The 142,679-nt window shown below is 44.6% G+C and overlaps 2 protein-coding genes across 2 annotated transcripts; one reads left to right on the forward strand and one right to left on the reverse strand.

Moving 5' to 3' along the window:
* Positions 1 to 11,947: 11,947 nt before the first annotated feature.
* Positions 11,948 to 97,590, forward strand: SMAD3 (SMAD family member 3). Its single transcript, XM_009903876.2, has 9 exons — positions 11,948 to 12,539; positions 76,751 to 76,944; positions 78,144 to 78,278; positions 78,956 to 79,030; positions 81,037 to 81,087; positions 89,331 to 89,543; positions 90,209 to 90,346; positions 93,120 to 93,264; positions 97,336 to 97,590. The coding sequence occupies exons 1-9, from the start codon at positions 12,334 to 12,336 to the stop codon at positions 97,457 to 97,459; spliced, it is 1,281 nt and encodes a 426-aa protein (XP_009902178.1). The 5' UTR covers positions 11,948 to 12,333; the 3' UTR covers positions 97,460 to 97,590.
* Positions 97,591 to 105,066: 7,476 nt separating this feature from the next.
* On the reverse strand, positions 105,067 to 128,019 carry AAGAB (alpha and gamma adaptin binding protein). Its single transcript, XM_054169159.1, has 10 exons — positions 127,901 to 128,019; positions 120,165 to 120,355; positions 119,128 to 119,224; positions 118,000 to 118,089; positions 115,567 to 115,650; positions 109,706 to 109,788; positions 108,689 to 108,782; positions 107,721 to 107,825; positions 107,207 to 107,256; positions 105,067 to 106,692 (listed from the first exon to the last, which is right to left on the reverse strand). Exons 1-10 carry the CDS (start codon positions 127,971 to 127,973, stop codon positions 106,615 to 106,617), a joined length of 945 nt encoding a protein of 314 aa, XP_054025134.1. The 5' UTR covers positions 127,974 to 128,019; the 3' UTR covers positions 105,067 to 106,614.
* Positions 128,020 to 142,679: the final 14,660 nt, after the last annotated feature.

Genomic DNA, 142,679 nt, shown 5'->3' on the forward strand with positions numbered 1-142,679 from the left:
CAGTATTTCATAAAATAAAGGACTTGGAATATCAGAACAAATTGCTATGTAGCACAGTCACTTAGTTTCCCAAATGCCAGCCTAACACAAAGGCCAAATTCTCAGCTTACCTAAATTCATTCATAGCCTGCTTTGTGTTCATCCTGCCTTGCAGAGCTCTCAACCCCAGTAGCAACGGCCCTTTTCAGGATTCTCCTCCCAAAGAAGCATAATGCAACAATGAAGAAATGACATTGATACTGGAGCATCTTCTTACCTTTACAGCCTCCTCACTCCTCCTCCCCAGACTTTATTTTTACAGCCAGTGGGAACTACTGTCAAATGGGTAATGAGTAAAAGCTTCCACATGATGCCAGGCTCCCAACCCAAGAGATCGCAGTATCACCAAGGTTGGAAGAGACCTCAAAGATCATCAAGTCCAACCTCCCTCCACAGACCTCATGACTAGACCATGGCATCAAGTGCCACATCCAATCCCCTCTTGAACACCTAGTTTAGTTTGTAACTCGATGTTTGAGGAAAACTCTCAGAATTGTCAGAATAAATAAAAAATGAGTGGACTAACTTCAAATGTACCTCAATCTCCACCTCAGCAAGGTTGGTTTCTGAATCAAACCAGAAAATACAAGGAAAACTAGAAATCAGAGCTGAAAAAGACCATCTCCATACTCTTCCATAGTGAATTCAGTTTTTAGCCTGGCTTCCTTTCTTTTTATAGTAGTACATCTCTCTGGAAATGGTCAGTTCTGTGAACCTTCGTACCTCAGGTTTGTCATCTGGTCAGAAGAAGTGGTGGTAGAGGAGAGGAGTTAACCATTCTTCATTTGAGTCATCTGGGCTAACAAGAAGGTCAGCTAGGAGGTCATCCCCTATAGAGCAGAGCAGATATGGGCCCATTTACTAAACACATGCTTTGTCTAGCAGAACATTCAGTATCCTGTAAGTACAGAGCATAGTGAAAATTCTGCCTACAGTGATTGTTACTAATACTTTCTGTACTCTCTTGTTTTACAAATATTCTTGTTTTCAGCAATTTGCCTACATGATTAAAGGTCAAGTGCTCTGGGCCTAGGCCATAATTTCTGCAGTATTACAAATGATATTGAAATGTAGATGCATTTTTAAATGTGAATATATAGAAAGCAAGGAATCAATGGATATTTAATAACTGGGTTACAGCATTCTCTCTTCTTTAACCCAGGGATCTTCAAATTCTTTACAAATCCCAAGTTCTTACTTGTAATGGGGTTTGGATCAGCCTCTTCTCCCCCCAAAATAGAGAAGCCAGTTCTCTTTTACCCTACTCCTCTTTGTGCTGTAGGCGTAAATTCCATTTTACTTTCTCTGAGGAGCTGCAAACAACTCTGGTGCCTTTGGGGTAGGCGGGGAAAAGAAGTATGGCTGATTCTAAATAGAAGTTACTTGTCAGATCAACCTTGATAGCAGAGATAATGAGGGTGATCACATGGGAATATAGATTCAGGGTTTAGTTTAATCATCGTTCCGTATCAGCTGCACTGATCCAGTTCTTCGTGACTAAGTCAAATAAATCTTAGGTAACTGAAATTATCTCTAGCTGCCTTACTTTTCACTCCCCCCTCCAATACCCACAGTGTTTGTTTCAGTGACTTCAAATCTATAAAAGACATCTGTAAGTGCTGATAAGCAAACAGAGGATGGACTTCTGGTGGAAAGGTATCTATAGTTAAGCAATGATAGAGATTTCTAAAGGCAAAAAGTAGTGACAAGGTCATAAAAAAACAACCCACCACACATGTGCCTTTGAAAAATCTCTATCAAGGCTGCACACAGCTGCTTAAATTGTCTGCCATTAACTTCACAGGGACTTTCTGAGTGCTGAAGCATATGAGTTTCAATTTTACTCCGAGCTCCAATGAGAGGAAAGATCATCAATATTGAAAAAAATTCCCTTTGATACATCACAAAAAGCCTTATAAGCACTGATGTGGCATTATGATTTAAAAAACAAACAAAACAAACCCAAAACCTCCCCAACCCAACAAGCAGCCTTATGTAGGCAGCTTTGATTTGAAATCTTGATACTGATCCAAATTGTGCTGGTTAGCTCATCCCAAAACAAAAAAACAACCAACCAAACAAAATCAGTGTGGGATCCCAGTGTGTTACAACAAAGCAGCATTTGAGGTTTCCTTAATTTGTTCAGTATCTCAGGTCAATTTGTAATTAATTGCCTGTTGTACACAGCTCTGGTTTCTTTTGCACTGCTCCTGCCTCTCTCAAGTTTATTGCAAGCCTCACACAGGTGATGTTTGTTAAAGCCTTCAGCTCCCAGAAACACATAATTGCATCAGAATCTCAAACTTCATTTCATCTCATCTCTTATGTGGGCCAAGACAAGGTAAGAAACATGAACCCTTTGAGATGCAAACATGGAAATAGTGGTGTTATTTTAATTTAATTGCTACAACTTCAAGCCCATTTGATGGCATGCTAGGGTCTTGACTCAGGAGTTTTGAATGCTTGAGTGAGTAATTCTGCCGTTAGCCTCCATATCAAGTACTAGGCTGTGTGCTTAAACTCTTAAACTGAACTTGATTTGGGTTTGGTTTTAATTGAGGGCAGTCTGCCCAGATTGCTTTCCCCTCTCCTGACAGACTTGGCAATGCTTTAGCAGGGCTCTGAGAGTGTTTCAGCCTCGCTAGCAAAGAGCCCTCACACAAAGCAATTTATTTTTCCCCCCTAGAATAAATAAACAGAGAGTAAACATCCCTCCTCTTGCACACAGGGAGCATTTCTTTGTGATTCTCCTCCCCTTCTGTGCCATTCCTGGAGCCTAAGAAAGACTTGAGCTTCATGAAGACTTTATGAAAAATTAAAACTGCCTTCTTTTTTTTTTTTTTAACTCCAATGGTAAATACCCAGAAGAAGACTTAAAGACAAAAAAAAAAGGAAAGGCAACTTTTTTTGGATGGTACATACAGAGCTCATGGATTCTCTCCAGTTCCGCTCTGTTTGAGGCTCCCCATGTGAATGTGACTGTGCTCTCTTAAAATGTAGTGAAATCCCCAGCAGAAACAAAGAGCAGGCAGATAGTAGAGGTTTGATTTTGCCATTTTTACACTCTTTTTTTTTTTTTTTAACCCTGAAGAATGTACTTTCTTGGGTTACACATTAAACTGTCAGGAGGCAAAATCAACACTTGGGATTCTACATGGAGCTTGAAAAGTTGCTCCACAAAGCATGACCACACAGAATTTCTCCCATAAATCTTCAAGTTGTTTTTCTTATCTAAGCAAGCTATGTATAAATATTAACATATTATTCATGGGTAAATAATTCCCTGCCACTCCTTCCTGCTTCTGCTTTAAAGAGGATTCTCGAGTCAGATGAGAGTGACAGTCCCTTTAGGGGGGGCCTCTGATGTGTTTCAGGTTAAAAGAATTAAAACAAACAAAAAAGAGACTAATGGGACTTCTTAATAAAGTAAACCTCAAAAATTAAGAAGTAAGAAGCCTTTAACTGTTGGTTTTAACATAGAGGAACCACTGGCTACACTCTATAGTAACTGAAATTAGTGAGCTCACACTTGACTTCGGTGAGGCAGGGCTGAGCTCCAAAGCATTTGTTGCCTGGTGTGTGTGCACAAGGATATATGCTAAGAGCAGCCTTAAACCCTGCCCAGGTTCAACACAAATGGTAGCAAGAAAATGGTGTCTGAAAAACAGAGCTTTAATCTGAAACAGGCTCTCCCTGTAGTGCTGGGGAGGTCACTTTCAGAATGCCGGACATGTTGGTTTCTGCTGCCAAAGCTGCAGCACAACAGTTGCCCAAAGGGCAGTAAAATTGGTGAAGGGTTTGGAGAACAAGTCTTATGAAGAGCAGCTGAGGGAACTAGGATTGTTTAGTCTGCAGAAAAGGAGAGTGAAGGGAGACCTCACTACTCTCTACAACTCCCTGAAAAGGGGCTGTAGTGAAGTGGGGGTCAATCACTTCTCCCTAGTAACTATCAACAGGACAAGGAAATGGCCTTAAGTTGTTCCAGGGGAGGTTAAGATTAGATACTAGGAAAAATTTCTTGACTGAAAGAATGGTCAGGCATTGGACCAGGCTGCCCAGGGCAGCGGCGGAGTTGCCATCCCTGGAGGTGTTAAAAAATGTGTAGACAGGGCACTCGGGGACATAGTTTAGTGGGTATGGAGGGATTGGGTTGATGGCTGGACTTTGATCTTGGAGGCCTTTTCCAACCTTAAAGATTCTGTGATTTCTCCCTGCAGTCCAGGTGAAGTTTTTTTCATTATTATGTTCCCTGAGACTCTCTCTTGTGCACAACAAGAAATGTATTCCTCCAGAAGTGCATTCTTCCTGTAGAGAATTTGACATGCCAGCGGTTGTGGACAAGAGGCCATTGCAAGTGGAACATGTGAAAACAGGGGCCTATTCATAAAAAAATCAGATATTTATATTTACTTGTTAAAAGTCTTTGCTCAGGATCTTTTTTTAAAGTTCAGCTGGATATAAAATGCCCACTTCAAAAGCCAAAATGAAGACTTTAACAGATGTGCCCTGGCAGAGAAAAGGGTGTAGACACAGCAAGGAATTCAGAAGGGACAGACAGACATATATGGACATAGGAAAAGAATCTCACATAAAATGCTTGTGGCTGGGAGCTGGAGTTTTTGTGTTACCTGTAATGAGCCTCTGTGTTTGGGGCTTTGGGGCCTGGCCTATTCCTTTTTTTCTTTTCTTTCTTTTTCTTTTATTTTTTTTCCCTCTGGCTGCAGATTTTATTTTTTTTTTTACTGGTGCTTTTTGTAACTCAGGAGACTTATCTGTGTAATTTCACATGGACCTCAGTCTAGAAAGCAGGGGAGGGAAATGACTTACAAGGAGAAACTTTATCCTGTAGCTGGATTTTATGTGAAATTTGGATCTACGTTTTGGACCTGGAATTTGCATCTCATTTGAACCAGAGAGCATACTTTAAAAAAATACCCAATTGCATCTTGCAAAACCTGGAACAGGCAATTGTGTGTGTATGTGTGCATGTGCAGGCAGTGGCATTGAGCGGCAGCCTGACAGCAGCTACTTGTATGCAAAGTCTCAGCAGCGCTGAGCGTTTGCAGGTGCTGCCTCAATGCAGAGCTAGGTGTCGAAAACACTCCACGGTGGCAGGATATCTGCACAGCCTGATGGGTGTCCATAATAGCAGACAGTTTTATCTCCAGGCTAATTGGAAGTATATTAATTTCAGGCTGCTAGCACATTTGTAAAGATTAGATCAGGCCTTATCCAAGCGATTGTGGTTCAGTTGAGGGCTTGGCCTCAGGAGGCTTCTGTGTCCTTGTGTGTGACTCTCTTGTCCTCCAAGAACTGTGCAGGGCAAGATTATGGAATTATAGAATTGTTTGAGTTGGAAAAAACTTTTAAGATCAAGTTCAACTGTCAACCTAAGACCGCTGTGGCCATTATGCCATGTCCACATGTTTCTTGAACACCTCCAGGGATGGTGACTCCACCATCATCATGGTTATCTCCAGCAAGATGCTTTATTATCTTTCATAAAAGAAAACCAAACCCAGAGGACTATGCTCCATACTAGGGATTGCCCTCACAGAATCACCTAGATTGGAAAAGACTTCTAAGATCATTGAGTCAAATCATTAACCTAACACTGGACAAGTCCTTGACTAAACCATATCCCTAAGCACCACATCTACATGATTCTTAAATACCTCCAGGGATGGGAACTCCACCACTGCCCTGGGTAATTATATCTCCCATCACTTCCCTGAACCTGTGTGAAGAGTTATCACAGAAAATATTTTAAGATTTCAAAGCCAAGCCTTCAATGACCAAGGAAAACCAGAATTAGGATTGCCATTCTCAAAACTCTGCTAGCTGTGTGTCTTTGAAGAGGTCCTTCAGGCCCCAGCCCACCAGGACGTCCCGCTTTACTGAAGCAGAGCTCTCAGCAGCTTCCCGTGCAGCTGCAGACCTCACCCCAGGGGAGCAGCCAGACCTCCTGAGAGCAAGGTGCACACAATAAATCAATAAAAATTACAGTGTTGTGTGTCCCAGATGGTGCCTGGAGGTCTACTGAGGGGCACTTGTAAATATAAGCTATAAACAGAGAGTGAAGTGTAGGAATGGCCTATCCATGGCTCTCTGGGGAGATCAGCTCCAGTTCAGGAGCATCTGGATAAATAATTTGCCAAAACTGGGAGAGTATATTAGAAGAAGGAACACTCTTGACATGCTGCTGCCTTGTACTTTTTCCTTAGGGGAGAGATGCTACAATGATCAGAGAGAGGATTCTGGCTTAACTAGATCTCTTGTCCAAGGTGTTGTGTGATTTTTGCACTGGTGAGGCTTTTGGAGCATGCAGGTGAATTAAGTCTGTATGAAGTCTGATGAATTTTCAACAAAGCAATTTTTTATTGTGTGTGTGTTTTCTCACATGTAGGGAAGAATTAATGCTGTACCCTGAAAGGATTTGCCTGAGCTGTGGGCTTCACAGCATTGAAGTTAACTCTGAAGGCATTAACTTAGAATGACCTTGCTTTTCTCATGACTCACATCAGAAGTTAATTTTCCTGTAGGTTTGTTCTGAGTGATTAAGATAGGTTTGCTTGCATATAAATGCTGTTCTACATATTATATATATATTACCTCAAGCAAGGAAAGCTCCCACACTTTCCCTTGTTTATGCATATTATACGTGACACAGATTCATAGTTAAATGTCATAGCCCTTATTTACAAGTTAACATATGAATATAACCCAATTTAAAGCTATCTCCTCATTTTCACTCCTGCCTATCTCACTTTTCAGTGGGGCTGCTACTTATGCAACATGCAGCAAATCAAGTTGAGGAGGTCATGGCCCTCTTATCTGCTCCAGTACTATCTACTGTGAACTTCACAGGTTGCCCACCTGCTTCTCTGTTGTTTTGGTCAGTGCTGTTGTAAAATTCCACACAGAGGTAATCATAGAATTGTTTCGGTTGGAAAAGACCTTTAAGATCATCAAGTCCAACAGTTCTCTGACTCTATCAAACCTGGGTCTAAGCCATGTCCCTCAGCACCACACCTCTGTATCTTTTAAACACCTCCAAGAATGGGGATTTAGCCACCTCCCTGGGCAGCCTGTTCAGGGTTTTAGAACCCTTTCAGTGAAGAATTTCCATCTACTATCCAACCTAAACCTCTCCTGGTGCAACTGGAGGCCATTTCCTCTTGTCCTATCACTTCTTACTAGAGAGAAGAGACTGATCCCCACCTGGTTCCAACCTCCTTTTGGGAAGCTGAAGAGAGCCAAGAAAGTCTCAGCCTCCTTTTCCCCCACACTAAACAATTCCAGTTCCCTCAGCTGTTCCTCCCCATACCTGTTCTCCAGACTCTTCACCAACTTTGTTGCCCTTCTCTGGACCTGCTCCACCATCTCAATGTCCCTCTTGTAGTGAGGGCCCCAAAACTGGACATGATACTCAAGGTGTGGTCTCACCATTGCTGAATACAGGGGGACAATCACTTCCCTGGTCCTGCTGGCCACACTGCTCCTGGTAGAGGTCAGGATGCTGTTGGCCACCTTGGTCACCTGCAGTGCCTGCATAGGAAATTATATTTAAAATTTCAGTCACCAAGTGAAAGAAAGATGGCGGCAGGACCTTAGAACCTGGTTCTCAACTGCTCTTTGACTTACAAACTAGCCACAGCTGCATGTTAAGGCAGCTCAGGAGCTGTTTCAGCAGGCAACAGGCTCCCCAAAGAACCATCTGTCAGCTGAGCAGAGCCAGAGAACAAGGTGCTCTGGCCAAGCTTCCCCAAGCCTGCCTGTTTCAACATGCCCCTGCACTGGGGGTGTCAGGGAAAGCAGCAGGAACCAATGGAACCAGCTTTGTACCTACCCCAAAATCCATCACACCTTTCTCACTACTTCAAGGCTATAAGGGGAACACAGAGCAAAGCATAAAAGCTATTCTTCAGCCTCAAAAGCTGTTAAAAATATTTCTAATAAAGGTAGATGTGTGTGTGTGAGCCCCAGTGAACACCTTATTGTTCCTTTTGCTAATTTTATATTGTTCCCAAATCAGAGCCCTGTTTTTGTTCTATGTGAAGCTAAAGTTTAAATTCTGTTCCTGTTCATTGGCTGACCCTGTTAATAAACAGGGTGTGTTGAGATTAATTTTTAGTCATTAAGGTGCTAGTGTGTTAGTAAAAGGTTAAGAAATGCAAGACAGCCATAAAGAGCATGTTTGTTTTTCTCTTCAGGTACAGGGTTTCCTCACATTATTGCAGATACTTATCTTTCTTTTCCAGTAAAAGCAAACTGCAATAAGTGAAGTCCCTGAACTTGAGCTATGCCACAAACAAGAAAAGATAATGACTTTTCAAAGGCAGAGACAAAAATGCATGAGAAATAAATGCACAAAGTTATCCTGCCTAGAGATGGCTTCCAAGACATCAGACATTTTGTAAACCAGCAAACGGATCCAGACCACGCAAAACTGGGACGGTCCCGTCCTTTCCTGTCCGTTAACTTTTCCACTATGAGAGCGTCCAAAACTCTCTGAAATAAAGGATGACTGTCTAGGGGTTCAGAAAGTCATATTTTCATAGAACAGTTCATTCTGGCAGGTAACCTCAGCAGGCACACAAGCTGCTCCATAAAAACTAATGTCCCTAACCTTAAAATTTCATTCTGTGTCCCCAAGCCAAATATTTACTTGTTTTCAGTGGTGTTCACAGTGCTGCTGTGGCCCAGTTTAGATCAGTGATTTACTGCCTACGCCTCATGAGATCGTAAGCAAGCGAAGCCCCAGTTTGGTTTAGTATTTAGCAAATTCTAGTCACTCTTTTGCCACTAAATCACTGTAAAAGTGTGAGCAAACCACTCAGCTCTTCCTCTCCTTCCCCTTATTCAAATTTACCCACTTGATCACTCACAATATGACTGTAACGGAGTGAAGATTAGCCCATGAATATGCACAGAAAATTCTGGAAGCCCTGCTGAACTGAGGTCACAGTGTGGATTCTGAGTGCAGAGATGAGATTTGAGCATTGTTGTAAATTTTCTGCATGAAAAAAAGATATCACAGTATCACAGTATAACTAAGGTTGGAAGAGACCCCAAGGATCATCGAGTCCAACCTGTCTCCACAGACCTCATAACTAGACCATGGCACCAAGTGCCACGTCCAGTCTCCTCTTGAACACATATGGAAAGGTCCCCACAATTTTCTGGAAAGAAACTGATACATTCCCCAGCAGAAATCTGCACTGGGATCACCTTGACATGCTACTGACCTGCCAGGTCTGAGAAAGGTCCTGCAGGATCACCCTTCTGGGCTTCTTATAATTGCAAAGTGTGTTGGGTCAGGAATTGGGAAAATAGAATAAGATTACTTTGAACTTTGCCTCATTTAAAATAGTAATACATATTTATTTCTACATTTAAAATGTTTTTAACTTCACCATAATAGAATAGAATCATAGACTCTCAGAATGAATTGGGTTGGAAGGGAGCTTTAAAGTTCAGCTAGTCCAAACCACACTGCAGTCATCATGGATGTCTGCAACTAGAGGAGGTTGCTTAGAGCCCAACAAAAACTGACCTGCAATGGTTCCAGAGATAGGGCATCTACCACTCCTCAGGGCAACCTGGGCCAGGGTCTCTCCATCTTCAGTGCCAAAAATGTCTTCCTTCTCTCTAGTCTGAATCTTCCTCTTACTTTAAAACCATCAGTTCTTGTCCTGTCGCAACAGGCCCTGCTCAAAAGATTGTGCCCATCCTTCCTGGCCCCTTTACATACTGAAAGGCCACCAGAAGGTCTCCCTGAAGCCTTCTATTCTCTGGGCTTAAGAACACCAACTCTCTCAGTCTGGCTTCACAGCAGAGGGCTTCCAGCCCTCCCTCCCATCATTGCTGTTGCCTTCTTCGGCCCTGCTCCAACAGGTCTATGTCTGTGCTGTGCTGAGAACTTCAGAGCTGGCCCCTGCACTGCAGGTGGGGTCACAGTAGAGGGAAGAATCCCCTCCCTTGACCTGCTGGGCTACAACCATCTGTTTTTCCTTTGGTTCACATATTCAGGTTATTCTCAATAGTTGTGAGAAAACATTTTGTAAACTGAAAGTTCAGATTCTTCTCTAATCACCAGGTATCAGGAAGGAAGCCTTTTCAGAGAAAGTTTTTAGTGTAATTAGTGTCAAACTTTTTTTGCATTATTTTAGAAATAATGAGGAACTATTTCCTCAGATGATGTTGGGATCATCTACAGGGGTTCCACATCTCTGTACTTTAGGCATCTCAACTGAGGCAGCCAAAAACTGGGTCAGGGCAACATTCCAAAGTTTTAGTGGTGAGCCTTCAAAATTCAAGACACTTAGGGAATGCATGTTGAGGAATAATATGAAAATGATGGAGAAGAAAGAAAAAAAATGAAGAGAAGGGAATATTTCATTGCTGCCCAATATTGATACATCAAAATTTGGTGCTGTCAATTTGAGCTAAAACATGCTGTTTGTTTTAAACCCCTGTGAAAGACAAGCCAGTTGCTTCTGAGCTTCAGTCAGACCCTATCTGAACCAAGGTTCCTAACTTGCCACAAGGCAATGTGTAAGGCTGGCTGCTTCAAATCCACAGGCATGGGAAGCTTTCGGATGCTGGCTTTCAAGGAGTCTCCCCACTGGGTTGCACTGGAACCTGCAATATGAGCATGTGGGTTGGCAAGAACCTGTGTGTCTGGGAACTGCTGAACAGCCCTGGAGGCTCACCATCATTCCTTCTGATAGGATGGAGAAAAACATGAAGAAAAATTGCAGCTTAAAAACACTGAATTTGGGAGCTGGGTTCCCCAAAACTTTTATCCTGGGCAGCTGTTGCAAGGAATTGTGAAGCAGCTGGAGGTCAAAAGCGTGAAGTAGCCTTAGTGGAGGCACCTGGTAGCTCTGCAGGTGGCCCTCCACCTCTTTGCTGCTGGCCAAGCTGCTGTCAAGGCTGCTCAGCACTGTTTTGGGGTGGTTTATCAGAGAAATGGAGCCATGGTTTGTACTTAAGTTCTTTTTAGGGCCTGGGCATCCTTTCAGCATGGAGGGGGCGATGCTAGAGACTGGTGAGTGTGACAGCCTAGTCTGCCCAGTGATGGAAAGTGAGAAACTGGAAATTTACCTGGATGCCACCCTGACTCAGCCAGACCCAAAGTATCTCTACAAAACACCTAGATCTGAACAAACTGCTGTCCTCTGACAAAAATGTTCCGTCTGAGAATTTCTGACCAGGTCTGGTAGTAAACATCTCCAAGGTGTCATTTGTGCCTGATACAGGGTAAAAATTATTTGGGTACGTGGTACTTGGGGTGGAAAGATGAGGGAATGGAATAGTAAATTAGAGGGGCTGAAACAAAAGCTGCCGATTGTCTGAGCCAGACTGACCAAGTTGTGTTCGGCTATCTCTGTGTAGACACACACCTCTCCACAGAGGAGCCAGCCATGGTGGGGAGCACATCCATCCCACCCTGCCCCAGGACACTGATTTTTGCTGCCTTCCTCTCGATGGGCTTTCTCCAGGCAGGGTTCCTGGGCTTTTATGGCCAGGCTGACCCACCTGTGTGCCCATGGCCCTGAGCAGGACAGAGCCATCTCCCCAGCGGCTCTCCACGCTGTGGGTAGGCCAAGGGGCCGCAGCAGAGCCCCCGCGGGGTGGGGATGCTTCTTCCCTCCGCGGCGGCCCTGAAGGGACCTTTCTGCCCTGCACTCTCAGGGGGCTCACGGAAGGAAAGCCATGAGCTCCGTACGCCGCTGAGGGAAGGAGGGAGAGAGCGAGCGCTGTCCCGCCCGGGGGCCTCTGCCGGGAGTGTGGGGGTTGTCGACGGAGGGTAGAGGCGGGGGGGGGGGGGGGGGAAGCGGAGTTCCCAGCGGGCTGGCCGCCTCCCCGCCCTCCCTCGGCGGCGTGAGTGAGCGTGTTTGGGAGGGAAGGAGGGGGTGGAAGCCGGGCCGGGGCGGCCAGCAGGCAATTTGCATGAGAGACAGACTGGGAATGAGCTGGAGTGGGCGCCTCTCCGCGCACACAGAGCGGGGCAGGAGGGGGAGGAGGGAGCTACCGCCGCCGCCGGGGAGAGGCGGCGAACTCCGGGCAAAGTTTGGTGCCGCGGGCCCGAGGCGCTGAGGCACCGGCGGGGCGGGTGAACGGAGCGGAGCTGAGCCAGGCCAAACCAGGCCAGCGGGGCCGGGCTTTGTGCTGCCCGCGGCGCGGCGGGGCCTGCGCGGAGCGGAGCGAAGCAGCGCGGAGCGGAGCGGGGGGCGGCGAGCGCGGAGCCAGCGGTGGGGCGCTGCCGGCCCTGCCGGGCGAGCCAGCATGTCCTCCATCCTGCCTTTCACTCCTCCCATCGTCAAGCGGCTCCTGGGCTGGAAGAAAGGGGAGCAGAACGGGCAGGAGGAGAAATGGTGCGAGAAAGCGGTGAAGAGCCTGGTGAAGAAGCTGAAGAAGACGGGGCAGCTGGACGAGCTGGAGAAAGCGATCACCACGCAGAACATCAACACCAAGTGCATCACCATCCCCAGGTAGAGAGGGGCTTCACGGTGGTGGTGAGGATGGTGGGGCGCACGCAAAACTAGGGGCACCCCTCGCCGGCCACAGCAACCCCTAGCCCCGTTCCCCCCTGCGGGGAGATGTCGCGGCGGGCGGGTGCGGCAGTGGGGCCCCTACCCGGGGTGGGTACGAAGGTGCTCGGAGGCCCTTCGGTAGCAGCTTTCTCCCCAGGGATTCGGCGTGCTCTTGGCGCAGGCTGGTAGAGAGGGTTTGTTTTGCTTTCCAGCCCCGCCGCGCTTCGTTGCGGGGTTGGTTCTCTCCTGCATGCTCTGCTCTGGCTCTATATATAGTTTGAGGGGGGGAAAAAAAAAGATATAACTGGCTGCAGAACTGGATCCCTGTCTAGTAATAAGAGGGGAATGGAAGGGAGAAAACATGTCTCCAGCCGAGATTAAAAAAAAAAAGAAAAAAGAAAAAGTTGGAAGCACTGTGGATTAGAGTTATTGTGGATACTCATTGTCAAAAGTTTCAGCCTGTTCTCTGGTGCTGTTATATTCAGGTTTCCTCGCGATTAATGTATCAGGGAAACGGTTTTTGCTCGGGGTTGCTTGGTTTCTTCCATATTAGCTCGGCGGATATTACTCCGAAGAGGTGATTTTGGAGCCTTGCTGTGCATATGTTTTCAAATCACTTGTTAAAATCGGGAATGCAAATGAAACAGCTGAAGGGAATTGTTTGGAGTTAAAAAATAATAATAAAAAAGCCCCAACAAACAAAAAAGGCAGCCGTGGGAGGAGGATCAGAACTGATTCCCCCCCACCCCCCACCCCCCTCTCATTTTTGGACGAATTTTCTTTTGCAGCCAATCCATGTCTGATCCATGAAACCATTATAAATCATAAACGAAAGTGGATCTAAGTATCCCGTCTAAAAAAAAAATGTTCCAAGTAACTTTCAAATACCTCCCCAAAAGTGTTTTATTGCTGAAGATCTGTTGGTTTCTCTGAGCTCAGCCAGATGACTTCAGAGTCTGTTACTGATTGTCGTGTGAGGGTACTTTTTTTTTTTAAAAAACTTTTTTTTTTTTTCTCCTTCTTAAACCAAGGCCAAAGTTCATCCCAAATATTTGAATGCTGCATAATTGTATGCTTCTGCGTGAGAAGATATCTGTGTGTTTGTGTGTATTCATGCTTCTCTCTCTCGCACAAACAAATGTATGCTTTCTTGGTTGTCAGAATGATTTAATATGCAGTAGCTAACACAAAGCAGCATCTGTTGCATGAAAAAAAGTGAGGCAAGTAGCTTGGAAATGTGGATGTTTAGAACTTCTCAAATTTTCTACACCAACATCTATAGTAGTTGTGGGGTTTTGTTTTTGTTTTGGTTTGTGGGTTGGTTTTGTTTGTTGGTTTTTTTTTAAGGAAAAGTCGTCCCCTTTTTTATCTTTTTTTTTTTTCTTTTCCTTTTTCTTTTTGTGGTGAATGACTGTGGCTAAGATTTTGGCCAGCAATGCAAATAGACCTCTCAGCCTTTGTTATTGAGTTACTCTGGCTTTGCCTAGCTGAAGCAGAAATCAAAACCTGTAGAGCTACTGCCCCATACAAACGCCTTAAAACCTGTATTTTTAATTTCTTGGTAAGCCGTGTGCTTTCCACAGAGATAATGCTCTCTTTAAACCACTTCCCTGAAATACTTAACCATTTCAAAAGGAGAAAACGACTTGAGCAGCCTTGCTGATAGGACCTGGATGATGTGTCTAGCAGCTGTTGACCTGTTAGGGAGAGTGAAGCCTCTTGATACATCTTTTACCTAGTAACGGGGTGGTTTAGATAAGGAGGTTTTGGTATTTTGTGATTCAAAGGAAGCAAAAAAAAAGTGGGTGGAGTACAATGTTTTAATTTATTAAAATAATTGAAAAGTTTGAAAATAAGTAACAACAGAAGAAGGTATCACCAGTCAGATACCACCAGTCATCAACGTTGCCACCTCTAGAAATTGTCTTGGCTGTTCCCACAGTGCAGAAGTGAATCTTTCTCCTAGAGGGCATCTGTACAGAAATGAAAACGTTTAAAACATTATGGAATTTAAAACATTGAAAATTGCTCTCTTATGACACATAGAGTCTGGGTCCTGCAGATCTTAAACTTTGTTTTGGAGGAAGTGGTATTTTGGTGGTAGCTCCTTGTGCCTGGGCACTAGTTTTTAGACATGACACTTCATATGTACTTTTATTATTGTTTAGTGTGCATACTATGAAACTCCAGATGAGCATGGTTAGGTTAATCTGGGCTGGACTTCCTGCAGCAGTTTATATGTGGGTTTGGTAAATGGCTTGGAAATGGGAAACATCTTATCTAGCAGTCAGTGAAACTGTAACCAGGCCTTGTGATTTTAAGAGCTATGTCTTTCTGGACTGCACTGTTTGTCCTAATGTGTCTGTGAATCTGATTATCATGTCATGTGAAATTAGTGTTTGCAAGATAATTTAAGTCTGAATTTAATTTGATTGTGGGTTTGGTTTTGTTTGGGGTTTTGTTGTTGTTTGTTTGTTATAATTTTCTTTTAATAATTCTACATATGTCCTTTTACTATTTAGTCAAATAAGTGTGTTGAGAAGGAAAAAGTGGGGGAAAAACCATCATTAAGGATTAGCTCATGTTGTGCATTGTCTGTAATGCATCAGTAGACTGAATTACAGTGGAGCTATGCCAGTGATGACTCTAGCCCAGCAGGAGCAGGGTAAGTCCAAAATTAGCTGTTGTATCCATGAGACCAAGCAAGTTTCAGATGTAAGAGTGCTTGAGCTTTGCAGAAACATTACTGGTGGGAATAAGGGCTACCCTGCAAATTCCTGTAGTGATCAGGTGGGATTGCTTTAAAAAAGAACAAGAAAATAATTCATGTTTGCTGTAGGGCTAAGGAATGCCAAATGTATTCCTGCTGTCACTTGTATCTGCTTGGAACTGAAAGCACATCCTACATTTTTATCTCCTGGTAGATTATTAAGCAATGATAGTTTATTTACTTATGTATTTGTTCAGCATGCATTACTTTTCCAAGGACTCCATATGTAAGATGACATGACAGACACCTCAGGCCTAGGTTTTCTGTAGGAAATCCCTGTGGCAGACAATAGAAGGTTGGAGAGACCTTCAAGGATTTCAGTGTAATGCTCTGCTGGCAGGATTTTTCCTTTCCCCTTCCTGCACCCCCCCCCCCCCCCTTTTTTTTTTTCCCCTCCTGCTGGAGAAGGAAGTAATTTCCACCTGAGAAACCTACCAGTCTCAGACCATCTGATTGTTTCTTGTGTCCAGTTACTGATGCTGGACCTTTAAAAGTCATCAAGTCCAACCCACTGCAGAGACATCTACAACTAGAGCAGGTTCCTCAGAGCCCCAAGCAACCTGACCTGGAATGTTTCCTGGATGGGGCATCTCCCACCTTTCTGGGCATCCTGAGGTAGGTAGCACAGCCAGGGGGTTGAGTTCATGGCTCTCTGCTTTGCTCTGTGAGCAGCCTTAGGTCTACTCCAGCTGCTATCAGATTTTTTTTTTTTAGGTTTTCATGGCTTTATTTGCTTCTAAGACCAAACTATGATAAGTGTGAAATCTGATGGCAGGAAAGGCTGCACACCTGCAGTACTCCATGGACTTCATCCTTGGAAGGAGAGCAGTGAGCTTCTAATTCTAATCCTGATCTGAAGAGAGGCTGTACTGTGCCCCTGACAAACTGTCAGCATTTTGCCCTAGAAATAAAGCATGTTAGGCTGAACTGTGATGAATTTTTAACTCTTAACCTATATAAGACTTGAGTTGCAGAAGCCAGAAGCATGTGATGAGCACTTAGTAAATTCTGAGGGCTATGCAATTTTGCTAATGTGGAATGAGATAGTAAATGCTTTGTTTCAAGAGCTTTAGTGATGCTACATGTATTAAGACATGAATCTCATGACATTTTGTAATATATTTTCATATGTATATTTTTCTTCTGAATCTATTATTGTAGTGATTACTTCTTTTTTGGTACCATCAGTAGTTTTAAGGGAGCCAGGGTTCCTGCATGTAAGGAACTCCTTTTAAGTGGTGGGTTTTTTTTTAATTTAGAAAATAGTTTGGAAGAGAGGTGGGTGTTGTTTCTTGAGGAACTCATCTGATAAGGCTAGAATGTACCAACTGACATGGAAACATATTACATTTGCTTTTTACAAACAGCTGAACAAGGTTTTCCTCAAACAATTTGCATTTCGGTGGGGAAGACCGGGAATAATAAGTGATCTGAGGAACTTCTTGGATGTGACCACACCTTCTCTTGTGTTGGTAGTTGACCACATAATGTTCACTGGAATTGACTGTGTTCCTAGGATTGCCTTGACACCAGGAAAATAGGAAAACTGTAAATAAAGTGGCAGGGGCTGTCTGCAAGACCCTGAAGTAAGTTCTTCTGAAGCTGGTGCTAGTCCGATCTCAGTAATGAGCAAAGGGCCAGAGTTTTGGGTGTCCATGGGCAAATCTGTATGGTTTTTAATACCAGCTTTAAACTACCTGGTTTTAATTTGGCCTGTTTCCATATGTGAGCAGCTTTAATATTACATAGACCAATTGAAGAGTATTTACACTTAGACTGGGACAGTGGTGGAGCACTGGAGGTGGTCACAGTCCAGTCTGTGTGCAAACCCAGTCTAGCTGCCATTATACTTTGTTAGCTTCTTGTTGCTGGTAATTTTACTGCTGCAAAACTCTCTCCACTAACCTATGTACTGACCTAGCTTTATGGGCAGGTTTTTACAGCCCTGTCCTAACCTTTGTGCTGCCACAACTAGTTTAGCAGCAGCAGTGATAGCTGCAGGGTAGACGCTGCTTTACAAGTCTGTTTGTAACTAGCTTTTGTGGCCTTAGTGTGACTTTGCAGATCAGGTCTAAAGGTGAAAACATGTTAAGTGTACACAGGCCCTTATTCAGGGGTGCTTTCTGCCTGCAGTCACACTTGCCCAGTAGTACCTTTCTCATCTTAGAATGATTTTGTTTTGAAAAGACCTTTAAGATCATTGAGTCCAACTGTTATCTTACTCTACCAAGTCTGGGGCTAAACCAAGTCCCTCATCTTTGTCTTTTAAATACCTCCAGGAAAGGAGATTCAACCACCTCCATGGGGAGTCTCTTTCAGTGTTTGAGAACTGTTTCAGTGAAGGTTTCATCTAATATGCAACCTCAGCCTCCCTGGTGCAATTAGAGGCATTTCCTCTCTATCACTTGTTAATAGAGAGGAGACTGACCCCCACCATGCTCCAACCTCTCTCCTCTCAGGAACTTGCAGGAAGCCAGAGGGTCTCCTCTCAGCCTCTTTTTCTCCAGGCTGGACAACCCCAGTTCCTTCAGCTGTTCCTTACAAGACTTGTGCTCTAGACCCTTCATCAGCTTTGTTGCCCTTCATGGACCAGCTTCAGCCCCTCAACGTCCTTCTTGGAGTGAGGGGCCCAAAACTGATCCCAGTGTAGTCCCACTGGTGAGGCATGGCTTCACCAGTGCTGACTACAGGGGAACAATAACTCCCCTGATCCTGCTGGTCACACTACCTTCGTCCTTATCATATTTTTAAAAGTTAAACTCCCCTCTCTGAGCACAAAGTTTTCTGCTCCCCACTTCCCCTCCAAATTCTTCCCCTTACCTTGCATTACAGTGATTGGTCCCTTGTAGTAGCCTGGATAATAGCACTCTAGCCTACTTCTAGTCCACATTGTGCTGTTCTTAGAGCACTACGTTAAGCTAAAGCAGTAATGTTGCTACAACCAGTTAGGGAGTGATTACACATTCAGCTGTGTTAGCAGAGATAAAGAAACTGGAGAAAGGAGGGAGGTCAGGGGAGAAACCATCATGCAGCACTGTAACCCCTTCCCTCAAAGTAATTACTGGAATAGTGCATCAGACTCAGCCCACAGTCAGATGTCTTCTCAAACTGTGATCTCTTTCAGGAGCAAATATAATTCAGACATTTTTGTCAATAGATATTCATCTTTTTTTCTTTTTTCCTAGAGATATGCAGGCCAGCTGACCTTTTGGATTAAAAACTGGTGGTAAAAGTCCTTTTGACTTGAAAGACCACACAACAATGTTTATACAGAACATTGATGGGCTAAAGGGAAACAAAAATGTATTTTACTTTTTGCTGAGATGTTTTCAAATATTCATCTCTCTGCCTTTTTTTTTTCCCCTTCTCTCCTTTTAAGAGACTAAAATATTTAAAATAGCTGCTGTAAGGGGGGTCATAAGATTCTCATTACATTGTGTAGTAAGTAAGTGTTGAATCTTTGTGAAACAAAAGTGCTTAAAATGGTTGCATAACTTCTATAGTACTAGCAAAAGACCCTGAACATTGCAGTCATTTAAATATAATGAGAAATAAATGCAAAAAATTGATGAAATCAAGAAATCCACACTGTATGGGATTATCACATCAGGGATCCAATTAAAGTGAGTTCTTCTAATAAATATTGGTTTAATAATATAAACTTGTGATTGCTATATTATTGCAACCAAAATAAAATTAACAAGATTTAATGGACTGAGCAGCCATTAATTTTCACTTGTTAATTTATTAGGAGCTTCTAATGTTGTTAGATGCACCATAATGCCATTATCCTGCCTGAACTACTTTAGGAAATAAATAGGACCAAATAGTGCTTGAATTAAATTGAAATCAGGTTTTATTCCCAAATTATCTTCTTCTCTCTCTCTTTTTCTTTCCAATTTTTATTTTAGTATTATCTTCTTCTGGCTTTCCTCTGTTAAGTGCAATTAAATTTTCAGGGATGGGATGCAGCACTCTTCCAGTAAAGCTTATGAATAGTCCTAATTAACTTCTGTCCTTGTCTGCCTTGATGTGCTGTGTAAAAAGCTTTTTCCAGTCCAAAGCTGATTGTGTTGATTGGCAGTGAAGAGAGCAGACAGGAGCAAGGGGAATAAAGACAGGGCAGAGGTTCTTGTCCAGACACTCCAGTTCTGGTAGGCTGACTTCACCAAGCTTAGCAAATGTTTGCTAATTACATTTAGTTACATGTGACTTGAGTCCAAACATAAAGGCAAGGAAGTTGTTAATAATTGGGCTCTTGTGCACGTCCATGGTAGCCCAACTTTTCCGTGTAACTGAAGAGACAATAATGTGTCAATTGTTGCAGTTCATACTTCTTTTAAAGATGTTTTGAAGCCTCTTAGACCTGATCCTCGTTTGCTCACCCATCTCTTTACCATCACTGTCAGAACGGTGGGACTTGCCCTTAGGCAAACAGCAACGCTTATTGCTACTGGTACTGTGGCTCTGTATAAACAGAATAATAAAGCTAGAGCTCTTTCTTTCTGTTTAAAGGCTTTGTCCTTCAGAAGCAGAGGTCACAAATGTGAGCAGGAATAAACTACTTGTGCATGGTAATAGGAGCCCTGCTAAAAAAACAAAACAACCCAACCCCAACAAAACAAACTAAACCAACCGACCAACCAAAATCCAAACCCCACATCAAGACAGAAAAAGGGTAACCCTTCTCTTCAGAAGAGCCTAAGCAGGTAAGAAATAACACCCTGCTTTTTAAAGAATGGCCTAGGAATTGTGTGAGCTCCAGAAGAGGGAATGTTTGTTGTCAGCTAGGAAGGCTTTTCAACCTGAGCTGCTGTAGCTATGCTGCTTTGGGTATCCAAATTTGCTCCCTTAGTGACTGGGTAAGTTTCTCTATACTACATGGCTGTGTGTGGTGTGAACAGACTTTAGGCTGTTCAGAATTAGTAGGTCAGGAAATCTGTACTGAAGGAAGTATTGAACCACCATTCCTTTCTCTGCAGTGGAGAATCTCCACATGATTGCTAATACTGGCTTTGCTCACATCAAACTCTTCAGAAGCAGCAGCTCAGTGGGTAGGAGCAGCATTAGGGAGAGAACACAAGGAAATAGAGGGAGAAAATGGTAGTTGTTCCTTGATTGTTCAACCTCCTTTGTGTTTCAAGTCATGCTTTTCCATGAGGAGCCCATTTAATTGCATTTTTAAAGTATTTGGAGCTGCTATTGATGTGAAAGACATGATATGGTAAATCTCGTGAAAGAACTTGATTCTGATCCAGTAAACTTACCTGTTAGAACCTGTGTGACTCTAGAAAGGGTGATCTTGATTACTTGTCACTATAAATCCCTTTACAGCTCGTTTGCTGTTCAGAGCTTGAGTTTATGAGGGCAAAGAAGCTGCATGTTTGAGGTGGCATGTCTGGGCTCTCTGTGTGTTCCCTTCTCCTGCACACCCACCACCGACGGGCCCTGTGCCTGACCCCATGAACAGGAGTATCTGCTTTTTGATCTCCAGAGGAATGTACATCAGTTTATGAAAAGTGAGCTGTGGTGAATCCTGGAGAGAAAACTGCAGGGACCAAAGTGTCAGGAGAGTTACCTGTCTGGGGCCCTTGCTTCCTCCAGTCTTTGGGGTCCTCAGGAAAGAGAGTCTCAGGATGAAGTTTTTAGGTGGACCATCCTTGGCTCACTTTGTAATTTGTAGTTATCTAATCTGGAAATTTGACCATGCTTTTGCTTACAAAATATGCCATAGAAAAGGTGCAAGATGATCTTTGAATTGGTGATGTTCATTGACCATAACACAGTCCTTTCAAATAAAAAACCCCAATGAAGTCAGAACAGAAATTTCCTCCTTTGTGGTGAAGCTGCAGCCAGCAGTGGTTGAATGATGGGTGCTGATAGTGGCTCTTCTTCTTCACAACAAAAGAGGAAAAACTTTGTCCTTCCTGTTCTAGTTTCTTGAACAGGAAAAGAGAAATTCACTTACTCTTCACAGATGTAGAACAGTTAAAGTTCACAGAAATATTTGGCTTAGTAGAAGACAGCTGTGGAACATGAGAATGCCTCTTTGTTTTTGTGTTGAATGTGCAACTGTTGTTGCTTTACTTAACAGCTAAAGAAAACTTCCCTCTCCCCCCCCTCCCCCCACCAAAACCAAAAAAATTCCTTTCCCTCCCTAACTGGATTGTAAGTGTTGCTGTGTGGGAAGACAAAGACCCAACTACCAGCACCTTCCATTTTGTTGTAGTCGGAGAGACCAGATGCGGTTTTCTTTTCATAGAGATACAAAACTGTGGTTTCCATACATGTGGGACTGTACAGAAAGGTCCTTTTCTTCTTATTGTATGTTGAGCAAATTGGTGTTCCCCTTGAGTTGGGTGCATAGCCAATTTGTAGCACACGTGGAACAGTATCTGCAAAAGAGGATCAGTGTTCAAAAAGCACTCTTTGCCTCAGAGAAAGGCTAATAAGCAGCTGGAGTCTGAGTCTTTTCCCACTCCTTTTGCATTTGTGTAATTACGTGAATTTCAGTAAATTTACTTCTGATTTACATGGAAGTGAAAGGAGAATCAGGCCAGCACAAGAAAGCAGTGAACTGCAAATGGAGGGTAGAGCTGTTTGTGGGTTGAAGATTGCTCTTTTTTTTTTTGCTTTTGAACTCTGGGCTTTTGGGGCTTCTGTGGATTCTTCTTTGCGGGACTTGAAGCCTGCCCAGCAGAGCCTGTGAGACCCACTCCAGTCCCATGAAGACTAGGCATCACCCTGGGCTGGAAATCTGGCAGGAAGCCAGGCAGGATTTAGCTGGAAGTTTGTTGAAAATGATACTTGTCTGCAATGTATTTAATTTTCAGCAGAGTTCTTGCTCAAGTTTCATTGAGGGTTTTCTGATGGGCTTGGCAGAGGCCCTCCTTGGTAGCTGAGATACCACTGGCACTGGGTTTGGCATTGACAGTGGCTCCTGATCCTGTGCAGAAGGCAGCATTTGGCTGTTCTCACTGTGGATTTTTCTTTTTTTTTCTTTTTTTTTTTGCATACCACTGGTGAAGCCCTTAGAATGTGCTTCTCCCTGAGCCCCCCTTCCCACCTCCCCTGCAATACAGCTACACAAATACAGGAAGGAGTAAGGTTTCCTCTTGCCTGGCCGAGATAAAGCCCACCCACAATTATGGGCCTTGAATTTAGAACAGCACAAGGTCAGCTAATAGCATCTCTCCTTGCTTTTTCTACCCATGGCCAGCAGCTTGTTGCAAGAAAGGTCTGGAACTAGAATAGTTACTAATGTTGGCCTGGAACCTTCAAGCAAAACTCCAGGAATTCTGGAGAGACCAGATTACCTTGTAAGAGTTTCTCAGGCTTGGAATGGTGAACCTTGGATAGGATTTGGCTAATCTTTCTCTATATCTGCTTCTTGGGCCTGAATTCACCTGAATTACTGACCATAAGCTTCACATAAGTCAAAATGAGTTTATTTGCCTCTTTAATGTTACTGTTTAATATTTTGTCAGTCTTCTTAGGGTCAGTGAAGTTTTTGCAGAAGATGACTCTTAGAATGGTGGAAAGAGACAACCAGCTGATTCAAGACCACTGCCTTAGAAACAAACTTTACAAACTAACTAAATATAAATAAATAAGTAAGTAGAATCACAGAATCATTTAGGTTGGAAAAGACCTTTAAGAACAAGCCCACCCCTTAACCTAGCACTGTCAGGTCACCCCTAAACCATGTCTCTCAACACCGCAGCTACATGGCTTTTCAGTCCCTTCAGGGATGGTGACTCCAGCATTTCCCTGGGCAGCCTGTTCTGGTACCTCACAACCCTTTGTGGAAATAAAAGTAGATAATCACTGTCTGATTATCAAAGCTAATAGTACTTTATAGCTGATTTCTGTCGCCAGTGAAGTCTGCTGGCAGTCTGCAAACTGTTGGGAGCTCTGCTCTGAATTAGATGCCATAAATAACTTGTGTGTAGGTAGACAGCTGATCATTGAAGCTTCTCCCCAAATCTGGTTTTGCTTGTTTGATAGAACTATAGGCTGAAAGTTCATATATGCAATTGCAGTTGCATATTTGTTTTTCCCAGTCATAACTGAATTAAGATAGGTTTTCAGTTGTGGATTGCTGCATAATGAATGTGCACTGTGGGTGGGGGAGACTGAAAACATCAGGGTTTTTCCATACCACTGTGTAACGTGGAGCAAAACCACTTTGGACCTTACCCTTAGTTACCTCTCAGATACAGCCCTTGCTTTACAAGGATGGTAGAGAATTTAATAAAAGTTGTGAAAAGCTCCTAAAATCTCCTGAAGTTCATAGAATTGTAAAATTGCATTAGAAGGGACCTTGAAGATCATCTAGTTCCAGCCCTCCTGCCATGGGCAGGGACACCTCCCACTAGCCCACGTTGCTCAAGGCTCATCCAACCTGGCCTTGAACACCTCCAGTGAGGGGGCATCCACAACCTCCCTGGTAGACTCTGTTGCAAAACCTTGCCTGTCTAAAAAGCTTTCTGTGGCTGGTCAGCATCTCCTTTGTACCGAGGAAGCAATTTTGCTTTCTGTTGCAAACTTTCTTCACAAATATGTGGGTGCTGTGTCAGTGAGAAGATCAGAATTCCGTGGATGTTTAGTGGTAAAGCTGAGCTGGATTTGCATAATATTTATCTGTTCATCTCTCCTCTGGTGCCTCCTGTACAGATGGAGTATTTTGACTGGTTGTTGCACATCATTCCATAGTGCTCTGCTACTGAGCTTCAGTCTGAAGTCTGTGAGCACAAGTCCAGAGGAAACATCATACATGTAGCCTCATGTTTTCATTTAAAGAATATTATGTAACCCTCTGTGAATTTAATGCCATCCAAATACAAAATATGAAATGAAATAAATGTGATATAATTGTGCTGTTGCTAGTGGATTTCTACAACCACAACCTACAGCAACATGAGTTGGGATAATGGAACATTTCTCTACCCATAGCTTTGCCTTTTACTGATCATTTGGCAGCCACCAATAGTGCTGGGCAGATGCCTCTCTTTGCTTTAAAACTCCTCTGCATCCAAAGACTTCTGGTGAATTGTTCTGAAATTGATGACTGAAAACTAATAGCTGGCCATCTGGCTGGAAACAACATTATTAATTAAGCTTTCTCTTCTAAATCATTTATGAGTTTGAAAGAAACGCTCTTTTCAAAGGTATTGAAGCAAGTGGAATTTGAATTCTTGCTGTGGAAAATGGTGCAATAATCTGTCTCTTCCTTGAAATTAAGGACTGAAAAGGAAAGCTTGATACCACAGTTCCTTAGATTTCCTAAGAGCAAAACAACTTCTGGATTAGTCCTTGTGTGATTTAAATGTTGCTGTCTGTGAAGGACAGCAATTAGGCTTGGATGCTGTCAGCTACTCTCATTGTAAAATAAAAACAATCTTTACTATGCAGTAGTCATTGAGTCCTTTTAAAGACCTTTCATTATTTTCATTATTTTGTGGTTTAGCACCAGACTTGGTCAATTATCTTTAAGGTCTTTGCCAATCAAAAGGATTCCGCAGCCTGTTGAAGGGCCCATGCCCTATTGAAAAGAGAGCATTTGTGACTTCTCTTTTTCTACTATAGATACTGAAGTCCTTTATATCAGATTTTTCTACCCCCTTCTGTTGATGGTGAGAGTGAAGTCCTGACAACTCACTTTAAATGGTTGCAATTCATTTGGGGCAGAGCAGCTTTTAGGGTGTAGACATCCTAAGGTCTCCTACAGTGTTCCACATACAAGAGAGAAGCGACATTACTGTTGAGAGGACATCTTCCTGTGCTCTGGATGGAAAACAGGAGTCAGACAGAAAGCTTTATACCAGTAATTCATAACATATTCATGATGTAGCACTGATTCTATTCATAAAACCAATTCTGGGTTAACTATGGGAAGAAGGCTGTAGCATTTTAGAATGACAGGCTCATGGAATGGTTTGAATTGGAAGGGTCCTTCAAAGATCATAGAATCACAGAATATGTGGGGTTGAAAGAAACCTTAAAGATCATCTAATTCCAACCTTCCTAGTACTAGACCAGGTTGCTCAAGGTCCCATCCAACTTGGCTCTGTGGAGGCTCCAAGCCTGGAAGTGTTCAACTTCTCTGGCCAGCCTGTTCCCATGCCTCATCACTCTCATGGGGAAAAATTTCTTCCTAATGCCTAATCTTAAATCAGGTTTCTTCCAGATGATGAGGCATTCATAACTTCTCTGGACAACCTCCACACAAAGAAAGTATCAAAGTGCTGATGAAACACCTCCATGGAAACTCAAGGGGCAGTGTTTCAAGATCCATATTTTCCAGACTTAGGATCCTGAGTACAACTCCTTATTGTCTTGATTTTTCCAGTGCCTTGGGGGTATCTAGAAAGTCATATTTCTGTGTCTGAGGGCCAGAAGAAACAGCTTTAATTCAAACCTGTCTGTAAGTATTGCAGTTCCCTATGATTGCACTTGGAGAATATATGTCTTAGGATATGGGAAGAGCTATGCAGCCAGTTGGATGCATGGAATGGTATACAGTCATGATGGAGAACCCTTAAGTGATGTTCTGGGTTAGAAGAATAGCTTCATGTGAACATCCCTTCCATCTCCTTCCCTTCAGCTCTCCATTTTTTGCTTATGGTGCCCACGTTGTCAAATGTTGCTGTGCCAGACACGAGTGAACCCATATCAGGAAGTCAAGGTCTTGGAAATAATGGCTTGAAATTGAGTTTTGTAAGTCACTGCTTTGCATGCCAGGCTCTACTGGGTTGAAAGCCCTGTTGAGATAGCTGCTTCTAAACAGGAATAAAAATAGACATTTGAGTGTTCTGATTTTAGAGAGAAAAAAAAGCAGCATTTATTGGATTATGATTGGCTGGTGAGTCTGAAGCAGGAGACAGTTTTATGTTACAGAGCTTCTCACTCTGCTTATTCTCTCAGTTCTTGTTCTCCCCCATTTCTTTTTTTTTTTTTTTTTTTTTTTTTTTTTTTTTTTTTTTTTCTTGTTTTTTCTCTTTCCTTGCTTTCTATTTTTAGGGTGGTATTTCAAAGTCTCTACTGGCAGGCCAGCTATTCCAGAAGAAAAGGAGAGAGGAAAGGTGGGAGGTAGAGCTAATAAGCACTAATGGTCTATTGTTAATTTGGCTTTTGAGTGCTTATGTTGAAAGTTTTATGTGTGTCCAATTTCTCTGATAGTCAATGAAAGATCTGCTTGCACTTGAAGCCATTGATGACATGCTTTATGACAGCCTTTGTGCACTTCAGTAGAAGAGGGGAAAAGTAGGAGGTTTAGGACTGGAGAGAGGCCATTAGAAGTCTCAGGACAGTTCTTTGTGCATGTTTTATATGTGTGTGTGTGTGTGTATATATATTTAGTGTGTGTATGTATATTTATTTTTTAAGAAGTATATGTATATGAATAAAAAGTTGTGTCCAGTACAGCTAGCTTCAAGTAGAAACGAGTATTTTAATTAACCATTCTATGGTTTAATGAACCATTCTACAGAGGGGGAAAAAAAAATTAAGAAAATTTTGTGACTTCATTAAAAAAGATGTTAATGGTCTATTAACACTTGAACAGGAGATGAATTGCCCTTGTTTAGTATGTACATGTGGCTCCATAATGGGTTTCCAGTCAGCTCTGATGCTGATCAGAGCCTTGATTTGCTTAAAGGGCATAAAACAGGGAGGGGGAATTCCACAGGGATGGAGTAGCTAGTGCATATGGATGTGGAATCTTTCTGTCCCTCCTGGTGAAAGGGCAGTAGTGCTGCATGGTCCTGATGAAGCTTCCATGAGATGCAGCTGGTCATCGGCTCTGCCAGTTTGTGACTTGTGCTTTCCTGTTGTGTGCTTTTCATTGCTTAGAGATTGGGGGGTGTTGATTGTTTGGGTTTTTTTGTTTCAATATTTACTTCTTCCTTTCTTATGCTGTTTCTGGGAACCTCAAACCAGGAAAAGGTGGTGAGGATGACAAAGAAATGAACAACAATGATCTTTGTAATGAAAGCAAAAGGCATTACTTAGTGTGGCAATGTGTACACCAATCCAGGCATCAGTTTTCTTGGTTTTGAAGCCTGAGTGGGGTTTGATTTTTTGTTCTTAGTTCACTAAGTCATTTTTTCTTTTTCTTCTCACTTAGGTGACCTCAGGGCTGTCATTTTTGCATGTGCAGAGCAGCTCTGAATTTACATCACTGTGAGAGAGTAACTGGGGAAGCGTAAAAGCCTTTGTCACATTCTTGCTTTAGAATCCTATCTTCATTTTTTAAATCATCCTGTTTCACCCTTAATTTTGGTTTGCAGTCCCTGTGCTACTTGGAGCTATGAAGAATATTTTTCTAGGTTCATTTGAGGGTTGTGTTGTCAAAAGCTGGCTGAAAGTTGGTCCAGTGTGACTGCATATGTAATGCATTGCTATAAATTAAATCACTGAAGAATTATTTTTAGAAGACAAGGATTATTTCAAAACACAGGCCATAACTTTTCTACCAGTGATCCAGTAAATTATTCCTGTTGGTTAAAAACTGCACCTCATGTTGAGTTGGCTCCAATGCTGGTTTGCAGGAATTTTGTTAATTTATTTTAATTTACAGCTGGGGAGGTTGTTACCCAAAGGGATTTGGCCCCCTTAGCGTAAACAGGAGACACACATGGAATCATAGAATCATAAAATGGTAGGGATTGGAAGGGACCTCTGGAGATGGAGTCCAACCCCCCTGACAAAGCAGAGTCACCTAGGGCAGGTCACACAGAAATGCATCCAGACAGGTCTTGTAGAATCTCCTTCTCTAGAGACTTCCAACCTCTCAGAGAATCATCTCCTCATAGATTTGTTGTGGTTGGAAAAGACCTTTAAGATCATCAAGTCATACTCAGTTTAAAATGTCAAGTCTGGTGCTAAACCATGTCCCTCAGCACTACATCTCTCTGTTTTTTAAACTCCTCCAGGGGTGAGGATTCAGCTGTTTCCCTGAGGTGCCTCTTCCAGCATGAAAGAAACTTTCACTGAAAGGGTTTTCAGATATCCAGTCTAAACCTCCTCTGGTGCAACAGCAGGCCAATTCCTCTTGTCCTATCACTTGTTCTTTAAGAGAAGAGACCAGGCCCTGTTTGGCTCTGACCTCCTTTCAGGGAATTGTAGAGTGTGACATGGTTTCCCCTCACAGCCTCCTTTTCTCCAGGCAATCCCAGTTCCCTCAGCCTCTCCTTATGTCTCTCGCTTCACAAAAGCTGATGTGCTTAGTTTGTTTTGTGGATATCATGGGGATCAAAAGCTGATGCTTCACCCAGAGTTGGCAGTCCTTTGGGAATGCAGTATGAAGGCATGCTCACAGGATACCCTTCCTCTGGTTTTGTTTTGTGGTGTTATCTCCTAGCACAAAAGGCTGGAGGAGGAGTAAGCAAGTGAAGCGTTTAAAATCTGCTTGTGTTTATATCTACTGTGGTAGCTTACAGGGGATGAAGAATTGGTGACTGACAAAACTATGTTCATCAGTAGCAGGATGGATGAAAGCTGCTCATGTAGCCTTTTATTTTAGGAAATTCTAAATGCATTTTCCACAGGCTGAAGAAGTTGAAAGCCACTGGCAATGCTTGTGCTAGGCTGGCAGATTGATCCAAGCCAGCTTGTTGTAGCAAGCAGCATTATGTTGGTGGAAGTTGAGATAGCAATAACCCCCACTTCTATTTGTCACTAATTTACTGCCTTGTACTTTAACCCCAAATATTTTCATAAGATGCCAATAAATGGCAGAGTGGATTTGGACAGAGCAGACGTCTCAGGCTATGCTTCTGTGTCTTGTTAATGTCATTTGGAAGCCAAGTTAATGTTAAGAGAAATGACAACTCCAAATTGTCTCATTTCCCTTTACTTTTATGCTGTCATATCTCTACATATTATGATAATGATACATCAGTAGCACAATTTTATTTATGGTTTCCACTTCTACAAGCATACTTCTTGTTACCTACAAACCACTGCAGGAATATTACTCACTGGGTAAACCACTTGACTTTGAAGAATGTGACTATGATGAAGTGTTTTGTTTTCTCACATCCCACACCAGTGACTGGTGGTTTCTTGTCACTGTTGCTACCAGGGACTGTTCAATACAAGTTTGTGGCTTTACTAGCAAATAGGTATGTGGTGATTCCTCGGTGATCAGGCATCTAACCACATGCAAGGCCATTACAGGGGGCCCATTTGTTAACTGTGCTTACAAAGTGCCTCAGAAGTGACTAGCACTGAAGATGCAGACTCCTTATGTCTTTTGATGTCCCCTTCAAAGAAAAGACTAAATCATGTCTCATTGTGTAAAGTAAATAGCCTGTTAGTGGTCACAGGCCACTAATGAAGAACTTGAGCTCTTGAGATATCTTTAGTCTGGTGCAGGGTTGAAAGCGTTTCACAGCTGGAGCAAGGTGTTACAACAAAGCGGTGTGGGTGCGGAACTGTCTGGGCGTGTGGAACGTGAGCAGTGTGTGACCCTTGTGCAACAAATAAATGAGCAGCCGTTGAAATACTCCATCTCCTTAACCGAGCCTGGCCCTCTGCAATTCGAACATTTGGCACAGAGATAGTCTGTTTGTACAAGAGGCAACATTACCTAGCAGTTGCCTAATCTACCCATGTGCAATAATTTGCTACCCAGATATTTTGGGTCCTGCAGATGTGAAGTGTTAGGATTTTATGGGACTCCTTACTTCATTGAAAATCAACTATATCATCATGGTGGATTTTGTCAGAGATGAGAGTCAGAGGATTTGTCAGAGATTGGTTCTGGTTTCAGAATGTGGATGTGTAAATGTCAGCGACAGGAGTTGTGCTTGAATAAAAATACTTTTTGTGAAATCTTTTCCCTTCAAGTTACATGAAAAGCATCATCTATAATTTTAAGATACTGTTCCCATCAAGTGGTGGTGTCCATGTGCTTCTCTCATCAATGTGGCATTACTTTCCTTGTCTTTTTGCCTTAGTTGAAGCCCTTCATGAGATTATTTCAGCTCAAACCTCTCATTCTCTGACATTTGGTCTCTTCCTCTGCGGTGCACTAGTGATACTTAAAGTGATAGATCAGCACCTAATAAAAGTGGGATTATCTCTAAGCTGAAAGCAAGTAGAAAAAGCCTGCTGTGGAAATGACAGGGTTGGCTTGTCCTGACTTATGCTTGTAGTGTGTTTCAGGTCAATAAACAGCAAGGTGAGGGTCTTCAGAGGAATTTGTCAGTATTTTTCACTACTTGCAAGCTATTTAGACTTTGGCTGTTCACAGTGTTCTGATGATCTCTCTCCAGTCATGCAAATATCACAAGCTGTTCAACTTGTTCATTTATTCTGTTGGAAAGACAGAGGAGAAAAACAGCCTTGACTTGCACCCTGGAGGGACACTATGCAAAACCAGTCTAAGGTTTCTGGGGTGGGAGCTGTGGAGTTCTCTATTCTTCTGTTGCTTATACTTTGCTTTCTGCCATCTCTCAGCAAATAATGAATAACAGTAATAGTATGCTGCGAGACATGAAATCTGGAAGTGTTTATTACAGTGTGTGTGTGAACCACAGTCCTCACCAGAACTTATTTTCTCACGGACTGGTCTAGTAACTGCCCTAGGGGAAGAAGCTTACAGCTATCTTCATAATAAGGTCTCAAAGACTCTGGTATTCCTGCTTCCCAGGTTTCCTGTGCTTAGCAATTACTGTCCACTCTTCAATCAAGATCTGTCTCTGTCTTCTGTTCCTAACAAAGGAGTCTGCCTGCTGTATCAAACACGTTGCTGTTTGTGTGTGGAGTGCTTTGCTTTTACAGTCAAGGGCTAGGAAGCGCCACAAAAGCAGATCAAAGCTAAGTAAAGCACTTGCTGCAGTAGGCCTAAAACAAACAGAAAAATTGGTGAGGTTTTTCCTTCCTTCCCTTCATGGTTTATTTTTGTCTTTATTTTTTATTTGGGGGAGGGGTGTGATTGGGGAAGATCTATCTGCAGGCATGAAGACTGAAATTTTCTTGGGGTTTGTGTACACTGTTTGTTAGTGGGGGGTGGTTTGGGGTTTCTTAAAATCACTTTCCCCTCCTTTATGAACTGCTTTCTTCAAATTAAGATTTGCATGATCTCAGTCCTGCAGTGAAGCTTCCCATGATCAGTTAGAAGAGTCAGAAGTGCCCATGCAGGGCTGTAGGAAGCCCTTTTGCCCTCTGAGCACTTAGGATGAGTAATGGCAGTCCCACCAAATTCACACACACTTGAAGTCAGACGTGTCCTGAGGAGCCTTGCCAGCTCGAGCCTCCTCTCAGTCGGTGGAACTAATCACAGATCTAAGTCTAGCCATACAGTTCCCTCCCTGAAATCTGCAGCTGCTCATGCTCGGCTGTGGGACTGCCTGAGGTGTTTTCAGAAGCATGTGTTTCTGAGGGAGCTGCTTTGCCTGCAGTAATATTTCTTTTAATTTAATTTTTGTACTTTTCATAGCAGATCTGTTTAACAGTGGGGTTGCTGCTACTTTGGTCTCTGAGAGCATTTTTTGAAAGGATTGCTTGTGAAGGGATTTTTTTTTCCCCCCTTTCTTTTTCAGCTCTCAGTGACTGCAGTCAGCTCACTAAATATGTATTTAATATTCTTTGGGGGTTTAAAGAAAATGGAACATCAGATAATTAGTTTAGCTCCTTGTTTCTAGAAATCACATCTCTACTGGCAAGCAAATGTAGAACAAAAGGAAGCATTCTGGGACTGAATAAGGCTGCAGCTTCGTGTTACACCAGTGATGTAGTCTAGTAGTAGATTGCCACTAAAAGACATAATCCCATTTCCCTCTGTCTCTGGGTGAGAGCTGCCTGCTTGTGCAGAGTTTACTGTAGCTCTCAGAGTGTCTTTTTGTCTTTCTGGCAACAAGGTCGCCCAGCCTGATACCTTATAAATCCTTCACATTTAAATCAGGCTTGTGGGTAGAGCTTTGACCTCTGTATTGAAATTAGTAACCTGTACAAGTGTGGATTCTGGAAATGCATCCTGTCTTCAGTTAAAGATGCCAAGAGAGAGATTCCATTATGTTCTCCAGGATTTTTTTTTCAATAGCTAATTGTCTCCTCTCATTTAAAAGAAAAGAAATTTTACCATATTTCAGCTGCAGTTTGCCTGGTGTCAGCTTCCAGCACTGTTTCATTATACCTCTCTTGGCTAGACTGAAGAGTCCTTCAGTGTTCCCTTTTTCCCCTTCAGTGCACATACTCTTCCACTGCTGTGATTCACTCCTAACTCAGTCATTGTCTTCATGAAAACAATGGATTGAAAGTCTCATTATCTTTTGTTTTAAGCCATTTTACTTTACACTCTAAATTGGTTTTGTGGGGTATATTTTTACCAACCCTTACACAGCCTTACAGAAAGCTAAACATGCTGTGTTGTTAAACTACCTTTTATCAGCCAATTTTCCTTCTCTAATAACAGAATTCAACTAAATTTGAGAAGAGCTTAAAACTAGATTACCCAGAGTTGTGGTGGTCTTCAATTCTGCTGTAGTCATCTGATATATTTTTTTGTCCACTGGATATAGATTTTACTCTCTGCCTCCAGAAGTTTTCCACCTCTCAGATGATCACAAAATCATAGACTGGTTTGGGTGGGAAATGACCTTTCGAGCTCATCTAGTCTAACCCCCCAACAGGTAGCAGGGACATCTGCAACCAGAGCAGGTTGCTCAGAGTCCCAAACAGCCTGACCTGGAATGTTTCCAGGGATGGGGCATCTCCCACCTCTCTGGGTGACTCATTCTACTGTCTCACTACCCTCACAGTGAAGAATTTCTTCCTAATACCTAGTAGAAATCTCCCCTCTTTCAGTTTAAAACCATTATCCCATGTCCTATGATGCTAAATTTTATCCCGTGATGGGACTGTGTGCCCCTGTAGCTTCTGTAGTCCTTCAAAGGAGCTTTCTGAAGACTAGTTGTCCCCAGAAGCACATCTTGTGGATCTGCTGCATTCAACAGGGTAAAGGCACTTAAGCATACCATGTTGCTACTTAGTCTGAATTGAAGTCTGTGGTTTGCCTCATGATTTGAGAGGGATAAGAAGAGAGCATGTTGAAACATGGCTGTCCCCATGGCCTGACACTCCTGACTCTTCATCAACAAAACTTCAGAAATTCCTCTGCAGAGGCAGTGGGAGATGAGACAGCTTGTCATGGAGCTGACATTTGACTCAAGAGACTTGATTCTTTCTACCTGGAGAAGTCCTGAGGTTATTTGTAGTACTTCTGATTCTACTTAGGAATGGCTTAGAATAATAGGGACTATTGTAGGAAGGTACCTGAGAAGACTTCATTTGAAAAACCATCACGCACGTTGGGGTAGAACAACATGAGGTGGTGGCCAAGCTCGTGTGTGCTCTGGGCTACAGTGAAGCAAGTCAGAGGAAAAATGGAAATTTAAAAGTTCTAGGAAAAAGGGAAATTTGAGGTCCTCTATATTCTTTCCCCTTGGTCTTTGTTTTTGTTTCAGATGCCAGGAGCATTTTACAGGCTGAGGAGGGGTGTGGGAAAGACGTATGTTAACAATACTTCAAGTATTTATTTTCTGGGTAAACTCAGGACAAAACACTATCTTGTTGTTTCAAGCCACACTTAGCATTTCTGCCCTGAGGAGAAGATGATGATTACACAGCATATCAAGGCTTGCTTGGACAAGTTGTAATGAGTGTTAAATAACTGCTTGGTAGCAGCGCGCGTGCTTTTAACTTAATAAATATACATTGTGGTAATGTTAGAGAAGACCTCAAGATTATAATTATTTGAAATATGCTTTACAAGCTCTTAGCAAAGCAAACTAGTTTGTAGTCTCAGTCAGGAGCACATGCTCTAAGGAGTTGCAAGGAATTTTCTTTCACCCCATGTGGTTTAACCAGCGGAGGACATCTGCCACTCTTTTGGCAGCCAGCTACTTTGCAAAGGCTGTGGACTGCTCGTTGCTTTAAGACTAAAAGATGTGTTTAAAGTACTTGCCCAAACTGGGACTTGTGAGGGTAGATTGATCTTCAGGTGGCTCAGAAATCCAAAGTCACTGAAGACCAGTCAAGCGTTAAGTCCCCAGGACAGTGCTGTGCAAAGACTGCACCCAGTTCAGCATAAGAAGGACATGGAACTGCTGGAACAGGTCCAGAGGAGGACCATAATGATAATCAGAGGACTGGAACATCTCTTCTATGCAGACAGAATGAGAGAGTTGAGGTTGTTCAGCCTGGAGAAGAGAAGGCTCCGGGGAGACCTTATATTGGCCTTCTAGTACCTGAAGGGGGCCTACAAGAAAGCTGTAGAGGGACTCACTACAAGGGCTTGTAGTGAGAGGGTGAAAGGGAGTGGCTGGAAGCTTGAGGAGGGGAGATTTAGACTGGATATTACGAAGAAATTCTTTACAGTGAGGGTAGTGAGGTATTGAGACCGTTTGCCTGGGGAGGTTGTGGATGCCCCCTCCCTGGTGGTGTTCAAGGCTAGATTGGATGAGGCCTTGAGCAACCTGGGTGGAAGGTGTTCCTGCCCATGGCAGGGGCCTTGGAACTAGATGATCCTTAAGGTCCCTTCCAACTCAAACCGTTCCATGAAACTGATGTCCTGAGGTGCAACTGCAAAGCTGCAATTCCAGGGCATAATCAGGAAGGTGCATTTTGACTGGTTGATAGGCTGAGGTGAGGGGCTGTTCGGCTGTGAGCAGGAGAAGGAATAATTTGTCATCCACTTGAGCAGTTGTGAGGTACAAAAGAAGCTTCATGGGCCTGTTATTTTTGTAGCTTATTTAAGAGCTAAAAGGTTCTCCAGTGTTGCCGGTTTAGTTAGAGAAAAAAGGCTCTTACCACTGAGCTCTGCCATGAAGGATGGATGCCACTGCATGGAACTTTTTCTCTACCTCCCTCTTGGTTTTATTCCAGTGGAGAATGAACTTTGACACTTTCAGGAATTTAAAGTAGGCAGGATTATAAACTGTTGTGGTGGAGATTGTCAAAAGGTGATTAGTATCAGAAGCTTTCTTTTATTTAATTGTGTGGACTGTCTCCAACATTTTTCATTGTCGTGATGCAAACTCTCTAGGCAAGCTTAAAGCTGATGTATTTCTCCTCAGGATTTCTGGGACACTAACAAGTGTATCTGTAGTATTCACACCCCCAGTAAGTTTCCAGTTTTGGTTAGGTGTTAGACCTATTGTGTTGGGCTGCCCAGATGGTCTCACAATGTGAACTAACTCTATGAAACCTGTGGTAGCCGAGATGCTCCTTGAAAGGGTCAGGCTTGCACATGCTTGCAGTTTGTACATGTGCAGTGAGCATATCTGGACTTTCTGGACCTACCACAACCTGTAGCTTTGACCAGGCTTCACTAAGTCTGGAAACGTGGAAAATCTTCAGGCTCTGCCTGAACATCTTTTGGAGGGAGGGCTGAAAAAAGAGCTGATGGGCCTGGGGAAACCTTGGGAAAGCATTGGATGTTTACACTTCATTTCTTCAGCTAGAGCCAATCCCTGGACAAGAGTTGCACCCCAGGAACCAAGCACTCAAATGCAGGTTGAGAAGAAAAGAGGTTGCTTGCATGCCTTCTGGCTTCTCTCTGCTCAAAATAGCACATGCAAATGGCAATTGATGTCCAGCTTCTGCTAACTAGGTCCTAAGTGGGCTGTTCTTTCTTTCGGTGGTGGTGGGGCTGTAAGGTCTATTCCTAGGTAAACTGGATGTGCATTTCATCATCTTTCATTTCTCTGGGGAAATTTTAGGGTTGTCTTGGTTCGAGAGGGAGCTGACGGGAAACCTTGATACTTTCTACATCTACCTGAAAGGAAGTTGGAATGAGATGGGGGTTGGTCTCTTCTCCCTAGTATCAGCTGATAGAATGAGAGGAAATGGCCTCAAAGTGTGCCAGGGGAGTTTTAGGTTGGACATGAGGGAAAATTTATTTCCTGAAAGAGTGGTGAGACATTGGAACAGGCTGCCCAGGGAAGTGGTGGAGTCATTGTCCTTGGAGGCATTCAAGAAACTTGGGGACATGGTTTAGTGGCCATGGTGATGTTAGGTTGACAGTTGGACTCAATAATCTTAGAGTTCTTTTCCAACTAAAACAATTCTCTGATTCTACGGTATCCATCAGACAAGTGAGAGTACATCCAGGGTGGAATATGGCAAGGAAGAGCTCAGGCATTTTCTGAAGCTCTGGATTTCCTGGGTGCACATGTGGAGTAGCTTGTGGTGGCTCCAGAGCTTTGTGGGATCGTCTTCCTCGCTCTGTAATTCTCTGCACAGCACATGAACCCATTTCCTGTCAGCAGCAGGGAGAAGTTGTGGTTTGAAGGCAGGCTGCCGTTGCATTCCAGGGCAATACTCACCCAGCTCTCAGCTGCCCTCTTTCCCAGACACTTTTCAGATCTAAGCAGGGGATAGGATGCAGAGGGGTTGAATGGCCTTTGTGGTAGCACCAGGCCATTTCCAGCCACCATCTTTCCTAGAGAAAGTTTGCCCTTGGCTGCAGAAGAGGGAAGGAGGGTGGTGAGGATGGGGCCAGCTGGCTCTTGGCTGAGCAGCCCCAGGGTGGACAGCACAATGTGCCTGTTAAGATTCCTCCTCCAGAAAATGTCCAGACTCATGTGCTGCAGCAGAATTGATGGGATACTCAGATGTACTGGGTTTTGGGGGTTTTGAAAGAAGGATCGGCTTGCAAAGCATTAGATGTTGATGCCAGATGGATTTGGATGTGGTTTGCTTTGTTCTTAAACAATAGGCAGTTTTAAAGCAAGAGGAATATTACTTGTGCCCATATGTCCTATTGTTTCCATCAGGGGTATAATCCTGGCTACAGAGTGCGGCATTATCATGCTGATTCTGTTTGCAGCAACTCATACAGCTGAACATTTGTCATCCAGTTTGTGGAGTCTTTGATCCCATTGCTCCTGTTCTGATCAAATTTGGACTTTGCATCCTTTGCTATGGTAACTGTGTGGTTCTGAAGGAGTAAATTCCATCACCTACTAGGTGCTTGGATTGTTTAATTAGTTCTGCATGATTCTGTCACAGTTGTTCGTGGCCCTGTATTTTACCAGCAGTGATTTCAAAGGAAAATAAGAAAAAGAAAATGATTTTTAGTGGCATTTAAAAAGAATATTCTGAATACTGTGTTAAGAGAAGAAATCCTCCTTGCTTTTAACAAGAGCTCGTTTTTTTTCTTCCGTGAGGATAGAGAAAATGTATTGAAAATGAGAGGGAAGTGTTCAGGAGATCAAGCAGATGAGGATCATAGAGCCTTTTTTCATTTGGAATTCTCAAGTCTTTAAAAAAAAAAATTACCCAAGATATCAATGAGTATTTTTCTCTCTCAAATGCAGGGCTGATCAACAAATTCAAAATACACAAAACACTGTATCACTTTTCTGGCTGTGTGAACAGAACTTGCAAAACTGAGAGTGCTGAGGCCATAATTGGATTAAATGTGTTTCTTTCCCCGTTGGGGAATATGAATAAAAATTCTGCCTTTCAGTAGTTCTGTTTTGACCATGCTAGCTCCAGATCCCAGGCTGATGGCTGGTGTTACAATGGGCTGAATAGCAGATGGCAACCATGGAAGTGTAAATTAGCTAGCAGCTGACACTACTTGGAGAGCTATTGATTGTGTTGATACCATTATATGGTGATAAGTGCTAGATACTCACTCAATCAATACCGGGAGAATAGAACTTACTTGAAACCGTTTCATTAAGTTAACCCATCAATAGTTCTTCCTTCTATTCAAATACACAACTAAACTTTTCTTTGTGTTTTCCCCAAATAACTTGATGCTTTCATAGAATCATAGTGTGGTGGGGGTTGGAAGGGACCGCAGGAGGTTGTCGAGTCCACCCCCCTTGCCAAAGCAGAATCACCTAGGGGAGGTCACACAGGAATGCATCCAGGCAGGTTTTGAAAGTCTCCAGAGGAGGAGATTCCACAATTTCTCTGGGCAGCCTGGTCCACTGTTTTGCCACCCTCACAGTGAAGTTTTTCCTCATGTTGAGGTGGAACTTCCCAAGTTCTGTGTTGTATCCATTGGCCCATGTCCCATCATAGCACATCCATGAAAAGAGACTGGCCACTTCTTGACACCCATCCTTAACATGTTTATCACCTCTCAGTCTTCTCCAGACAAAACAGCCTCAGGTCTCTCAGCCTTTTCTCATCAGAGAGATGTTCCAGTCCCTTCATCATCCTCACAGCCTCCATTGGACTCTCTTTGGTAGTTCACTGTCCCTTTTGAACTGCATAGTCCAGAACTGTACACAATACTCCAGATGTGGTCTCACTAGAGCAAAGCAGAGGGGGAGGAGAACCTCTCTTGATCTGCAGGCCACACTCTTCTTAATGCACCCCAGGATTCCATTTGCCTTCTTGGCTGTGAGGGCTTTGAAACCTGGATGCTAAGTCTTCATAGGCAAAAATTCCTAGGCTTTACAGTAGCAAAGATTTTTATTGTTAAATACTTTGTCCTTGGTTTCTGGACCGTTCCCATTCAGGCACACAAAGGTGAGGGAAAGAAGGTGTGGTAGTTCTAGGCTATGCCTTCAAAAATTTTTCACCCCACCACAGAATGAGAATGGGCCAAACATTCCCATGGGAAGGGCCTGGGGGAAATATTTGTTTCTCTTGAGAGCAATTTCTCCTTGCTGACTTGGGGAGGTGGTGACAAGTTTTGCAGAGAGTGACATCTGGTTTCCTTGGCCAGCAGAACACTGAATGTGATTCAGGGGTTTTCAGGAGAACAATGGATTTAGCAATACAGGATTATCATGGTGGCTCACTAGCGTGGGTACCTGCCTTGGATCATAGCTGCTGTGTGAGACATCACAGGAGTTTCCACTCCTTCCTGTAAAGATCTTGGCAAAGCTAGCAGCAGAAGAAATTAAAGTCTTTGTGCCTTGATGTAGCCCAGGATGATTGACTACTTTCTACAGCAGAAAAAAATGACTCATTTTTACTCTTTTATTCAAAATGACAATCCCATCTTTAAATCTGTCTTTAGTACTTGATTTGTTGGCTTTCTTTTCCCTCAAAGTTACAACAAGGTGAGGCATAACATGAATGAAGTGACTAAAGCAGCAGACCCAAAGTGTTGGACTCTTCCCCCAGCCTAATAAATAAATCAGTGTGCAGCTTGTACAGCAGTGTTTGGATGGTGGTGGTTTACTCCATGACTCTTCCCTAGCATGGAATTGTTACATTGAGACTGGACAAAAGGAAAATACAGGACTCAAGTTCAACAGTTATCTGGCTTCTGCTTAAAGATCTTCAAATCCAGACGTTGGATAGGAGACAAGTCTGGGAATTTCTCTTGGGTGGTGCTACCTTTTCAACCCTGTGAAGTGCAGAGGGTGAGAGTTGTGCAGAGTATCAACATTTACAAGACACTGAGACACTGAAGGGAGGCTTTGATTCCCATCCCAGTGTTGTGGGCTCAACTGTCACCTGGCTGGCTTGCAGCCCAGTGGAGCAAATGGAAGTCAAGAACTGGCTTCATGTTACGTAAAGAAGTGATTTTAAACATAAGCAATTTGTCTGCATGTTGTGGAGAATGTATTTGTGGCTGGACTTCATTGTTTGAAAATACTTCTGGTTTGACTCTGAGGGAAGTGATTCCTGGGGTGGGAGAGCCTTTGCTTTCTGTGGTTCCACTGTCCAAAATTGCTTCTGCAGCTGCTGGAGGCTGTGTGAGCCTTCCACGCTCTCCAGACAGAGATGCTACTCCTTTCTCAGGCTCTTGCTCCACTTTTAGCCCAGAGCAGCTGTGTGTACTACCCCCATTCCCTAGAGCCACATTATAGCCAGCAGTGCAAGGAGGCCTTGCTGGGGAAGATGGGCAAAGCAGTGAGAAATGGGATTGGTACTGCAAGAAAACCTGGAGAGCAGGTTCAGTTCCCTGCTGCACAAGCAAGGGACCCGAGCCTGACATAGCAGGCTGAGGTTTCTCCTGACAGGGCAGCATATCCTCTAGAATAATGTGCCTTTTTCCCTTCTGAGTGAAAAAAAAGGGTGTTCTGGGTCAGTCTCTTGCTCTTCGACCAGACTGGTTTCATGTTTGGCTTTCATGCCTGAATTGGTGAGGATGCCGTGTGCAGGTTGGGCATCATTTTGGAGCAGAGTTCGCTCTGGAGAATGGGTCTGGTGGGGAGCAGCTGAGGGAACTGTGGTTGTTCACAGCCTGGAGAAAAGGAGGCTGAGGAGAGACCTCACTCTCCACAACTCCCTGAAAGGAGGTTGAAGCCAGGTAGGGGGTGGTCTGTTCTCCAAAGAACAAGTGGTAGGACAGTAAGAAGTGGCCCAAATTTGCACCACAGGAGGTTTAGGTTGGATGTTAGAAGAAAAGTCTTCCCTAAAAGGGTTTCTCAAACCCTGGAACAGGCTCCTCAGGGAGGTGCTTGAATCCCCATCTCTGGAGGTGTTTCAAAGAGGCAGTGATGTGATGCTGAGGGACATGGCTTAGCACCAGCCTTGATAAGAGTTAGAGAATGTTTGGCTTGATGAACTTAAAGAGCTTTTTTTTAACTGAAACAATTCTATGATTCTTAAGAATTTCAGCTCAGCTTTCTTCTTACTTTCAGCGTTTCAAGACGGAGCTAGGACACAGCTGAGAGATTTCTTTCCATTCTCTTTCTTCTTTTTCTTGGTTGTTTGGTTGGGGGTTTTTCTGTTGGACACTTTCTTTTTCCTTTTTAAAGTGCAAGAAGTCGTCAGGAGCAGCTTGTTTTGTAGAAAGGACTTTACATACGTGAGGTGTGACCCAAGCTGCCATCCCAGCGTTTATTCTGCAGCAGGGGGAAGGTCTGTGTGAAGGCTGTGAGGAGCAGTAAGAAAGCTCAGCTCAGCGTGGACTCAAAGAGAGTCCTGTTATTCAGCGCTCAGGAATGCAGAGGCATGCTCCAGCCGGGGTGTGGGCGGCTGTTTGGTTTGCGGTTCTTGCTGGGGGGTGGGTGATTTTGAACAGCACTTGCTGAATTCGCATTGGGTTGAATAATGGCCACTTTATATCCAAATGATAAATGTTAGTCACAGCGGAGCAAAAGAAGTTTCTTGTGTTGGTCATGGATTTGGCATATCAAAAGAGGGAGAGGGAAGAGGGAGAAGAAAAAACAACAAAGAGAGTGAGGCGAGGGTTTCGCTGCTTCAGAAACTGCAAAGTTAAACAGAGCTGCATTTATGTTATGTGACATCTTTAAGCCTTTGGCTCTCTCAACTTACAGCCAGATAGCTAATCTGGAAATATTTATTGTAACTGGCATATCTTCTGGAAGCCTGTCATCGCCGAAAAACTGTCATCAAACTGTCCTTGCTGACTTGGTGCGGTTAAGTGACTCTTTTTTGGTGCTCCAGAGTTAAATGAATCATTTCTGTTTTCCTATGGCAAGTAGTGGCTGCTGCAGAAAAGATTAGGGAATAATAGAACTGCTTTGATTGGAAAAGACCTCTGAGATCATCAAGCCCAGCTCTTAACCTAATGACACCATGGCCATTCTTGATGCAGGCCAGGATGCCATTGGCCTTCTTGGCCACATGAGCCAGCAGTGTGCCCAGGTGGCCAAGAAGGCCAGTGGCATCCTGGCCTGCATCAAGAATAGTGTGGCCAGCAGGAGCAGGGAGGTCATTGTGCCCCTGTACTCTGCACTGGATAGGCCACACCTTAATACTGTGTCCAGTTCTGGGCCCCTCAGTTTAAGAAGGACATCGAGACACTTGAATGTGTCCAGAGAAGGGCAATGAGGCTGGGGAGAGGCCTTGAGCACAGCCCTACAAGGAGAGGCTGAGGGAGCTGGGATTGTTTAGCCTAGAGAAGAGGAGGCTAAGGGGAGACCTCATTGCTGTCTACAACTACCTGAAGGGTGGTTGTAGCCAGGTGGGGGTTGGTCTCTTCTTCCAGGCAACCAGCACTAGAACAAGAGGACACAGTCTCAAGCTGTGCCAGGGGAAGTTTAGGCTCGCGGTGAGGAGAAAGTTCTTCACTGAGAGTTGTTCGCCATTGGAATGTGCTGCCCAGGGAGGTGGTGGAGTCACCATTCCTGGAGGTGTTCAAAAGGGGATTGGACGTGGCACTTGGTGCCATGGTTTAGTCATGAGGTCTGTGGTGACAGCTTGGACTTGATGATCTTTGAGGTCTCTTCCAGCCTTGGTGATTCTGTGATTAAACCATGTCCCAAAGTGCCATGTCCACAGCCTTCTTGAACACCTCCATCTCCCTGGGCAGCCTGGATTTCTGTGGTGGGTTGTGTTGTGGATAGTTTGGGGTTTGGGGGGCTTTTTTGTTTCTTTGTTTGTTGTGGGGTGTTTTGTTGTTGTTGGGTTCTTTCCATTCTAGAATCAAAGATTCTGCAAAATTGGATGCCTGAAGCAGCATTCTTAGATTTTTTTTTTAAGTACTTCTGCTTGAGCACCTTGATACTTATTTACCACCAGGCCCTCTTGGAGTCACACTTTGCTAACCTGCCATTCTCCAGGTTACCTTAATGTATTAATATGAAATGAGGATGGAGTTCTGCATAAAAAAAGGAAAAAGATTGGTTAAACACAGAATTCCATGAGAATGGCATTTTATTTTTGAGCTGCCTTTTTTTCCCCCCAGCACTTTATTACTTACTTGCTGTTACTACTTATTTTGAAATAGCAAAGCTCAGTGCTCCACATTTGGCTGAAGTTATTTTCAGTGCTTGGTCCTCTGTGATACTTCCTGGGAAGTGGTCTTCTGTATCCCAGATTTCTGCTCTTCTTTGTATTGACCCTGTTTTCAGCCATGTGCCCAGAATTTCCAGATGCAGTACCCACCTTACTATCCTGTCAGATCTCCAAAAGAAGTACCACAGAGCAGACCTTAGAATGTACAACCCAATGATGGACCTTGCCTTTAAGAAAAAACCAGGCTGAAGTTGAAGTACATCGTTATAGCAGCTCCCAGAAGGCTCTGAAGTGGTTTTGGTGGGTACAGATGATGTTGGTTTAAAGAACAATGCTGGTTTCAGCCCGGAGAAGAGCAGCCTGAGAGGGGATCTGCTCAATGTGCAGCAAGAGCAAAAGGGTGGGGAGCAAGAGAATGGAGCCAGTCTCTAGTCAGTAGTGGCCAGCCACAGGGACAAAGGGCAACAGGAGCAAAGGAGAATCCAGGGAGTTCCATCTGAAGATGAGAAACTTCTTTGGTGTGAGGGTGCTGGAGCCCTGGAGCAGACTGGCCAAAGAGGTTGTATAGTCTCCTTCTCTGGAGAGATTCCAAACCCACCTGGCCATTGTGATCCTGGGCAAGCTGCTGTTGGTGCTCCTGCTTTAGCAGAGGTGTTGGACTGGATGATCTCCAGATGTCCCTTCCAACCCCTACCATGCTGGGATTCTCTGAAAGCTTTGCTAGCCCGGTTTGTCCATGCTCTGCTTCTGGAGTTTAACACAGAGTCATGTTTAAAACTCTTACTCTCTTTGCTTATTTTAAATTACCTTCTGTCAAGCACTGAGACTTGGACCCAGAAGTATCCAGTGCAAAACACTCTTGATGAAACTGAATGCTGGCTTCGTGCTCTGCTAAACTGCAAAGCCCTTCCTGGGAAGAATGGATTACAGAAATCCTGGTTCCACTGAAGGAAAAGATTTTTCTATTGACTTCTGTGCAGCAAAGCCTCTGTGCAGCAGCTGAAGAGCATAGCTGAGGCAAGTTTTTAATTAATGGAGGGGGGAGGAATCCACAAATATGTCCATTGCCTTCTGAAGGATGAAAAGGGGACTGCCTATCACTTTTAATGTCAATAATGTTAATAATGCAAAGCTACAAAAAGGAAATTAAACTTCTAAACCCATGTTAAAATAACACTGAGGATTTGACTCTGGCCCATGGAGGCAAGAGAGTTCAAAGGGAAGACTGAACTTTCTCTGACCCTGATGTGCCTCGGAATTGCAACACAATTTCTCTGTAATATTAGCCAATTTTTAGAGAGCTTTTAACTGGAGCAGGAAGAGGAAGGTCAGTGGCACCCTCTTTAAACTTGAAGTTGTTGCTTGTGTAGTTCCTACAACAATAAAGACTTTAAAATTGCAACTTAATCCATCCAAACTATCTGTTAATTACAGATGTGGGGGTTTATATGATAACCTGTCAGAAAAGTAGAAATCTCCTTAAGCACTCCAGTTTTTTGGTTTGGTTTTCTTCCCAGAGGAGGTGTGTGAGCAGAATGTCAGCCCCTTGAAAGGCCTGCTGGTGGGCGCCAAGTTCACCATGAGCCAATGATGGCCAAGACCAATGGTCTTCTGGGGTGCATTGAGAAGAGTGTGGCCAGCAGATCAAGGGAGATTCTATTCTTCCTCTGCTCTGCCCTAGCAAGGCCTCATCTGGAGTATTGGGTCCCGTTCTGGGCTCCCCAGTTCAAGAGAGAGAGGGAACTACTGGAGAGAGTCCAGTGAAGGCTACAAAGGTAATGAGGAGCCTGGAGCATTTCTGTGAGGAGGAGATGCTGAGAGTCCTGGGGCTGTTGAGCCTGGAGAAGAGCAGCCTGAGAGGGGATCTGCTCAGTGCTTAGCAAGAGCTAGAGGGTGGGGGGCAAGAAAATGAAGCCAGACTCTTGTCAGTGGTGCCCAGTGACAGGACAAGGGGCAATGAGCACAAATGGGAACCTAGGAGGTTTCAGATGAAAATAAGGAAAAACTGCTGTAAGGATGGCAGAGCTCTGGGGTAGGCTCCCAGAGAAGTTGTGAAGTCTCCTGCTCTGGAGACATTCCAAACCCACCTGGACATTGTGATGTTGTGCAAGCTGCTGTGGGTGACCCTGCTTTAGCAGGGAGGTTGGACTTGCTGATCTCCAGAGGTCCCTTCCAACCCCCACCACGCTGGGGTTCTGTGAATGCTCCATTGTTCTTCTGAGCTTCTAGACTTCTGAGTTGCAAATCACTTCCCTTAATATACATTTCTTATTAAAAACCATGGAACTTTTCTGTTCTATCTCCCTGGATGGCCATTTATTCCCCCACCCCTTGCTGTACTACAGTTTGGTATGCATCTGTGTGAGGGGAGCTTTTTCACTAGGTTTCTTCCTAGTTTGGAGTTTTGTTGCACATGTTGGTATTTTTTGTCCCTGCTCTTGAAATTCTGTCATGAAATGTAATACTTAACAAGGTGGGAAATTCTTGAGTTAATTGGTGCTGCCTTTCTCACAGGTGTTACAGCTGCTTCACTTTTGGCATCAGGAGTTTTTAATCAGAGGTTTGAGTGTTTGCTTGTGTCTGGCAACCTGCAGAAAGGATGTTTGCCAGCTACCTTCTTCACCACGTGCTGGTATAAACTTTTATTGCAATGGAGAGGTTGACTTTATGCCATGACTTTAGTTTTGTACCAGTCCACTGAGATAAGGCTGTTTGGATTAAGGGTAGGAGCTTGCTCTCCATTCTTTGTATATTCAGCCTTGAGCTGTGAGCTGAGGTAGTGTTCCCAGCATAGCTCATTATCTGTGCCAAAAACTCCAGCCTGGGGAGTTGAGGTATCCTTTGTCCTGCCCATCAGGCTGTAAGTCTTGTGTTACCTTCCCTCCATCCCTGCTGTAATGGTTTCCACTCCATCCACATCTGGAGCTCTCTACAGTTCTCTGTCACTGCTTTTCCATCTCCCCTGGATGCTCAAGTCCATCATTTTTTCTCTCCTGTCAAGTTTTGTCCCTCATCAGTGAGTCCATCTCCAGTCTCCATTTCTTACTGGGTGTCATTTCCCCCTTGCCCATGACAGGGATAGTCAGTTTCCACCTGCCTCATTATCTTGCAGTTTTCCACTTCACTTTGAAGGTCCTGTGCATTGGACCTGCAGACAGCTGCCACTTGTAGATGTCTCACTGTGCTGTGGCGGCATGCTGTTAGCTTGTGCTCTAATCTGCAGACTGACCTCCTTTAAGCCACTGGCAAAGTGCCTTCTGCTCTTGATACCTCCTGTTGCTTCTAGTGGGTATTTTGGTTTTCACCAGAGCTGACAGGGTGGGGAGGTGTGGTGTGTTTCTCACTAATGCTTTTCAAGGTTACTGTATTGCAGACGTGCTTTTTGGAGGCCAGCAAGTTGTGCATGCAGCCCTTTGTGCCTTGCTAACCAAAAAAAAAACCCAAACCCAGAGTAGCCCCAAAGACATAGAGGTGTCCCCAAAGACATAGAGGTGTTTGTGGCCTTGGTTGGAATTTCATAGATGCATAGAATGGTTTGGGTTGGAAGAGACCTTAAAGATCAACTCGTTCCAACCCCCTTGCTCAAGGCCTCATCCGTCCTGGCCTTGAACACTTCCAGGGAGGGGGCATCCACAGCCTCCCTGGGCAACCTGTACAGTGTCTCTCTACCCTCACTGTAAAGAATTTCTTCTTAGTCTCCAGTCTAGATCTCCCCTCTTGTGGCTCAAAGCTGTTGCCTCTCATCCTGTCACTAGAAGCCCTTGTAAAAGGTGCCTCCCCAGCTTTCTTGTAGGCCCCATCAGGTCCTGAAAGGCCAAATAGATGCCACAGTGTGCAAAAGTAGTGTGAAGCTGCTCTTATGGCCCACTGACATCATGGTTGGATAGGAGAGAGTAACTGGAGAGTAACTGGCTCTGAAGAGGGAAGTCCCCAGAAGATCCCCGCTTTCACTGAGGAAGCTGTGGTGAGAGAAAGCAGGCACCGAGCCTTGCTGGCTGCCAGCTGGGTGCCTGCTGTGGTGTCTTCAAAGATTTTGTGTGAGGGACTCTGCTCTGCCAGGGTGAAAAGGTTGTTTTGTAGAGGTTTTTCCCTAGTCTGTCTGGTTTAATGTTGGCTGTGCAGATCTGTGGACTCCTGGGTTTTGGTAACACCATGTGGAATGGGTTCCCAAACCCCTGTGGTTTTACTGTGTGTGTTTTATTGATTCCTCAGAGGGTGAGTTTTGCTGTTTGTCAGTGTGAGGGGGAGGGTTTTTTGTGGAAGTGTGAAGCTTGCAACGTGGGTACTCGAGTTTGGTTTTGTATTTACGTTTTTGGAGGAGGTCCAGTGAAGCTCTTTTTCTCTGAGTAACTCTGGAGGCCTCCTGCACAGAGTGAGCAAATGGAATTCCCACAAGAGACACTCTAACAGAATTTTTTTTCTTTCTTTGTAACAGCCAATTAATAAAAGACTGCTGCTCTCTATACTCACTCCATACTCATTCCAAATGTATTTGATTGTACCAAACCACATAGTGTAGATGAGACAAAGAAATTCTGATTTGCAAGGGGAGGTGTGTGTGGGTACTGCATTTTGACACTGACCTGTGAGAGCTTGGGAGAGGCTGACTTGTAAAGGGCAATCCACAGAACTCCCAGCTGGAGCAACATGGAAATGATCTGTAAACCCTGCACTGTGAGAAAGATTTATTTATTTATCATTTTAATTTTTTTACAGTTACACTACTCACATATTTACACAGACATGACTGGCCTGATCCAGAGCCCATCTGCATGCTGCAAAATCTTCCTGAGCTTCGAATTAAGCCCTAACGCTCTGAAAGGAATAAGGGGTGCTGCTTATTTGTATGTCTTTCCTGGAGTCTGCCTGATGCAGGAGGAGTGACTGTTCCGTAGAGAAGGCAGCAAGGAGGGGATATGTGATAGAGAGGGAGACAACACTATCACTTCCCATCCCTGCACACACACACACATAGAAGTTTACAGGCAGGAGGACTAACAAGCAGGGGAACTGGCAGAAATGTCTTCACTAGAATAGCATAGGTACAGTAAATGTTATTCACAAAATGGTTGGGTTGGAAGGGATCTTAAATATCATCTAGTTTGACCCTTCCCTGCCACAGGCAGGGACACCTTCCACTAGACCAGGTTGCTCAAGGTCCCATCCAACCTGGCTTTGAGCACTTCTAAGCATGGAACCTCTACAACTTCTCTGGGCAACCTGTTCCAGTCCCTTACCACCCTCCTGAGGAAGAATTTCCTCCTAATTTCTAATCTCAATCCAGTTTCTTCCACTTTGAAGTCATCACCACTTGTCCTATCATTATTACAGAGAATTTCCTGTTTTGCCACTGTAAGATATACAGTAAAGTTTGTTTTATTGAGGTTACTTTCTGCAAAGAATGTTTACACACATGTGATATGGAAACAGCTTTAAACATTGGAGAGTACAGCAGAGAACTTGGTGGATTTTTACTTCTGTCCTCATCATAACTTCAGATCAGTTAATCTCCTTTTACCTCAGTTTCCTTTCTTCAAAATAAAGCAAATAATTCTTTGGGACATGGGGACAAGCATGCAAAAGTGTATCAGGCACTTGGATGCTCTGGTAATGGGGCCCATATAGTTGTGTAATTATGTATGAAATGCACATTTCTTTTTCAGGTTGTCATAAACACTTTGTTGTGTCATGATGCAAGAAGGGAAAGCTTATTTTTGAAAGCATGGTGTAGAATTTCAGCATCATGAGCAATGTTTCTGCTTGGGGATAGAGTAGGGTGTAAAAGCTGCATTGCATTCATGAGTAAAGATCATCTGTGCAGTCCTTTGGTTTTGCCCCAGTGCTGCAAGGGAAGACACATGCCATAGTAATAGGTAAGCAACAAAGTGTGACTCTTTGTAACCCATGCCCACTGTGTGACCACAGCTAAGAAGGGAAATAAGTTGCCTACCAACACTACCATGTGTGAAATGTGGCTGACATAGCACTCGTAGCCTTTCTAGGGACTTCTGAGCTCTGCAGAGCAGGAGGCACAGTCATCTTCTCCACTTGCCCTTTCTCATAACTTGCTTTTTTTTAAGGGTAGGAAGAAGACATCTCTATGAGCAGGGCCTAATTTCTTACTCAACAGTAATTCTGCTTGATTTCCATGATGAGGTAAGGCATTCTTGAAAGTTGCCTCATATATCCCTCCTTTTTGGAAATGAAATGAATTCCTGCCTCAGTTAGGCATGGGAAGGAGTGGATTGCATTGGTTTGTAGAGAAAGCCAACACACAACCTATACTGGTTCCTAGAGTGGCTAGGTTAGGATCGTTGTGGTACAAAATACCTCTCGTGCCTGCCATCCAGAGTAATAATCATAGAATCATAGAATGGTGGGGGTTGGAGGCGACCTCTGGAGATCATCAACTGCCCTGCTAAAGCAGGATCACCTAGGGCAGGCTGCTCAGGAATGCATCCAGATGAATCTCAAAAGTCTCTAAGGAAGGAGACTCCACAACCTCTCTGTGCAGCTGTTTCCATGTCTCTGTCACCTCACAGCAAAGTTTAATCCTCATCGTCGAGGTGTTCCAGTTTGTATCCATTGCCCCTTGTCCTATTACAGGACACTGTTGGGCCAGTGCACCAGGAGGAGCACTAGCGGTTGCAGGTTCCGTGAGGAGGATGAAGCAGGATTTTCATCTTGAGCTTCAAAATCACTTAGATTGTATTTAGAAATGAAACTAATCTTAGTTTTCAGGAGAACTGGAATCAAAACTCAATTTGCCAAGAGTTAAGAGCATATTAGTAGGATGAAAAGAGCACCAACCAAGCATGTTCATGGGGTGAGGTATTTTCCAGGCAAGTAAGCACAGCCAGTGAGTTATATTTGGGAATGGTGAATATTTGTAAAAATATTATTGGTGAACCATTTGGTCTCTCAGTGACTTCACTCAGCCAATTTTGGTCAATTATTCTGCCTCATGGGAGGGTGCCCTCACTGCACAGAGAATCTGGTATCAGTATGTAGCCTCATTTGCCACTCAGTGTTCTGAGAATTTCAACAAAGGCATGTGCAGCAAAGATGGTTTTGGCTGCACATCTCCTGCTGGCAAAGATCTGGCATTTCAGATGACTTGGTTTTGTACATATCAGTAGGACCACATTGTGACAGCAAAAGGTGATGGAAGAGCTTAAAAAGGAGGAACCTGCTAAATCTGGGCATTTTGCAGCCCCTCCTGGAGGGTGTTTTTGCTTGAGTTGACAGCGACTGTGAGTCAGACTCACAATGTCTCTGCCAGCTGGTTACCACTTGAACCATATGCAGCCATACTTGGTGCTGGGCTGGTGGAGGGACCAGAGAGAGTGCTCACTCCTTGCAGAGCCAGAGACCCTAGCAGCTCTTGATCCTTCTCCCTCCATCAGAAAGGTGAATGAGGGAGGGATCCTTCAGGGACAGCTGACAGGAATGGAGAGGCTCAGCAGCTTGGGAGAGAGAAGCTGGGTTGTCTGGTCTTGATTGCATTGCTGTTAGCTCTGGGTCTACGCCTACTGAAAAGTAGGTTAAGGGAGATGAGGATGTTCCCTACAAGGCTGGTACTATGTCCTGTATTATTCTTTCTTAGGAGCACCAGATCAGTCCAAGCTGCCTTAAGAATTTAATCAAGGTGGGACTGGCACAAAAAGCCTCTCTCTAAGTTTGACTGTGGAGTATGGTGCTTTAGTAGTGGTTTTGTACAAGAATCACACTTTGGTTCACATTGTCTGGTCTGGCTTGGTGTAAACAGAAGATAAAGCAGCTGAGTTCTCATCCAAGCATTAGAGCTGTGCAATACTGTGCTGGAGCAAACCAGAACTGTGCAACAATACGATGTTCTACCACATGCAGGGCTGAAATATGTCTCTGTGTCTGCACTTTGTCAGCAGAAATACCTTGTCAGGGGAAAAAGAAGGTCCCAGAGTTCTCTGTGGGATTACTGCCAGTTTGAAATTTGGTCTGGTGTTTGCTTGCCTACCAGTGTATAATGTTGGTTAGATCATGGTTAAGAGTGAAAGGACTTGATTGCATAAACAGACACAAAACATGGGTAACAGTTGGTGATGGAAAGCACTATCTGCTGCGCTGCCTTGTTAAGACACCTACATAAAGCTGACAGACAACACTCATATTACATATTACCAACCGATGCAGTAGGTGCCAGTTGTTTGTCAGTGGTTTTCAAAGTACCTCACTAAACATGGCTTAGAGGCTTTGTTTCTAAAGATTAGTTATTCCAAAAGAGTGGAAGTTCAAGCTGTAACTGATATGAGTGAGGAGGGTTCAAGCCGTGGTTCAGAGATAAAATTCCTGCCCTGCACGGTCTGTGTACACACATGATACCAGCAGCAAGGTAGCTGAGCTCTCCTTCCCATTGTGCAGCCAGGCCAGCACTCGTTGCTGGGCAGCTTGCTCTCAGGGGACCACTGATTTGATTATTTCCAAAACTGACATCTTCACTAGAACCTGCTTCCCAGCACTGATAGATGACTTCATCTGTTCTCACTCCTTTTGTGCCAGCACAAGCGCTTTATCACCACCTTGAAAAGAACCCTTGTGCCTCTGCCCTTCCTGTCTCTGTTTCTTTGTGCCTTTTCCCGTTGCTAGATTTCATATTAGAGGGCTCCTTTGGTTCATTTCAGGGAACTGAGGACTTCCTTAGGGTTCTGTTTCCTTTTCTGGGGACAAATTGTGATGTATGGCCATTTATTTCCTTAAGCCACTGCCACTGGTGGCACAGGAAAGCTGCATCTTCCCTCCTCCTGGCATCTTTGGGGTGCCCTGTGCTGCTGCACTTTTGCTCTCCCCTTGTTGCCCAGAAGATTCCTTGGTATCAATTAGTCTCACATCTGCTTTGAAAACCATCCTGGAGATGCAAATCTGTGACTAGACAAAAGTATTTTGGGTTTTAACTGCCTTTTCTGTATAAAATCATAAAATGGTTTGGATTGGAAAGGACCTTAAAGATCATCTGGTTCCAACCCCCCTGCCATGGGCAGAAACACCTCCCACTAGACCTGGCTGCTCAAGGCCTTGTCCAACCTGTCCTTGAACATTTCCAGGAGGGGCTTCCACAACCTCCTTGGGCAATCTGTTCTTACCACCCTCACTGTAAATTATTTCTTCTTAATCCCTAGTCTAAATCTCCCCCCCTTCCAGCTTAAAGCCATTCTGTCTTGTCCCATCATTAGCCCTTGTGAAAAGTCCCTTCCCAGCTTTCTTGTAGGCCCCCATGCCATTCGTGTCCTAATAAATCTGCTAAGAGGCAAAAATTGTCATTATCAGCTTCTTAGGAAAAATTTCAGAGACTTCCAGGTCTGATCAGAACCTGTTACCTTTTGTGCTCTTGATGGAAACCAAAACACTGATCCAAGAGGAATTTTGTTGAGTAGAGCAGTGAACATAGCTGTTTGTTTTAGGAAGCTTGATTATTGCTGTGTTTTGGAAGGTGGATTCTGGACAGCTATGCTGCTAAAATAAACACACTGCCGAAGGAAATCAGCTTGTGGTTAATTAGCAGCACAGAGAATGAATATGTATCCGTGTTCAGATGTTTGAACTGGAAGTTCTTTAGATGACTTTACAGGCTTGGATGCACTGGTGTTATTTCAAATGCTAAAGAGCCACCAAAAATGTATTTCTAAGGCTTCTTTGAAGGCAGCATTCTGTGTTAAGCTGATTGAACTATGGGCTGATGATGTCATTTCCCTCAAATTTGCTGCAAAAATATCTTATAAAAGCTTAATGTTAGGAAAACCACAGTAAAATGAGAGAAGCATGTGCCCAAAGGAATAAGGCTGTTGAAGGTGGAGTAATAGCACTACTTTTGCACCATCGACTGGATGGAGCCCAGGTGGCATTACACTGAGGAGGTGCTTGAAACTCTCCTTCTTGAAGCCTCTTTGTGTGCTGCTGACACTTTTCAGGAAGGGTGTCTTGAGGATTCCTGTGCTCCTGACAAGAAGAAAACAGCCTCATTGTAAAACAGCCTTTCAAAACAAAGTGTTTCATTGAGAGCAAGTGGCAGTACCATTGTTGTGTGCTTTCTTGGTGGCCTGTCACAAGTGGGGTTCCCCCAGCCTCGATACTGGGGAGACTTCTCTTTAATACCTTTACCAATGATGTGGACAAGTGGATTGGGGGCACCCCCAGGAAGTTTGCAGATGACACTCAGTTGGGTGGGAGAGTTGGTGTGCGTGAGGGTAGGAAGGATTTGCAGAGGGACCTGGCCAGCTGGATCAATGGGATGAGCTCAGTTGTATGAGGTTCACCTAGATCAAATGCTGGGTCCTGCACTTGGGTCACAACCACCCCATGCAATTCTACAGGCTTGGCATTGAGTGGCTAGGAACTTGCCCAGCACAAGAGGACATGGCAGTGTGTGTTTGACAGACAGCTGAAGATGAGCCAGATGACCAAGAAGGCTGATCCTGGCTTGGATCAGCAATATTGTGGCCAGGAGGAGTAGGGCAGGGATCATTACACTGTACTGGGCACTGGTGAGGTTACACCTCATACCCTGTTTTGGGCCCCTCACTCCAAGAAGGACATTGAGATTATGGGGTGGGTCCAGAGAAGGGCAGCAAAGCTGGTGAAGGGCAATGAAGCACGAGTCTTGAGAGGAGCTGAGGGTACTAGGGTTGTTCAGCCTGGAGAAAAGGAGACTGAGGGGAGATGTTCTGGCTCTCTGCAACTCCCTGAAACGAGGCTGGAGCCAGGTGAGGGTTGGTGTCTTCTCCCTAGTAGCAGGTGATAGGACAAAAGAAAACAGCCTTGAGTTGTACCGGGGGAGGTTTAAGTTGGATGTGAGGAACAGTTTCTTTGCCCCAAAGGTCACCAAGCCCTGGAACAATCTGCCTAGCGAAATGGTTGAGTCACCATCCCTGGAGGGATTTAAAAGCCATGTAGATGTGGTGCTAAGGCACATGGTTTAGTGGTGCATTTGGTAGAGATAATGATTTGCCTTAATGATCTTAAAGGTCTTTTCCAGCTTTTCATTTTTTGAAATGTCTATTGACTTAAAGTAAGGTGCTTTCTCATCTGCCTTCTTTGTGAGCTCCTTCAGTCTATTCTTTCTCATGGCTTCCCTTGGTGGTTTTTTTAGGTGCATGTTCTCCTCAGATAGAACTTGAAGCAATACTGGGAGCTTTGTGATCACTTCAGATGCATTGAGACCTTCCAGGAATGCCATTCTCCAGCAGTAGTGCATATGGAAAGTTCTGGCATTTTTACTGTGAAAGGAACCTTATGTATAGAGTTACTCAGAGTCTCTGTGTTTGTGGGCAAGTAATCAACTGTGGAAAATATATATCGCTAAATTTGCCCACACATCTTACAAACATTCTGTGTAAAGTAGAAGTCAAAATGGTTTGACGGTGCAACAAATCCAAAGAACAAGCAGCTAATCTTTAAGTGGAAGTTACAGATTCATTTTGGTTGGAAAACACCTTCAAGATAGAATTGTAAAATCATAGAATGCACTGGGTTGGAAGGGATCTCTAAAGTGACCTCTAGTCTGACCCCTCTGCAGTAAGCAGGGACATCCCCAACTAGATCAGGTAGCTCAGAGCCTTGTTGAGCCGGATCTTGAATGTCTCCAGGGATGGAGCCTCTGCCACCTCCCTGGGCAAACTCTTCCAGTGTTCCATCACCCTCACAGTAAAGTACTTCATAATGTCCAAATTAAACCTACCCTTTGCTTTGTCCTCTCGCCACATGAAAAAGCCCCTCCCCAGCTTTCTTGTAGGCCCCCTTCAGGTACAGAAGGTCACTATAAGGTCATCAAGTCCAACCGTTAATCCCAAACTGTCAAGTCTGTTAGACCATGTCCCTCAGCACCACATGTACACAGCTTTTCAATCCTCCAGAAAACCTGGCATTCTCCATTCCTTCGTTCCCTCCTCAAAATCTCCCATCAGACCATTTTTAGAGTGATGCAATAGAAACAGCCTTGTGCATTTCCTGCTGTGCTGAATTTTGGGCAAAGGACACTTGGGGATTTCACTAGTGAAGCTGAAGTACAAATCCAGATAGGTTTGGGAAGCTTGGGCTAGAATTGCTTAAATAGGTGTGCAGTCAAGTTAAATCTGTTGAAACATGGGGATAAGTGGCCTGATGGGGGTTTGCTGAGCATGCAGCAACTCCTACAGAGCACAACACCCTTCATTTTCTCTTTGCTTAGACCTGTCATAGTGATTTCCACTATGAGGCAGAAAACAGTGTTTTGTAGCCACTCTAGCATGCACTGGTGCAGATCCTCGGTTGTGAAGGAAACATTAGGCTCTGGAACAGGTTGCCTTATGGATGCTGTCTCCCTTGAAGCATTCAAGGCCAGATTGGGTGAGGTCCTGAGCAACCTGTTGTAGTGGAAGGTGTTCCTGCCCATGGCAGGGAGGTTGGAAATAGATGATCTTGAAGGTCCATCCCCACCCCAAAAGAACCCATTCTTTTCATCTTGTCTGCTTGGTGTGGTGGCCTGCAGATGGTGCTGGGCAGTTCAAAGCTGCTGGAGTTGCTGGATTAGGCCCAGAAAGAATGAGCCTTTTGGACACAGGGACAACCAGGAGACCTACAGAGCGCAGACTGAAGTGACATTAACCTTGTATCACTATGAGTGAAACAACTGAGCTCTCACATAGGCTCCCGAACTTAATTGTTTGTTTTTTAGGGGATAGACTTTTGAAGTTACCTTTTCCATTCAATGGAGTTTGTCTTGACTCTGTTCTTTTTTTTTCTTCTTCTTCTTCTTTTTTCTTCTTTTTCTTTTTTTTTTTCTTTTTTTTCCTTCTTCTTTTTTTTCCCCTTCTTCTTCTTTTTTTATCTTTTTTTTTCTTCTTCTTTTTTTTCCTTCTTCTTTTTTTTCTTCTTTTTTTATCTTCTTTTTTTCTTTTTTTTCTTTTTTTTCTTCTTTTTTTTTTTTCTTCTTCTTTTTTTTTCCCCCTCCCCCCAAGGCTTCCAAGAAAGAAAATGAAATGTTGATTTTAAGCACCTCAGTTAAACACTCCCAAGCTGTGAAAGTACATATTTCATAGGGGAAAGTTCTGGGTTTAATGCTGTAGTTTGCATTTACAGGAAAGATAAACCTAGTCTGAAGTAACATTTCTCTAAGCCTTTTTTGGTAGAATTTGATCAGTGGTTGAAGCAACTGGAACTGATTCCAGGAATACTTCAAAGCAGGCACTGCTCATTGGCTATTTGCAAAATCACCTTCTGAGGCTAAGGCTCTGGAAATGCATTTATTCATAGAATATGTCTTGCATTAGTCCTCAGTTGGCCAACAAAATTATCTAAGGCATGTCTGAGGCAGCTACTAAAAAGGAACTTTAAAGGCATTACTGTTCTAGTGAGGATGATGCAATACACTTGTGCTATTATCAGCCTCAAAGTAAAATTAAAGACATTCAAATGAACTCGTTCTGAAGGGATTTGATTAATAGAGAGCTTGAAAGAAAAGTTGCTTTGAGCGAAGGCCCACCCTTCTTAACTCGCTGCGCATGAAAGCTCAGGTCCAAGGCCTTTCCCCTCCTCAGTCGCTTACCCAGGTTTGCATGTGATGAAAAGCAAGTGATACATGAGACTCCACGTTGGTTTTCCTCATCTCACAGGCGAGACCTGCAATTGTTGAATCTTTAGAGCAGGAAGCAAAATGCTAAATATCTTTAAATCTCTTGGCTTTTATTCAGCTGCGAGTTTGGAACAGCGTGAGGGTGAGTATTCTCCTTTAAATCAGCATTCACATTTGTTGCCCTCAGGTAGATTAGACATATTGCCTGCTGGGGTTGTGGAAACACTGGGTGCTCACAAGAGAAAATACTGAAGGCCTTTATTTATTTTTAACCACTTCATTATCCAAGAGAACAGCAGCATTTTAAGATATCACAGTCTCTTATCCTGAGCAGGGCGTTTGTGTCTCAATCCACCTCCTTTCTGCAGGGCCCTCTAAAAACATGTCTAGATTTAAGCAGTTAAATGATGATAGAGCTGATGCACAACGTCTAGCAGATGCTTAAAGTGAACATCAACAGGGTGTTCCTGGAACAGCCAGCTTTGGGTCAGGAGGAATTGCTCCCTGGGGACCACACTTGGAGGTTTCTAAACGCATCAGCAGGTGAGAATGGCAGAGCTGCAGCCGGGAAGCAGGTGGTTGGGTTGCAAATGGCAAATGACACAGTGTCTTCCAAATTTCTGCCTTCACAGCCCCCTGGAGAATGTGTCATGGCTGTCAGAAAACAATTAAGAGGCCATTATGAGGGGAATGCGTTTGCCAATGCGGCACCTGACACAGCCACCGGATGCACCTTGGCTTATGAGTCAGGAATGCCACAGCCACAGCCTTGGTCGCGTAAGGATTCCTCTGTGGCTGCTCTGTACCCTGGCCCTTCTCCAGTCCTTTGCTTGCCTTTGATTGTTTTATTTGCTTCTTTAACATCTGAAGGACTTGGTGCAAAAACTGGCATTGAGGTGTTTTCCATATTATCCCTGTTTTATAAGAAATAAATTGTAGAATCACAGGTTGGTTGGAAGGAACCTTAAAGATTATCTAATTCAAACCTCCTGCTGCGGGTAGGGACTCCTACTAGACAGCTTGCTCAAGGTCCCATCCAACCTGGCTTTGAATATTTTCAGGCTTAGAGCTTCCACAACTTCTCTGGGCAACCTGTTCCCGTGCCTCGCCACCCTCACATGGGGATGAATTTCTGCCTAATGTCTGATCTCAATCCATCTTCTTCCAATTGGAATCCACCACCCCTCGCCCTGCCACACTATGCTTCTCTAACAAGTCCCTCTCCAGCTCTCCTGTAGCCCCCTTCAGATACTGGAAGGCTGCTCTAATGTCTTCCTGAAGTCCTCTCCAGCTCTCTCAGCCTGTCTTCATAAGAGAAGTGCTCCAGCCCTTGGATCATCTTTGTGGCCCTCCTCTGGACCCACTCCAAAAGTTCTGTGTCCTAAAATGACTTAAAGCTATGCAATTACTCATGTGTAAACTGTTTGCTTGCTGTGCTTTGGTGCTGGTCCTGCCCACCCATGGCAAAGTTCCAGAGGTGTATCAGCAGATGTGTGCCCTCTGTGGCTTCTGGAGGCAAGGCATTTCTGAGTTTTGCTTTTATCTTCTCTGCAGCGTGCATCCAGGACTGTTAAAGGTCTTGGTGCCTCTTGTAGCTGCTTTTATGGCACCGGAGCTACTAAGTAATAGCTGAATGAGCAGCCAGAGCTTTTATAACAGGGAAATTCCTCTGTGTGGGAGTGTGTGGCCCTTGCTGAAGTTTCAAAAGCAGAAGCAACCATATCTTCCTTAAAAATAGGAGTAATAATAAAAAACAGATTGAGAAAATCCCTAAGAGAGTCATGATAATTTATCAATGATGATCTGCAAAGGAAAGTGAAATGGATTGGTGTTCTTTGCTTTATTGATACACATATTTCCCCACAGCTTCCTCTGCCTGATGCCAGCTGGGATTTTCAGAGAAGTGGATATTTTTAATTTTTTGCCTGTCTTTTCCCCTTTTCCCTTCCCCTGCACTTAAAAAGAAAATGTTTCCCAGGTTTGCTCACTTGGACTTCAGCGGGCATGTTTTGGGCGTAAAGTCTGATTAACTGCTGGAAGAAGAATGTGGTGGTGATGGCTCTAATTCCTTTTCCCTATGAAGCCACTTCACACTTGCGGTGCACAATAACCGTGGTGTGATAGCTGCTCTTTCCTGTCTGTCCGGCTCATTTACCTGTTGCATCCTGTTGTAAATGGCAATCACGTTCTCCTTGGGTCAGGGACTTTCTCTTTTATGCTGGTTGTGTATTAGCCTTGATATTTGATTGGGGTTTAGTGGGGATTAGTGGGTACTACCATAAAACAATTAGCATCCTCAAAAGTCAGTGATCCAGAGGGCTGGGATGGAATTCACTGAATTCATTGCATTGCAAATGAGCACACAGCGTTCAGCTGGAGGGCTCTGCTCATTCCCTTCCTGGAAGGTAACTAACATTTCAGGTTTTGGGAACCTGTTTTTGTTTGCCTTTCTGAATACCCTTTTACGCCTTGGAACTTAACTTTACATAGCTCTAGGCACAGTGAGAAAAGATTAGGCTGGCTGAATGATCATGTGCATTGTTCTAGCCCAGGATTGGTTATGTCTTTTTGTTTTAGGGACTGTTATGCATAACTGCACTGAATGCTTTGAAAGTTTGACATCCATTCTTGTGGTATCAAAACTCTGGAGCATTTCCAGTATCCTTACATGCTTTCACAAGAGGGACCTATCACATATATTTTATAGAAAAACACTGAGACCAATGGGGAAGATTTTGGTAAGGAAGAAAAAGAAATCTGAAGGGTTTGAGAACTTGAATCGGACTCACCCAAATCTAGCTAAACTACATCTGCTAGAGAAAGAAACAACTCTTGCTTTCCTTGGTTCTTCCCTATTTTGTTCACTCTAGTATGGCTTTTACCTTTCTCTCATTTATGGTAACCAAAATATTTTCCCTTCAAGCCCAAATGTTGCAAATGGGAACAAGTAATGCAGAGTATAATGTCTTCTAGCTACCTGGGGCCCTTCTGGTTTATCTTTGATTTTGGGGAAGAGAAAGGAGTTAGCAGGAAAGAGGAGTGTTCTCCTCACTTGAAAAGGAGAGGAAGGGAAGAGCAGAGGAAGAGGAGTCTCCTAAAAAGGAGGCTTGAAACCTGCTGTAAACTGTAAGGAACCATGCTGCAATGAGTCAGCACAGCTCAAGGGTGGTATCCCTGCTGCAGGGTACACATGGTGCTCCTACAGGTGCCAGCCTTATCAGAAAATGGATGATGACACCATTTCCACCTTCCACATCTCCTTCTCCTGCACCCAGCAGGCTACCAGAGGGACAGGCAGCTGGGCTGTGCTCCCGCCAGGTTTCTTGTTCTTCCAATATAGAGAAAGCTATCTGGGGCGAGGAGTGTAACAGCTCTGGGCTGAAGGCTGAAGTTTGGAATAAACTACTGTCCTACTTTTTGGTATGGGTGGCCTGATGTGTACCATGGTGCCAATTTGCATCGTGGTGTTTACAGAATCAAGGCAGGATGTGTGCTGGCCTGTCTCAGTGCATTATCTGCTCATGTTATATTTTTAGGCTCCTGCTTCCATGACAAAATATTCAGTGACAGTGTATTTGCCTACAAGCCTTTGCAGGGCTGCGTTTGCCTCGTGTGAGAGTTGCCATTGTTTGGGATTCAGCCCGCGCCGGAGCAGCAGTGCCACGTTTCACATGTCAGCTCCATCATGTTGCTAGAAACAAACTTTGTGTTGCTTTCAATAAAGCCATGCGTCCCGCCTTAAAAAGGTTGAGTTTGTGGCAAGCTGACTGCTGATCGGTTCTTCATGCCAAGCAAGTTGTGGTGAGCGTGAGGAAAGCAATAGGATGTGTGTGTGTGGTGCTGGTAATTACAATAAACACAAGAGCCTGTGGAGTAGCTGCTCACAGGGGCCGCTGCTCAAGCTCATCGTACAAGGAAGCCTGTGTTCATAGCAGGGGGAAGACCTACCCAGAGATCCTCACTTCATTCAGCAGAACAGGAGAGAAAGTTGTTGTTGGAAGTGTTGGAACTGAAATGTGAGGAAGTAGTGCTCAGAAGAGGAGAGATACTCCTGGTGTGAAGAGCTGGGCCAGAACTGTGGAACTTTCCATCAGCAGAGAGAGAGCTAATTCCCCAAGGTCAGCATATTCAAAGCTTGAATGCAAAACTCATCTTTTCCTTGAGCACTTTTTGTTGGTTTTTTTTTCACTTCACAAGCTCACAGCAGATAAAAATAAAATCTTAAGAACTAATCCAGTTAAGCTTTTTCTTGCTGGCTGAGAAGGAAGAGTGACAGAGAGAACAATCAATGCTTTGTTTCCCTCTTGTAGTATCTGGTCACTGGTCAGATACAACAGAGGGAAAGAGGTCACAGATAATTTGGAGCTGGATGTGTGCTGGGTGGGAGACTGATATTTTGGTGGAGACAGACTCAAGAAGAAGCCATGTGGGCATGAGACTTAGATGATTGAAGAAGATAAATCCTCTCTTTTGGGCTCATCTATGAATCAATTACCATTTGTTCCTTATTAATAATTTAGCTGCCAAGAATATGCTTATTGCTTTGGAAGGGGGGGTGGAACACGGACTGTCCCTGCAGTGATTAGTTGGCAGTCTAAAAGATGCAAGACGGTACTCATGGGAATACCCAGAGAAAACTGTAATCAGGAGCTGTATTAATTACTTTAATGTTTTTGCACCATCTCCTCCCTGTAAACCTTTTTGTCTGCTAGTGTGTGGCAAGCTGGGTTTAACTGGCCTTCCCAAAGAAATGAGGCAGTGAAGGATGGGGGCAATCTCTGTAGCACTGTCTGCTGTGGCAGAGCAAAGGGTGATGGCTTAAACTAAAAGAGGCAGATTCAGACCACATAGGAAGAAATTTTTTTATGCTGAGGATGGTGAGACACTGCCCCAGCTTGCCCAGAGAGGTAGGAGGTGCCCTATCCCTGGAACTATTCCAGGTCAGGCTGCTTGGGGCTCTGAGTAACCTGCTCTAGTTGCCCATATCCCTGCTGACTGCAGGATTAGATGATCTTTAAAGGTCCCTTCCAACCGAAAGCATTCTATGATTCTAGGAAACATCATCCTTCCATTTTATCAGGGATGGAAGGGTTTTTTTGTGCCCCAGTGAAGTGCTGAAAGCTGCACAAGGCAGGATAGGGGCCAAGATGGGAAAGAAAGGAGAAGCTAAGGGAAAGCATGTGCTGGGTGTCCAGTCTGTGCAAGGAGTTGGGGAGGAGTGAGGAGAAGCTGCAGTTGGGATGAGCTCTCAAATGCGATATAAAGAGGGCTGGAGTGCCTTGAGGACAAGGCTGTCGGCTGGTCAAACTTAATACCTCATAGAAGATACCAGACAGATTAAGAAAGGAGTGTGATTGATGGGTCAGAATGATAATTTTAGCAGCTGTATTTTTTGAGGAGTTGGGGGAACCAGATATTTAACTGGTGTACCAGGCAGGACGAAGAGATTAGATGGGATGACATGAGGCCAGTTGTTTTGGTTGCTAAGAGGAAAAAGAAGGGGGAGATCTTAATTTGGAGGTTTTTTTGTTTTATCAAGGTAGTGAACCAAACAGAAAACAAGCAGGGAGGCTACCTGAGGTGTTGTGGAGTAGTGGTTGCAGATGGTGGGTAGGTTCCTAGAGTAATGTTTAACAGCAGGTCTGTGCCAAGATGGGGATGAAATCTGGTATTTTTGCCCCCAGTTGCAGGTAGTGTCCTTGCCATTACACCAGCAGAGCACAGCTAACATAGCAGCACCTTCAAGGTAAGGCACAAAGCCTGAGGTGATAAACTTAGCAGGATGTTGGGAGGCTGCAAGGTGTGGAGATCTGCCACTGCTCTCCTTTACCCAAAGCCAGGAACCTCTGTGGCACAGCCCACCACTCCTACTTCCTTGCTATGCTTAGGGAGCGCCAGTCTGGGATCAGTTCTGGTCTGTGGCACACTGGGCACTGCTGTATTCTTTCCCTGGAAGCAGCTAGGAGTGATTTCATGAAGTTTATCTGGGCAAACAATGTTGTCCACAGGTTTGGGAGTGGGGCAAGAAGAGAGAGGAGTTGGACTTGGTAGTGTTTAACGTCTCTTGGAGAGAGGGAGTTGGATCCTCTTATGTCCGAAGCAGACAGTTGGTGCAGACTCTTAGTAAATAGACTTAGTGCTGTGAGGAGGAGGAGGTGGGATTGGTCATTGCCTGTGTGTATTTTAGAGCAATCAAATTTGTTTCATGGAGTTGTTTTTTGAGGATGGAGTGGGTGTGTGGACCAAAGGCTTAGTCACGAGGGGAGGGGAAAGAAAACTGTCTTGACTTGTGAAATCAAATATTTGTGAGTTATCCCATTGTTTCCCTGTCTTCATGTAGCTTATGCCCATATTCACATGCTGGAGGAGCAAGCAGTGCTGCCAGAGATGTGTGTGGCTTCTGTTCTTCCTCATAGCATTCAGATGTTCAAGGAAGATTGCCTGCTCTTCTGCACCCTTGCTTGTCTGCGCTCACTCTCACTCATACCTTGGACAGCCTGGTTAGTATTTAGGGAAGGTGTAGGTAGTGAGACATCTCCCAATCAACCAAACCTGGAGGGTGCTTAAAAATGTGTGGATGATTCACTGGAAGGGCCTCTCTTCTCTGAGTCACTGCTGACCCAGGGACCCAGTGAGTGCCTTATGCTGCTAAAAAGGCACAAAAAGAAGGTCGTAATTGAGTGTTACCTTTGTATGCCTCATTGTGTTGTTTTAGAGAAGCTGGGTGGTGTTCCTGGGTCTCCTGTCTGCATTTCATCTCCAGTGGTTCTTATGGTTTGCTTTTAAAATTTCCTTCAGGCTTTGATTTGGAGTGAGTGGTGGTGGTCTTCATGTTGACCATGAAAGGGCTGTAGTGTTGCTGTGACCTGTTGAGTAATGTTTTAGAGTTACTCTCATCTTGGCTGTAGCACAGAGATGGACAGATTGTACACCTGAATAGTTTTGAAAACACCTTTGAAAATGAATTTGAAGAGCTGAAAATTCTTTTGTCTTCAGCAGACAGGCTTTTTAGCAGGGCCTGTTGTGACAGAACAAGGGAGGTTTAGACTGGAGAGAAGGAAGAAATGTTTGACCCTGAGGGTACTGAGACATTATCGCTGGTTGCCCAGAGAGGTGGGAGATGCCCCAATCCTGGAACAATTCCAGGTCAGGTTGTTTGGGGCTCTGAGCAACCTGCTCTAGTTATAGATGTGCCTGCTGGCTGCAGGGGGGGTTGGACTATGATGTCCTTTGAAAGTCCCTTCCCACCCAAACTAGTCTGTGATTCCCCTTTCAGGTCACAGGGATGCTGGTCTGCTGCTGCTGGCCAGGAGAAATCTGTCCTGTGGCTTTAAAGATCTTCCAGTCCTTATCTAGGATTATTGCTCAGTCACTGGCCTGTAACTCCTGAAGGCTGAAGATAGCAAGGTGATAGGAGGCCTGGGAAAGAGAGGGCTGTATGGTTACTGGCTGGGAGCGGTGAGGAGAGCTGTGCTTCCAAACAGCATTCCTTGCCCCTTTGGGGAGTGCCAAACCCACACACACCAGTCCAGCCAGACTCTTGTGTGGCTGGCACTACAGGCAACGGCCAAGAGGGGCCAGAAGGAAAATGAGGAAGAAAAACATCCCTTGTTTCTGGAATTCTGCTGATCATTTTCCGTAATTTGGCTGATAATGGCTGGCAGTGTCCCTGTCACCCTGCTCCAGCTGCCAAAGACACCAGGCGCTCGTTCTCCCTGCGTCACCCTGCCCGGGCAGCCTTTGACAGGGGACAGTGTGAAGTTGGCACGAAAATCAAAAGCAGCTTTAAAATGTGCTCTGGCTTCTTCAAGTACAAACTAATATTTACCTGTGAGTCTGCTTCCCTCCTTGCTCCCCTTTCCTTGGCAAGCTCTGGATCTGCTTCCAGTTTAAGCTTCATGTTTAAGCATTTCTGCAGTCAGGTTCCCAGGACATCACTATTAAATACTCTCTTTTCAGTTTGGAGAAAAGGAAAGGGGTAGATGACAACAGGAAAGCTGCTTGAAGTGGCTCTCTGTTGCTTAAATGTGAGTTTTGATGCAGTTGATATTTTCAGCTGTTCGTAATGGACACCTCATGGAAAACTTTTGGAAAACATCTCATTTGGGAACAGCTCTGTCTCCTGTGGTGGTTGAAGGGCGACCTGTTTGCGTGCTGGGTTTTTTCTGAACTGTTGTTTTAATCACTTCTTGCCTCAAGTTTTTATTACTTACTGGCATTTACATGAAAATGAAGCATTTGTTTATGTTGATTTCGGCTGCTTGCTTTTTCCTGCTCCTTTTTATGCCACACCAGCTGGATTTCCATGCAAGCAGGAGTAATGATCAAACCTTTACAGGAAAGGTACATATGCACAGAGATGCTGGAGATCCTGTTTGGATGATAAGAATGACTTAGCGTGATACTGAGCCGTGCTTTGTCGAGCTGTTATTCATGCTGCCGTGCTGCTCTCCCACACATCCTGCATTAGTCAGAGTGAAGCATTGAAATTCTACAGCCTTGCTCCCAGCCATATCACCAGTACAGAGTTGGGGCAGTTTAGGGGAGTGTAAAGGAAAGAGGGATATCATCTGTGATTGTGTTAGTGCTGCTTTCCTTATCGTAGAATTGTTTCAGTTGGAAAAGACCTCCAAAGGCACGGAGTCCAACCGTAAACCTAAGACCACCGTGGACTTTAAACCATGCTATGTCCACTTGTTTCTTGAATGCCTCTTGAGTGCCTCCACCACTTCCCTGGGCAGCCTGTTCTAATGCCTGGCTATTCTTTCAGGAAAGAAATTTTTCCTAATATCCAACCTAAACCTCCCCTGGCACAATTTCAGGCCATTTCCTCATATCCTATCATCTGATACTAGGGAGAAGAGACAGACCCCCTCCTCACTCCAACCTCCTGTCAAGGAGTTGTAAAGAGCAATGAGGTCTCCCCTCATACTCCTTTTCTCCAAACTAAACAATTCCAGTTCCCTCAGCTGCTCCTCAGAAGACTTGTTTTCTGGACCCTTCACCAGCTTCTAACTTTCAAGTAGATAACAGTGAATGCTGTAGGTTGTGGTGGCAAAATGGTGCACCCTGATTGAGGCAGCAACAATTTAGAATCACTGGTTGGTTTGGGTGGGAAGGGGCCTTAAAGATTATGTGATTTGAGCTCCCTGCTGTGAGCAGGGACAGGTAAAAGTCTGAATTTTGGGGAGCAAGGGAATTCCTCATGCCTTGCAGCATGGGGAAAATTCTTGCCCCTCTCCACTCCTCAGTGTTTTTTAGTGTGTTAAGGGATTTTTTTAAACTTAGTTTGTAATTCAGGAAAGCAGAATTTGGGGCTTACATGAGCAAAATAATTAACTTGGCCAGAGGGGATGGCTACGGGAGTGACTTTCTCTTGCTGCATGGCACGTCTGCTGTGAGTGCTAGCCTCAAAAAAAACCCCCTTTCAACTGACCTATGGATTTACTAGAAGAAAGGCAGCTTTCAGGTAGGGCCTACACACAGCTTCCTTTTTGGCATTTAAAGGGTTTCATGAGGGGAAAGAAATATTTTAGCTGAAGTGTTTTCCACCTCTTTGCTACCACTGACCCTCTCCTCTTACTGCATAGAAACAGCCCCCCAAAACAAAGCTAACAACTAAAAAACCCCCCTAACACCACCTCCTCTCTTCCCTCACCCTCCTCGGTCGTGTTGTAAAACCTGATTATGAGACAGAGAAGTTTACAAAGTCCTTCCTCTAAGTAGACAGGAATTCTTGCAGAGTCTTGAGTCTCTGATTTCAGTCATAATTACAGACATAAGAGACTGTAAAATATTAACTTCCGTGGGCTTTTAATGAGGCGTTTCATCTTAAATCTGCAGCGCTCCCCTAAGACATCACACTCTTCTAGGTTTATTTTTTTGAGCTGGATTTCTCCTGCCTTGCTGGTGACTCATAATTAAGGAAGTCAGAGTTGTAAAATTAACACAGCCTTCTTCCACTAGCCTTTTCACCTCTCTCACAGGGCACACACCTTCTATTAACTCCTTGTGGAAACAGCAAGGCTTGTTTGGGTAGCAGGCGTAGCTCCTTGTCACCAAGAGCAAGGAGGAAAGTCTGCGCGAAGCGGCTCGGTGATGAAACATGCAGTCGGCACATGGGAAGTGATTCAGCCAAGAACTGATTCATTAACAGCTCGCAGGATGCCAGAGCAGGTCGGAGGCTGGGAAAGCTCCATGGGAAAAGAGAGGTGCTGAATTGTTTGGGGGAAGGGGAGAGACCAAAAGCAGAGGAACCCAAACTAAAGTTTTTTTTATCGTAGAATCACCCAGGTTGGAAGGGACCTCTGAAGGTCATCTAGTCCAGAACTGCTGTGGGAAGCAGAGACATCCCCAACTAGATCAGGTCACCCAGAGCCCTGTTGAGCTTCACCTTGAATATCTCCAGGGATGGGGCCTCTACCACCTCTCAACTGTCATTTTACTACGCAAGCTGCATTTCCTTTAAAGTTGATCAGCCTGGGCAACCTGATCTAGTGGAAGGTGTCCCTGCCCATAGCATGGGGGTTGGAACTAGATGATCCTTGAGGTCCCTTCCAACCCCCACAATTCTGTGATTCTGTAATGAAGAGCATATTCTCAGAAGGAGCCAGCTGAGCACATGTGCAGCTCTGCTGTCAAATGGATCCCAAAGGACATCCCTGCAGAGGGGCTCAGTGTGGAGCAGAATGTTGGATGGAAACGTGAGTGTTTGTATGGCCTGGGCCCCTTGTTTGTGGTGTGCTGTTAATTAGTACTGGTCGTGCAAATAATTATAGATGTGAGTGGCTGTTAAACCAGACTGAAGAGCACTCTCATGTTGAGCCAGTGGAATTGATGGGAGACTTAAAAGGTCTGTGTAACTCAAGGGAAGTATCGATCCATGTCTGAGCTGCTTTGGAAAATGGGAGATGGGCACTCTGGAAAATTTCACCCTGGATCTTGTTATCCATGCGGGGGAGGTCCAAACACAGATGTCAAATCTTGAAATAGCTGCTTTTCAAATTACAGGAAAAGCAGCAATGTTTTCACTATATAATAAAGAAAATAACAGCAATGAACCTCGAGTAGCCTCAAACTCTACCAAACAAGATAATTGGAGGCTGTCACACAGTGTATTTTTAGTTATATCTGCTATAAAGTAAACATCTTCTTTGCCCAGGACCACCAAAAATGTTTCCATAAGAAATGTTGGCTTTGTCCCAACTTGATAGAAGGCACAAACATTTGTCTGAGCAGTCAGTTCTAACTCCTGGTATTTATATGAAGTTTCTGTTGAAGGCACTGGCGCTTGTATATATTGTGAAGGAGAGTCCAAGGTCTTAAAACTGTCATTTTTCAGCGCACACTATGATAATCACTTTTGCTTTTGTTAGCAGATGGATTTATTTGAGGCAGCAGTTCTTGGTGTGAGACTTCTATCTAAACACTGTGCAGCACATGGGTTTCTTTTGCACTCATGCAGAAGCAGATTCTTCTTTTGATTCCTTGTGCTGGTTTAGCCCAGGCCCTATCAACAGCTGAGCTCATTTGCAAAGCTCTCCTGACTTCAGTGAAAATAGGAAGACTTTTTTTTCCCCCTGTAGTGGACGTGGCACTTTGGGATGTGGTTTAATTGCCACAGTGGTGTTAGGTTGATGGTTGGACTTGATGATCTTAGAGGTCTTTTCCAACTGAAACAGTTCTATGATTCTAATGTGCATGTTGAAGCTAGATAGAATAGGAATAGAAATAGGAATAGAAATAGGAATAGGAGTAGAATAGGAATAGAAATAGGAATAGGAGTAGAATAGGAATAGAAATAGGAATAGGAGTAGAATAGGAATGGGAATAGAATAGGAGTAGAATAGGAATGGGAATGGAATAGGAATAGGAAAGGAATGGGAATAGAAATAGGAATAGGAATAGAATCAAATAGAATAGAATAGACCAGCTTGGAAGAGACCTTCAGTGTTATGTGTAAATCAATTTCGGTGCCATGGAAGCTAAGAGAGTAACTGAGGTTTGCAGCAGCCTGGGTTGTTTTTCGCTTGCTGGCTGGACCACGTGCTCCAGTTATTCAGCCTTCCTGTAGTAACTTTTATTTTGAATACCCTCTGTGTTATGGAAGATTATCTGAATCTCTTTGGCATTTCCATCCCTCTGTTTTCTCCTTATGAAACTCCTCTGACCATCCAAATACACAGACCCATCAGTATGCCTGGAATCTCCTCGGGGAGAGGAAGCTGCTGGTTCAGTTGGATGGAAGTGTGTTGGGTTTTGGATTTCCCGGTGGGAGCTGAAGAGGAGGTTCTGGGAAGAAATGACGAGCGCGGATGATAAATGACTTTTCAAAAAGGCACGCTCCTTCTGAGAGGCTCAGCTTCTTGCTCTGTCTGCTTCCTCCACCCCCAGTCCCCTTAAGGCTTCAGCACAAATGAATTTAGATGAGTCTGACACAGATTTGGGCAAAGAAACTTTGCTGAAATAAATAAAAGGGTCGGAGCTGCTTAGAAAAACTGGATTTAAAATTCAGAGGAGTTACAAAAATCATACTGAAAGTCCCATTTGCCCCTCAAAATATGGGAAAGGGCTTGGATGTGGTACCTTCAGAACCGCTTCTGGCCTCGGGTTCTACCTACATCCCTTGTTCTCTGGAGTTCGGTTCATGGTAAATTAGTAGTGAACTGCCCCATTCTTACCAAAATAAAGCTTGCCCTATCTGACAGTGATAACAAGGAGAGTTAAGGGGATTTTACCTTGCTTTGTTGATAGCTGTGGGCTTCCTGAGGGTGGAGGGGTACCATCAGAGGTATTTTAACTGCATCACTTCTGCTGCAGTTATTAAAAACAGTGTGTCTTTGGGTTTGTGCCTTGCAGGGGAATTCACTGCTTTCCTTTGTGTTAGTTCTTATGGTTTAACTGGTTCTTTGAGGTAGTAGTTGGGGAGTGCACCTTGTCTGAGAGCTGCTGTCCACTTTGCAGGGCCAAGTGCAACTGGACAAATGTGGACGGCAGAAATATTGGGGTGTTAATTAGCAAGTTTAGAGTTGAGTTAATAATTAAGCCTTAATTAAACATTAGGATATGTTACCTCCCTTCAGAGGCAGGAGGGTGAAGGACATACATGGCTGGGTCTCTGAAGTGCCTACCTTCTGTGCTAATGGCTATCAGAAAAGGGAGGAGGTGAAAGAGAATGTTGGGGCATATAATTACAAAATGGCTAAAAATAGAGGAAAGGGAGCTGGGTTTGATAGCTCGTAGCCAAGATTGTGTAGCTGTGGCAGGAACAGAAGTGGTGTAAATTACAGAGTAGTGAAAAATACAAAGGGAAGAAGAGTTAGGTCGTGATACTACATGACAAAACAAGATCTGTCCATAGCTTTAAAGAAATCTAAATTAAACTAAGCTGTTATTTGCATGCTGGCAGGGAGGAGAAGTGGATGCAGCTTGGAGAAGAGAGCAGTGGAGTGCAGGACAAGGTGCTTTTAGAGAAGCAACAATGGACAGAGTTTATGGTAAACCAATAAAATGTCCTTGTGTCTGAATCTGAAATTAGACTCTGAAAAATATGGTCTCAAGGCACCTGCTAAAGAGCTTAGCATTACTGGAATCTTAATAAATGACTCATGCTGTCATAATCTGATCCTGACATCAACTCTCCGTGCTGTATTTCTTCAGCTTTCAAGTGGGGGAAGGGGAAGTCTGCAAAGCCTTGGTAAAGCCTGAGAGATGTAAATAGGCAGTGGAAGCCCACACAAGGTATCTGGGCGATTTCTGTATTGTTCAAACCCCGAACAACTGCGACGTGAGTAGAAGAATTATGCAGCATCAGAAGAAAAATGGAGTTGCTCTTTACCTTTAAAATCTGTACCTGATACTGCAGGCTGTAGATTCTATCACTCTCTGTTGAAGATTTCATGGCCAGCAGATGCGTGGAGCTGTGTCACCCACTGGCTGTGATCTCATGCTCACCTGTAAGTACACATGCAGTGGTTGCCCAAAGGGTCTAATAACCTTTCCACAGGTCCCCAAGCTTCCATTGCTCCCTCTTTGTACTTCTTGGTCCTCTTAACTCATTGTAAAGGTCAGAAGCCTCTGAAGTCGGCTACCATCTGCAAATGTGGAGGAGAATGTGGTTTTCTTTCTTTAGCGGGAAGAATAAGCAGTCCACAAGAGCAACCAGTGCAAGAGAGTGGTGATTGTTGATAGCACTGAGGGGGTGATGAGCTTCTTATCCCTGCTGTTGGCTCTGACACCTAAGTAAGTTCTCTTTTACTTTGGGAGAATCATTTAACTTCAATGCCTTAGGGGTAGTAAAAAATTACCCTCTCCATAGAAGTAAAACCTTCCCCTCCCTAACAGTGTTCAGGGCCAGGTTGGATGGGGCTTTGAGCAACCTGGTCTCTGTTGGAAGGTGTCCCTGCCCATGGCAGGGGAGCTGGAAGTGGATGATCCTTACAGTCCCTTCCAACTCAGCCCATTCTGTGACTGTATGATAGAGATGTGTTGCAATGAGATGTTTGTTAATTCTTTCAATCTTCTATGAATTTCAGTGCGAAGTAGCAGCATTAATTACTTGTTTCCTCTCTGGCAGAGTGATAACGTGTTGCAAACCTCAGTTTGACGCAGTTCCTTGTATTTCTACAACTTGAATGACAGCACTGTTAAAACTGCACTAGAGACTGGAAAATATACTGATGCTGAGCAGATTGAGGGGAAAGGGATGGCAAGGGATCAGCTTTTTGAATTACAAATGTGCTGCATGGGTTGGGCTTTTTTGATTCAGTGTTGTTCATTTGGCCGATACTCGGGGAAAGTTGTGATTTTATCCAGCTTCTCAGTGAAGTCTTGTGGCTATTGCAGTGCTCTGCACATGAAAGCCAGACTCAGCTACAGGAACAAATCCTTACTTTCCTGGTGTAGACCAGATGTTGGACCAGTAAGGAATCACTTACCATGTTTTGCGCTGAAGAGAAAAACCACAGCCTGTGGCCATACTTCTTGGTGCATTTCAGAACATCTTGGTGACTTGTTTGTCCTGGGTTTAAAAAGCAGCTTCTGCTCCTGGTTTTTAATAAGAACCCCTTAAAAATGTGTACCTTAAATTTTCTTTTCTTGGTTGCTCTTTTCCTTGCCCCTTTTTGCACACGCTGGTGTTACTGGATACTTGAGCTTTCAGATGTTTTGCTGTCTTGGAAGATTAATGACAGGGATATCTGCCTTATGGGTTTGGCAAATAGGAGTGTATGTGTGTGAATGGCTCTCTGACAGAGTAAATCTGAACCTTGACAACTCCCCTTCTAAAATCTTACTGCTTATATCCTTTGCTTAATTTGCATTGCTGCATTCCATTGATTTCGACTTTTCTTTAAGGGGTGCAAGGTTCATTACCCATCTGGAGGAAAGAAGTTGTCATGGAGGTGTTGAGTAGAAGGTTAGACTCAATGGTCTTGGAGGTCTTTTCCAACCTTCATGATTCTGTAATTCTCTGAAAATTCTCAGAGGAAAAGAAATAACAAGTACATCTCTTGAAGTGTGAAGTTTGGCTTTTTCTTTCCTGATTCAAGACCTTAACAAATTAAACCAGGCTTTAAAGAACAAATCCAAAACACACACAGACCACAACAACAAAAGCACCAGCAACAAACCCAACAAAACCCTCAACCCCAAAACAACAACAAAAACCCTCAACCAGGCCTGGAAATCAAATTGCTGTTCTGAAATGTTATTTACTCCTTTTTCAGACAATTGCAGAGGTTTGGTTAAAAAAGAAACCTAAAGCTTTCAGTGTTTCTGTCATTCTTTGCCCCTCCCTTCTCTGTTTTTGCTATTAAGACTCAGGCTTGCCCTTTGTTCTTTGAGCAACAGTTGTCTGGACAGTTTGGAGTAGGAGTTTCAGGTGTTAAACTTTCCTTGTAACAGCATACAAGGATGGAGCAGTCCTCAAGGTGCTGAGCCTGAGGGGTTTTTTTTGTTTCTTATGGGCACTGCAATGGTGTCCTGACCATACCTTGTGCTGTTGTGAAAGCAACTAAATTACCTGACTGCATTCCTGAGGTCTTGGTCTCCATTTCTTCATTTTAAAATTAATCTCTGGTTATAACTGCACTAGGTGTGGAGTAACCTCTCTACTGTCTGATTCTTGATCATGGTTGCACCCCTCAAGCCTTTGTCTAACTTCTCTTCGGGCATATTTGCCAAGTACTGAGTCCTCTGAGCTGTAGGATATGGGTGCACAGTCATTGCCTTCATTGCTAACACCCACAACATGGGCTGGGACAAACCTTCCCCTCCCTAAAAGCATTCAAGACCAGGTTGGATGGGGCTTTGAGCAACCTGGTCTCTAGTGGAAGGTGTCCCTGCCCATGGCAGGGGAGCTGGAACTGGATGATCCTTCCAGTCCCTTGCAACCCAAACCATTCTGTGATTCTATGATTGACATCACAGAGCTGCTGTCTTCCACTCTGCTCCTTCCTTTGTCATATCAAGACTTTGTCTTGAATCAGTGTTGAATTGATTTATTTGTTCTGAACCCCTGCTAACTGCTCTCAGCTCGGGGATCTTGCTGCCTTCTGGCTTTGTTTTCCCTTTATCTTGCAGGCTTTTGTAGCCCACATGCTCTCAGACTTGCAGGCAGTGATAACAACACCTCATCAGATTAGGCTTAGTCAAACAGGCTTGTGGATCACAATATTTTCTTATCTTGCAATTTCAGGGCATGTGCTAGTTACAAAAGATGAACCAGAACAGCCTCTGGCAGTGAGTCTGCATCACCTGCTTGCTCTAAACATTGACACTGTGAAAAGAACAACTCTTTAATTTCACTGTGCAATATAGAGACACTTGGAAGACATAAATGTCCCACCAAAGCAAATAGTGCTGCTTTTGGAGGGAACTTCTGGGAAGTATCCTCCTTTGGAGAGATTCCAAACCCACCTGGACATAATGATCCTGGGCAACCTGCTGTGGGTGGCCCTGCTTTAGTAGGGGTGTTGGGCTGGATGATCTCCAAAGGTCCCTTCCAAACCCCACCATGCTGGGATTTAGCAGAGCACAGTGTTTGATCATGTAATCTTCTATCCCATTTCAGCCATAGTTATTTGTTGCTTTGGAGAAAATAACTCCTTGAGAGTTGAGTCAGGAAAGCAGAAAGAAATAAAACTGCTCTGGTCCTTAGTCATGTTCTTCCCAAGAACATGCAGACAATGTTGTTTTGTCCCAAGTCCCTGAACAGAGGGCTTGAGAAGAGATTTCACAATCACAGAAATGTAATTAGCCCCCAGAGCTTTGGGGAAATATCATTTCTTCTACCTTATCTTCTTATTGAGGGGAGAGGGGAGAAGGGGAAGTTACTATGTTTGAAAATAAACCATATGGTTCTGGCATTCTAAAAAGGCCTTTTTTTAGATGAGGTTGTAGAGAAGTCCATCTCTTCTGCCTTACAGACAGTGTTCATGCCATGAGCAGTGGCAGACAGCAAGGCCAACACATTTTCCACAGCATGTAGTCTCTGCTAACAAACATGAGTTGCTGTGATACTAGTGATTGAGAGACCTATGGTAGGCTCTTAGCCTGGTTGTGGTTTAGATAACCTCTGAAGCTGTTCAGGATTTGGGGACTGGTCAGACAACAGTGACTTGATGTCTTTCTTCACTGCCTCCTGCAAGAACTTTGTTGGTGGAGGGGCTCCTCCCCTAACCTGGGTGGTGAGGGCCATGGATCCAAAGCGAGCCAAGCATGTGGATGTAGTTACTTAAAGTCTTCATAGCTTGTACCAAGGACCCTGGGGTGATGGGAACCAGTGCACTTTATCCTCCAGCTGACTGAGAGTTTTGTTGTAGGTGCAAAGAGTTTCTTCTCTCCTGGAAATGCAGGGCGAGACTCATCCTTGTACATAATCCCAATGTCATACATGCTCTGCCTTAGCCCATCTCATCAGCTGACCTCACCCCAGGTCTGTCCCTGCAGCTCTGATGTCCATTTGAAGGTGACTGGGGACAGTAAGAACATTTACCATAGTTCTGCTTCTTGTGGGATACTTGGAATCATCGCTCTGAGTCTTATTTTTTCTCCTGTCCTCCCACTTAGATGCAAGATACCCTTCCAAGCAGGCAAAGACATTTGAAAGGAGAACAGAAAAGCAGTCCTGTCTTGTTCCTTGTCTCAGCCTATTCTATTTTAGTTAAATTTAGTGACCATTTTCACACTTTTGGTATTATTTTGTTATTAATTTTTCCAAACTGACAAGTTTTTGGGTCACATAAGCCAACTCTTGACCCCAGTGTAATCAATACCAAGATTCCTACCTTCTACAGAAGATCAATTCCAGACATTGGCACCCTCCCTCTGAGGCTTCCACCTGGAAAGGCCAATTTTTGCTTTCCTGCCCTCAGAAGGAGCTTGACATAAGGACACACTTGGAAAACATGCCAGACACTCAGCTGGTTGGTCGCCCCATCACAGAGCAGCCTGAGGAGAAGGCGTGACCCGTAGATAGCAAGCACAGTATGAAGAAATACATACTAGAAATAATAACTGTGGGCACTGGGCATCTCCCGGGCCTGTAATGCACTTGCAGGTTTCAGATGGGTTTGTAAACTTGTACCAGCAAGTCCCTCAGTGGTGGCATGGCCTCCACATGCACCTCATACCCAACAGTTACATGACGTGTTGTCCTGCTGCCCTAAATCAAGTACTTGCAATGGTTGTGTTTTGATTTCCTCCTTGTTGTAGCAGTGTTTACAAGAGGGGTGTGTGTGTGTGTGTGTGTGTGCTACCAAGCTCTGCCAGAGAAGCTTTTGGGAAAACTCTCTTAGGGCAGCCAAGAGGAGCACAACCACCATTTGAATAATTGTTTGTGTGTTTTGGTTTGGGTTTGTTTTGTTTTGCTACATTTGCTGCCAACACAAAGAACCAAGGGAAATAATTTCAATTTTCTGCCCCCTCCTCCTCCTTCTCCCTCCCTCCCTCCCTCCCTCCCCCCCTTCTTTTTTTTTTTTTCTGTCTCTTTTTTTCCATTCCTGGACAAATTAAAAAATAGAAATATTTCATTTCCCTGAGCCCCTGAAGTGTTTCATTTCAGTCATTAGGAAAAAGAAAGGAAATGAAGGGTTAGACTTCAAAGCAAGTGCCTGGAGGCAGTTCCCATTTAGTGGCTCAGGGAGCTGAGCCCTCATTCAGGATAGAAGAGACCCTGCTCCAGCTCTTTCCTCTGCTGGAAAGGATCTGAATGCAGTTGTCTTGCTTCCCAGGAAAGTTTGCTAGGAACAGGCTCTTCTGGGGCTGAGGATGGGTGAAAAATGGGTTTGAGAAGGCACAGGCTAGATGTGAAAACAAAAGTAAGTGATGTTGGGAGTTATTTTTTCCTTTCAAGCTGGAAAAGGAAATTTGAGGCCTTGCTTGTTTGTAGTATTTGTGAACACCATTTAGAGGTCTTTGTAGCAATTTTGCATCCTTTTGTCACAATGGGACTCAGGATTGTTTTGGTTGGAAGAGACCTTTACGATCATCAATTCCAACCTTCAGCCAAAGACCACCATGGCCAATTACCCATGGCCTGAAGTGCCATGTCTACATGTGTGGCATAGCTCTGTATTTCAAAAGCCTAGTTTTATTAGCACATGCTTTAAATCCTTTGACATGGACAGCAGAAGATGTTGAGGGCGGTGCAGATGGCCTGTTGGTTTAGGATACAGAAACACTTCAGGAGAGCTACTAAATGGATGGATTTTCACTTGCTGTAGTTCTGCCTCCAAATTAACCTCTTTTCAGAAAATTAATAAATCCAGAGCAGGGCTATTACAGCCTTCTTTTCTCCAGGCTGAACAACCCCAGTTCCCTCAGCTGCTCAACAGCCCTGTTCTCCAGACCCTTCACCAGTTTTATGCCTTTCTCTGGACCCACTCCAGCACCTCAATGTCCTTCTTAGACTGAGAAGTATAGAATCATTTTATTTGGAAATGTCCTGTAAGATCAAGTCCAATGCCTCCTTGCAGCACTATCTCAGCAGGTTTTGGTGACTACCACTTTCTGGGTTTGTGTCAAGAAGCTCTGTTAGCCATGCTGCCTGTGCTTGGAGCCTCCTTTTGAAGTCTGCGGTCTTCACACGAGGTTCCCTTGTGCAGCATTTGATGGGATGTGGTCAGTAGTATGCCTGTATTAATGCCAGTCTAAATTGCTCTCATCTTTATCTTCTGACTGCAGATCATTAGATGGCCGGCTCCAGGTATCCCACCGGAAGGGTCTTCCCCATGTGATCTACTGCCGGCTGTGGCGGTGGCCAGACCTTCATAGCCACCATGAGCTGCGTGCCATGGAGATGTGCGAGTATGCCTTCAACATGAAGAAGGATGAAGTCTGTGTGAATCCTTATCATTACCAAAGAGTGGAGACCCCAGGTACTGCTGGCTCCGGCCGTGGGTGCTCAGCTTCTCGGTGCCAGTCGAAAGGATTCCTAAGTGCATTTCAAAACTGAACACAGCAGCAGGAGTCAGGGTTTAAAACCAAAGAGCATCAATTATTGATGATAATTTCTTTCTGTATGCAGTAGAATAATTTATGAATCTGCACTCAGGGGAAAACTATGATTTCAAATCAATAAAATCCAAGATGAGCAGGTTGCATTGTTGCCAGGTTCCTAATGTGGCCTGCTGTGCGCATAAACAACTCACACATACAGTAGACACCAGGATTAACCATGACAATTTCCAATGCATCCCTAATTGTTGGTATTAAATTAAGGATAAACTCACTGCTAAGTTGAAGTGGGTTTAAGAATAGCTCCTAATACAACTGAACTTTCTCTTCTGAAGTCTCCTCCTGCCTCTAAAGAAGCCTTTCATCTGGAGCTGCAGATCCTTCTGCCGCATGTCAGTGCAAATCTGCAGAACCAGTCTGGATGTTTATGCTAATCCTACCTTGCTGCTTCGTTTTATGGGAAATATATTCCTTTTGAATTATGTGGTAGAACTTCTCTTTAATGGTTTTTCAAGAAGACCTGTTTCATTGCCTTAGAAGGGGCAGCCAGACTAGGTGTGTTCAGCTAAGCACGTATCCTGTCCCCAGCTGAGATCTGCTAAGAGCTGCTTTAACTGCTGATCTTTCTTTCATAGAATTGTATGGTTGGAAGGGACCTCAAAAGGTCATCTAGTCCAATCCACCTGCTGTCAGCAGGGGCATCCCCAACTAGATCAGTTTGCTCAGAGCCTCCAGCAGCCTGACCATGAATGTCTCCAGGGATGGGGCCTCCACCACCTCCCTGGGTAACCCATTCCCATGTTTCACCAACCTCATAGTAAAGAACTTCTTCCTAATGTCCTATTTAAATCTACCTTGCTCCAATTTAAAACCATTGCCCCTTGCCCTATTGCCAGATGCCCTTGCAAACAGTCCCTGCCCAGCTTTGCTGTAGCCCCCCTGCAGTCTCTGGAGGAGCAAGTGTCACATTGTGTCCCTTAATTAGCGACTTTGGTGTTGCATCTGTTTAAGGGTGTTCCTCCAAACTGGTTCCTCTTCATTTTCCAGAGTTTCAATCATTTTAGTTTAAAGCTGCTTAACGTTGCTGCTGTGTCTTTTGTGTTCCTTCCCGTTTGTGCAGTGTTACCTCCAGTGCTGGTGCCTCGGCACACAGAGATCCCAGCTGAGTTCCCACCATTAGATGACTACAGCCATTCTATTCCAGAGAACACTAACTTCCCAGCAGGTATCGAGCCACAGAGCAACTACATTCCAGGTACTGTAGAGCTTCCATACTGGGAGGGGAGGGAACAGGGTCATATTGCACAGTGGGTTGTGTCTGTGTATGCCAGGCTGGATGACTGGAATGTCTTTCCATCGTTACTGTGAGGCTAAGGAGTGGGAACCTATGCAAAAATAGATGAAAGCTGTAAATGTAGGCACACCACAGTGCTGTTTATAGTTTGGGTTTGTTTTCTTTAAACTCACCTCTTCCCTTTCAACATTGAGTTTATTGTGGATTATAAAGCTGAGTGTTCCCTTAAGTTTAGGTTTGAATGACATTCAGCCATTTTACTTTGAGTAAAACCCTTGAAATTTCTGATGGAATTGAGCTCTTCTATTTATGTATCTCTTTTACAAGCAATTTACACCTTATTTGCATGGGCAAGCTATGCAGCTGCACACCAGGAGAGGGAAAATACGTGGACAGAAAACTCTCTACATGGCTTAAAGTTTCATGGGATTGAAAATCCAGATTTTTTTTGTTTCCCCCTCCTGTGTTATTCACAAACACACTGTGCCCATTATCCCGGCTGTGCCAGCTCCTCCTCTCAGCAGCTTGAGAGAGAAAAGTAATAAAAAGGAAGTGTAGCTCCTTGTGAATAATGAAGTAAATGTTTCTGGTGTCTAAAATTCAGTTGCAATGACAGTATGATCGTTTTATGCTTCTAGAGACACCTCCTCCAGGCTATTTGAGTGAGGATGGAGAAACTAGTGACCACCAGATGAACCCCAGCATGGATGCAGGTAAGTCATCTCTTACCGTTTGCTGCAGCTTTTTAGGTCATCTCAGAGACTCCTTTAAAGTTTTTCTTTGAGGCACCGAAGATCAAATGGTGGTTTGAGGTATTTTATCCCTGTAGGAGTGCAAGCATAGACTGCCACCTCATGCGAAGCACAGGGCTGTGGATTTTATTGCTGTTGGTGAATGGTACAGCATGTTCCTGTTCTCCTCAGCATCTATCATTAGATACTACTAAGTAGGAGCCTGTAACAGGGGGGGAAACATCCAAGGGTGATTATGTCCATGCATCTGTAGGCACATGAAAATTGGGCATGTAAGCAGGCATGTTTCCACAGAGAAATTCTTCTCCTCACTTGGCTGCTTACTGTACATACCGGAATGTCCGGTTTAAGTGTATATTTGAGAGAGATGAGGGTTGAAATGGGTTTATCATTTATCCCAAAGGAAGTTAAAAGTCTGAGTTCTCTCTTGCTGCCAAGAAAAGAAGTAACCAGGTGTAGTGAGCAGCCTCAGTGCTGCTGCTGACCTTTATCAGCATGGAAATTAAACATGTAGGTTTCCTCTTTCAGGGACTGTTTAAGGCATCTTGTTGATCTGAGTGGTGTAGGAACCACTGATCCAGGCTCTGCATACGTAAAACTTGTGCTTGAAAAGCAAATACACATCCTTGATTAGGAAGTCTGATGCGTTACAAGAGGGATATGCAAATCCATGGCACTTACATTAAAGATAGACACGCAGAAGCTAATTAGTGCAGGTACTGCACACAAATATCCTGGTTTCTGTGCCTGTCTGCAGCCGTAGTGCGTCCGTGGGATTCTAAAAGAGGGAGGAGAGGTTTGCAGTCTCTCACTGCAGTGCTACAGATGGAGGGGAGGCAGCGTGGGTTGGTTTGTCTACATCAAACACAAGCCTATTGACACAATCCATTTTAGTGCATACAATTATTGGTCATGTGGTTGACATGTGGAATGTATGTATGGCTTGTTGGGAAGTCAGCTGGAACAGGAGCGGCCTGGAAGGAGCTATAAATACTCCATTTAGGTTCCAGTGCTATATCCCTTCCTTCAGATGCCATGGACTTCCCTCTTTAGAGAAAAACACATTTTAAAGAAAGCAGCCAAACTCAGGGTGTGAGGGAAAAGCCAAAATGGGCTGTGCCACCTGCCTGCATCCATGTCGCAGCCAGGGACCGTGGAAATTGCTCTGGACATCCAAGCGCAGATATTTGAAACAGATGCACAGAATTTGTGGACCACAATAAAAGGATTTGGGATAAAATTCTGACAGTTGCTTGGTCACATCTGCATAGGTGGATCCAATATTCCACTGTCCCCAAACCAGTAAGATTTGTTGATGTAAGACGGTGTGGGTTTGACTGTTAAGAATGTTTTGTGCCTAGCAATGGAACATCAAGCTCTTAAATGCCCAGCTAACTCGGTTTTGTAGAATGCATTGGGTTGGAAGGGACCTCTAAAGGTCATCTAGTCCAGCCCCCCTGCAGTCTCAGGGGCATCACCAACTAGATCAAATTCCTCAGAGCCCCACCAAGCCTGACCCAGAATGTCTTCAGGGATGGGGCCCCTACCAGCTCCCTGGGCAATTTGTTTCAGTCTTGCACCACCCTCATAGTAAAGAATTTCTTTCTAATGTCCAACTTAAAATTGACTCTAGTCTAGTTTAAAAGAACTTGACTGGAGTCAAGTGTTGACATCTGCAAGTGAAAGTCAAGCAAACAACTGCATGCTCAGTGTTGAGAATTAATGGGTTAAGCTTCAGTGAAGGTATTATGAGGATGCTTAGATGTAACAAGTTGATAGAAATAATAACATCTGGAAGCTCATGTAAAGAGCCATCAACATCAGAGAAAGCTTCTGGTGTCACAAAATGAGACTGAAGTGAGAAGTGGGTTATCCCCTCAACAAGCCTGGGCAGCACTGAACATTCTGTGCAAGTGTTTTCCCTTGTGCAGATGCCAGACTAACAATTACCATGTCTTGATTTTCAGGTTCTCCAAACTTATCACCAAACCCAATGTCTCCAGCACACAATAACCTGGGTAAGCACATGATCTTGAGAACTGTGTGTAATTGAAGTCTGGATAGTGACATTTTAATGATGATGTTGTTTTCTTGAGGTTGTGAGCACTGATCATGTTCCTTTTTGCTAATCCTCTTACTGTGATAACAGGTTCAGAGTAACCCTGTATGGAACAAAGACATTTGAAGTTGCATGAAATAAAGAAATCTGAACTGGCATCAGAGAGTTAAATAAAAACCTGAGAAGTGTTGTCAGGTGAAGACCAGAAGGAGTGAGTGAAGTGCTGCAGCAAAAAGACACCTTTTTCATAACATGAGCTTGCAAGGGCTCTGTCCATTTTGCTGCTGGTTTTGTGTTCTTAGATTTTTTAGAGGATGCAGGTTGAGGTTAATTTTTTTTCTCTTGGAAAGTTACTCTGTAAATTTGCGGTGCTTGCTGGTCTCTTTCACAGTGTACCATAGCACCTTATGATTTGTCATGTTTATTAACTTGGTGTACTATCCATTACAGAGTAAAAGCTGTTATGCACACCTTGTGGGCAGAGGGCTAGAACAGTGGATTTGCCTGAACTGCTTCATCAGCTCAGGCAATCTGCTTGATGGAAGGGCAGCAAATTCATTCCATCCTCACCTAAACCCAGCTCTGGAGCAAAGCCCCAGCCCCAGCACAGCAAGCATGCAGTCACACAGCACAGACAGGCATGGCCTTGAGGAGGGTTTGGGTGGCAGTGGTTGGGGACTCCTACCAAAACCACAAGTGCTGGAATGGTGTCAGACCATATGGGAGGTCTACCTGATGGAACTTCCTAGACTGCATAGGGACTGCAGCCCTGTGCCTTAAGCCACTGGAATAACTCATGGTCCAAGAATGAAACTGAGCATGAAATGAGCAAAGAGGAGGAGGTTAGTTGTTTGGTGTGCAGTTGGAGCATCTGCATATATGGAGAGAGGGCAGGAATGCTGGAGGATGAAGAGGTATAGATCTCATAGACAACATAATTTGAACACCAGAGGTGTTTGAGCATAAGACCATGCTCAAGTTTGCTGTCTTAGAATCATAGAATCATTCTGGTTGGAAAGACCTCTGAGACCAAGTCCAGCCTAATGCTGCCATGACCACTAAACCATGTCCTGAGGTGCCACATATACACTTTTTTTTTAACACCTCCAGGGATGGTGACTCCACCACTGCCCTAGGCAGCTTATTTTTATGTTTTCCCTCCCCCACCTAACTCCATCCTGGGCACCAGGAATAGTCCAGCCTGAAGTGATTACTGGATGACTGCTGTCACTGATTGACTCCATAACCTGGAGACATTAAACAGGAGGAATGCTGAAGAAGAAATAGCAGTTGTGAACCCCTTTCCTTTTGATATAAAGCACCTTTACCTACTATTAGAGGTTTTGTGGCTATTTCTGAACCTCTGTTAGCTTCTCAAATGGCTCTGCCCTTTATTTTCATACCTGCAGCCATAAGAGATTTGATCTCCATCAGGTTGAGCTCTTACCCTATTTGAAATTGCTCTCAATGGTCTGTCATAAAAAGCACTCACAGCTCTGGCTGGCTGCAGGATCTGCTCTCCAAATGTTCATTAAGCCAGCAGACAGAGGCCACTTGAGATTCCTCGTGAATAACCATAGCCATAAAGTTTACATATGCTTTTAATCCTGGCACAGGACACTTTTGACACTGCTCCAGAATTTGTCAGTCATTGGCTGACTTCTGGATATCTTGGGGCTGTTGAAGAGGGGATTTCTCTTCTCTTTTTTAAAGCATGGGTTTTATTGCCATGGTGCCACTAAATTATTATTTACTTTAACTATTGAAGCCCAAGAAGAGAGATGCCTTCCATCATTCTGTGATTCTGTGACTTACTTGTCTCCCTCTCCCCCCTGCCTCTCCCTCTCCCCCCTGCCTCTCCCTCTCCCCCCTGCCTCTCCCTCTCCCCCCTGCCTCTCCCTCTCCCCCCTGCCTCTCCCTCTCCCCCCCTGCCTCTCCCTCTCCCCCCCTGCCTCTCCCTCTCCCCCCCTGCCTCTCCCTCTCCCCCCTGCCTCTCCCTCTCCCCCCTGCCTCTCCCTCTCCCCTGCCTCTGTCACCTCTCTCCTCTGTCTCTTTCATTTGGATCTGTTATGTTCCAGTGTGCTGCCTAGGAAGTGATTGAGAACTTCTAGCAATTTTACATATTCTTTTAGCCTAAAAATTAAAAAGCCAATTGCATGTAACAAGGCACAAGCTGGCAAGCTGACTGTGGCATCTGCCTTACGTAAGGCAAAAAGGAGTTTCTAGGAAAGAGGCCCCAGTGAGTATCCTCTCTAAGAGGGACACTGGATTTTATGTTTTTTAGCACACTGCTCAGCTGATGGACCTGTCAGATACATAATGTGCTGTCTGGTGACAAAAGCTAAGTAGGAGCAGGTGAAGCTGGAGTATAAGGAGAAGGCATCAGCATAGCACTTCAGTTTACTGACATGGAAAGGGAACTTTAAGCTTTGCAAACCAAATATTTGTTGCTCTTCGTCAAGAGCTGCCACAAATGGAGAACTTCTCATCTCCTCAACAAAATTCTTGTAAATGTTTGCATGTGAGGAAGCTGAAGGATAATAAATTAAATGATACATAGCTGAGCACCTCTTAAAACTGTCAAAGCACAAAGCTGTCATCATCTGTACCTTGAGGATGGTGTATCTAAAGTAAAGGACTGCTTATAGCAGCGTAGGTATCAGGCAGACCCTCAGCCTGATGGTCTCTGCAGCCCAGAATACGATTGCACAGGCGGGGAGAGCAGAACTTCTCAGTTGTGTGGGTTTTCCCTCCAGCCAGTTGGACAGAAGGTAGCTGGTGGATGATGGCCTGCAGTGCTCCTGCTTTTGCTGTGCTGTATAATTCAGTGGCTGAGCAGAATGCTCCAGTGTCTAGGGCTGTACTTTGATCTGCTGAGGTTTAATCAGGCTTTGGCTGTGCGTTTGTTAAGAAAATTGAATAGAATTTGAAAAACCACAACAGTGTGGAATGAGGAAAATAAACCAGCAAGCTCCCAGCAGCAGAGCTGTGGGCTTTGGCAGTTTTGCCATTAAGAAAATAATGTCACATTATTGATGTCCATTTATTTGATCAGAACTACCTGATGCTTTTCAGACAGCTTACTTTGTGCAAGCTGAACTTTGGACTTAAATCCCATGGCCATATTCCAGAGAATTACAAAGGCAATAACCTAAGCATGAGACAAACCAGCTAGGATGATAGAAGCCAGGGTTGTCTGAGGTGCAGTAAAGCTGTAAGACTAATATGGGGTGGAAGGAACTTGGGGGGTTTCATCTTCCCCATTCACAGGCACAAAAGTGTTTCAAGGTGACATACTGGGATGGTTTTTATCTTCTTTCTGCTTGTGTATTTGACTTGGTATTTGATCCAAGTTTCAGTTGTGAGTTTTTCATAGTATCACAGAATGGTAAGCGTTGGGTGGGACCTCTGGAGATCTTTGAGCCCACACCCTGTGCTAACACAGGTTTCAGTTGTCAAACATAGAAGCTTTAAGTGGAAGTTGCAGAAATACATGGGATCACAGAATAGTCTGGCCATCTAGTCTAACCCTCATGAGGGGCAGTGGCTTCAAAATGGAAGAAGCTGGATTGAGATCAGACATTAGGAAGAAATCCTTCCCCATGAGGGTGGTGAGGCACTGGAACAGGTTGCCCACAGAAGTTGTGGAGGCTCCAAACCTGCAAGTGTTCAAAGCCAAGTCAGATGGAGCCCTGAGCAACATGGTCTAATAGGAGGTGTCCCTGCCCATGATAAGGGGGTTGGAACTAGACGATCTTTAAGGTCCCTTCTAGCTCAAACCGTTCTGTGATTCGATATCCAGTCATCTCTTCTGTATTACTGAAAGACAAACTGGAGAAAATACAGAACAAAACTAGAATGAGAGCAGAGTTGCCAGTGATGTGGCCATTGGGAATGAAGTCAGGGAGTTTGTGCTGGCCAAGGGCCAGGCCTGAGGTTGCATGTGCATTGTTTATTGGAGCAAGGCAGTCCCTTGGTGCACAGGAAATCCATTGTCAGTGTTTGCACCGCAAACGACTTGACGCAAAAGCTGTATGTGAAATAAGCACAGACCCTACCCTCACATCATAGACTCATAGAAGCAGTAAGGTTGGAAAAGATCTCCAAGATCATCAAGTCCAACCATTAACCCAGAATTGCCAGGTCCCTCAGCAACTCTTCTAGATGTTGTTTGAGCAGTTCCAGGGACAGTGACTGCACCACTGCCCTGGGCGGCCTGTTCCAGTTCTTAACCACACTTTCAGTGAAGAAATTGTTCCTAATGTCCAAACTAAACCTCCTGTGGCACAACTTGAAGCTGTTTCCTCTCATCCTGTTTCTTGTTATTAGGGATTAGAGAGCAGCCCACACCCTGGCTCCAACCTCCTTTCTGGGAGTTGTAGCGAACCAAAAGGTCTCCTCTCAGCCTCCTTTTCTCCAGGCTGAACAATCCCAGTTCCCTCAGCTGCTCCTCACCAGCCTGTTCTCCAGACCCTTCACCAGCTTTGTTGCCCTTCTCTGGATGTGCTGCAGCCCCTTAATGTCCTTCCTGGAGTGAAGGGCCCAGTTCTGTCAGTACCATCAGGCTCTCTGATTCTGTGTTGAAATGCTGTTTCCCAGAGCAGCCCTTCTCAAAGTACCAAGGGGAAGGGAGTGTGCACACATTTATCTTCCTGTGTCTGAGGAGGGAGTTAGATTGAATGTGGCTACAGCTTCCCCAGGTGGGTAAAGTGTCAGTAACTTCTGATGACATTGTGTCCCAAATGCACTGACTGAAATGAGGATAACAGCCACTCTTCTGCTTAGAGCACAGTGTAGAGAGTGCAAAGCAGCCAGCATTTTTCCCCTCTGCAGCTGAACAGATAGGGCTTTCCATCTTGCAGGGAAGATGCATGGGGAGCGTCCCAATCCTCGGTGGACACTTGTGAAAGCAAAGCTGGAGTAAGTCAAGGTTGAAATTGTACAGAGGCAATTCAAGCAGGATTTGCCTGGTTTTAATGCATCATGTTTGAGATGATTGTGTAGCCCCTCAGGATTCTTCAGCTCTAGCAGAGCTACATTCTCTTACTTTTCCCCGAGCAGTAAATCCATAAATTTAAAAGGAATATTCAGGACAACTCTAACATAAGAGGAAACTCAGCCATCCCATGACAGCTTAAGCTAAAGCCTAAGACCACAAATCACAGGAGAAAGCAGCTCGGTTGCATGTTTTAGAGAGAGATTTTTCTTCAAAATAGGATTCCTTGGTTTGTGTCTTTCCTCAAGCTGCAAGTAAGCCAGAAATAAAATTTCCGGCCGTCCTTTGGTGGGGAATCCGCGGTTCCCTTGAGCCTCGCTACCGAGCGGAGGTGGTTTCTGAAAGAGAGGACCACAAAACCAGCCAGAGCAGTAGAGGCTTGTGGTGTTTTTCTAACTTGAATAGTACCAGTCTGAGGATGTGACTTAAGGATCAACAAAAGTTGATTTGTTGGGGTTTTTCTTCTGGAGCCGAGCAGCCTTTCAATTAGAAAAGCACTTGCTGCAGACTGAGAGCGCAGTCATGTGGAACACAATCTGTTTTCTTAAGTGGGTGGCCACACCTTAATGACTCTGATTAGTGCTGGTATTTGCTGTACCTCTGTACAAACTGCACTGCAGTCATGTGAAGCCCGGAGCTGATCACGATGTCTACAGATTCCTGCTGCTAATGGATGAAATGGGGCTGGGATTGGGAAACTGGCGGTGTCCAGTGACCTCATATGTCCTTCAGGGGACAGTAAAGTTGTGTGTCTGCTGGATGTGTTCATTAGCACCTTTGCATCACAGGAGAGGAGGAAATTCTTTACAATGAGAGTGGTAAAATACTGGAACAGGTTGCCCAGGGATGTGGCTGAGGCCCCATCCCTGGAGACAGTCAAGATCAGATTTGATACGGCCCTGAGCAGCATGATCTAGTTGGAGGTGTCCCTGGGATTGGAAGTTGGACAAGATGACCTTTGAAGGTCCATTCCAACTCAGTGCAGTCTGTGACTGTGTTGATAGGGGCTTGCCTTAAGCTGCAAAACAGTTTAAAGTGTGACAAAACCAGAGGTGTGCTTCTCAGATCTCTTAAGTTGAGCTAAGTTCTTCTTTTGAACTAAATTCTTCTCTTGCTTTCTGTTAGCTTTCATGTTGAGCATTATGTCCTTTACTGTAAGAGGAATACATCCTGATTCTTCTGTGGGTGCAGTGTGTGGAGAAGAGCAGGAACATTGAGTTTGGCTTGTGATGGAGCATTTTTCTTCAGCTCATAATGGTTAAGGAAAGAGAAAGATGGTGAAAAATACCTGGGAATGGGCATAGACTCTAAAATTCATGGTCTTTGAAGGTCTGCTAAGGATTAGAGAGCTCCCTAGATGCTCTTTTATTCAATTCCTTATTTTCTGTCAGCAAAGCTTGTGACAAGGCAAAAAACAAAGGTTTTCTCCTGATTACCAGCTGCTTTGGGAACTCAAACACCACAGAAACAGAGAGGAAACCTGCATGTCTTGGCTGAAGTCAGGTTGCTTCAGCCTGTTCCTAAAGATGGGAGTAACAGCAGGTACCAGGTGAGGAATGACTCTCAAACCTCTGTGGAGACTCTCTCCAGTGTGAGAGGAGGCTGAGATAGTAAAAACCTGCCTTTGATTTTTTTTGGAGCTGATCTCTTAAGCCCCAGATTTGCCTAAGCCTTGCAGGAGCAACAGATGGGAAAGCCTATGGAAAAAGCTGGGTTTTGCTGCTTGATGTTAACTCTTTGGCCAGATGGGAAGCTGTTCTTTCTGCTTTTAAGCACCATTTGAAAGGGGATGAAGTGATAAATTGGGGGGAGGACTGGAGGGAATTCTTTTCTGGTTTTATTTCTTGCATTGAATGTGGGGAATAGAGCGCTTATCAATGAGCTTGGGCTGCTTTCCACTTCCTCTGCTCAGCAGATTCTTGGCTTGCAGAGCAGGACTGGGCACCAGCTAGTGCAGTATTTCCAAGGATATTTGACTTAAGCCTTCCCCTGCTGAAATCTCACTGGCTTCAGTGGAAGCAGTTAAATCATGTGAGGCCGCTTCAAAGTCCCACCTTTCATTGCATGAAGTATTGTCTTCCTGAGGCTGCCTCAGCCTGGGTCTGCTCAGCTTTGCTCCACAGCCTGAGTCAAACCATAACCCAAATAAGAGGTGTGCCATCATCTGTTGGATGGGAAATGGACTTTATTTTGATAATTTGAGGTGAAGTGTGCTGGAAAAAAGTATCTTAAGTTTTAAATCACTTTGATACCAGCATTATGTTTGGTTTGGTGTGTATTGCAGGCATCTCTACTGGTTTCATCAGTGCTAGAGAGATGATAACAGAGTCACTAAGAACAAAAGCTGGACTTGCTGGCTGAGTGGTGTAAGCTCACAGCATTAGAGTTTTGGAGATGCTGAGGGGACTGAAACACCTCTTTTATGAGGAAAGACGGAAAAAGTTGGGTCTGAGGGTGAGGAGGTTGGGACCAGGCTTTTTTCAGTGGTGCCCGGTGACAGGGTAAGGGCTAACAGGCCAGACTTGAGCATAAGAAGTTCCATCTAAGCATGAGGAGGAACTTGTTGAATTTAAGGATGATGGAGCCCTGGAGATGGCTGCCCAGAAAGGTGGTGGAGTCTCCACGTCTGGAGACATTAAAAACTTGCCTGGATGTGTTGCTGTGTGACCATCTCTCGGTGAACCTGCCTGGGCAGGGGGAAGGGGGAGGTTGGCCTACATGATCTCCAGAGGTCCCTTCCAATCCCTACCATTCTGTAAGATCTGAAAGCAGGTGTGTGGTCTGCTCTAAGTTGTTTGGGGTTGGGGTTTTTTCCCTTCTTTTTCTCTCCTTTTCCCTTTCTAGGTTACAGGCTACCCAAAAGCGATCCCACATTTCATGGTGTCAGTTAAACCATGACACATAGCAAAGCTAAGTTTACCTTTTCAGTTTTCTCCAAGGGTGAAGATAGCTAAGTGACACCCCCCCTGCTGAGTGACTAATATCTCTGACTATTTGTGAACCTTCCCTGTGCCAAAAGCTTCAGGGGTGATGTAACTTTCTAGCTGCGGTCCGTTCAAATCTGTCAAGTAATTCGAGTTTGGTGGTTGAAGTGAGCCCCAGGAATGGAGCAGAACAGTAATTCAAAACTGTCACTTTTTTTTCTTGTGTGTGTCCCTTCCCCTCCTGACGGGCCTGTGATCCATTTTGCTTTGTATTCTGTGCAGATCTGCAGCCTGTCACCTACTGCGAGCCCGCGTTCTGGTGCTCAATATCCTACTATGAACTCAACCAGCGAGTGGGAGAGACTTTCCACGCCTCTCAGCCCTCCATGACCGTGGATGGTTTCACTGACCCCTCCAACTCTGAACGCTTCTGCCTTGGCTTGCTGTCTAACGTGAACAGAAACGCGGCGGTGGAGCTCACGAGGAGACACATTGGTAATTTCCTGGCCTTGGTCAGTCATTTGCAAGGGTGAAGGTGGAGACCTGCACCTAAAGCTTTTTATTTGTCAGCACACAGAATCCCAGTGTGGTGGGGGTTGGAAGGGGCCTCTGGAGATCAGACAGTTCAGTTGCCCTTGCCAAAGCAGGGTCACCCACAGCAGGTTGCCCAGGATCCCAGGCTAACCGGGTGGGTTTAGAATCTCTCCAAAGAGGGAAACTGCAGAACCTGTCTGTGTAGCTTATTCCAGTGCTGGGTGTCAAGAGGATGGGGCCAGACTTTTTTCAGTAGTGCCCAGTAATTGGACAAGGGGTAAGAGGCATAAAATGGAACCCAGGAGGTTCCACCTAAACATGAGGAGAAACTTCTTTGCTGTGAGGGTGCTGGAGCCCTGGAGCAGGCTGCCCCCTGCCTTAGCAGGCAAGATGGACTAGATGATCTCCAGAGGTCCCTTCCAACCCCCACCATGCTGGGATTCTTTGGTTCCTAGTGGGAATACCCAGTGGGCCAAAAGAGGTGCTCTTCATTTACCATCCTTCATGGGTTAGCTGCTCTTTGAGAGCTGTTTCCTGCAGAGCTCATCTGCATCTGTACCAGCTGCTCTTGCAGATTTTGCAGGTGGTTCTTCTAAGCTAAGCCCAGCCTGTGGTCTGTTTTGTAGGAAGAGGAGTAAGACTCTACTACATCGGCGGCGAGGTGTTCGCGGAGTGCCTTAGCGACAGTGCCATTTTTGTCCAGTCTCCCAACTGCAACCAGCGCTATGGCTGGCACCCAGCAACAGTGTGCAAGATTCCACCAGGTAAGGAAGTGTTTCCCTTAGGGCTGTGATCCCAACAGGCTTCACCTTCTGCAGACAGGACTTGTTATGGAAAGCGAGCTCTGTCTCAAGGTGGGCACGGATTTGCTGACCTCCCTTCTCTTGACAGCGATCGCCAACCTTTACCCTATTTTAAGCAACCTGACAACTTGAGCAGGGCATTTTTTATAGCATAAAGGCTGAAGGCACTGATAGAGCAAGCTCCAGCAATTGTTTGCAGCACATTCATAGAAGCAGGAAGAAACAGGACTTCAGGATCTGAGCAAAACTAAAAGCAGAATCTGCCACTTGTGCTGTGCAGTGTGTTAGCCATCCATTATTGTTCTGTAATTATCTGTCATGCTTATAATTTTCTGTACCTTTAAGTAGAAGAATATAACCAGAGATCTCTTTTATTAACTTAGATTCACTCATAGTAATTCTAAATTGTGGGGGTTTTTACTGTTCTGTATTAAAACTTCAGCACCCTTTGTAGTAAAATTTCACCCCCCTCTTCTGACTTAGCTTTAGTCCATGGAAATCACATCTGCAGGCACCCTCTTGGTCTGGTTACAGCAAGTGTACATCTGAAGTCTGCTGAAAGATTGCAAGAGAATGTATTGCAGATACCTAGGAAGAAAATACTTTGTTGTTGGACACATGCAGAAGAGCAACGGTGAGAAGATGTCACTCCAAAGGGAATGTAGGCACTTAGCTAGGCTTACAGAAGCCTTTATGCAGCTCAAAGTATGTATGGATTTAAACCCCAAACCTTTAGAAATACCTGAATAAGATGGACTCTCTTTTGAGAACCAATCCACACACTGCAGACTCTGGCCCATCTTAACTGCTTTCCTTCCTCAGATGCTTAGGAGCAGCTGCCAGTGTTGCAAACATGACTTAATTCTCCAGCCACATCACAAGAGTCCACCCCGGCTGGAGTCAACATCTGAAGGCATGAACAACCCACATTTCCGCTGTAGATTCCTCTAAGGCACAGTTTTTGGACTCCAGCTCTCCCCACTTTTGCCACAGTCTTTGGCTGCCTTCTCAGACTCCTCTTCAGCTCTTTTCTGGGTCTGAAGCAGATTCTTTATTGCCTTTTTGACAAGATCAAGTTGCACCCGCTCCCCCTGGGCACAGTGCTGGGAAGATCTGTTCCCATCCAGTCCTGAAGTCTGAACAGCTTGGCAATCTCCTCCCGATCAGCATTCCTGCTTTCCTCTGTGCTCAACCAGACCCTGATGCTCTCCCACTTTGTATTCCTCTGCCCCCTTAGGCTGCCTGACCCAGCTTCCCTTCAAACTCTCTGCAAGATCCACAGCACTGGGGCTCTGCTCTGTTCTGCTCACTAAAATGGGCAGTTGTTTCCGCAGCTGCTGAGCTGTCGCATGTGGTTATGCTCTGCCCTCTGCACTTGGACCCAAAACAGATGACAGTATGAGTCCAGCCCAAGGGAGCAGGCTCTGAAGTGATTCTTTAGGAAAAAAAAAAAAAAACAAAAACCCCTACAATTCATCCCAGTCCAAATGGTTGTTTTTCAGGCTTGGCCCATGTGTAATCCCAAAGCACATTGGTTGTGTGCCAAGTTGCGGAGTTCAACTTGTTTATGATTATCTGGGAGAAAGCAAGCCCAGCAACACCTATTGGAAGAGTTCTGGCTTCATTTACTCATTCAAATGATGAAGGCTGTTGTTGTATTTCACCTTTAGTATCTCCAGCCAGCTGAATAAGTTGTCCTCAGTCTTCTAGCTGGGACTAAACATTGGGGGAAACCCCTGTTTTTTAAAGGAAAATTCTTTTGTGCATGGTAGTTGAATTTAAGAGAGGACTAACACAAGAAGGACATGGACCTGATGGAGTGGGGCCAGAGGAGAGCCACAGAATTGGTCAGAGGGCTGAAGCACCTCTCCCGGGAGGACAGGCTGAGGGAGCTGGGGTTGTTCAGCCTGGAGAAAAGAAGGCTCTGGGGCGACCTTATAGCTGCCTTCCAGTACTTGAAAGGGCCTACAAGAAAGCCAGGGAGGGACTTTGGACAACGGCTTTTAGTGATAGGACAAGCTATTGGAGCAGGGTAGATTTAGATTGGATATTAGGAAGAAGTTCTTTACGATGAGGGTTGTGGAACACTGGAATGGGTTGCCCAGGGAGGTAGTAGAAACCCCATCCCTGGAGATGTTCAAGGTCAGGCTTGACAAAGCTCTGAGCAACCTGGTCTAGTTGGGGATATCCTTGCTGACTACAGGGACCCTCAGAGGTCCCTGCCAACCCACAGCTTTCTAGGATTCTAGTTTCAGTTCGTCTACCAGCCCTTTTAACCCTGATACCTGGTTTCTGGTTTGCTAGAGTGGCTTCACTTCAAGACTCCTCCAGTTAGTCTGCTCCTGGGCACCATGTAAATTCAACACCAGGGAGTCCCTGTTTTTGGCCAGCACTTTCCTTCCTCTCAGGCCCCACAGTGATTGCTGCCATCAAGTGTTAGTCATAGTTGGACTTTTAAATCACAATATGAGGGAAATGGAGATAAAGAGGAGGGAAGGAGGTTCACAGGAGGAGCCCAGTTTTGGTCTCATACTCCTTGTTCCCTGTCCTTAGCAGCATTTTCTTCCTTTCCAGCATAAGAGCTGTGTAAATGTGGCAGCCTTGATCCCTTTTCATGTGTCTAACCAATCTGCCTGTGGCATCACAGGGGAGTTTCTTTCCATCCTCAGAAAGAAAGGGGTTCCTCAAGTGTTCCAGCTCAAACCTTGCTCTTGTCATGTTCCCTTCTCCTCAGGATGCAACTTGAAGATTTTTAACAACCAGGAGTTCGCTGCTCTCTTGGCTCAGTCTGTCAACCAGGGCTTCGAAGCTGTCTACCAGCTGACCAGAATGTGCACCATCCGAATGAGCTTCGTCAAGGGATGGGGAGCAGAATACAGGTCAGCTTTTGCAATGGGACTTCACAGTGGGCTTCTGCTTGCCATTGCCACTGCTCTATTGCACACCCTGGGAAGCATAAAGCTTCTGCACTCTGCACTGTCTCTCCTCAGACAGGTTGTAGCTGTTGAGAATGTTGATTTCATCTTTTGTTTTTCCCCATCCTATTTGTTTAGGGCACATTTCATGTAATCTATCTGGAGGACTTAAGCCTGAGAATAGCAGATTTAGCCTGGATATTAGAACGAAATTCTTTACAGTGAGGGTGGGGAGACACTAGAACAGCTTGTCCAGGGAGGATGTGGCTGCCCCCTCTCTGGATGTGTTCAAGGCCAGGCTGGATGAGGCCTTGAGCAAGCTGGTCTAGTGGGAGGTGGCCCTGCCTATAGCAGGGGGGTTGGAACTAGATGTTCTTCAAGGTCTCTTCTAACCCAAACCATTCTATGATTTCAGTAACCATGTGTGTTTGGTCACAGCCTGTATGAACCTGAAGCTTTACTGAAGCTCAGCAGATAATTCCAGATGGCCTGTGTGGGAGCCATGACTATTTTTTCCCCCCTGAAAATTAGATGTATTTTTGATAGTTCAGGCATTTTATGACTACACTGTTCTCTGGTCAGGATCAGTGTGAGTGCTTCTTAATAGCTATGGGTTGGGTTTGGTGGTTTCTATCAGGGACTAAGGGAATCTGAGGGTGCCAGAGCCCCAGAGCAGACTGTCCAGAGAGGCTGTGGAATCTTCTTCAGAGAGATTCCAAACCATGTTGGACATTGTGATCCTGGGCAAGCTGCTGTGGGTGACCCTCCTTTAGTAGGGGAGTTGGACTGGATGATCTCCAGAGATCCCTTCCAACCCCTGTCATGCTGGGATTGTGTAAATTAAGATAAAAGCAGAGGAGTTTCAAACTTTCTGTTTGGAAGAACCGTTGGAGTGAAAGCTCCTCATCCTTCTCTTGGTGCTTGTCACAGGACAGTCCCTTAGGTGTGACTGGAGGCAGTGAGAGAAGCAGGGTAATTAGTCCCATTGTATATTGAAGGTAAAAAGGAGGGTCTGACGTTTGGGATCTGTGATGTGGTCATTCTGACAAGGGGTCAGTGGAGACAGCGTGAGGGACTCTCGTGTTGCTGTCCTTTCGCTGCCCTAGCAAGCAAACATCCCCCAGTATCGCAGGGAGTCAAAAGCAGAGACAAAATGGGTTGGAAAATGAAGGTGGTTTTATGGGAGAGAGAGAGCTGGCCAGGAGAGAAGCCAAATGTGATTTTGAAATACTTGACTCTGTACCCTTTACATCTGTGGCTCTAGTTAAGATCTGGGGGCAGTCCCTGCCTCTTGGAGCCCCCAGGCTGTCTGCCCGTGCTCCCCTTGCCCAGCTGCCTCCAGCAGTATCAGCTGGAGCCTGGGCCCTGCACGTTACTCTCCCACTTTCTTCATTTCTCCAGATGTTTGGAGTCCATTTTGTTTTGAAATCGTCCTGCAGCCGGGCCAGAGCATTTCAGGCCTGGCTGTGAGCCACGGCTGGTAATGAGCTCCAGATGAGCATGACTTACGGAAAGTCAACTATCTCATTAGAGTCCTGGAGGCACCGAAACCCTGCGCCCGCGCCGGAGCCGCTCTCCCGCTCCCTCATTTCCCTGCCACAGAATACTACAGCTCCTGCCCTTCTCGGAGCACGTTCAGCTGTCAGGCTGATTCAGCTATGAGAACGTTACTGCTGGAGCTGCCTCCGGAGCGCTCCTCCACTGATTTCTGGTCGAGCTGCTTGGTTTTTCGAGCGGTCTTTGGCGGGGCATTGAGGGCTTTTGTGTGCCAGGGACTTGGTAGAGGAAGGAGGGAGAAGCTGAGTACATAAGCAGCCTGTGGCATGGAGGTTCTCCTCTGCCCAGACAAAACCTGGTGGAGAAAGCTGAGGGCACCGAGAGCTTTGAGGGTTTGCCTTTCTGAAAGGCTGGAGCCAGAGTGTTGTCCATTGAGGTGGGAAGGCAGAATGAAGCTTGCTGTGATAGGTTTATGGAGGGCAGAAGTGTGGCAGCCCAGAGGCTCTGGGTTTCTGTAGGCTGTTGCTGAGACAGCTGAAGGGCTGCCTTGTGTCAGGCTGGTTTCAGGCAGCAGAGGGGAATGCTTTGATGTCAGGAGGACTTTATTTTTTCCAAGGGACCTGAGAGGTTTGTATGCTTCTCTTGAAGCCAGCAGAACAAGAGAGGTGCTCTGCTCTCTGTCCTGCACTTCTCTCACCCAAACAGCTCAGGAGACACCCTTGGATGCAAACCACTTGCCATTAGGCTGCTGCATGGGACAAGCCCCTCCCATACGCCCACTCTTGGGGCACAACCTGGACTGCCAGCTCTGGCCAGCCACGCCTGAGCTGGGAATGGGTGGGGTCCCTGCAGGGAGCTGCTTCCATTTTCAGTTCAAAGGAGGAGAGAGACAGATTCACCAACAGAATGAGATACAGCCCTTGGCTGAGGCCTTGCAGAGCTGTACCCCAAAGCCCTGCTTCTCTACCCAGCCATGGAGGGGTAGGGATGCTCGTGGGAGCACAGAGTAGCCCCACAGAGCACAGGGTCCATTTTCAGCAGTGGTTTCTCCCCGGGCCCCACAGACTTTGGGCTTCTCCCTCCCACAGACAGCTTCCAAGGACAGCTTCTGTGGGGAATGAGGGTGTACAACAAGGCTGTCTGCAGGCTATTTCTCCCTCTTCATAATCCTCCTCCTCCTCCACAGCAGCTGTCCCTGCCTCTCTGTCTAGAACAGGACTCCTGCCATCCCTCAGCAGAGGAGGGAGAGCCCCTTGCCCTGGGCCTTGGCTTCCCTTCCCCTCCTTTCCTCCCCATCTCTTCCTGCTTTCCCATCTGGAGACACTCCGTGGGGTCTGGCCGCCGGGAGAGTAAGAGAGAAGCAGACAGGAGAGGGGGAAGGTGCTTTGTGGTAGGGGAAAGCCAAAGGATGGTGTGTGCTGGCCCAGCAAGGATCCCCCTCTGCTCGCTGCCTGCAGCCGCTGACTCCTGAGGGACTTCAAAACACTGGGCTGGTCACCGTGTTTCTGCTGCTGGGGGTTTTCACTCTGTAGCATTTCTGCTGCTTTTAAGGCAGCTGATCAAATGCAGATCTGCTGGAGTGCCCCATACACAGCATGTGTGGTGTGGCATTCAAACCTCCCCTGGCTCTTGGGGGAGAGGGCTTGGTGGGGCTGCAGCAGGGAGTGTGAGTGGCTCGGTGCTGATCTCTCTCCATCACTGCCACGTTCTGCTAAGACCTAGAGACACAAGGAAAAGAGAATATCCTGGAGGAATGTCACCTGTTTGGCAAACTGCTTACATTTGGGTTGGAAAATACCTCTAAGATCTTTGAGGCTTGCTCTTCTTTGGACTTGGTCCAGCAGCTCAACATCCTTCTTGTAATGAGGGGCCCAAAACTGAATCCAGTATTCAAGGTATGGCCTCACTAGTGCTGAGTCCAGGGGGACAATCACTGCCCTGATCCTGGTGGTTGCACTCTTGTTGATCCACACCGAGAATGCTGGTGGCCTGCTTGATGCCTGGGCATACACTGGCTCATCTTCAGCTACTGTCCACCAACATCCCCAGGTCCTTTTTCCTCATGCAGTTTCCAGCCACTCTGTCCCAAGCCTGGAGTGTTCCTGGGGTTGTTTGTCCCAAGTGCAGCACTCAGCTGTGCTTGGGAGAAGCAAAAGCTGCACAATAAAGCTGCAGAATTTTGTGGAGATCAACACCTTCCTTTCCCTTCAGGGAATCAGATGCTCTTGTTTTCAGGGATCTGAGTAGTGAATAGGTTCTATAGTGAGCTGCTCCTGTGGGACTGTAGGAGCTGTAAAGAGTAAAGGTAGGGGGTTGAAAGAAGTTGGCAGCAGAGGCCAAAACCCAAACTGCATTCAGGAGAGAGAGAGAGAGACTTTCCCTTGGCCCCACGTGCAGGGCTATTGTCTAAGCAGGAAGGAATGCTTCAGTAGCTGGAAAACCTTTTCACATTGGTAAAGTTTTGGAAGTCACATTTATGTGGGCTTTTTTTTCCCTTCTCTCCCTCCCCTGCTCCCTCAACCCCCTTCTCTCTTGTAGGCGGCAGACTGTGACCAGTACTCCCTGCTGGATTGAACTGCATCTTAATGGTCCTCTGCAGTGGCTGGACAAGGTCCTGACACAAATGGGCTCCCCCAGCATTCGTTGTTCCAGTGTCTCCTAAGGAAACCTCTCCTGGGGGGCAGGTGAGGGGGGAAATAAGGACTGGAGAATGGAATTGGCTTAACCCTTAACAAAATGCATAGTAAACAAATTCCCAGTTATGGAGGTGAGGAGGAGGGAAAAAACCTGCTAAAAAAAAGACAAAAAAAAAGTAGAGGGAAAAAAGTGGATTTTTCTTTGTTTTGTTTTGAACTGAATCCCCATGTAAGCCACTTCCACTGAAACTGTTAGCACTTTGGTTACTCTGCTATGGGCCACTGCAGTTACGAGTTTGAAGCTGAAGTTTATCATGATAAGAAACTGGACTTGGTTTCGGCTCAGATGTCAGTGCTCAGCCTCCAGCTGTGTCCTGCCGCTGTGAGCACCGCTCAGAGGACACTTTCTAGCTGCCTCACACAGCTCCAGGCTCTTCTTCTGCAGCATCCCTGAAAAGCCAGGTACTGTGAGATGCTGGGATGACTCTTCCTCGTGCATTCCTGTCACCATCCACCTGATCCACAGGGGAAGAGGAAGCATTGAAAGCGCAGACAAGAACTAACTCCCCCAGCAGTGTATCCCAAAAGGAAGGAATTTCCCATGCTGGACTGCTGATGCAGAGGCAAGGTCTTGCTTCATGCCTGGGGGATGCAGCTGATACTCTGATGGTCCCAGACTGGATTGATGTGAAGCAAAAGGCCAGAAGGCTCCTCCTAATGTTGCTGCAGCAACTGCTGACTGGAGCTGCTCCCAGGCAGACGTTTGTCCCGTGGGGAGCTGCGGCTGGACATGCTACACCTTCGTTAGCGTGCGGCCTGTTTGCATTAACCACAGAGAGTTTGGAGTCTGTTTTCTCAGCATGTTGAATGGTTTCTGCCACTCCTGACATCCTAGGGGCATAGCGAAGTCATGTCCTGCTCTGCTCTGCTCGAGTGATGGAAGTGAACAGGCCCTTGGTGCCATTTCACAAGACGCCCTTTAACAGGTCATCATCCCACGCTGTCACATGTGGCTGCACAAGAACCAGGACATCTCAGACACAAACCCCCTCTGTCTGAAACTTACTCCAGCTGATTGAAATGCTCTGAGATGTGTTTTTTTGCCTGGAGAAACTGGGAGAGTGTGTATTTCCTTGTATTATAAAACCTTCCTTTTAAACATACATGCTCCAGACTGTTTCATATATATATATATATATATTTTATTTTTTCCCCCTGCAGCAACTTTCATAGCAAACAACTTCCACAACTGGAAAAAAACACCCAACCCTTAGCACTTGTTTTTATGGTTCAGAGTTGCCAAATAAGTCTCATAAACTTTGTGAGTGCTCTGCAGTTATCTGTTTCTTTATATCTGTGTTGAATGTCACACACGTTTGTGCCAAAATATTGGAAGAGGGAGGGGAGAAAAGGAGAATCAGTTTCCTATGGAAATCTTTTGTTTTCTTTCCTTTGTTTCATAGACAGAAGACAAACACAGAACCCAGATCTGGCTCTGGAAAGGGCAGAGCCAGATGGCCTCAGAGTGACTTGTGTTAAGGCTTTAGTCCTGCAGATCTTTATGCTCCCAGATGTGAACAGGAGCAGCCCCAAAGAGCTCAGTGCCAGGGTGAGGTTTGCAGCTTCAGAGCACCTTGGTCCCATCGTGTGGTGCTGACTTGTGACAGCATTTCAGACAGATCCCAGGAGTTTCCATCTACCTGCCTAGCTGCAGAGAGAGGCTGTTCCCATGTGCTTGTTCCTTTGAGATTTCCATTTATCACCACCAGTTTTAGACCTGAGGCATGAAGAAGACAGGGTACCAGATGCCCCTTGCTTGGTAGACACAGGAATGGAGGATCCCAGAGGCTTGCTGCTGGGCTTTGTTACAGCAGGCAAACAAAGGGCTGCTTCAGGGAGTTTTCTTCCAGAAATGAGAAAGGACATTTTGTGCATGAACTCTGAATTCTGAGGACGGCTTTCAGTGGTGGATGTGGCCCTGGATAATGCAGGCACCTGGGAATATCCTCTCCCAGGATTCAGACTGGAGCTCTTCACTGTGCAACATACCTCATATCCTAGTGCTGGAGGGTTCCTGGGGGTTTTAGTTTCGGCAGTGTCTCTGAGTTTGGTTAGATCTCTGACTGCACAGATGCAGTGCCAGCAGCTGGCTAAACCAGCATTTTTCAGCCTCTTCAAAAGCAGGGCTGTCATTGTGGGGTGATTTGGCAGAAACTTTGGGGTACAGGTTCCTAGCAGCTGCAGAGAACCCTTTCTCTCAACCTCGGTGGAAGTGTTTGACTCACTGCTCTAGTGAGGGAGGGGGGGAAAAATGGCCCCAGGTTTCCACCTCTCCAAAGCGTCTTTAAGTCATATTTGCTAATTTTAGTGAACAAATGGTTTTGGTTGTCCACCTGATCATGGAGGAAGTTGGACTCTGTGGTGCCTTGTGCCTTAGCAACTAAAATGACATCTTCAGTCCCAGTGCCAGGGACTTTATTATCCATGTTGGTGTTTGCATGGAACCAGGAATAAACCTCAGCTTTAATAGGAAGTTTGCAACCAGAATCACCCCCTTGGCCAAGTTAAGAGTTGGACCTAGATTTCCACTGGGAACCAGATGGGTATCTTCTGCTTGGGGCAGGATAATTAATTGCTGGCTGTTATTACTGGATGCCTTTTGAAAAGCAGGATTCAGATGATGCATAAAAACTTTGGTTAATCTCCCCTCATCACCCCTTAAGTAAAATACTTCAGATGGAAAATGTGAGCAGTACAGTTAGATAAAACTGAGGAGATTATCTCCACTAAAGTATTAATTTCCTCTCCTGCCCTTTGTTTGCCTTCTCACTAATTCATAAAAGCTTTGTGGTTCCTCAAGTTACCTGATAAAGCCAGATGGGAAATCCTGAAGCCTGCAGCAAATGACAAGGTAAAGGTTGGGGAAGGGCTGTGATCCCAGGGAAGTGGTGGCTGAGCTTCCTTTTGTGCTGCACAGCTGAAGTGGCTGTGCAGATGGAAGCTAATTCCCTGTCAGCTCTGAAACCTGCTGGGTGACACCATTGGTGTGGACACTAAGGAAAGGGACCAGGTGGCATGAAGTTGGAGGTGGCTGTGAGGAGCAGTGGCCCAGAGCTGCAGCTGCCTGCTTCTGGGTTTGAATTTTTCCTGCAACTTTATGAAGTAGCTTTGATATGTAGCACAGCTGCACGCAGTCAGCCATGGCCTAGCTTAGGTTACACAACCATACTGGAAAATCTGCTCCTGTGAGGGGAGTCTTGGCTAGTTTCCCCAGGATTTCAGACCTTTTTGTTACTGGTAGGGAGTCACTAGCAGGAACTTTGACTCTTTTTAACTGGTGTAGCCATACACAAGGGCCTGGCTGCTGGCAGATGATACTGATGGCCTTGTGAGTTTAAATGACTGTGGTGATTTTGTTGTGTTGGGTTTTGGTTTTAATTATTATTAATGTATTGAACTGAATTGCAGTTTGTATTCCATGTTAAGCTTGCCTTAGGAGTAACCCAGTGCTGTCCATGTGCCTGAATCACCAGGAAATCAGCGTGTGTCTGTGTGTGCTAAAGATGGACAAACTGAATCCCCCAAAGCTCTGGCTCCCCATACAGGCCACAGAGAGGCTGAGGGTAACCTTTGAGGAAGAGTAAAACAAGTTCCCTCTGCCCTGAAGGATCAGCATAGTCTCTGACCCCTGCAGAGGGCTCCTTTGCAGGGTGAAGAACGTTCAGGGCTTCATCTCAAGCACTGGCATCCATCCCTTGTGCTGCCTGCTACCCGGGAAAGCACAAGGAGCAGGAAGAACAGAGCTCAGTGAAGGACTTCAGCCCTATCACAGAACATCTGAGAGCTGTCAAAGTTCTCCAAGGTACTGGATAGGTGGGAGGAATGGAAATTGGTCACAAATAAGCTGGAATGGGGAGTAATTAAGTCACTGCATTGTGGCTGATGGAGAGGAATGGCTAAAAAGGCAGTGTATGGGTTCATCCTGTCCATGCTGTTGTGTTCATGTCTTTCATGAGTATTTGGGTAAATCAAATATTTAATTTTTAACAGAAAGGGCAGTTAAGGACTCAAGAGGGTTAAATCTTTCCAATGTTCCTTTCTGCTGATTGCAAGAAATGAGGCAATTACTGATACGAGAGCAAGAGACTCGCCTCAGAACTGAGCAGCAAACCCTGGCCAATAAAACAGACCACGGACTTCTCCAGCAGGAGCCTTCATCCAGGTTGCTGTTTCATCCTTCAGCAACAAGCCAGGTTCCCAGATGGGCCCTCAAATTGTGCTCTTCAGATTCCTGAGGCTTCACTGAGACATCACTCCAGCGACCTTTGGGGGTTCATCTTTACGTTTCCTCCAGTCCATGGGTACTAGAGGAGTCTCCTGCACCGCTCTCTGCTGCTGAGGTGCACCCAGCTCATTCTCCCGAGGTGGCAGCCTGCTTCCTTCACTTCAGACTGAGCTGTCCCCTGTGGTATCTATGAGCATGTTTGAGTAGTGTTTAGATCTTCTTAACCCCAGCTTGTGCGTTACCGACCGGTGGTGTTGCGCCCTGCTTTAGCCTGTCGAGCATTACTCACTATTTTGTTACTAAAGGCCTGTACTCTGTATGCCCTCCTATTTCATATGTGAAACTGTAAGTTCTATTTTGGACGTTTTAATAAACTTGGATTTGAAAACTGAGGCTCCTGAGAACATAAGGGTATTGGAAAAGGACAGCTAAGGACCCAAAGCGAAGGCATTTGGAGCATTGGAACCACAGGGAATTCAGACAGCAGCGTCTGCAGGGGTAGGTATGGTGAGCAGGGTTGGAGAACAGGTCTTGGGAGAGCAGCTGAGGGAACTGGGGTTGTTCAGCCTGGAGAAAAGGAGGCTGAGGGGAGACCTTCTGGCTCTCTGCAGCTCCCTGAAAAGGGGCTGGAGCCAGGTGGGGGTTGGTGTGTTCTCACAAGGAGCAAGTGACAGGATGAAAGGAAACAGCCTCAAGTTGCCCCAGGGGAGGTTTAGGTTGGACATGAAGAACAATTTCTTCCCCAAAAGGGTTGTCAAGGCCCTGGCCTAGGCTGCCCAGGTGACACTGGCATCATAGAGTGCCCAGAGAAGCAGCTGTTTCATTAGAAGGCAGGTAATGAGGTCACCTGGCACACTGGAGAGGAGGGAAGTAAAGCTGGGTGGGCATTGAGCTGGCCTCAGGGAGGGCATTCTGCAGCCAGCACTGCTCACCACGCCAAGGCACAGTCATCTAATTCCCTGAACTGCTGACACTCCTCCCAGAGTTTCACTGAAATTCAGATATTTTATGGGGTTTTGGGTTGTTTTTCCTGACAGAGGATTTTTTGAGAATACTTTTTCCACTCAGGTTTCCAACAATGTGGTAATAAAAAGGGTCTCGTCCAGGTTTTGTGGTGGGGTTGCCAAAGCTGGAGCGTGATGGAGTGAAGCGGCTCTGAGCTGCCAGCTCTGCTGCTTGTCACCTGAACAGATCACAGATTGCAGTATCACAAAGTTCTCTCTGCACTGGAAAAGGGAAGCTGGAGCAAAATACAGTTCGAAGTGGCTGGAGGTTTCGTCCCTGCCTCTCGGTTTCTCCTCATGGCTTCTGCAGGAACCTCCCCTACACCAGCCAGGGGAGGGAGGGAGGAAGGAAGGGAGGGAAAAGGTGGAAGCAGCAGTAGTGAGCTTCACCAAGGTTGGGAGCCAGAGTCCAATGCCATAGCACCCACCTTATAATGGATAGAAACCATCTGGGGGTGTTTACTATAGAATTGTTTGGGTTGGAAAAGCCCTCAGATCAATTCCAACCTTCAACCCAAGACCATCCTGGCCATTCAACGATGTCCTTAAGTGCCACGTCTACACGTTGCTTGAACACCTTCAGGGATGGTGACTCCACCACCTCCCTGGGCAGCCTGTTCCAATGCCTGACCACTCTTCTTTCTTCTTGCAGGAAAGAAGCTGTTCCTAATCTCCAACCTAAAGCTCCCCTGGTGCATTTTCAGGCCATTTCCTCTCATTCTGTCACCTGATAGAAGGGAGACTCACAGAATGCCAGGTTGGAAGGGACCCCACTGAAGAGACCAAAGCACTGCTGGAGTGACTCCTTTTTGTTTTGAGATCCACATTATTGGTGTTTGGATGCCAGAACCATTTTCTCCTTTTAATAATTAATTGAACACAACATTTCTGTAGCCTTTAGTTGGAAGTTCATTAGCAAACAGTGGCACACTTGTTTGTCAGTTTAATTTTACACCCAATTTATTTCTAACGACCTAACAATTAGTTGAATCACAAAAAAGCCACAAATTGAAGTGGCTGCAGAGAAAGAGAGGACTTGGCCTCAAACTCTCTGTGGACTGATGATCAGGGGGCTGGAGCATGATCAGAGCAGCTCCCCTATAGGGACAGGCTGGGAGAGTTGCGGCTGTTCAACCTGAGAGAAGAGAAGGCTCCAGGGAGGCCTTAGAGCAGCCTTCCAGTGCCTCAGGGGGACTACAGGAGAGCTGGGGAGGGACTTTGTACAAGAGCTTGTGGTGATAGGATGAGGAGCAATGGACTGAAGCTGAAAGAGGGGAGATTTAGACTGGAGATGAGGAAGAAATTCTTTACAGGTAGGGTAGTGAGACCCTGGAACAGGCTGCCCAGGGAGATTGTGGATGGCCCCTCCCTGGTGGTGTTCAGGGCCAGGGCGGATGAGGCCTTGAGCGCCTGGGCTAGTGGAAGGTGTCCCTGCCCATGGCACAGAGATTGGAACTAGATGCTCCTTAAGGTCCCTTCCAACCCAAACCATTCTGTGATTCTATGAATTGTGTCTTAAAATCCCTGTCTACCTACATGCTCATGACTCTCTTTACCTAGGAGAAGCTGCTACATCTAGCTCCTTCACCTTAACTGCAGAGTAGTTCCAGTTCAGCACTGGAGTGCCACTACCAAGGAAAGCAAACAACATCAAACCTGTCAACAGGGATTGAAAGTCAAGGTGAGGATTCTTTGTTCTGCTAAACAATGCTGTGGGATAGAGAGAGGAAGTGAGTGAAAGCCACAACAACCTTCAGGTTTGCTGTTCCAGTAATGCCCCTTTTATTCACTTTGGTCACATCATTTTGTAAAGAACTTCTGGAGCCACAAAGAAAGACTCTGCAGAAAAAAAAACCAAACAACAACCCACAGAGCAAAACCCAAGCTGCCAGCAAAGTAAACTTGATTTAAAAGTGGTAATACTCATTAAGATCATTAAAACTATTTCCCAGTAACTAACCAAATCCCAGCATGTTAGGGCTGGAAGGGACCTCTGGAGATCATCCAGTCCAACCCCCCTGCTAAAGCAGGGCACCCACAGCAGCTTGCCCAGGATCACAATGGCCAAGGGGGTTTGGAAGCTCTCCAGAGGACTCAAAACACCTCTCTGGGCAGCCTGGTCCACCATCCACCTCAGTCCAACTTCTTTTCAGGGAGCTCTAGAGGCTTCTGTTCTCTTTCTTAAAGGTTGAAACTGATCCACTGACTCTTATCTGATGGTTGACTGCATTAGAAAAGGTGACAGGGTGGCATTCCTCTCTCTCCCTCTCCACCTGGAGTTTTCTCACTACCTTGATGTTTAGGTCTACAGCTGTGTGCCTGCACAGATGACAACACATTTCTGACTCTTGGTATCATGAAGCAGCAATTTGAGACTTGCACTCTGGTGCCTTAGAATGAACCTACAGGAGCATCAGTCTGTAATAAAACATAGAATCATAGAGTTGTTTTGGTTGGAAGAGGCATTTAAGATCATCAAGTCCAACCACTAACCCAGCACTGCCTGGTCACCACCCAACCATGTCCTTCAGCACCACACCTCCACAGCTTTGAAAGTCCTGCAGAGATGGGGATTCCAGCACTGCCCTGGGCAGTCTGGGACAGGCCTTGACAACTCTTCTGGGGAAGAAATTTTTCCTCATATCCAATCTAAACCTCCCCTGGTGTAACTTGTCCTGTTGCTTGTTTGATGGGGACTGACCCCAGCCTAGCTCCAACCTCTTTTCAGGGAGTTGTAGAGAGCAAGGTGGTCTCCTCTCAGCCTCCTTTTCTCCAGGCTGAACAACCCCAAGTCCCTCAGCTGCTTCTAACAAGACTTGTGCTCTAGACCCATCAGCAGCTTCATTGCCATTCTGGCCCCACTCCAGCCCCTCACAGTCCTTCTTGTAGTGAGGGGCCCAAAACTGAACCCAGTGATTCAAAGTGTGTGGCCTCACCAGTGCTGAGTACAGGAGGACAATCACTGCCCTGTTCCTGCTGGCCACGCCAATCCTGATCCAAGCCAGGATGCTGTTGGTTTTCTTGGCCAACTGGGCACATGCTGGTTCATGTTCTGCTGCCTGAATCCATCAGTGTGGGGTTTTTGAGATCACAGCTTTTGTCTTTAGGCCTTTAGGACATCATTGACCAGCAGAAGGTCTGTGCATTCTGCAGCCCTTGGAGGCCAAGCACTGCAGGTCTGGGCATGGAACTTCACCCCTGGAAGGAACAGCAGCCAAAATCTGTCTTGCATTTAATCCCAAATTTAGTTTCTAATGGGAATGCAAGGAGTGTGGCACAAGCCCTGGCTTTCCAGAGGAGCACAGAGGCAGGCACACACAAACAGAATTCAAAGCCTGTGGGCCACTTTTAATAGCTTTGGCACTGGGCAGGATCCACCTTGCAGCCCTGGCAGAGCATCCCACAGCAGTGCACAATTCAGCAACTCCTGGCTGCTAGAAATCTGGTCTGTTTGAGCTGGGAGTTCAGCTCTGTAGCTACATAAACCCATCACACAGGCCTGCATCTGAAATGTGGAGCTGAGAATGAAGTAGTCACTTAACAACCACCAGCCATATGTTGAGGGATAACTGGTAGTCAATTTGTTTATTTAAACTCCAACAAGGAAACAATAAAAATGTTCATTAAAAACAAAAAAAAAGGAAACTAATTATTATTATTTCCTCTCCCTGCATGCACCACCTTCCAAAACCCTCTGAGAGAGAATAAATGAAGAGTCAGACACAGCCACTGGAACCATTAGGAGGTGTGGAATGTGTTACTTAGTTACAGTGATGTGGAGAATCCTTTAACCAAAGAAAGCAACTAAAGCTAAATGGGGCTTTTCACAATCAACACTCACTGCAGGGAAAGATTTCTTGTAGCACTGCTCTGATGCCTGCAGCTGCAGAGCTCAGTTTTCTTCATCTGAGGAGAGGCCTTCGATTTCATCTCTGTCCCCGCCGATGGCCATCCAGAATGCTTTGGCCACCTAATGATGGGAAAAAAAGGTGAGAAAGGGAGAAAAAATCCTCTCAAATGACTGAGTTTTGTCTCTGCCACCCATGAAACCCAGAAACTGAGCAGCAACTCAATCTAGGAGCCATGGTTGTAGGGACAGTGGTGATCCCCTCTGAAGGGAAGGCATTTCACCAGCATGGAGGCAATCATTTCGATTGATGGCAGGTGCGTGGTACAGAACTGCTGTTAATTAAGGCATGATTAAATCTGCCTGGAGAGCAAGACTTTTCCATGACTGAAGTGGAAGTTGGCTTAAACCCTTGGTGACTGCAGAGGAATTGTGAAAGGGGAAGGTTTCTTTCTGGTCTTTCAAACTTCCAGGTTTGTTCTTTAGCTCTTGGGAGACATTAGAGCCGTCCCTAGGACTGTGTAGTTTGCTCTTGCTGCTCCTAACAGAGGAGCTCTGCAAGAGAAGTTACTGAAGCTCAGGAAGGAAAAGCCCATTTTTAGTCATGTCAAAAGTCAAATCAATTTCAAAACCTCACCTTCTCTGCATGTAGTTTCCTTTGTTCATGAGGCAACGTAGCAGCTTTATCTGTGGGAAAGCACAGGACTTAGGTTGGCAACCTCAAGAGGGAGCAGGGAGAGACATGCCTGCTGCAGCTGGGTTTTTCTGGGGGCTACCAAGAGGTTAAAGATCATGAAAAAAAGGGAATCTTCTTTAGTAAAGCAGTTCCCAAACCATAGCAAGCTGACCTTTCTGAGTACAGCAGATTTAACATAATTGCAGAGACAAAAGGCAGGGGAAGAAGTCTTGGGTTAAGTTTTACAGAAAACTGAAGCACTGGCTCATGGTGGACAAACCCAGAGTGACAGCAGCCAGCCCAGCAACCTCCACTGCTTTCAAGAGCACTAGCAAGCTGAAGGGCAAATCAATGACAAGATCAATCTCAAGGAGGAGAACAGGAATGTGAAGCATCTTCCCAACTCACAGCTTTCATGCCTTTGAGGGGTTAGAAGAGGTGACAGAGTTCAGCATGTGTCTCCCTAGTGCCTTACCTTTCATTTCTTTCAGCTTTGTAAAGAGCCTTTCAAAGTTCTCCAGGTCACCGTCTCTCGTGGTGAGGTTGGCCAGTTCCTGGATGTCTGTATCTAACGTGGGGTCTGAAAGAAAGGCAGGGAGGTTGCTTGCAGGTGAATTACTCTGTTTTGTCAGCAGATGGAAAAGCTTTTCTGATCCACAGGGGTGTTGACTGACAGCCAGCTGAAGATGAGGCAGCGTGTGCCCAGGTGGTCAAGAAGGCCAAAAGCATCCCAGCTTGTAACAGGAACAGTGTGACCAGCAGGATGTGTGAGGTGATTGTTCCCCTGGTCTGGGCACTGGTGACACTGTACCTTGAATTCTGGGTTCAGCTTTGGGCCTTCCACTACAAGAAGGACATTGAGGTGCTAGAGCATGCTCAGAGAAGGGCAACAAAGGTGGTGAAAGGTTTAGAGCACAAGTCTTGTGAGGAGTGGATAGCTCTGGCCAATGCATTTATGCCACAGTTTTCACTGAGAAGAAGCTGGTGGCTTCTCTCTTACAAGGAGAGGCTGAGAGACCCTGGAGCCTGGAGAAAAACAGACTGAGAGGGGATCTTCTCAATCGCTAAAGGGTGAGGGCAAGAGGATGGGGCCAGACTCTTCTCAGTGGTGTCCTATAATCAGACAAGGGGTAATGGGCACAAACTGGAACCCAGGAGGCTCCATCTGAACAGAAGGAGAAACTCCTTTTCTGGAGGGTGCTGGAGCCCTGGAGCAGGCTGCCCAGAGAGGTCTCTCTCCTTCTCTGGAGAGATTTCAATGCCACCTGGACATTGTGATCCTGGGCAAGCTGCTGTAGGTGCCCTGCTTTAGCAGGGAGGGTTGGACTGGATGACCTCCAGGGGTCCCCTCCAACCCCACCATGCTGGGATTGTGGGACTCTGGGCCCAGCCCAGCCAGGGGTGCCTGCTCCAACACAGCTGCCAAGCAGAGAAAGAGCTTACCCTCAATGTTGTCAGTCTGTAGGCCGTTGGTGCTCGCTCCATCTTCTCTGCTATCTAACTGTGATTCTTCTCCATCTGCTGATGATGGATTGGACTGGTAGGAAACAAACACATTAGAGTAGCCAACAGAAAAAGCATCACCAGCAAACCAGGTGCTTCCTGCTTTTGAGTGCAAAATTTTACAGACTGTAAAACCTGTACCATGGGTATCAGGAGAAGCCACTTTTGTCACACTGTGCACAGGTATCTCATGAAGGTTTTCTCTGATAGCTTTGTTGCTGCTTTTGAAATAGCACTGTCATGTGATAGGTTTTGTTCTGCACAAAATACTGCCCTTGGATGTTACTCATAGACTGGTTCAGCTTGGAAGAGTCTTAAAGGTCATCTAGTTCCAACCCCCCCTATCATAAGTAGAGCAAACAATATCTTGAATAGAGCTTTTAATCATCTTTCCTTGGCTCCAGTGAGTTGTCTGGGGTGAAACATTTACACAGTGTGTAAGTCAGTGTGATCAGCACCCAACAGTATGCACACAGCTGGGTATCTCCAGGTAAAATGGTGACTTCTGAGGCAATGTCCTGTTAAAGCAGCAGCTGACAGGTCCTAGGAACAACTGTCTCAGGAGGACTTGTAAGAAAAATGCAGGCAATTTTTCAGATTCCAGGACTATTTCCTTTAAAATACCTCACAACAGCCTGTGAATCAAAGAATCATTTAGGCTGGAAAAGACTTTTCAGATCTTCAAGTCCAACCATTAACCCAACACTATCAAGTCCACCACTAAACCCTCAGCACTACATCTACACTCTTAGCTCTTAGACCCTTCCAAGGATGATGATTCAACCACTTCTCTGGGCAGCCTGTTCCAGGGCTTATGAATGAAGCACCTCTTGAGAAAGGAGTCAGAAAAGCCCCAGCATCACCACCACCACCACCACCACACCAAGTGTGACAAGAGGAAAGAGCAACACAAGAAACACCATGAGCAAGGAACAAGAAATAGGAATTACTGTTTACTTCTGTGTCTTGGTTCTCTTCTGACCCAATGCTACAGTTTGCACCTGCTAAGGTACTGAGCAGACCAAAGCCCTGGGTCCTGTCTGGAAACAAAACAAACCAGCTGTTAGTTTGACAGAAGGTGCAATGTTATTACAAAGAGAAAGTACCTGACCAGCTGGGACAGAGGTTTCAGGGAAAGCCACACAGCACCCTGGGTCAGTGCATGTGAAAACAGATTTTAAGTAGAACTTTTCCACCTTCCCTAAGTGTTTGTTTGTTTGTTTAACTCTATTAACAACATTTCCTGCTAAGTATTACCAACAGGGAGCAGATGTGTGAACCATGAGAGGTGAGAGCTCTTTTTTGGGTCTTATTTGAAGAAATCTGTTAGGATTTGGTCTGGTCGATGTCTTCTGATGACAACAAAGGTAGGTCTCAAAACACAGAAGCAACCTTTGCTGTTAGTGACATTCTCTGGACCAGCTTTCACCATCCATGGGAAGCAGCAGCAAGTTTGTGGTTAGGGACAGGAAATGCAACAAGTGCCTTTGCTGGTACATGCATCATCTACACAGGTTGAGAGCTACAGCAATGCCAAAGGCCACTTTTAAATGACTGAGAATTCACGGAAGGAGACAGCCACATCAAATCCAGTGTTTCTCCACGCCACAGGGTGCTTTGAGCTTTCCACACCTGCTGACCTGCTGTGTGGATTTCCAGGAGATTTGAAAATCCAACCTAAAAAGTTGAATTCCAAGCTTAAACTAAACAATCATAGTCATGAGGTCTGTGGTGACAGGTTGGACTCGATGATCTTTGAGGTCTCTTCCAATCTTGGTGATACTAGTGAAATAGATTCAGAGATTGGTGATACTTGGTGAAATAGGTTCAGAGATTCATAGAATGGTTTGGACTGGAAGGGACCTTAAGGATCATCTAGTTCCAATCCCCCTGCCATGGACAGGGACACCTTCCACTAGACCAGGTTGCTTAGAGCCACATGGCTCTGAATACCTCTAGGGAGGGGCAACCCACTGCAGTGTCTCACCACCCTTACCTCCTATCATCCTCTAAGATAACAGATGCAGGACAGTAGTTCCAAATGAAACTAATTGTATTGTTAAACCTTCCTTTCAAAGCCACAAATGCATGCATTACAGGTGCCACTATGAGGTGGGGCTTTTTTTCAAGGCCATGTTTTCAGCTGGCCTTGCATCCAGCAGTAAATATCTACAGCTACACAAGGGCCTCAGAGGAGATTCTCCTGAAGCATCTGAGTCAACTGCAAAAGAAATAACCTGAAGTTACTGTATTACAAATAGTCAGGAAACAATGGCTTGTGCCAGCAGAAAGATTAAGGTTACTTCTGAAAAAATAAGTGTGGTTTAAATTAATCTGACCCTAATGACTAAGCTCCAGACTCAACTGCTGAGGTGATGTCATTCTTATGCACTGGCCAAACTGCCTTGCCATTTACACAAAATTTCACACTGAGGAGTTGAAGGTGTAACTAAAACCATCAGCTCTCTAGAAAACATGTAAACAGATCTCCATTACCAGCATCTCATTTCCTGGGTAATAATCCTTACTCTGGACTTAGGCTAACGTGTGTCCTGCCCCTGTCCTTTCCCCTTGTGCTCCCCAGCCCCCAGCAGGCATTTGCCTCCACTGGCTCTGTTTTACACTGTTGTACTGCTTTAACAGATCACTCACCAAAGGTTTGGGAAGAAATGAATCAGAATTGCCTTTCAAATGTTCAGTTGCAAGAGCTGGGAAAGCCTGTGAAGTCTGCCAGCTAAATTAACAGGCAGCTGAGTGATAAAAGATGGGGACTCACAACCCAAGCTGATTTTAGCTTCTCCAAGTTTCAGCAGGCTGAGCAAAGAGCTGTCTTTAGAGAAACTGTAAAGAGGGATGTTTAGCCAATTTCTGAGTCATCTGAAGCCAGATTGGACATTGCAGTCCAGAATGTACTTGAGAGAGAACATTCCCACACTGGCAGAGGGGTGGATGGAGTGACCTAATCATGTACCTCTTTCATATCTATGCTTAAGAGTTCATCCTGTACAGAAAAATGGCCATGGCTCCAGCCCCACCACCATCACATACACATAACCTCAGCCAGCCTAATTACAAGTCTCAATTAGAAAGAACTGGACTCCTCAGCAGGGATCTGTGCAGAGCAGCTGTTTGTTTCTGGATCCAGGGTTAGGGAGGTGGCAGATGTAACACTTGGTTACAGGCACACCCTGAAAAAAGCCTTCCTATAAACTCTTTTTACTGGATGTGAAAGTAATTTCAACTTCTGGGTGCAATTCAGGAAGTGGGTGATGCCTTACAGAGTGTTCTTACAGCATCAAAGCCAAAAATGATCTCACTCAACTTATTGTACTAGTTGGTGGCTCCATCAGGATGAATGCTATAGAGCTGCACAAGTATCACTCATCAATAGTTGTGGAGCTCAAGCAGGCTGTGCTCTGGACACGACTTCCAGATTCATTTATGCTCTTTTCACAGCAAAACGGTTGCCACTCTCTTTATCTATTGTTCCTCCATCCTTTGTCTCTCATGGCCACATGGTGATCCTGACTTCCATACAAAACTGCAATTAGTAAGTAAAAAATTCATTACTTGCTTAAATAGTCCCCCTAAATCAGGTTAATGTTTTGTAGAGAGAGCCTGGGGAGACCCCCACCTGCAGTGCTGGCTCCAGCTCTGACGCCCTCAGCAGAAGAAGGAGGGGGTCCAGACTAGCCCACAAAAATGATCTGATGGCTGGAAGCCATCTACTGTGAGGACAGGCTGAGAGAGTTGAGATTGTTCAGCCCAGAGAAGAGAACACTCCAACAGACTTTCTTGTGGCCCTTCAGGACTTAAAGAGGCCAAGAATGAAGCTAGGGATTGGAATATTGCTAAAGCAGGGCCTGTTGTGGCAGCACAAGGGGCAATGGTTTGAACCAGAGGGAGATTCACATTAGACAGAAGGAAGAAATGTTTTATACTGAGAGTGCTAGGACCCTGGCACAGGTTGCCCAGAAAGGTGGGAGATGCCCCACCCCTGGAACCATTCCAGGTCAGTGTGTGTGTGGCTCTAAGCAACCTGCTCTAATTGCAAATGCCCCTGGTGACAATTGGAGGGGGCTGAACTATATGACTTTTAAAGGTCCTTTCTGGCCCAGAACATTCTGTGATTCTGATGACTGGCCCCACCTGAGGCAACCAGCTTCAGCTGGGATCACTCAAGTACCTATTAAAGCAGGAAATTAGCCAAGCAGCCTTCTTTAAAGAGCAGTGAGTTGCTTCTCATCACCTTGGTTTGCTGGTTTTGCTCTTGAAGGAATGAAGAACAGCAACCTTTGTGGGGGAAAGACGCTGGCAGCTGGTGCTCCCCCACACAGGGGGAAGCAAACCATCTGATTCTCAGCTTGAAGAGAATTCTGAGGCCTAGAGAACCAACAGCTTTAAACCACCTTACAAAGGGGAAGTGTCCTTTAGAGACTCCCAGGTAAGACTTCTTGTTACTTTTTTAGCAGAGGTAGTCCTGCTTTATTTACTCCCAAAGTACTTGATGTAAAAATGTTTGTAATTCAACTCTAATGCCTACTTGTGTGTATTGTGAGAATGAATGCATTTAACAGAGGGGGGGAAAAAGTCAAAAGGTCAATTTTCTTAATAGGTGTGTGAAAAAAACAACTACTTCCCAACTGAAGAAGTGTTGGAGTTTAAGATACAACCCCTTAAAATAACATGGGTTTAATGCTTGAGCTTGGCAAAAGCCATTCCTGCTCTGTGAACTTCACTGCTTCTCCTAAGAGCTGAAGGAAGGCAAGGCTGTAACACTGGCTTTTTGGATGACTACACTTGACAGTGCTTTAAATGTTTATTACCACACAAATCCTTTATGCTGTATGAAATGTCTTCCCATGAAGTATGACTGTGTGGTTTCTGTAAGAGTAGTTACAGGGAATTCAGTGTAAAAGCTGAAGTCTGATTTATGTGGCAGCCAGTTTGCAGGATCAGGAGGAAGCTGAAAACAAAAGATATGTTACAGGTTGTAAAAAGGTTTATTTTAAGTGAAATGAGCTCAACCATTTCCCTTTGAAAGGCACAGTCAGGTGGTGGCAACTTCCAAATATAGCTCACTTCCTGAGGGGTCTGTAGCAACTGTGCATCAGGGCTGTGTAGTTTCTGCACGGTGGAGATGGAAAGTCTGGATTTTCAAGGAGTCTGACCTTTGCAGAACACACTAATGATGCAGAGGAATTTCCCACACCAAGAGCTGAACATCTGACTAAATTCTGCTCTTCTGTAATGTGGCAACTGTCAAATGCAGGAAACAGGCTGGTAGAAAATGTGCTGCAGCACCGGTGAGGGAGCTTGATACCATCTCAAATGGCCACCTCTTGCTCTGCAATGGTTACATTGTGAGAACCCACCTTAACCTCACTCTGATGTGGTGTGAGAAATACTCAAAAGGCTACACTAAAAAAAGTAGAAGGTTACTGATTTAGTATTTCTCACCTTTCTACTGAGTCCCACTAACCATCTTGCAGTTACAGACACTAGTAGAAGCCTCTGAACAGCTGAAATTCTTACACAGTTAAGACATGGGAAGGAAGAAGCCACAAAGTTGAAAATTGTGTTAGCAGGGAGCAGGCACTAGAAGGCTGCTAGTGGGATAAGACCTTGAGACAAGCAATGTAAAACTAAGCTCTTCACAGGGGTTTAATTTCCCCCCATTTCCTGCAGCAGCCTGTGTTATTAGGTAATTAAAGGTTTTCAGGTAAGTGGAAGCATCTGCATTCACTGGCTGGCCACAGAATTTCCTTCTCTAACCCTGAAGTGACTCTTCCCAAATTGTAACTCTATCAGGTAATCAAATATCTGCAGAACATTATCTGGGGTTGCCTCTTTTTGGCCCTGTTTCCAAAAAATGCTGTGGTTTCCATGGGCTGAGGTGGGGAGTTCTGTAGGGAAGGCAGTCCTCAGTGCAAGGCACTTAGTATCACAGAATCATGGAATTGGTTTTGTTGGAGAAGACCTTCAAGGTGGTTGAGTCCAACCATTCTCTAACCCCACAGAGTCTGGTGCTAAATCATGTCCCTCAGCACATGTCTGCATCTTTTAAACACCTTCAGGGATGGGGATTCAACCACTGCCATGGGGAATCTGTCCCAGGGTTTGAGAACGCTTTCAGTGAAGAAGTTTTTTTCTAATGCCCATCCTAAACCTCCCCTGGTGCAACTTGAGGCCATTTCCTCTATTGCTTGGTAACTGGGAGACCAACAGCCACCTTGCCACAACCTCCTTTCAGGGAGTTGTAGAAAATGAGGTCTCTCTTCAGTGTGTCCTTCAACACACATTTGAAATCACTTCTTGGCCTAATCTAATCTCCACACCTCCTGTTTTCATCCCTGTTTCCATTGTGGGTTTTTGTTCCCAAAAGAACTGTAGTAAATCTGGTATTTAGCACTCAGTTCCACACTAAACCATGAAGCATTTTTAGACCAAGGTGCTAATGGCCAGCTGCTTGCTGCTAGAGTTTGGTGGAATAAGCTTTAATTTTTCACTGGAACTTGAAGAGTTCATGGAATATTTAACTGAAGTAATTGGGAAAGAGCAAGTAAAGTACAGAGGGAACAGGAATACATCTCACCTGTTGCCTGTAAGTTTCTCCTGTGCATCAAGGAACACCAAAAGCAGTACCTGAAGCCCTACCATTGCATGTGAAATGTTGAAGGGTGATCCCATTCTCAGTATACTGGTACTACTGGTAGTAGGCAGCACTGTAGCAGCTCAAATTTTAGCTAAAAGCCCAAACCACCACCCTCTAAGCCTTGCATTTTCCAGAATTCATGCAAGAGCAACCTGTGACATACCACTCTTCATGACAACGTTGGACCACACATTGGCATTCAAGGCTTGCACGATTCGTTTCACTCCAGTGGACTCTGGAAAATCATCTAAACCAAAAGACAAAGATGTTTTACACCTAGCAATTAGACACAAACCCATTATCACATACCTGAAAGTAAGAAGGTGTGCATCTGAATGCCTGCCCCATCTTCTAGCAATGGATAGGAATGATTTCTTGTGTTAGGTGACAGATTCCTCACCTTTGCTTCAAGAGAAGCCAAACAACTCTCAATGCCTCACTTGTGGTCTAGGTTTCCAGGTGAACTTTGTAGCCTTTCATGGAGATCTACATTCTGAGTGGGGCTTGGCTAAACATTTAGCCCACACTGTTAAATAACACACAATTAATTTGTACAGGCATAGACAATTTTTAAGTTCCTTTTAAAATCAAGGCATGTTTTGCCCCAAGATGCTCGAGAATGATGAATGGCACAGAAGTAAGTGTTAGAAGGGCTTTTCCCTCCTTTAAAAAGCAAGCAGCTTCAGAAAACTACTTAAAAATGGTGGGAGACTTGTTGAAAACTAAAATGCTTGTGTAAAGCCATCTCCACAGCACCTAACTCCACATGTTCCAGTAATCATGTGAATAATAGTAACCTGGGAGACTAGGGAAAGCATTGTTTAGACTTCAACTTATTTACTGAATAGATCTGACACCACTTTGTAGAGTCAGTTTTCCCATTTCCTTGGTTTAGTCAGCTTCCCATGTTTGTGCAGGTCTCACAAAGCAACAGGGGAAGAAAAAAACCCTTTGGATACAGAGATGTGATGGCTGAAAACTCAAACTTTTGGGATGACTCAGGAGCAGCAGTTGAAGCTGCTTTTAAAAGTTAACTTAAAGCTGTCTGTAACCCCTTGGATCAAGCATTTTGCCTTCTGCAACACTGCTGTTTGGTTTTGTATCAGAGCTGTTATCAAGAGTCTCAGTTTAGAGTTCCTGTCCTCACTGCACAAACAACTGGCTGTGGTGTCACAGTAAAAGCTCCAGCTCATCTGTAATGAGCTGCCAAAACATGTCATTTTTAAACAGATACTGGCCCAGTGTATTTACTGCCTCTATTTCATCCTTGGCAAGTAATTTGCACAGCATGCTTACAGGGTAGGTGTGTAACTCACTGCATGTATTTCCTCCTCTGCATGAATCAAATCAACCATGTTAAAAAAAATCCAGGAAAAAGCATGGGTCTTAACACTGCAGAGATTAACACCCTGCCTTATCAGTCCCATTTTTTTCTATTATGTAAATAGTGCATAGCCTGTTGCTTACAAAAATTACTCAATAGGGGAAAGAAAACCCCAACAATGTTACTAGTTTCTGTATTTCCTTTTGTTGCTAAATTCCCTCTTAAAGCACTTCATAAGGAAACTTTAGTCTAAGAAAACTTTATTCTGAGCCCAACTGCTGATTTTTTTGTTTGTTTTCTAGTTTCTGTACCAAATAAAATGTGTATCCCTCCTTCCCTGACTAACAAAGTGCCCAAACCAAATGCATCTTTAAAGACATGGAGGAAGAGGGTTCTTGGCTACTCAAGCCAGCTTTAATCTAGGCCTTTTAAGGGGGCAAGGGAGAGGAATTTGAGCTCTAGCATAGAAGACCTTTTAATTAAATTGTTTTTGGTGACAGCTATGTACTTGGGGAACCTGGAACAATGCACATGTTAGTGGCTAACTCCACTCAAGCCTGGAAATGGAGTCGGTTTTCTCATTTTGGCTCTAGAGAGGTGAGATGTAAGCACTTTTCTTTTGCATCACTGAAAGGAGGAGATAAGGCTGATGCTGATAAGGCTGTCAGGAAGTGCATAGTCACTTTTCAAGAGTGGAACATCACACAGCATGCTTCTGACTTAGTTTTTTTTCAAGTTATAAACACATGGTCAGCCAGTGGTTTTGAAACTGGTGTATTTCCTGTGTGACAGCGTGGGCTAGTCTAGAATGTTTTCAACAATCTCCCCTCCTCAGCCTACCATGTCACTGCTTGCACAATGCCTACCTTCTCTTGGGAGGTACAATACCTTTTAAAGTCATCTTGAAGGCAAAGAATTTTCCTGCCTTGTGCACCTCCCTCATCCCTTAGATTTATTTCCCAAGTGGAATATAAATGTTTCCATCTATCAGTACAGTTCCAGGACTAGTGCCAAAAAAAGGAGCAGATATTATTTTAATGTAGGTGCTACATAAACAGCAGCTGTACTTGGGAGGAGACAAATAGAATTTTTGGAGGAAATAACCTCCTCCTCCTGACCTTTTCATGGCTGAGACTTAAGCCTCACCAACTGGGAGCGTTCCATGCTGTAATCATGTAGTACACAAATGAAGTTGTGCCCCTTGCAATTGTTTAGAAGACATTTCAGTGTGCTTTTTCAATGTGAAAATGCAAACAGATGTAGCACTCCTACCATCTTCATCAGGCAGCTCCTCAGGGTTAAGTTCCACCAGTTCAAAGCCATGTTTGATGCACCATTCTTGAGCTTTCTGTCTGTTAACACCTGAAGTTGGGAAACAAAAATGCACATCTAACATCTGAGAGTAATAGCAGCAGCTGAGCCTTTAGCTACATTTAATTCCCTCAAAGTTGTTTGTTTATTCTGGACTGTATACAGCAGCTGCTGTGGGTCTTCCATTCACTCTGAATTTCATTGTAAATAGTCCAAAATTAAACTTCTTTTGAATTCTTTTTTTTCCCAAGTACCACAAAACCAAATGACTTTGAATGTACTTTCCACTGTAGTTAGGCAACCAACAGTCATCCTCATCCTTCACCAGAGAGGACCATGCACACCCAGTAACATGAATAGCTTGTTAGTTCCCTTGCAGTGCCTGCTGGTGTACTGGGAATCATAGAATCACAGACTGGTCTGGGTTGGAAGGGACCTTTCAAGGTGATCTAATCCAACCTCCTAGCAGGGATATCTGCAATTAGAGCAGGTTGTTTAGAGCCCCAGACAACCTGACCTGCAATGGGTCCAGGGATGGGGTATCTATCACCTTTTTGGACAAGCCAGAGCCTCACTACTCTCAAGGCAAAATCATTCTCCTTGTATCTAGTCTAAATCTCCCTTTCTTTAGCTTAAAACCACCATCCCTTCTCCTGTTGCATCAAGCCTTGCTAAAACATCTGTCAGTATCTATCTTCTTGGCCCCTTTATGCACTGAAAGGCCATCAGAGAGTCCCTCTGGAGCCTCCTCTTCTCCAGGCTGAACAACCCCAACTCCCTCAGCCTGTCCTCAAGCGGGCTTCCAGCCCTCTCATCCTTGCTGTAGCTTACTCTGGCCCCATTCCAACAAGCTTATGTCTTCCTTGTGCTGAGAATGGAATACACAGAGCTCATTTTAAGCAAGCATGTCAGATTCTGATTCAGTTCTAATCACAACTAGCTTAAGATTTCTGCTCCTGGTTATGACAGTAACCTGGCTCTTCTCACAAGTCTCACAAATATACTTTTCTAGTTGACACAGTTATCTCAAAATATATTATTATGCAAGGTTAGTAACTCAAGTCCACTTAGAACTTTTGGGTTTCATACCATTTTCAGAAACTCTGTTACAAACCAGGATCATGACTTCTGGCAACCACTCTTCTGTCAGGGGAAGCCATTCAGAGACACTATCAAGTCCAGATTTCTAAAGGAGAGAGGAGGGGGGAAAAAAGAGTCCTTTGGAACACATCCTCACATACTTCAGTTTAAAAACTAGTTTTAAACAAATACTACTTTTGAAGTAAGGAAATGTGCTAGGCTGCACATCAAGTATGTTCAAGACCCTTGTGTTCTGATCAGAAGCTGATTTATACACAGCTTCTTTCTGTTTCTTGACTTACCTTACAGCTCAGTTAACCTTATTGCCTTGGACATGCCCCCAACCCCTTCCATGTTTAACTATGCAATTCTTGTGTAGATCAGGAAAGATTTTTACTGAGTATGCACTTAAAATTAAATACTCCTGCGTTTAACATGCAGCTGCTCCATCTTCAACACCAAAGTGAATGTTATGGGGGCTGGGAACTACTCCTATTGCTTTAGTTTATTCTGAGACAGCCCTGAGGTGTCTGTTCAAAAGTATCTTTGCAGAAGGTGGGGTAGGAACCTTTTCCCCATCTGCAGTGAAAATCAGTTCCTCATTTAGTATTTTTTTGGGGAGGGAGGAATCTCAGAATCATTCTGGCTCTTGCTGCAGCACTGTTTTCACTGCTGCTTACTTAGTAGAAACAATTTAGAGTAAAATGATAGCACTGAATCTTGTGTTTACTCCCTCATTCTTGGCTATCCTAAAGCAGCCTCTCTGAAGTAGCATCAGCTAGGAGTGAAGTTGGAGGGGGTGGGCTGGAGGAGGATTTGCCTAATTTAGTGCTACATTTGCATCCTCAAACTTTCCCAGCTGGATATAGTAGTAAAAGGGAAGGGAACTTGTTAGAGGGCAGAACTTAACATGGATTTACTGGTAAGTAGAACAAGCTAAAAAGGAATGGATGATGGCACAAGACGAAGGGAATATTTGTGGTTATCGCTGTGATGAGGCAACTACATGACACAGACAAAGCAATATAATGAAGCAGAAGTCTTACTATTGTGCTGTCGAAGTACACAACGAAGGCTTGCACGGATTCAGCAATATCTGCAGTAACATGAAATGTGTTGGGTACTACACAGAGGTGAATGTCTGCTGAATAATATTTATTGTCTATTGTCCAGGGATAAAAATTGACCCTTCCACTTGCAACTGCACCCACAGTGAGATCATCTCTTCCTGTGATACCTGCATGGAAGAAAATTGAGATAAATGATAAAGCCAGCACCATGAAAATAATTTGTCTGTCGAGAAGCTTGGTACAATGCCAGGACAGAGCCACCTCATTGTATTAAACCAGGAGATATTTAAGAGCTTTAACAATTCCAACCTGATTAGTTACTCTGTCATGGGGTTTATTATTCATCTTTCAAAAGAGCTTAGTTTCTAGCTTTCAGACTGAAAAAAAAAAAGAAGGGTACAGAAGCTCTTCAGAAAACAAGCCATGGAAATGCCTTTGAAACTGTTAGCCTCAAATCGTTACCTGGGTGTACAGAGACAACACCCAGATTTCCTGACAGCAGAAACAAACCTAGTGTGTTCATTCAGATGTAAAGAACTACTTGACTGTGACCAAAACCTGAAGGTAACTAATGAGAAAATAAACCAAGTTACTACAATTTGGTTGCAATTTCCATTAAATTCCATGTAGGAGTCCAACAATTAAAATCTGAGGCAGTGCTTTGATAATTAATGTTAAACACTGCCCTTCATGTGCTGGTAGCAACCATCACCAGGCACTCTCATGGTGTGACAGCCACCTGGTGGACTTGAATTATAGCTGGCAGCAGAGCATTCCACCTATACCTCACTGCAAAGGGCAGAGTGTCTTGTTCAAGTTGGACAAACTCGGGATGATTTACAGCCTCGTAGTTCTACACAAAGCTGACTAAGTGATTCGTGGCCTCGAGCTGTGCCAAGGGAAGTTCAGGCTGGCTATTACAAAAATTTCTTCCCAGAAAGGGTTCTCAGGCATTGGAACAGGCTGCCCAGGGAGGTGGTAGAGTCACCATCCCCAGAGGGATTTAAAAGATGTGTGGATGTGGTACTTGGGGACGTGATTTAGCGACGGCAGCAGCAGCAGTAGTGGTGGGATTTTGAGTTCTAGGCAAGCAGTTGGACTTGCTGATCTCAAAGGTCTCTTCCAACCTTAACAGGCCTATGACTCTGATCTAAAATTTCCTTAGGCATCAGAAGAGTTGAAAACAAATGAAGTCTATGGGTTTTCAAGGATCTCAAAGGCCATATTTTGAAGGCACTGAGGGACAACACCAGGCTACCCAGAGAGGTTGTGGAGTCTCCTTCTCTGAAGAGATTTTTGAAGCTGCCTAGACACTGTGATCCTGGGCAACCTGCTGTGGGTAAACCCCTGGTTGGACTGGATGATTTTCAGAGGTCCCTTCCAACCCCCATCATGCTGGGATTCTGTGACTATATTAACATGCCAATTGCTGCTAGACTAGGAGCTTTTTTTGTTTCATGGATATTGGGGCCCACAGAGGTGGCTTTCACTTTGGATGCAGTGGGATGAAATTCCAGCGATGGTAAGCCAAAGGAAGGAAAACACAATGAGGAAAAGAAGTCAGTTCAAAAGTCAGAGCAGTGAGGTCAGCCACTCTAGCAAGAATATAAAAGGAAAACTTCTTATCAAAAGCTGATATGAAAGAACTTTCACATTTGCTTTGATATTTTTTTTCTTTCTTCTTTACAAAAGAATTCATGGACAAATTTAGGCCTCAAAGCACTGCTAGAAGAATGAGGACATGTCCCATTTCCTATTACATGTGACTTGTTCCTGTATTTAAAGCAGTCATCTTTCATCCCATTGTGCTCTGTTGACCTACAATCCATCACAGAATGGTAGGGGTTGGAAGGGAGGTACCTTCCCTGGAGATCAAGTCCAAATCCCCTGTGAAACTTCTCTCCCAGTGAAAATGAACATTGCATGCTAAAGGCTGCAGGAGCCTTTCTGAAAGGATTCAGACTCGCTCTGTCTCGGCCTGCACGCTGGGGTTGTAACAAAGTACTGAAAACCAACCTGATGATTACTCATGGCAGGAAATTCAGTGCAGCTTGGGCGTCTTGCGAGTAGCTCTCTTCCACAAAAGTCACTCAAGCCAATTAGGTTTTGGCTTTTGGAGTAAACAAGCAGAGACTACAAAAGAAATGCAGGCTGCAACTCCAACTGGGCTGTCCATGTTGGAACTAGTTTTAAGGATTACATTTGCCACTTCCGAATTCCAGAGATTTCTTTCCGAGGCAGCCTGTATTTGAGCTGAAAAAAAACCCCTAACCCCAGCCAGAACAGTTTCATATCTAATTTAGAGAATATTCAGCAGAATAAACCTCACTGGTTTTATTTGGATGGAGAATAAACTTCTAGAAAATGAACGTGGCAAAAGGAGGTGGTTTGTTGAAGTTATCTCCAGCGAGTTGCTCATTTTTCATTTTGAACTCCCCAGCCATTGAAAGTGTCAGTGGTTTGCCATCCAAAGAGCCTGGAAAACCGACTGAGTCACTCTCACCACAACAGTAGGCAGACCTACTGGGCTGACTTAATTAGCTGGCCTTTTCATGGAGCACCCCTGGCTTGTTGTTTGCATTCCTGTCATCCAAACCTCCAAATGCATCACCATTTCAGAACTGAAAACACGCACGGAAAGTTCATGCCGCAGAGGAACGCTGCGTAGTGTCGTTCAAAAACACGATGTGGAGTTCAGTAGCTGCAGCATTTCTCAGAAGACCTAGAAGCTGGATGCTTGTTTTACCAAAATAACTTCTGCAATCTTCTCAGTAACTGATAAATGCTAATTAAGACATCAGGTATTTCCATGTCTCTCACTTGTGTAAAATCATGGAATGGCTTGGGTTGGAAGGGACATCAAAGATCATCTACTCCAACCTCACAGGGACACCTCTCAACTAGACTTGGATGTTTAAGGCCTCATACAACCTGGCCTTTTACACTCTCAAGGAGGCAGCATCCACAACCTCCCTGGGCAGCCTATTCCAGAGTCTGAACACCATTGTACTGAAGAACTTCTTCCTAAGATCCAGTCTAAACTTACTCTCCCTCAGCTTAAAACCATTCCCTCTTGTGCTATTGCTAGGCACCTTCATGAAAAGTCTCTCTCCAGGCTTCCTGTAGGACCCCTTCAGGTATTGGAAGGCAGCCATATGAGGTCCCACAGGAGTCTTCTCCAGTCTGAACAACCCCAGCTCCCTCAGCTCATCCTCATAGCAGGGGTGCTCCAGCCCTTGGATCATCTTTGTGGCCCTCCTCTGACCTGGCTCTGACAGCTCTGTGTCTTTCTTATGATGTGGACACCAGACCTGGACACAGTATTTGAGGTGGAGTCTCACAAGAGCAGAGTGAAGGGGAAGAATCGCCCTCTTGACCTGCTGGCCACACTCCTGTGGGGGCAGCCTAGGATATGACTTGCCTTCTGGGCTGCATGAGTACATGGCCATTTTGGAGCAGTAGAAGCTTCTTCATCTGCAGTGAGTTATTTGAGGCTAAAGGCCAAACAGACTCTTTCTAAGCCAGCTCCAGTACCATCCTCAGGTCATTATCTCTTTTACACACTGGCACTATTCACTTCTGCACCCTCTAAAGCCCCTGTACTGACACCCACCTACACCAAGATTGTCACATTTGTTGGACAAGGGGACACAGTCTCAAGCTGTGCCAGGGGAGGTTTAGACTCAAGGTGAGGAAAAAGTTCTTCACTGAGCGAGTCATTCGTCATTGGAATGGGCTGCCCAGGGAGGTGGTGGAGTCGCCGTCCCTGGAGGTGTTCAAGGGGAGATTGGACATGGCACTTGGTGCCATGGTCTAGTTGTGAGGTCTGTTGGAACAGGTTGGACTTGATGATCCTTGGGGTCTCTTCCAGCCTTAGTTACTGTGATACTGTGATCCCCTTTATCCCAGTTCATGCCTCACTTTACCTGTTCTCTGTAAGAAAACCATTTAAGAATCCAACAGCTGCTGACAGGAGATCAGTTCATGGCTCACCCCAGTAGCTGAATGTGACTGGTGTTAGTTAGCTCTAAGAAGGGCAATAAAGTTGAAGGGTCTGGAGAACAGGTCTTGTGAGGAGCAGCTGAGAGACCTGGAGCTGTTAATCTTGGAGAAAAGGAGGAGGCTGAGGGGAGACCTTCTGGCTCTCTACAACTCCCTGAAAAGAGGCTGGAGCCAGAAAATTGGGTTGGTCTCTTCTCCAAGGAAAAAATGATAGGATGAGAGGAAATGGCCTCAAGTTGCACCAGGGGAGGTTTGGGTTGGATAGCAGAAGAAACTTCTTCACTGAAAGGATTTTCAAACCCAGGAAGATGCTGCCCAGGGAGGTGGTTGAATCCCCATCCCTGGAGGTGTTTGAAAGATGCAGAGATGCGGTGCTGAGGGATGTGGTTTAGCAGCAGGCATGGTAGAGCTAGAGAATGGTTGGACTCAATCTTAAAGGTCTTTTCCAAACAAAATGATTCCATGATTCTAAGAACTTCCAAATTTCTATGGAATCTGTTCAGAAAAAGAAGTTTGTTCACTTCCAGTTGGGAGGTGCTTTTTCAGCAAATGTCTTGCCTTCTTCTCTTTCCTCACAAATAGTTATACTTCTAATAAATTGGACAAAACTGTGACCAACACTCTTGGAAAGTAATTTCAGCTATTTGTGTGAATATTTGGTCATTTTAGTGAATTGGACTGACTCTATGCTTCTAGACTTGTGGACTTACAATTTCAGGAGCCTGCACATACAAGAGGTAAATTAAACAACGGTTCAGATGACAAACAGGAGGACATTGAATCCCTGTCCTCTGTGTAACGCAGAGGCATTTTAAGTGTTCTGTAGGAGAAAGGCAGCAAATACTTTTCAAAAAAACTGGAGAGTAGGAATAACTTTTCAGAAAACAGCTGAAAAATGATGAAAGAACCAGCTGTAGAACTCTTGCTGCTTGCAGCAGTGTTCCCTGCTCTCTCTTATACCCAACTGATATTTAAACATTTCAATATTAATATTCCTTTTTTTTTCTCCAGAATCACTACAGCTCCTCTTTGCAGAGTTTCCACAGGGATTAAGCTATTGATCATAGAATGGTCTGGGTTGGAAGGGAACTCCAAAGGTTATCCAGTCCAACCCCCACTGCAGTAAGCTGGGGCATCCTCAGCCAGATCAGGTTGCCCAGAGCCCTGTTCAGATTGAATACAGGCTCTAAGAACATAACTCATTCTCTTATAATGCTCTAAATGATCCCAACCTTCTCTTTAGTGGGTAGGTACACAAAAGTAGCTCTCACATTCTGGGCCTTGAGAGCCACCTGGTGGAATACACCATAAAAAATACTCCTGCAAATGACACAGGGAGTATAAAGAACTCACAGCAGATTTCTGAGGGGAGGAGGGAAGGGGTAAATTGTCAAAGAGGAAAAAAATTATATCAGGAAGTACTTCCCCGTTGGTCAGCTTTGGTTAAACTAAGCCAGTCATCTTTTCTGTTTGTGATCAATTTCCCTGAGGAGAATCAATCTTATTCTGTGCTTTTTAAAGAGCTTTCTTTTGCCACAGTAGCTAATGAAATAGACATTCAGGGTGTCCTGCTGAAAGCATAAAAATAGCAAATGTACCACAAATGTTTTCATCCTCAAGCCATTTCCTACTTAAGAGGATGAAAACACTGGGGAGAAAGCCTTGTTAGTAGCCTGGAAAATTTGGGCAGGAGCAGAAGAAATGGGGGTTTTGTACACCTAACAGTGAATGCTCAGCAGCTTGTCTTATAAACCAGGGCTTTTTCCCCTTGAGCTTTGTTTCATGGCTCTTTTGTGGACTCAAAACCCAACTGCTTATGGATCCTCCCAGCCAACACAGTATTTAACACATTTAACCACACATTGTATCTCAAACACTCTACTGCCTGAGAGGTGCTAATGTTCTCAGTATTGAGCTAAGCCATTATCAAATAACACCTTTAATCTGCTGTGACACTTCATGTTGTAAAAATTCAAGTTGTGAGACACCAGCATTTTGTTCCAACCCACCAGAACCCTCCTGTCCAGCCCACTCTACCCAGCCACAGCTCCCTTATCACAGAATGTTAGGGGGTTAGAAGGGACCTCAAAAGACCATCCAGTCCAACTGCCCATGCCAGCGCAGGATAACCTACAATGAGTAGGTCACACAAGAATAAAAGATAAGTAACAGCCAACAATAATATTCCTTAGTATGGAATCCTTAACTCTTATCAACCCAGTTGCTTTGATAGTGTAGCCACTGGCCGCATACTTTGAACTGAGTTTTGTTTCAAAATGTGGTTTAGGGAGAGAGCCAGTTCCTGGAGGCAGCCATCTGTTTTATGAGGTCCTAAGCAAAATTTTACTCAAACAGCTGGAAACAAACCTGGGGGGGCGTGGGGGTGGTGGTTGCTAAGTTATATATCTCAGTACAAACATCAAACTGTTGATGACAGTTCCTTAAAAAGCAAGGCCGGGCTAACAAGCCACAACAGCAAAACTACCAAGAGCTAAGCAGCTTCTTTCTGGAATTACTAAAAATTCCACCCATGATTTTCTCTGCTATTAGGTCTTGTTCTCGTGTTCCTTTTTTCCAGCCACAGAAAGCATAATTGGGTTCCAAGAAAGCCACTTCCTACAGAATGAGTTCTATGTATTTGATATAGAACCACGAGATCATTTTGGTTGGAAAAGACCTTTAAGGCCTTTGAGCCCAACCATTCTCTGCCAAGGCTGGTGCGAAACCATGGCCTTCAGCACCACACCTCTGTGTCTCTGAAACCTCTCCAGAGATGGGAATTCCACCACCTCCCTGGGGAGCCTGTCTTACTGTTTGATATGGAGTAAGCATAACCTACAATTCTGATAACTGCAGGGAGAATTTAATTTTTTTTTTTTTTAGCTTTTTTGTGCTTGGGACAACCAAATGGTCTTACTAATGATCTCTTAAAGGACTTTTCCAAACTACACAAAGCCTCAGTAAAGCAAGAGCTTAGATCTACCAACAATGTCAGAAATTCTGTCATCCTTGAGCTCCAAGATAGTCTGTTCACTTCATATGTGAAAAGATGAAAGCAGAGGGCCAGTATTTGGTCTTTTACTTCCCTCCTGAGACACTGTGGCTGCTCTGCTGTCCCACTCTTGTTCTAGGGGCTGCCTGGGTCACTGACATGTCCCACTGAAATGATCATTTCTGCACCCTGATTAGAATAGCCAGCAGCCAACCTTATGGGCTCATGAATCTGTTTATTATTTGTTCTCAGAGGAATTATTTTTATTCAGTCTCAAGGCAATTCTTGTGTTCCTTGGTTTGTTTTCCATCCGTGTATAACTTAAGACAATTTAATCGCACTGAAGGCAGGGCAAGTCGACAGGGTAACAAAACATTTTGATGCGAGGTCTTTTCCAACCGAAACGATTCTATGCGAGGCTTCCTTTTATTCCAGGGGATTGTGGTGGTGACCTCGCCCGCTCCTCGGTGTCAGAGGGCACAACACACAACCCGCCGCTCTGCACCTTCTCTCTTAAATAGCTCATTTCCTTAACGCACTGAGGAGGCCCCTGGCAGCCTCCTCAAGGGCAGGTGGCTAAAGCCCGCAGGCCCGGGGGCTGGGTGGCCGCTGTGGGATCGGTGTGTGACGGGCGACAGCCACCCGCGGGCCCGGTCTGGGGCTGAGGCGCTGCCAGGCCGAGGCCCGCAGTTGCGGGAACCCCGCAGCACAGACTCACGTTTGACGAGCTCCTCGGCCGCGAAGCCGGCGGTGCAGCTGGTCACCAGCGCGAAGGGCCCCGCCGCCGCCATGGCGCACGCCGCCGCCGCGCCCCTTCCGGCCCCGCTGCCACCGCCCACCCGGCTGCGGCGAAGGGGAGGCGGTGAGCGGGCGAGGCCTTCCCGGGAGGGGAGGAGCGAGGCGGGCGGCGGGCTCGGCCCCCGTTGGCCAGCCTTCCCCCTCACGGCGAGGCGGATGGTGCGGTCCGGCCGCTGCGTCCCGTTGCTACGGGTGAGGGCGGCAGCCGCTATGGCCGGCGTCGTGAAGCCGGGGCAGGAGCCAGGAGCTGTCCTGGGGCAGGTGGGTCCGGAGAGTGCCCTGAACCGGCCCCGTCCTTTTCTGGCAGCCGTGGGGATGAGCCCCGCGGGACTCCTTCTCCTCCCTCGGGAGCTGCTGTACGCTGAGGCTGAGGGCGCGGGTGGGCTCAGCCCCGGCCCGGGGAAGCGGCCGAGGAATTTGGGATAAGTACTTGGCTATGAAAGCGTCACGGCTCTTAGCGTAGTGAGACTTGGAACTTTCTCGGTTAAAGGTGTAAATAAACATTTTTTCATTTATTTGGGACGTTGTAGTGACCTTTCAGTACTTAAAAGGGCCGAGAAGAAAGGTGGGGACAGACTTTTTGAGCAGGGCCTGTTGTGACAGGAGAAGGGATGACGGTATGAACTCAAAGAGGGAGATTTTAATTAGAGAGAAGGGGGAAATTTTGATACTGAAGGTGGTGAGACCCTGGCCCAGGTTGCCCAGAGAGATGAGAGATGCCCCCTCCCTGGACCCATTCCAGGTCAGGTTGGGGCTCTGAGCAACCTGCTCTAGTTGCAGATATGCCTGCCAAGAGATCCCACCCAAAAGATTCTATGACGTGGCCTGACATCATCTGCTCTCAGCCTGCCTCTATTTTGCCATCCCTTGTTACCAGATTCCTGCATAGTTCAGCCATCTGAGCCAAGAGATGTTTGAAGTATATCAGGGAAGATAATTTCTGGGCCAAGGATGTTAATCCTGAAGTTTATTGCCATTGCCTTGTGAGATTTGTTTTAAAATAAACTTTTTTTTTTGGGCCTCAGTTTTATCTATAATCAATCATGCTAAGGTCGTTGGCTTTGTGTTATTTTAGATATAAAAAAATCAATGTGGGAAGTCTCATGTATTTAGGAAGCATTTAATTTAGATTAAATCCTGCTACATAATCCCATGGATTCTGGTTATGGGTATACTTTTTCTCAGAACTTGCATTTTAGGTTCAGGAAGACCTACATATGCTTAAAGTGAAAAATAACAACGTGAAAGGAAATGCAGAAGTCATGGATATTAGTGACCTCAAAACAGCAATTGAAGGAACTGAACTTGGGCTGAGAGTAAGTAAAATACAGCATATCATGAAGGCAATTCAGTTTTTGAAGTAACTGTCAGCAGTTCAGTTGGGAACCTTCCATTTGTCATCCAGCAAGATCTCTTCCTGATTAGATGATAGGATTCATCAGATGTCACCATTTAGGATAATGGCTTCCTTCTTTGGGGTCATTGGAATTAACTGATCTTGTAGCCAGTTAGCCCATTCTTTGCTAAAATCAGACTTAAGTACCAACGGTAGCACAAAACACATCAACTTCTCAGTCAAGTAAAAGCCTGGGTTGACAAATTAACTGAGTTAAATTTAATATCTCTCATAATTTTGTAATAGTCTAAATATTATTTTTCCCTCCCTAACAGAAACATGCTGAAAGTTGTTTAAGTGCTACAAACAGACAAGTGTTGACTGTTTCTTCTGCTGGTAATAAAGAAGTACGTTCGAAAGAGCCGCCTAAATGGTAAGTGAAACAGCTGTTTTATTGCAGGGACAAATGCAAGCTGCAAGACAGGAGAACTGTGGCATCAGAATGTGGTTAAGCAAATGGGACTGTTGGCCCAGAAGAGGTTATTTTTGATCATTTGCTGTTTGGGTTTTATTGAAAAATACACAAATAAATGCAGTTCTACCAGCAACTTCTGCTGATGTCTGTGAATTTTTCACTAAATAGAAAGTTAAAAGTACAGTCATTCAAAGTCAGCCAGCCAAGCAATCTGGGTTTAATAGATAAAATCAAAGCAATATTTAAAAACCTCACTGTTTTCTCTTTCCAAATCAGGGAGCTTCATTTTGGTGCTTCTCAGAAACAGCTTATTTTACCACCAGTACATGTTGAGCCCGGGACTGTCCAAGCGTACAGCGGATCATCGCTATGTGTTTCTCAAGGTCCACAGGTATGGAATAATATACTACTTATTCTGCTAGAGACCACATTAAATGAGTAGACTGGGTATCTTGTAGGTTACCAGTTGATTTCAGAATGTTGTGTTCTGATTCCACATGGATTCAGTTTTTGATAAGATATGATTTATGACTGAAAGTGTTCTCAGAATGAATGAGCTGAGAGATAGGAGCTTGCCTACAGTCAGCATAAAATCTCAGTTAGAAAAGACTCAGTATCATCATGGGTGCCTCCACAGGCTTGCTTTTTTTTTTCTTCTTCCCCCACAAGTATATTGTTAAACCATGTTTGTTCAGCTTTAAAGTCCCACTCCTGCAAGTACCATATGCTTAACTGTGATTCTGTAAGTAAATGGAACTATTTATTGGACTAGGATGAGCACAGCTATAAATGTTTGTGTTCCTTGATGCTAAAATGTTCTTTGTGTAAAAGATACTGCAAATTGTAGGATAGATTTCTGCTCATGTCCAAGGTGGTCCCCTCTGATAAACACAGGTTTTTCTCCTTGAAATCCAATTTCTTTTTTCTGTTTTTATAAATTAAATCCTTGTAAGCATTCATTTAAAGCCATCTTAAAATGTTTATATCTGAAGTATTTTGACTTTGCTGTGAGTTTTCATTGGCCTGTTCCAAGGAATTTTCCTCAAATGTTTTAAAACCAAATTAATGTAATTAGTTTAATTGAAAAATACTTATTATCATAATTTTTGGTTATTACTGTTTACAAGGAAGCCTTGAGTGAGAGAGAACCTGAAGAATCATCATAGAATGGTTTGTGCTGTCTGTGTTCTAAGACTGTTACCAGAAGCAGGAGGCTGAATCTAGTTGAATCAGAATGAGCAGCTGAACACTTATGTTGCTGATTAGCTTTGTAAAAGCAATGAAAATGTAAAGCAATATTAAGGTATTGCTCAGTCTTGAAATGATGGATCAGGTGCAAAGAGAGCTCTGATTTATTTTCCAGACCATATTCCAACTCTGCCCTATATGAGTACACTTAAATACTGAGGGGGGCAAAAATGGCCAGGGTTCAGCTCCTCTGTGTTACCTGTGGTATTTCAACCCTTCCCGTGCACTAGAGAGCTTAATTTCCAGGGGAGCACCTGCTCCGTCCTGTCTTGACTTTCTCTTTGTCTTCTCATTTCTGATATCTGTGGCATCTGCATAGAAATCCATATCCAGTGACAAGCAAACTAGCCCTAATTTCCCATTATAAAGAAAATGGCAAACAGTGCTGTTCTGCCAGCTGTTCTACATGGCTAGCATGCCAGCAGTAAAAGCTTTTGTTATTAAATAGTTGTGAAATCCAGCTGGGAAATTATCACCTACAATTCCTTACTTTCTGTCTTTTCCTTACTTGTAGCTATAAACAATTTTGGGTTATATTAAACGTACTTTGGTGTTCAAAATCCCTTTCTACTCAAAAGAAGTATTGGTGGGCTGAACAGTTTTCCACTTGCAGAGAGGAATTCCAGGTCTGAAGACATGAATGCTTCAACTCGGAGGGGTTCTGAGAGAAATTAATAACTCCTCCAGTAACATTTTTATGCTTTGCAGTCCATAGTACACTGTGCAAGACTGGAAACAGAGCAGAAGGTGTTTGTAGTAGTTAGGATGAAGCAAGGTTGGAGTCAAATAAGCACAGATGCTATTTTCACATGTGTTGCTGGAATACTTGTCATATGGGAAATAGCTTCCCACAGGTGTCAGAATAGCCTTAAAATTGTTTACTCAGAGTATTTCTGAGTCATATTAGCAGCTAGAGTAGACTCTGTAAATCTTGCTCACAGAGAATAGTAAAGCACTGTCCTCTTCCTGTGTTTGTTTTGTGTTTTGATTTGTTGTTGTTTTTTTTTTTTTTTTTTTTAGTGTTGTTTTTTTCTATAGTTTTATGAGGCAACTGGGATTGTTTAGTCTGGAGAAGAGGAGGCTGAGGGGAGACCTCACTGCTCTTTACAGCTACCTGAAAGGATGTTACAGTGACATGGGGATTGGTCTTTTCTCCCTAGTATCAGGTGATAGGATGGGAAGAAATGGCCTGAAATTGTGGCAGGGGAGGTTTGGGTTGGGCATGAGGAACAATTTTTTTCCTGCAAGGGTAGTCAGGCATTGGAACAGGCTGCCCCCTGGGCAGGTGGTGGAGTCACCATTCCTGGAGGTGTTCAAGGAATGTGTGGAGGTGGCACTCGAGGATGTGGTTTAATGGCTGTGGTTGTTTTGTGTTGAGTTTGGAGTCCAAACTGAAACAATTCTAGGATTCTGTAATTTGATTTATTCTAATAAAGCTTGAGAATCACACAGAGGAGTCTCCCTTTGCAGTCATCATAAAACCTTTGTATAACAATGACCAAAAAGACATTGTGATCCAATGGGGTTCCTTTTTTTGTGGAATCTGCCATTCCAGCATTGACAATTTCACTGTCAGCCTGTACTGTGAATCATCTCCTGTTTTAATTGAGAGCTTACTCAATTTTCCCCTCAACTCTTGTTTAATAGCACAAGCAGTTTTCTTTCTGTACAGCGGTGTGTTATAGTAATAAAATAAATACCACAAAATCACTGATGAGGTGAAAATTGAACTTTCTGTCTCTGTGCAGCCATGTGGCTAAAAGAGTAATTGGCTTGGATAATAACTTTTGTTCTTACAAACCCAAATCTAAATGAGCATTTCATTGATACATCTGCTTGTAATTATTATCAAAAGAAGGTAATTTATTGTGCAGATAAATAAATTAAGCCATTTTTTAGTGCTTTCACAAACTAATAGAAGTTTAATAGTTCAAATGCACATCTAATGGTTCTTAAACTTTTTATGGTGTATTTTGGTTTTTTAAAAGAAAAGGAATTCTTGTGTAGTTATTCTTAGGCAAAAAGATTTATCAGCAGACAGTTCTTGTGCCTAAAGGTGTTTCGTTGAATCTCACTCTATAAGGGAGCTTTTTGTTTCCACGTTCCCATGTAATGGGAATTCAATACATATCCCACCAGGTCCCCAGCTCCTTTGAGTTACCTTTCCTCTGGTGATACTTCAGTTTCTGCCATTTGAGGATTCTCCCTGATTTGGTATGGGTTGCTAAATAAACCCTGCTGGGTGCAGACTCTGGTTAGCAATGTTGTGTCAATAAAAATATTGGGAGATTCTACTACACGTGGTACAGATTCAGGTGTAAACTAAAGCATGTGCATTGAGATGAGCCAAAATGTCTTCAACTTCCAGTAAAAATACGTGGCATCACTTCTGGCTTTTATTTCTCTTATTTGTTATAACGAGAATAAGAGCCATATTCTGTCCACTGGGATTTAAATCATCGTAATTTTTATCAGCAAAATAGTTGAATCCATTCCACGCAGAGACAGTACATTAAGAAACTACTATGTTTTAATTAATGGTATTTCCTTTTCTCTCATTTACTTCTAAACAAGTGGTCTGTCTGCATTGAGTCTATGGGCTGTAACTGGTCCAAAAAAGCTATTCTGACCCATCAGGGCAATGATTCTTGACTTAGTGTCTGGCAAACGTGGCCAAAGTGGATTGGATTCTTATCTGTGGAAAGAATGCACCTACAACATGTTAATCGAGTGAGTTAACCCTGATTGTCCTTTCCACTCAAAATGTAACTCCAAAAAGTGCAATTTTGAACATTTTAGAGCTCATAATGGAGTTAATTGAACAAATTTGGGCAAAACCCCTACATGTGGATAGTAGTTGTGTGCCTTGCTATGTTTTTCAACTAATCAAAAGGCGCTTCATTGTTTGCCTAGTTCAACTAACATGAATCTTTATCATCATTTTATCAGTCTATTAGCATATTGGTTTAGTTGATTAGGTGGTGTTGGATGATAGGTTGGACATGATGATCTTGAAGGTCTCTTCCAACCTGGCTTATTCTATTCTATTCTATATTAGCCAGTTCCTGCTTGTAAACCCCTCTGTCCTTGTGCAGTTCGTTTAAGATTGTGCCTGTTATGTATTGCAGCAGCAGATGGAAATGGATATGAAGGTTATGCTTGACCCAGAGATTGCCAGTTATAAAGCTGGTTTAAAACACAACTACTGTAAGACCAAGCTGCCACTTATAACTAAGAAAAAGTCTGCTCCTGTAAGTAACTTCTTACCTCATGGACGTAGTATTTGTGTTATTTTTACTGCTGAAGTTGATTCGTATCAAATCCCTGTAAAAATAAAATATTTGAAGTGAAAATACCTGATAATATCCTACTTCTAGATGTTGATATGTAACAGTCAAAACATTCTGAATGACAGCACATAGGAAAATAAACTTATAGGATGACAGCTTTAAGTAGCAAGACCCCAATCCAGCTAAGGCTCCATGGGAATGTGCATGGTGAGTAATGTCAGTAAAATCAAGGAGTGCAGGGTGAGCTAAGTGGAGCTTGTGTAGCTTAGGATGTGAGCCAAAGATCATGGAAGAAGTAAATGAGGGTTTGTTGGAGTCGCCATCATTGGAGGTGTTTAGGAGGAGACTTGATAGGGTGCTTGGTTGCATGGTTTAGTTGATTAGGTGGTGTTGGATGATAGGTTGGATGTGATGATCTCTAAGGTCTCTTCCAACCTGGTTTATTCTATTCTAACAGTGGGCTTGCAGCTGCACATTCTCTGGCACACCTTTAAAATGCAGGGGTATGTTCTGCTTTCAAATGGTAACAGGATTGTTTGGAATAAGTGGGGAAAGGTTGTGTTTGGTGCTCTTATGAATGGAATCTTTTTGACTTGACAAAAGGACTCCGTGATTTGAAGTAGTGCAAGATTAAGTTTGGGTTCTTCCAGATTTCCGTTCTGCAACTGCTGCTCCTTTTGAATAAACAAATGAAGATGTTTTCTGCAAATAAGCTTCTAGAAAGATTGACTAGGCAGAGGCATCCCTCCAAAGATATGTTCACAAATTTAGCACAGCACTGTGGTCCACGTGCCTGGTTTTCTCTCACAAGAACGCTCTTCTACCATTTAATTTATGATAGAAGCATTTTGCAGTGAGCTCAAGTGCTGCAGGAGACAGTCTGGGGTATTTGGTTTTAAACAACATAAAGAGAATCTGTGAATGGCACAGTTGTAAGCTGCCACTTCTAAAAAATGATTTTTTTTTCCCTGAAAGCTGTTGCCCAGATGAAGTGGTGATTTGTCTAACCCTGTGATATAGAGTTAATTAGAAGAAAAGCATCATGGCTAATAGCTTTTTAGAACCACTCTAAAACACTCACAGAGAGGAATATTATACTGCTGCAGAGAGCCATGTGTTTTCCCTGCTCTTGCTGAAGCACATACACTGATCAGAGAAAACTTCTTCCTGTTGACTTCAATGACAAGCATTTAGTGTGAATTAGTCAAGCTCTCTGATACGTATTTACAGCTGCTGAGGAACCATTTGTGGCAGGGAAATGGGTGAAAAAAACCCCAAGCAGGTATTTCCCACTGCTAATTTATTCCTCAGCATTTACTTAAAGTAAATGGTTTTTAGGAGTTTTTCAATCCCTTGACTCAATCTGTGTTTTGAAATGCTCTGGCTTCACTGGGGAGGGGAAGATGTGCAACTATAGATTTTCAAAATCCACTACTGAGACAGTCCAAGCATTTTCGTTTCATGCAATCCATACTAACACTTAGCTGGAAGAGGGGAGGTTTAGACTGGATATTGGGAAGACATTCTTTACAGTGAGGGAGACACTGGAACAGGTTACTCAGGGAGGTTGTGGATGCCCCCTGCTTGGAAGTGTTCAAGGCCAAGTTGGATGGGGCCTTGAGTAACCTAGTCTAATGGGAGGTGTCCCTGCCCAAGGCAGGAGGGTTGGAACTAGATGATCTTTAAGGTGCATTCCAACCCAGACCATTTTATGATTAGAGGAAGTATAGTTGTAGATCACCATCAGTCACTGCAATGAATCACTGCAGAGGTGCAGGTCTAAAACTACATAGAGTAAGTTTCAAGAAAAGCATCTCAATTGAAGTAGCTGCAAGAATGAAATCAGGTGTTTCCTACCCTCTTTTTACTAATCAGCCATTAGAGGGCAATATTTGTACACACACACACGGGCAGACACACGTCTGCACACATGTGCATGCTTTAGGTATGGGCCTAAGCTCAAAAATTATCCCCCTCACAAGAAATAAAAAAAAATCAGTGGCAGAAGGGCTCTCATTGAAGTAAATTAAAAACTAATTGCTTGGTTAACTGCATTCACATATTTTTCCAAGAGTTGTCAGTAGCTGAGTTTTCAAGGAGACCCGAGCATTGAAAAGATGTGGTGAGATCAAACCCAGACTGGTTCGGAGGTGACTGGAGAGGTCAAGTACAAAGCTACATGGACTTTATTGTCCTGCTGCTGGAGTGGTTTGAGAAATTGCTAGTAAGATTTCATTGTTTCATAGGAAAATGCCTTCTTTTCTTGCTCTTTTGGTGTTACAAAGTTGCTGATGCTGGATTTTATGACAGAAACTACGAACAATTAGCTGCTGCCCTTTTGTACCTTTTTTTGGCTCTGATAAGTACTAATGCTTCCTCCTCTGTGAAGTTCTGTAGTGATCTTAAAATGAGGACTGTAATTCCATTGGAAACACCGTGGGCAGGGGGGACATGGCTGTATTTTGTAGTTTATATCTCTGGATAAGGAAAAAAAAATTAATAGATTATTATTAAATATGTATACATCCCATGGAGCACCTAGCAAAACAAACAGCAGTCTGAATTGCTGCAAAAATAACTCTGCACTTCTGCAACCTAGAAAAGTTTCACAACTATACCTTCCATTTTCCTAGGATAGGGGTTTTATAGCATTATCCTGGCACTTTTTGGCCCTTGTTTTCTTATAACTGTATATTATACTGTAAACTTAAGAATATTTTAACTTATTCATGAGGTAGAATTTAATGTTGTGCTGCTTTCTAGCCTTTATGAGTTGCATCTTATACAGTGTGTGGCTCTAATGGTGGTAGCAGGGACTGTGTTGTGGTGAGGGAGTTTTTTAAGGTAACTTACTTGAGCACGAGCATTCTAATGATATCCTTGATTATTAATTCTTTATTCAGTATGGGGTACATTAAAAACAGTGTGGCCAGCAGGTCAAGGGAGATTCTTCTCCTCCTCTACTCTGCCCTGGTGAAGTATTGTGTCCAGTTCTGGGCTCCCCAGTTCATGTGGGACAGGGAAATGTTGGAGGGAGTCCAGTGGAGAATGTGAGGATTGACTGAAGTACTTGTCTGATGAGGAAAGGCTGAGAGACCTGAGTTGTTTAGCCTGGGGAAGACTGAGAAGGGAACTTCTTGATGCTTATAAATATCCAAAGGGTGGGTATCAAGATGGGCCCAGGCTCTTTGCAGTGGTGTCCTGTGATAGGATGAGGGGCAATGGATACAAACTGGAATACAGGAAGTTTCACCTCAGCATGAGGAGAAACATCTTTACTGCGAGGGTGGCAGTGCACTGGACCAGGCTGTGCAGAGAGGTTGTGGTCTCCTTTTCTGGAGACTTTATAAAGTCCCACCTGGATGCATTCCTGTGACCTAGGTGATCCTGCTTTAGCAGGTGGGTTGTACTCGATCTCCAGAGGTCTCTTCCAACCTCTATCGTTCTGTGATTCTATGATTTACATTATGTTAATCACTAGTGCTTATGACTCAAAATCTTTTGATTCCCCAAATCATCAACTAAGGCAAAGCAAGGTTATTATTTTCAAGTGACTAGAAGATGCTGTTGAAGAAAAACAGGCCTTTTGGTCCTCCAACCCTGATTGTGGGTTACATGGGGCTACAGCTGTAGTCAAAGCATAATTTTGGCAGAACAAGGCTTAAACAAATCAATGTTACACCACAGTATTTCCAACTAAGCTTGTTGCAGTTGCATTATGGTGTGTAATCATCATAAGCAGCACAGCAAATTTCAGAAAATCTCCTTGTCACTAAAAATAAGCAGGGAATAATTGGTGAGACAGAGTTAACTTAACAGATGACTACAGTCAGCATCCTTTCAACTCAGAAATGGGAATGTGAAGGTCACCCCCATCGCAGATGACAAACGTGGAACATTTTGTTGGTAAACAAATTAATCTTTGGAAAGGTCACCATTTGTTTTAAGTTTTTATCCAGTTCTTGTCATCTGGAATTGGAGATTGACTGTCATTTTGCTAGGTAGGGGTGCAGCTGAAGCTGCTGAAGCTGTTTCTCCACATATCAACATTCCCTGACAAAACTCAGTGCCTGATTGGGATGCTATGGGCTGCTGGTTTACATCTGTCTCCGGACAAGAATGGAGGCCCACCCCTGAATTCCAATAAGTTGATCCTGCATATTCTGCCTTGTGTAAGCTGGCCCTTTGCCCACAAGTAAAATATATTGTAGAGCAAGCCAGCAATTATCTCTCTTACTTCCTTCTGTGCTGCTTCTGTTGCCTTTTACAAAAAGCAGATGTGGGATTCACCAAAGTTCTCCATCTATTCTCTTTTGCACCTGTTAGGGCAGAGTTTTCATAGTCAAATCTCTGGGAAAGCTAATGGAGGCCATAAAAGGAGCAAGGCTTGATTTCTCCAGGTTTGTGGAAAACTGACAATTCAGAGCCATCTCTGGTTTCTCTAAGAGCTTAGAGTAGGTACGAATAATGTAGAAGACCTGTTGTTAAAGATGCTTAGTTGCTCCCTAGCAAAGGTTTAATGTTAGGTTTTCTAATGAAATGAGACTTTATTTTCTACAAATAAACAAAATCTGAGGGAAATAATATCTATGGATAGTTTCAGTATTTTACCTCTAAGGGAAATTGTATTAATTGGTAGGTAGGCAAAATGCTGAACTATGTAAATTGGAATGAGAAGGATAAATTTCTGCTTCCTGTACAATTTTCCTGCTTGGAAATCTTCTTGATGTCCAGGTATAAAAACTGTTCACCTGTTAAATCTCATACAGAGACTGTTTAAACCATAAGGCTGTGAAACTATAAAATAAATTCCCAGAATCCCAGCATGGTGGGGTTGGAAGGTACTTCTGGAGATCATCCAGTCCAATCCCTCTGCTAAAGCAGAGGCACCCACAGCAGGTTGCCCAGGATCACAATGTCCACATGGGTTTGGTATCTCTCCAGAGAAGGAGACTCCACAACCTCTCTGGGCAGCCTGCTCCAATGAAATCCTGCAGTAGTTCTCATCAAGAACAAAAACCAAAGCCTTGGTTTGTTGTGGGTGGTAGAGTCAAGATTGGACCTGATGTCCTACAGAGATCACTTCTAAGCACTGTTTCTGTTATGTATATGATTCTGTGGTTGAGAGGAAAGAGTGGAAATCATTTAGCAGCTTTGCCCAAACTCCGTTTGAGGTTTTTTTTACAATCTGAAGTCTACCTTTAAAACTTAGATACCTCCTTCTGTGTGAACAGCAGGATCTATGGATTTGAAACACTCAGGGAACAGGCCCTGAATTACTTATCAAAGCAGCTTTGCATCTTTCTTGCAGTGAGTTTATCTAAACTATACTTTACCTTGCTTGTATAATGTATAGTTATATAATGCCACGATCAATTAGCTTCAAAAGCCTAGCTAACATGAACTAGTGCTTACTCTTTCTCCTCTATTCACATGTTCCATCACCCCGCTGTCCTTTCTGGGGAGGGGGGCCCAAAACTGGACCCAGGATTTGAGGTGTAGCCTCACTAGTGCTGAGTACAAGGGGACAATCAGTTTGTAGTGCAGCTGGCCTCATTATTGCTGATCCAAGCCAGGATGCTGTTGGCCTTCTTGGCCACCCGGGCAATCGCTGGCTCATCTTCAGCTGACTGTTGACCAACACCCCCAGGTCCTTTTCCACTGGGCACTTTCCAGCCACTCTTCCCCAAGCCTAGAGTTTCTATGGGGCTGTTGTGATCCAAGCATAGGACCAAGCGCTTGTCCTTGTTGAACCTTAATCATAGATCCCTCTGTTAAACCTTTTCTACCATGACTATCAAGCTTAGTGGTTTTCTAACACCCACCAAATCTGGTCATGATATCTCAGGTAATAAACTGTGGGTTTGGTACATGATAGTATTCATCTTTTCTCTGTATTTAGTACTAGTCTCTGTTCTTTTTCTGGAAGAAAAACATATTTATAACATATTTAAACCCAAAAGTTGTTCTACTTAAATATTGCTGTCTAGGTAAAAAGAAAACAAATAGAGAACTAATCTCAAAATCCCTGTGGTGTTACAACAAGTGCCCTATTTAAAATCAAGCAAAAAGAAAAATCAAGTGGGGAGAGGTTTATCCACAGGAGAAAAACACTTTAGAAAGGGTAATAGAATTGTTTTTTTCTCATGTCCCAGGTTAATTACACTCAGAAGTGCTTGAAATGAAAAAAATAGTTTTTCAGCACACTCCAAGCATATTTTAAGGCAAGTAAGCCTTAGTCTGCACTGCAACTGAAGTGCTCCCTTCTAGCCCCATAAAACTGTACTTTAAAAGTACCTGTGATGAGGCAGGCTGTGTGTTGACCTCTGCAGAGCACATTTGCTGAGTGGCAATCCTCAACCTTCACCAAAACACATTCATGCAGGAAGAAGTTTGAGGTTCCAATCACCTTGTAGCAGTGACAGATCCTCCAGAGAGGAAGCAGGTGAGGTGCTTGCGGGTGAGGTGCCTACAGGTTAGTGTTGGACAGGGTGTGAACCATTGCTTCTGTGGTGTTTTGAGTCTGTCTGCACCATAAACATGAAAATGCTTGTTAGGAGCATGGTTCTAGAGAATGTTTTGTTCAGAAGCCCAGTGTGGTGGAGTTGGAAGGGGCCTCGGGAGATCATCCAGTCCAACCCCCCTGCTAAAGTAGGGACACCTACAGCAGCTTACCCAGCATCACAATGTCCTGGTGGATTTGGAATCTCTCCAAAGAAGGAGACTCCACAACCTCTCTGGGCAGCCTGCTCCAGCACCCTCACACCAAAGAAGTTTCTCCTCATCTTTAGCTGGAAATAAAATTCCCTATGTTTTCATTGTGCCATAAAAGCCATGGGTGTGAGTAAAGGTTTTAAATTGCACTGACAGATGGAAGGCAACTGAACACCTTTTAAAAAGATGCAATCTTTTCAATATCTTTTTTAATTAAACCACTGAGTAAAGGTAATAAAATGATACAATGATGCTAAAAATAATTTTCTTGCAATACTCATTATTTTTAAGGTCTTACTGTGATTAGTTGGCTTAATTTTACTGAAAATAACTGAAGGATGAAAGTGTTTTGTCAAATTTTGCTTTGATACCTCACTGCAGTCTCCAAGAGAGCAGCTTATACAGTAAATAAAGTGCTGGAAGACCATGGAAGAAGTAGAGTCTGGGAGTAGCTAGCTGTTTTGGGTCAGCTCCATAGTCCCACTGTGTTGCCTGTGCTATAATGAAGTGAATTGTAGTGATGCTGCAGTGTAAATGAGCTTAAATCACATTACACTTGCATCTGTCCTTTAATGTGGCACTTGCTGTGGACTTCCTAGAAATTAAAGGATGCAGAAAAGAAGAATTAAATATTTGCAGTTAAAAGAAATATGAACAACAAACCCCTTCCAGGCTGTTGTTGAACTCACACCCCACCTGAATTGTTTTCCTTTGTAGCTCATTACATCTCTATGAACCCAAATGAAATACTTATGCTTCATAGTGCTGTTTACAATAACAAAACTCCTGGGATTTAAACTGGGATAAAACTGACCAAGAGTAAAATCAGCTCTACAGCAATAGCCTGAAAAAGGAAGCACTGTTTAATTAAATTTCTTTCTTTTTACATATTTTTGTTGTCTCCTCAAACTGCTGGGCCCAAGAATGAGCAGAAAAGTGGTTTATTATTACCTTTTCTCAGTATCCAGCCACTCTCCATGCCAGCTGCTATAAAGTTAATCTTTATTATAGGCTTATTGCTATTTTCTTGGAACACAAGAACATGGAGTTTCATACATCTCAAGCCCTTAAAGCATAATGCTTCATAATGGCCATAACTGAAATGAGTGCCTGTGATTTCTCTGAAAGATTCTCCATTATGGTAAAGTGGACATCATTTCTCTCTCCCTAATACCTCTTGTGGACAGTGCTGTTATACAAATTAAGAGGAAAATTTATAATAGTTGGTTTTGATATCTCTCATTTCCCCATTAGGAGTAGAAACAGTTCTTTAGAATTGCCTTTTTTTTCTATGAAGTTGATGGTTGATGTTATTCACTACAAGAAAGCTGGGAAGGGGCTTTTTAGGGTGTCGGGTGGTGATAGGACTAGGGGGAATAGATCCAAGCTAGAGGAGGTGATTTTAGATTAGACATTAGGAAGGAATTCTTCACCATAAGGGTGGTGAGACACTGGAACAGGTTGCTCAGGGAGATGGTGGAAGCCTCATCCCTGGAGGTTTCTAAGGCCAGGCTGGATATGGCTCTGGGCACCCTGATCTAGTGGAAGGTGTCCCTGCCCAGGGCAGGGACGTTGGAACTGATTGATCCTTGGGGTCCCTTCCAACCCTGCCAATTCTGTGATTCTGTGAATTATG

Source organism: Dryobates pubescens, chromosome 17 (genome assembly GCF_014839835.1).
Source record: "Dryobates pubescens isolate bDryPub1 chromosome 17, bDryPub1.pri, whole genome shotgun sequence".
Taxonomy (NCBI): Eukaryota; Metazoa; Chordata; class Aves; order Piciformes; family Picidae; genus Dryobates; species Dryobates pubescens.

Excerpts from the sequence above, each read along its gene's own strand:
- SMAD3 (XM_009903876.2), top strand. The coding sequence starts at position 12,334 with ATGTCCTCCATCCTGCCTTTCACTCCTCCCATCGTCAAGCGGCTCCTG. Across the intron at positions 81,088-89,330 it reads TCCAGCACACAATAACCTGG|ATCTGCAGCCTGTCACCTAC; the intron begins GTAAGCACATGA and ends TATTCTGTGCAG. Across the intron at positions 89,544-90,208 it reads GCTCACGAGGAGACACATTG|GAAGAGGAGTAAGACTCTAC; the intron begins GTAATTTCCTGG and ends TCTGTTTTGTAG.
- AAGAB (XM_054169159.1), bottom strand. The coding sequence starts at position 127,973 with ATGGCGGCGGCGGGGCCCTTCGCGCTGGTGACCAGCTGCACCGCCGGC. Across the intron at positions 120,356-127,900 it reads GGCCGAGGAGCTCGTCAAAC|GTATCACAGGAAGAGATGAT; the intron begins GTGAGTCTGTGC and ends TCTTCCATGCAG. Across the intron at positions 115,651-117,999 it reads GGAGCTGCCTGATGAAGATG|ATGATTTTCCAGAGTCCACT; the intron begins GTAGGAGTGCTA and ends CTTTTGGTTTAG.